Source organism: Phoenix dactylifera, chromosome 7 (genome assembly GCF_051530095.1).
Source record: "Phoenix dactylifera cultivar Ajwa chromosome 7, Ajwa_hap1_PhDact_Kaust_v1.1, whole genome shotgun sequence".
NCBI classification, from domain to species: Eukaryota; Viridiplantae; Streptophyta; class Magnoliopsida; order Arecales; family Arecaceae; genus Phoenix; species Phoenix dactylifera.
In genome coordinates, this window is record NC_143196.1 from 24208621 (window position 1) to 24320495 (window position 111875).

A 111875-nucleotide genomic window follows, 5' to 3' on the forward strand; every position below is an offset into this window, starting at 1 on the left:
GCACTCCATGCGATGCGGGTTATATGCTAGTACTATCAAAATTTCTAGATTTATAGGTCAAAGTCTTGATTAGAAACATGATAATTTTAAAAATACACCAATTATCCTGGATAAACACTAACATGTCGATCCCAAAAAGCAAAACCATCAATGTCAAACCTTTGATAATCGGGGATAGATAGCTCCTTAGTACCCAGGATTCTACCTTTCCACTACTTTCATCCCACTTAATGTAAGAAAATGGTTACTTATACATCATCGACAGAAAACAAACTCAAAAGGAGTAGTAATTTTTGTCTTTGAACAAACGAGTAACCATCACTTAAAATCATTTGTACCCTGCTGCTGTGTGATTACAAGATTAGTATAAAAAAATCCAAATATAAAAGAAGATTTCTCTCACCTTATCTCAATACTGTTTATATTCCTCAAGGATAACTTAAAGATGCCCTGAAATTGCTTATCCGATTTTCCAACTAGATCTAACCCATTTTACAATACTGGTGAGGTCGAACACAAGCTCACACGAAAAATAGTCGAAAGACAATGAACTTTTTTTTAATATTTTATTTTATTTTTTATGTCACCTATTTCAAACTAAGGATCCATGAATGAAGTTAAAAAAAAAGGAAACAGAAAAAACCTAGACAAGGGCTAGGCGACCACACCAATGCGCGAAGGATCACCCTTGGGGTGGTAGAAAACCTCTGGCCTGGGTGTCTCCTCTCCGTCCTCACGAGTTATAGATAGAGCCCTCCTCCGATCGCCAACCCCCTCAACTCGCCATTCCTCTCCTCTCCTCCCCGCGTCCTCCCCATTCTCCTCCATTTCTCTCCATTTCCCCTCTCTTGCGCTCGGTTTCTAGGGTTCGAATCGCGAGGGAGAGGGAGAGGGGGACGGCCATGGCGGAGCAGAAGAAACGGTGGACGTGGGAGTTGCCGGGCTTTGAACCCAGAGAGTCCTTCGAGCGCGACGATCCGGAGCCCCACCCCGTGGTCCGGAGGCTATCCGTCTCGCCGTCGTCCCTGGTGCAGCGCCCTGAGCTCCCGAAGCAGCCCCTCGCTGCCAAGTTCCAGAAGTTGAAGGACCAACTCAAGGTTTCGCCTTTCTTGTTCCTTCGTCCATTCTCGGTCTCTGAATCTTTCCTTTTCTTCTTCACTGCAGTAGTAAAAATGTGGATTTGACACTATACTGTTCTGTAAATTGGCCACTATTCAGCTGGAATGAGATCTATGATTCGGTAAAAATGAGAAAATGAGCGATTTTTATGCCTAAGATTATCTGAGCTTGTTTGGTGGCCTCTACTTTAGCAAGAACTCTATGTGTGTACACTTCGGTGCACTTTGATATACTTTGATACATAAAGTTTGTCATTCTGCTAAGAGCTCCTTATTGCACTACGAGTTTAAGTTTCACACGGATTCATAAAGTTGGTCATTTCTGCCAAGTTATATCTATCATGCTATGATTTCAAGGTTCCTAGCAAACATGTGTTGTGTAGCTTCAGAGTGGAAGTGGAGAATGGTAACAAATTGTTGAATGGTACAAGAAGACAGGAAGAAGAGACGCATGACTGGATGGGGATCTTGAAGGGTACTATATGGGGTTATTAAATTCGAGGACTTCTAAATTTCCAAATCAGTGTTGTATGATAGTTAGTGAATTGCTATACCAGAGAAGTGCATGACGAAGAGGACAGATGATAGTTGCAGTCTTAGATGGTGCTCTACGTTTGATTTTATAATTGTCCCATGCACTTCCTCTCTGCATTATATTCTTGGTTTTTCTTAAAGTTCATGATTTAATTGCTGTGTTGTGTCGCAGAAGGTTTGCTAGTTAAAGAACTAAACTGGAGGCTTTTCATGGAAGTCAAAAAATTTAGGCTACTTATTTAGCTCATCTCTTAGTGTAATAGCAAAACTTAACATTTATTAGATTGGTATAGACTTGTACATGGTTACTACTGTATAAGATGCCTTGATAATGGATTGCAGGAATGGGATTGAGAAGAAGTAATCTGAAAAGATAGGTGAGTGTCACTAACCAGGAAAACAAATCATCTTCCATGAAAGTTGAGCAAGCAAGTGAGGTAGTTGAAGCCTGCACAGTAGCTCAATGATATTGCTCACTCAGGGGAAGAACAGGAAAACAAGTGGCTTGCTTGATATCTTTCTTTTCTTGGTAAGAAACTCCCTCATATTAACACAAGGGATGGATACATGTTGTAGGGTAATTTTGCTGTATTGTTCAATCTTTTGGAAATGGAACTAGATGACACAATCTATCCCAATGTTGAAGAAATTCCTCCGTGCTCTTTGATGCGTCTAGAGTTGCTAGGATAAAAACTTTAGAAACTTTTATTGATAGAGGACACCTTCTTTTGTCTTGCACCAGGAGTTCATCTCTCCTAGCAGTTTTTCTGATATGAGAAGGTTTTTCTTTTCCTGCTGATGTCTTGATAAACAACGTTCCCCATTGAAGAAATTATCTTATTGGTGTCATTTCTTTATCAGATTAGCTTTCCTAGTGAAATTTTGGAGACCTATGAAATATTGACTCAACCATTGATGCCACTGACAAGTAAGCAACAGGAGATTGTTTTTTTTGCACACAGAAGGTCATGGCTGCTAACAGCTATCTTATGGGAGAATAAATACGAGATTAGTGGTTCTTATTTTCTATATTCATTGATGAGAGCCCCATTTGTGTTGAAAATGGTGGTGCAAGTGGTTCTTCACTTAGTTCATAAATGAAATTTTGAGCTGAAAAATTTAGTTCATATTGCTCCTTAGACATGAGGATAAAACTGTTTCCTACAGTTTTAATATAGTCACCATGCGGCTTGTCTTGAGTATTATTGCAGTATAACATGTTAACTTTATAGGGCAACCATATTGGGTTATGTGTTGAGTAGGTTAGTCCAACATGAAATAAATTATGGTGGCAATGCAATAAAAAAAGTTGTCCAATGCATGAGGCTCCCACTATTGTGGGGTCTGGGAAGGGTCAAATTTACGCAGCCTTATCCTCGCTTGCAGAGAGGCAGGATGGTGATGCAATCAGACATTAAATTCTTCAGGAAGATCTTTATATGGCCATCATTGCAATATAAGATTTTTGGAAAAACTGACTTAGTTAATTTTTTCAGGGATTGCAAAATTCCATTTTCTTGATCTTGTCCTAGATCCTACCTAGATTGATTCATTCTAGTTATCAAAATAAAACTAATGTATCTCGAACTTATCTGGATACTCTGATGGGGAACTGAGTTGGAAGAAGTTTTTGCACAACAAGTTCCTTTTCATGAACGATCATTCTATAGGGATCTTGCTTAGCTTGTCCATATTTAGTTAAGTGTATAGATAATATTGTGGTTTGTGGTGGAGCAAACTTAGGATATTCTTACTGAATATGATTTTTCAATTGATCTAAGGTCTATCCTCTCTACTGCTAAACTTGGCACCTTATGTCTGTTGCTGTAGAGCACCATAAAAACTACCCATTCTAGTTTGTTCTATGGTTCCAGTTTGTTTCTCTATTTCCCTTTGTTTGCGTGTGAATGGGAGAGTTATGGGGAAGCTCTAATAAGGTTCACAGATTGATGACATGTATGCATCATAAAGTTTGTAGTTTATTGGGAGGCTCTTTTCTCATCAATAATTCTTTTTAGTTTTTTCACATCAATATTTTTTTTTTAGTTTTTTCAATGAACATATACTTCCCTATTCAAAAAATTTGTTAAAGATTTATATCATATAAGATTATTAGTTGCTGAATTGATTTCTCAATATTCACAAAATGTTGCACTTCAAATATGTGGATGGTGTTGTTCTTATAAGGAGTGTTACTGAAGGAATAAAAAGATTGAAGAAGTTTCTGAGCAAATATTTATGCAGTTGAGACCTGTGAAATTGAACTACATTTTTGGGAGTTGGTGCAGCTAGGTCAACACGGGTTAGATCTTGCCAGTATAAATGTGACAGGTCTTAGGAAGAGAAAATGCTGGTGACCAAGCCTATGGCTATGCACCCTGCTACCAAGCTTACAATAGATCAATCTGAACTTATAGATAATCCGCAGGCCCCTTTTCTACCCCAACAGGTGGTAAACATGGGGGGACATCTCGAATTGGGCAAATGGCAAGTCACATGACCCTGATTTTCTACTTGTTTGCAATAATATAGATGAGAGGAAGAGGAATGGGGTCAATATCAAATGGTGTGAAGATTGGTTGGTAGATTGATTTATCTCATGGTCATGTGTCTAGAAATTGTTTCCCTTGTTAGTATGTTATTAAATACATAAAAGCTGGTGGGACTGTTTTATCATGGTTACTTTATTTGCATATTTTTGATATCTAAAAGGTGCTTCTAATCAGTTTGTTCAAAGATCATTAATAGATAGAAGATTTTTCTGATATTGATGGGGCAAGTTCTCTAATTGACAAGACTTAACTACAAGTTCTTCATTGAAAGAAATGTTATAAATTGGAGACTATGAAAAAAGATCCAATATATAAGAAGATAGATGTAGATTTTTGAGTTATGTCTCATCCATCATGTGAACTTATGCACCGAGGTGTCCATTTTCATAGTTAATTGCTATTGGAAGGTGTTTGGAAGTCATATTATTGCAGTGAGTTAGCGTAACATTTTGGTTAATAATCCAGTTTTTTTCAAAGAACAAATGCATTAGGGTGGATGATTAATTTTGTTAGGAACTAGTATTTGGCATGTGTGATACATTGCTGTTATACAAAGGGAGCATGTGATGGATGCTATGATCTCATTATTAAGATTGATTGGAGTAGATTTGCTATATATACATCCCATTTAATCTTATGAACTTTTTTTTGATAAGTCACTTAGAGTGATATGGCGGGATGTATATGTTAAAAAAATGATACACATAAAAGTTAAGAAAGGTACATGCCTGAGGTGTTAATCAGGGAGGTACGCGCATGCCTGTTTGTGGGCGCTTTTTGGAGGTCAAAGAGTCGGGATGAAGATGCGGAGACCATGGAGCTCTCTTATAAAATTAGAGATCAAGTGGGGCAAAAAATTAGTCACTCCTAAATCAGACTGCTGATCAAATGGCCAATAATTTCATGAAGGCCATTTGGATTGAGACAACTGGTTGACTGTTACTCCTAAATCAGACTGCTGATCAAGTGGTGCAGTAATGGAGGTCTACTAGTTAAGTTCATATAAATGCTGAGTTTAAGATGACAGTGTGCTTTTCAATCCATTTTCATGCATATGGGCCTCATCTATTACATTTGTTCTAGTTTCATAGCTCGAACATGTTATAGATCAATTAGTGCCCCTGCTGCTCAGGGCAATTTGGGGATTCGATAATATTCTTAATAGTATAAGGAAGTTCTGCACCCAATAATTCTTCCTCCCCATCTCTTCATCACTTTTTCCATTTTTCCTTCATCTACTTTCTACTCCCCTATACATGTTTGCCCTTTGATCCGTGGATATGAATCTCCATTCTCATCTTCTTTCTTATTTTTCTTTTAAGGGACCGTAGTTATTCCAATTTCTGCAGGACCATAAGCACAGGGTGGGTTGAATTCTTACTTTGATACAGAGTTAACATAATGCTTTTTATACGGGATCTTGTCTCTTTGCAAAGTACATTTAAGATTGAGAGAATTCCTTGGCTTAAGAGCAAGAAAATTGACTGAAAAGTTCAAGTTAGGAATATTAAGATAATTTTATAGATAATCAAAGGGGATCTTAATAACAGCACCTGTTGTGAAGAATGATTGTACAATTGCATGTGTGGATATATTATGAGGTAATATTTTTTAGCAATAGAACTTGCAGATCAAAGGACCATCTGTAAATCATTTGATGCCAGCTATTCAAATTTTTTGATGGAGAAATATTGTTGACAGGCTTCTGACTCTTATTAGGTTACAACCTAGAAACGGTATTTAGCTAGTGCCAAATGTAACATAGGGCTCATGATATATCCCTCATCAAATTTTCTTCACTTCTTCATGTTCCTAAATGGGTATGTTCTGTTGCTGGAGATCTGGAGCGAAGAACAAACTCTTCCCTGCTCCCTTGACCTTAATTAACTCCCATCCTACTAGCGCATTGTATCCAACCACACGGTGGCAAATCGATACAAGTAGCTAAAGATCTCGCATCCGACATCTCTGGCTGAATGGTTAGGCAACACTATGGCACCTGTGTCAAACTTATCAAAGAAAAGACTAGTGTTGCTTGCATCTTTTCTGAATAGGAGTTCCTCTTCTTCTATCTATCCAAATGTAGTGGCTGTCATGTGTGGTGATTCTGGCAGCTGTTTGGAACTACTCAACTGAGAGGAATTGATGGATGGAACACAATTATATGCATAGAACCTATTTATTCTGCTATATTCTTGAAGATGCTAAGAGAGCTATTAAGAGGCAGGCTAAATTTTTGATTTATTTACTGGTAATAGAGTCTGTATTTGTTGAACTCTTTCAAAGTTGGAATTGTGGCTTGGTGCCTAGGGAAAATAACAAAGCTATTTTATTGCTTAAGTATGGCAGAGGCTGACTAGAGCTAACTTAGATGGATCTGCTACCCTATGCAACCCTTGTGTGAGGGATTCCTAACGATTCTGAAGTGTTCATTTTATGTTTTTCTGGGGTCTCAAAAATTTATGACATGTTCACATCATGGTATTGATGGACATGCATATAGGCTAAAAGGATGTAAAAATTCAGGAGAGGCATACATGACTGGTTCAGATGTACAATGTCTGCGTTGTATTTGTGAAAATTCCAAAGTTTCTTGGATCCCAATTTCTTCTAAGCAAGCTTTCGAATTCTTCTGAATTTAAGGGATGATGTTTTGAGTCTCCTAAATCTTGAAAAGAGCAGAACTGGGGGCCAAAATGATGTGCGTTGTACCCTCTCAGGAGGCTAATACCCTGCATCCTTGTATTAATAGGCTTGAAGTCTGTATACTTTATATACACACATATATATATATATTTATTTATTTATTTATAGAGATAGAGAGAGGGAGAGCCAGACTTGGCTACACTCGAATGGATCTTCACTTAGATTCGGTCAGATGTGCATTAGACAACAAAGTTCCCTCATCAATGAATCGAGCCGTTGGATGTGATTCACTATATCTAACATGCTTACACATCAACAACCATGTGATTTGGAGAACTCTAGCCTATGCATCAAGTGATCAAAAAACATATATAATTTAATTTTCTTTAGAATATTCAATTTTTTGACCACGTGATGCATAGGCTAGAAGTCTCCAAATCATATGATTTTTGGTATGTGAGTAGTTTAGATGTAGTATATCACATCCAATGGCTCGAATTATCGATATGGGACCACCATCGTCCAATGTAGACTTGATCGGATTTGAGTGGCGATTCACTCGAGTGTAGCCAAGTCTAGCACGCTCTCTCTCTACACACACATATACATATACATATATGCATACACACATATACATGTACATAAATATACACACACATATAGATATTTTCATATATACATACACGCACACACGCTGCACACGCACACACGCTGCACACGCACACGCACACACACATATAGAGAGAGGGAGAGAGAGGGGGGGGGGGGGCTCCACTAGATGTCTTTTGTGGTTTCCTTACCCCCTAAAGTAGATATTCACAAAGAATAAAATATAATTGATGGTTTTGATGAATACTCTGCACTTGCATTTTTTCCCCTCCGAACCACCATGGAGCATGTTCAATAAGCCAACTCCTTTACTATTTGTGCCTCAAAATTAATGTTCGCAGTCTACACATATACATGTACATAAATATACACACACATATAGATATTTTCATATATACATACATGCACACACGCTGCACACACACACACACACATATAGAGAGAGGGAGAGAGGGGGGGGGGGGCTCCACTAGATGTCTTTTGTGGTTTCCTTACACCCTAAAGTAGATATTTACAAAGAATAAATTATAATTGATGGTTTTGATGAATACTCTGCACTTGCATTTTTTCCCCTCCGAACCACCATGGAGCATGTTGAATAAGCCAACTCCTTTACTATTTGTGCCTCAAAATTAATGTTCGCAGTCTTTATGAAGATAAGTATAAAATAATCCTGCTTTTATTATGTATGCAAAATTATACCTTATACAGAGTGTCATGCCTTGGTCTTTGTTCCTATATATGGATAAATCTAAATGTCATTGGAGCAAAGGTTAGATATCATCTGGCAAATAGAATTAATATTCACTCAACTGAAAAATGTGGCTAAAACATAGTTGGCTGTTGATTATTATTTTGCATCAAGAATTGTTTCATGCACAGGTGGTTTCTTTCTCCCTATATTTTTTTCTTGCTGATATGTGTACTTGTTATCTTCATGTGTTATGCAATCTCTTAAATTGGCCTGACAGCATGCTAGAGAGGACTACTTGGAGTTGAGACAGGAAGCGAGCGACCTAAGAGAATACTCGAATGCAAAACTTGATAGAGTTACTCGCTATCTGGGTGTTCTTTCTGACAGGGCTCACAAACTAGGTAAGGCGATTAAAACTACTGTTCCAATGCATTTACCTTCTGCATGCACATTTAGCATTGTGCTTGTTGGTCATCTTTCTATTTATTTGTGCTACATGAATACAAGTTTTCTTTTGTCTTTCTATTTCCCTATTTTTTTTTGTGTTACTTGTACCTCCATCTGTGATTGCACCCTTGGACAATGGTGGACAACATGCACTTTTTCTTTATGCAGCTGTATACAGTAACTAATCTTTTAAACTGTTTGTGTTGTGCTCATTTATATTTACTTGTCGGATAATGCTTCTGTGAAATATCACCTATTGGAATGCATGGTGTAAATTGTTTGGGTATCCCAGTGATGCTGCATGAAGTTGGTTGATTGTGAAGCTTAACCAGTTAGGATGATCATAGAAGTTTGAGGCTAGTCGCTATATTATGTTAACTCATCTTAAACCCATACCTTAAATGCACATTAATTACAAGATATGCAGAAAATCCTTGCATTTTTTCCTATGTATTGTTGTGGCTTTATGCAGTTGCTTTTTTGGCTATCTGAAAGGAAACAAAGCTGGTGAAAAATTTTGATCTAAGGATGTGCCAAACTATGCTCGAAAATAAAACTTTGATTCTTGTTAGAAACCATAAATTTCATTTTTCTTTTCCAATTTTCGGACCTTTAACAAAATGCTTTCTTCGATTTTTACACTTCATCTTAATCTTTTTGATTTACAAGCCCCTTAAGCTTTATAATGTTCTACTCATTATTTAATTAGATTTATCACCTAGAACATTTTTGCAAAAGAGTTTGAGGAGGATGAGGGCTGGAGCTGTTGGGAAGACACAGGGGTTTCATGAAGTTCCCTTTTTGATTTTTCTTAAATGCTTTTGGGGCACTCTGAAGCACGTGGTTTTTTTTCTGATGATTTTAAACAGCTATAGATGTTTAAAGACGATAAAGAATACTAGATTTGTGTGCTTGACTGCTTTTGTGTGTATATAAATAATGCTTCCTCCAAATGAAGTTTGGAGGAAATAGTCAGCTGTAGAGCTATGAAGCCTTTTGAATGCTGTATACAAGATCCTGAGCTAGGTGCTTGCTTGCACAAAGGATAGGGTTATATGCATGAAGCATTGGCTCTTCTCCAAAAGCGATATATAGCATTATGCATGGTTGGCTGTACTCCCGGTTCGATGTATACCAAACTGAATTAATGGAGAATTGGGATGGCTTGTCTTGTTGGCTTGGTAAATAGGCCGAACAAAATTAAAAAGGCCCATGGTTAGCCCATTGCCCATTTCATTAAATAGGTCGAACCTAATCCCCCTCGGTTTGTGCCTGTTGATTAAATAGCCGTACCACACCCTCAGTTCGTGATCACCCTCCCTCCTGGCTTGCGTGAGAGGAGCACACCCTGTGCTCCCGTCCCGGCATTGAAACCTTACTTGTTTGCCATCATTGTCCTACCATGGATCCCTTAGGCCCTTCGCGCCCCCCCTCCCTCTCTCTCCCTTGTGCGGCCCTTTGAAACCCTTGCCTCCATTGTCGACACCCCCCTCCTCCTCCTCCTTTCGGCCTTTCTTTTGCTCCCCATCCTTTTTTGGCTACGACTGCCGGACTTGGGAGATCAACCAGGTGAGTCCCTCCTCCCCTCTCTCTCCCTTGCTCTCCCTCCCTCTCCTTCCTTTTCTCGCTCTCCTTCTCCTTGTCCCTCCTTCCTCTCCGGCCCTCTCCCTCTCCTTCCCCAGGGTTCTAGTATGCCATGGTTCGATAAGGTACAGACCGGTATTGCACCCTATGGTTGCCGGCCGGCACATTTGTCGATACTGTATAAATTTTAGATAATTTTAAGGAAGCTGGAGTTCCTTGCAAGTTTTTTTTTTGAGATGCCATATGATAAGACCATCTAATATTTCTTGTTATGAAATTTGATGGCTTTCTGAGGTATTAATTCAGATAACTTTATATTCTGCGACTTTAGTTAAAGTTCATGCTACTCATTGTGGGTTTACTATTGGTTCATTTGCTAATTAACTAGCTATTAGTAGGGTTATTTTATTTTTTCTTTCTGTTAAGATTGATTGTTGAATGTCTAGAACATATTGTATCCACCAACAAGCAGATCTCAAATCTCATTATGACTTGAAAGTAGGGTCTATACAACTACCATCAGTTTGTCGATAATAAAATTATACCATATAATGGGAATATGGGGCAGCAACTGAGCATGAAGTTTTCAATATACTAGTGATGTGGAATAACCTATGGATGGCCACTATGCGTCAGTGAACCTCAAGATCAAGGAAACTAGGGTATTGTATGATTATGGTATTGGCTGCCCCATTTTTGGAAAATGGGGCATAACTGAAGGATTATGGACGGTCAAGGGGTTACTTAAACTTGCCCTATAAAATAGTGAGTCCCTAGGGGTTCTAGAAACTTTAATATGGAGGTTTCATAGCAATAGAGAAGGGGTCTGATCAAGATCCGCGAAATCAATACAGAGAATTGTACTGATACATTACTGGTTCGGTATGATATGATCGGTACGATATGGACTGAAACAAGCTTCCAACACCTTCCAACACCTTTTTCCTCGCTCCAGCCATCATATCGTCTGAAATCTGGCGACAGGATTGGTATCAACATATGGGCAGTTTTGCTTGGTTTGGACTGGTATGTACTAATTTCATATGCTGAACTGAACCTAAGTATTGTATTGGTAACTTACTGGTATGGTGTGATATGGTCAGTATGGAGCTGTGCGGATGACCATGGGTCAGATGTTAAGCTATAATGATATTTAGAAGACTTTTTGTGCAGATATCTTAATGTGAGAGTTAGAAATATTAAGCAAGCTAGAGCTTGGCATGTGCAATGCACATGAGAGGTAGTCTGATTGTGATCCTTTATGTTCTTTGTTCTTATTCTTTTTAATGGTTGATTTTTTGATAAATACGTTGGGAGGTCTACTTCTCTTGTTTTGTCCCTCAGAGTAAGAACTGAACCATGTAAGTTATGGTTATTTAGGATAGGAATTGTTATAGAAGTGTGAAGATCAAGAAATGTGAAATGGAATAACTGAGAGCCTCATGAATAGAGAGGCACTTAGGAGATTCTGTTTATTTTAGATTCATAGAGAATAGTCCATCTTGGGGTAAAAGGATGAGCTAGGCTTCGATTAGAATCTTGAAGTTGGTTATTTGATAAAGAAGCTGTTGATCAATGGCCCAAATAAAATTATGTTTTCAGATTAATTTAGTCAACACGAAAGTAATTATGTGCTTGATATCAATTTAAGAGGGGATTATTGCTGTGGAAAATTAATGGATGCCACTTTACAACAAGTAACACAAATTGGTTGATCCAGGTACCAATTTGGTTTCCAAGTTGATTAGGCGTTGCTTATAATTTGTTTCTGTGGTAATTGACTTTAATGAATCCTAGTCTAATAATAACGCTAAATCAAACTTGTACCTTTGGGCTATATGAACCAGTATTGATATAAATTGGGATTATGGTTTATCTTGACCGAGATTGATAGTTGGAAAATTTTGAAAGAGTTGAGACTTGTTATCTCAGCTGGCATAGAATAAGTAATGCATCAACATATCAATTGGCAAGTATAATTAAAATAAGATTAACTAGGAAGCACTTGACAAGATTCCTCCTCCTGACTTTCGCCCTCTCACTTCTACTCCCTTATCCCTTAACCAACCAATCAACTGACCTCTTTGCCTGCACCTTTACTAGCCACCGCCATCTCTTTGGCAATTGCCACTAGCCATTTCTTTCTATTCCTCCATGAATAGCCTTTTTTTTCCTTTAACTTCCTCTATGCATCTTTACTCTCACTATCTGTGGCCCTTACCTTCTCTTCTAGATTGATCAAGCGCATTGGCCCCTTCCCATGAGTCTAATGCCTAGATTAGGCCACTAGTCACCACCCAGGGCCCTTGACTTTTGGACTTGGTTTTCGTCATTTAGTGGTAAACCGACATTTAAAGCAAGTTTTGCAATTTGGGTACTAGCCCTAGGAGATTGATATGATATGGTTCGTATCGAACCGAACCATACCTATACACCATAAATATATGTTATTGTTTTTTGTTTTCAAGGTTTTTAAGCTTCCTTTGTTTAATTTTGAGTGAAGAATAGGGTATTTTGAGTTCATTTGTGATGTTTAAATGTACTTTAATTTTGTACATTACATGCCTAAAGGAGGACATAGCTATATATGCATGTTAAATTCACTAAGTATAACATTTTCAATGTAAAAGACATATATTAAAAATTGGAAATGCAATATATATGCATCTTGTCAATTCCAAGTCGATTGTCGATGTCCCTTATAAAAGTCTTGGTCACGCTCATAATTGGGTCCTGTGACTTCAGTCTTAGTATTGTGCTCACCTTGGATCTTAGAAGCTTGTATGTATTAGATAGCCATTTTGATAGTGCTGTTTTGACTGGTATAGTTGCAAAAATTGGACAAATGACCGACCATGGTCTTATCTAAAGTTTGACTGAGCTTGGGGAGGATAGTACCCACTTGAACATGTTGCATATCCACATGGGTCATAACTTGGTACGGAAGGATATGATTTAGTATAGGATGATGATCCTAAGTACCAAGGAGATCTTGATATGTCCAAGATTGCTCTCTCTTCTATTGCTTCTCTCTTACCTTGAAATAGAGGGAGAAAAGGGGACTGGATCCTTTTCTCCTCAATTATTGAGGCCTCGAACCGATTTGGGGTGCTTCTGCCCGATAAGGACCATTTCATAGGGTTTGGAAAAAATTGCGTACGGACCATGAACCATTCCGGTTCACAGTTGGTATAGTATGATACCGAGTGAATTGTTCGGTACGATATTACATACCTTGGTTTAAAGTACCATTACCTTATGTGTATAGTATAGTCCGGTACACTACCATACCTACACAAGGTACCCTGTTGTTGTCGACACAATGGGAGCCAGTTGTTATACAATGTGTTAATACAGTATGGTATCGAAGGATGTATTGGTATTGGTACCTTAATTGTACTGCATGGTAAGTATGGACAAGGTATACAATACCAAATCGAGGCCCCTAGTATAGTCGGTAACATATGATATCAACCACGAACCTGAATGGTTCATGGTTTCAGTACATGTTTGTGCCTGAATTGGTGCGGATTGGTTCTTACGCTGAACAGCTGGGAAATGCCCGATTCTGAGTGGTTCGTCCCTTAAAGGCGTCGCATTGGTTTGGGGCATCAATTGTAGAGGGAGAGCGACCTTGATGCCTTTTTCTCCCTGGATTCAAGGTAAGAGAGGAGAAAGAGGAGAAGACCAAGATAGGGAGAGAGTGAAAGGGTAAGTAGGAGGTTCGATCCAGATACTTCTCTTTTCCTTTTCTTTCTTCTATTACATGCCATAAATGGGAACATCTTGCCAAAATTTTGTATTGTGGTATGATTTCGTGATATATCCTAGTCTTAGATGTACACAATGGTACAACTTTTTTAGATTTTTGATAATTATTTTATTTTTATTAAAAATATTTTTTTTTATAAAAAGATAGTAGAAAATAAAGGAGATGTTAGATTTAAAAAATTAGCATCATGCTCGTGGTTTAGCATTGCTATCTGCTATCTTATTTTTTGATAGAAATTTGTTTGATTTTTGGTATACTGATTGCTTCTAAAATAATACTAGATTAATTAGGTTACTAGTGTTTAATATGGACTTAAAGTATATGTAGTACCCCCTATCAGTGGTTACATTAGTTAGAATTAAAATTTACTTTTTGATTTTATTTAAATTAGATATTACTTAGATGTTAGTCACCCATTATAATGTCTTTGATTTATGAATATTGCACAGTAATATTATAAGTTATCAACACCATAGACCAAAGGGTATAGGGAGGATGAAGGTACATTCTTAGAGAGGGGTGTAGCCACCAGTAAGAAAAACTTTATCCAAGACTCCAAGTACTATTCTACATCGGGGGTTGTTTGGGGCTTTATAGTTTAAGTTGCACTAGAACTCGAGTCATTTGTCAACTTAAGTTATAGTATTTGACTTATAAGAAAGCTTACTTGTGTTTGGAGGAGAGTCTTGTGAAAAGAGGGGCGAAATGGGAAGGATGGGAAAAAGAGGGGGTGTCGCCGTAGCCCATGGGTGGGGAGGAGGTAGAGGCGGAAGGGTTCGGGTAGAGGTGTGAGAGGGGCAATGTAGGAGGTCTTCTACGGTGCCGGGGGATGGGGCTAGCCAGATTGATGTAGGAACGGCCGCTAGATCCATAGCTAACTTGCTTCCAAGACTCGTTCATGGATGACCACCAATACTCGCGAAGGACTAGACGGTCGTCGGGTTACAACAATACTCATGTCCATGATGTCTTATTTTGGAGCAAAGGCAGGGTAGTGTCGGGAGGCGGCCATGATCATTGATAATTGTTGATTTTGGTGGGAGAGGTGGTTCGTAAAGGGATTAGGGTGGGTGGCAGCATGCTTGATGGACGGACACGCACGACGAGGAGGGCAAAGACATGCACGATGGATGTGTGGAGATGGGCTTTGCTTTTCTTTCAAATGGATAGAGAGGACTCCTACACCTATGGGAAGAGGGGGGGGGGGGGGGGGTGTAACAAGACTCAATCCATTAGAGGCGAGATGTCGGTGAGATAGGCTAGGAAGAGGTTTGGTGGTGCACGCTAGGGAGATTCGGCGGGAGGTGAACTTAGGATGGGGCGTCGAAGAGGAGGGAGATGATGACATGGGTTATGTACTAAGGCTTTGATTGAGATAGAACAAAAAGATTTTTTTTTTTTTAAATTAAGATACTATACGTGCGTTTAAGCAACTTGTCTTGCAGCCATTTTGATTGTGAGTCGACCTATTGAGTTGCAAATCGAAGAGCAACTCGAGTTACTATGTAATTTGAGTTGTAGGCTTCCAAATAGGTGGGCTGGCCTGTAGTCGTAACTTAAGCTACATGCAGCCATGACTCTGAATAGCCCCTAGATCTTGTGAAGCGATGTGTTAACACAAATTGGGGGCGGATGGACAATGTCAGTATTTATCTTTGTAGCTGAATGGTGCTTTCATTGTAGTGGGACAACCCTATACTCGAGGAAATATGCAATCATGATCCTCTTGCAAATAGTCTCGATTATCGGGTGCAAGCGCAATTGGTTGATCATTGCATTGATCCACAACAAAAAAAATGTTTGACTTAGAAGAGATGAAATGCATTGGTCTATGCACGCTCAACTCAACCTATAGCTGAGGTTCAAATGTCTTTAGCAAGAAGTTGATTTGAAGTATTGGAACCCACTCTACAATGATTTTATATATGATGAGGGTTTGATGATAGGTTGGCTTGGAGGTCAGCAAGCCAAGCTAGAGCTTGATGAGTCATGATCATCCCCTAGGCTAGTTGCTCTTATAGTCAAGCAGAGAACTGGGCAGATCGACACATGCCATATCCATAGGTAGCCGATGCCCACCAACAGTAGCCATTACAAAGTTCAAGGAGAAGCCATTCAAGGTTACCATTTGGTTCAAAAACGGAGACATCAGATTGGAGAAGTGATGGATGTTGAGGAGATATCACCACTGCTAGTCAGGGAGCAGAGGTAGTAAGGGAGGCACAACCAGTCAGGGTAGTTTGCCTATTCGAGCCAACCAAGAGAGTCAGGGTGGTTGATTGAGCAAGAGTAAGAAGTCGGTGCCTCAAACATAGACTTAGGGATAGCAAAAGAAAAGAAGGCGGATCCATTGGAGAGAGTGGAGGAGCCAATTCATAGTGATTGAGACTATTGATCCTTCTATGACAGATTGCCTAGTTCATTTCATGTTATGATCAATGATGACAACTCTTCGAATGATCATGTATCCAATGGCCAAGGGTGGACACAATGATCAGGGTGTTGGTGGCACATAATTCCCCTTGCTTACTCCATTCGCTTATGAGTCCCAGTTTGAGTATGCGATGCAGGATGGAGACCACATGCATAAGGCTGGAGAGGACAATATAGAATGCAGGCGGAGGGGTCCTAAACGTGGTGGATGTGATACCAATCTAGCTGATGAGGAGGTGGTGCATCTAGGGAGAATCTCGGATGTATCAGTACCCCCTTGGCACTCAGGATTAGAGGTGGAATCAGGTCGGGTTGGATATATGATAGATTCAAAATATGTCAACTTGAACCCGACTTGTTTCTTGAATGGGTCTAAAATCGAAATCGAAACTTAACCAAATAGGTAACCTAACCCAACATATAATGAGTTGAGTCAAGTTAGACCGGTTCAATGGTTAAGCAGTGCCACCACTACTTAGGATGATTATCTATACTGGATCATATACTCTTGGGCTGAGTTATGACCCATATTGTTATGCACGTTTGAATCTTTGTGTTCGAGTTGCTATCATCCTTCCTAGCCTAAATTAGACTAGCGATTAGACCTTGCTCGTTCCTTTTTAGATTTTTGTGATTGTGCTTCATGAAGCAGCAACATTAGCATGGCAGTTTAGTAGAGACATGTTATCGGGATCCTTGGTGGGCGTAATACCAAGGTTGAAGTCAAGTCTTAGGGCTCAATTACCAACATAATCAAGATGTGTATGAGGGACTGACAATTGACTTGGAATTTGACAGATGCTTGTATGTTCCATTTCCATTTTTTTTAATATAAGTATTTTACATTTTCAATGTTATACTTAGTTAATTTAACTTGTCTTATATAGTCAAGATATTTTCTAGGCATGTAATATAAAAAAAATTAAAGTATATTACATTTAAATATCAAAATGAACTTACAAGGTCCTATTTTCCACTCAAAATTAGATAAAGAATGTTCAATAACCCTGGAAAAAAAAACCATAAAAATGTATTTTTGTTGTGTAGCGGTATGGTTTGGTATGGTGTGGTATGGAAATGCTACCAAACTGTATGCTGTCCATTACCAAGACTGTAAACTTGCACACAAGTACTTGAATCCATGCATGGAATCTAAATGCAAATGTAAAAAGGGAGGAGGGTGGAATGGAGGGAAAGCTGAGGGAGTGGGCTGAACTGAGAGATAGGAAAATAGAGGGAGGAGGTAGTCTGAAACTGCAGCTAATGGTGTACTTAGATCCATGGGTAAAACCCTTGAATATAAAACTATTGAGGGAGAGGAGGGTGCAGTGGAGGAAAAGCTGAGGGAGGGGGCTGAACTGGGAGTTTGGGAAAGTAGAGGGAGAAGACAGACTGAAAGTGTGGCTGATGGTTTCAAGATGTCGGTGATGGTGAGTGAGTTGAGGGTGTCTAAGTTTTTGCCTTTGGAGGGAGGCTGATCATATGAGCAGCTGATAACCACCTGCTGTCAAACATAAAAAATCTTTAAAAAACTATAAGAAACCAATTTTTAATATCTTGGCGAGTATATTGATATGGTACCAGCTGACATTTCTAGGTATATTGGCTTATATCAGCTGAGATAATATAGGCCAATTTTTTCATACCTTACTGGCGAGCGGCTGAGACCTTTACAAACCAAGATCTCATCCAAGATGGAAATCCTTGTGAGGTTTGGCTGCATTCTTGTGCTTCATGAGTTTACCATTTTTGCCTTCAGATGGTTATTGCATTAGCCAGATTAAACTATCACTTCAGTCTCAAGTTGTCATTGGTTCATTATGTTTCCTTGTTGCAAATGATTTAGATTTGCTGCCTTCTTCTATTTTCTGGCGCTATAATAGTAATGTCTCCAGTTTTTGGGATACAAGCATTGAAGTGGTGATTGCTTTATAGATAGTTCTTTAGCTATTAAATGGCCTGTTGTTCTGAAGTTCTATATTAAGCTAACGGTTTACTTCCCTCTTACTTGCAGATCAAGCTGCTCTTGAAACTGAGGCCAGAATTAGTCCTTTGATCAATGAGAAGAAAAAGTTGTTCAATGACTTGTTAACTGCCAAAGGTACTAATATATCTGTAAGCCTTCGATTGCATATATTGGAGAATGTGCCATTTCTTCTTTGTTTTTGATGGTTGAAATTTGTTTCATTGCTCTCACTGTCTCTTTCTTCTGGATCTGGCTTTCTGTTGTGGATGCAACATCTCAATTTCAGGAAATGTGAAGGTATTTTGTCGTGCAAGACCACTATTTGAAGATGAGGGCCCATCTATAGTTGAGTTTCCCGACGATTTTACCATCCGTGTAAACACTGGTGATGATTCTCTTACCAATCCCAAGAAGGATTATGAATTTGATAGGGTTTATGGGCCCCATGTTGGACAAGGTAAGAATCAGTTGCAATATTCTACTCTTGAGATGGTCACTTCTACTCCTTTTTTTCTGTCTTTTGTTAAAATTATATAGATGTCTCTTACTCTAGGCAATATTACTGTGCATTCTGTTTATCTGGCTTCTTGTAGCTGATTCCGTGATACAAACACTTTCAGGGGAAATTTTTCATGATGTTCAACCATTTGTACTGTCAGCCTTGGATGGATACAATGTTTCTGTATTTGCATATGGACAAAGTCGTTCCGGAAAAACACATACAATGGTTCCTCTCATACTCTACTGCCCTTCTTTTGATTTTTTCTCTTAGTCTTAGTTTTTTTCTTTTTCCACCTAATTTTTTTCTTTTCTGAACCTATGCACTTCTTAATTTTCATTATCCTTGCCTGGATTCGGTTGTGGTCCTTTTATTACTTGGATTTGGTTGTATACTCTTGTTAGCTCATGTCTATTTTGCTTTATGTCTTGGTTGATCCTGTTGCATTATTCCGAAGTTTTTGTTTGTGTGCAATTTGTTTGGAGCTTGTTTGGTGAAAGATGCAATTATGATCCATAAGACAAATTATGTTGGCTCTTTTAAATGTTGATAATGCTAAAATTTTGAGCAAAAAAAATTCATGGACTTTGGGCATACTCTTCCTTTCTTACAATTCTTATGTGAAAATATTGAAAAAAAATCATATGTTCTTATTGTTTCTTTTAATATTTGTTTTATTGTATCATCCTTTCTGTAATATATAATTGTCTAGTATTTTACATTTTTACCTTTACTACTTCAATGTAGAGTCCATGGTCTGCTGTGCCGGTACCGGAACCGGATCGGTTGCCCGTCTGCATGGGTCGGTACAGGCTTACGCCGTGCCGTGCCGTGCCTGTACCGGCACAATAGAGGAGACGGGGGAGGAAAAGAGAGAGAGAAAGGGGAGAGAGGGAGGCCGACGCCTGGGCAGGAGGCGGGGCCGTGGCTGGGTCTCATGTTTCATTTGAAATAGGGGTCTGGCCGCTTTTTAATTTTGTGGCTCGAGCGTCGGCCTCCGACGGCCCTCTGCCACCTTCCGCCGGCCTCCCTTCCTCTTCCTCTCCCTCCCTTTGCTTGCTCTCTTTTCCTCTTTTTCCTTCTCCTTCTCTCCCTCCGACAACGGATTCGTTTCCGTTGCTAGAACCGTCCCAGTCCGCCGCTGGGACGATTCAGTATGATAGAAATCATACGGTTTGGGACGGTTCCGCCAACCCTGGTAGCGTCTATTCATTTTTCTCTAGTTAGATTTTTTAAATAAATAAATAGTAGTTACACCACTATATTTTGATATTTGGCTCATATACCGAATTGAACCTTGGTATTAGTACGACATCTTATCAGTACTGTATGGTTGGTATGGGGCACTAGGCAGACCTTGGTTGGTAGTAAGTCTATGTATAAGATATGGGCTTAGCGCTAATCCTTCATGCGAGCCAATTTGCCTATTGCGATTGAAATTGCACTTATACTCCGCCACTGCATAATAATTGAATACCCTAGCATATATGTCCTTGGTGGTTTTTCATTATATTGTATATGTACTCTCGTGGTGCCGACTTGAAAGCATCATCCCATAATCCCAACTTATGCCATGCTCTTGCTCCTGCTTTTTCCTCTCTAGATTCATTTCTGCAAATGTAACGAACACGTCATGCATTTTTATATAAATTCATAATTACTTAATTAATTATTTAAAATTGCTGAATTTACAATTTAATACAAAAAATCATTGAATTATTTCAGAAAATACTTCTATATTATTTGTACACGATACTTAATTTTTATAATTTTATATTTTCAATATTTATTAATTAATCTTTATATAATAAATTGAAATTTAATTATTAAATATATAGAAAATTAATTATAATTCAAATTAATGTAGAACCCTACTAGATGTGTCCATATTTATTTTTGTTTAAATCGAACATTATTTGAATAATTATTTAAAAATTAAAGAATTTATGTTGTAATGCAAAAAATAGCTAAATTACTTCAGAAAATGCTTCTACATTATCTATACATGCTACATTTTTTAATGAGTTTTATAATTTTGAAATATTTTTTGATTAATTTTTAGTTAATAAATATCTAAAAAATTAATTTTAATTCCAGTTAGTGTAGCACCCTTAGTAGGGTGCTACATATATTGTTTTAGCTGATGGGTATGCGCAAATCACCATTTAATTTGGAATTTTATTTGAATTGGGGCTTAGATTTGTGCAACCCAAATTTAAATAAATTGCTACTAAATTGATTTAGCAAGTAGCATGCATGCCTCAAACATGCTACCAATTCTACAGAATTTTTTGAACATTATTTTATTTATTATTTTTTAATCCAAAAATATATGTTTAATCTAAAAATTTATATGATTAATGAGAAATCGTGGTTTCTTTGGTATTACTTAGAGCATCCTTTGATCTATAATATATCATGCCATCTTGCCAAAAGATAAAAATTTTGCATGATTTCCTCTCATTTTCCCTATTTTTGGCCTATTTTGAGCCTCAAAATGGTAAAAAATGAGAGAGGGAGAGACGAAGTTTTAAAGGAGGGAGGGATTATACCTTGATATTGGCTTCAATCTTGCAAGAATGTGGTGTGTTCTCCTCTTCTTGCTGAAATTAAAAAAAAAAAATAGAGAGGAAGAAGCAGAGAAGGCAAAGAAGGCCTTCTCAGCCTCTCCTCTATTGTTGGGATAGGATGGGCACCGAACCGAGCAAGGCTGGGCAACTCTACTCAGTTTGGGTCTGTTCAGGCCGGTTCGGAGCTTGTACTAACCCGATATGCTGTCTTGTCCCTATTTTGACCTAGTACGGGTTGGTATGCCCCAAATCGGGTGTTTCGAGACGAGACGGCCAATCTTGGCCAAGGCCTATGTTGGTCCAAGGTGCTTACCATATAATACCAAATGTACTGTATCAAACCAGTAACGTATTAGTATCGTTCCCAGTATTGTTTTTACAAACCTTGGATGGTGCCGGCATCAAAAGTAAGATGTGGTATCATATGTTGGTATGGTACAAGGGAGTGGACTAATACTGCTAGTCTGCTATCTTATTGGTCCGATACCACATGACAAGTTTAGAGTGGTTCTATATGATGCTTTAATCCATGCTTTCCCCCTTTTCACTATATTTTTGTATCAATTGCCTAAGAGAAGAGATAGCTTGCATTGTTGACCTTTTTAGGCATGCATCAAATTTTTTTCTGAGAGACTATTGCCATTTTTTCATAGTGTTTATTTAGTTGTCCCTTTCCTATGACGCCATAGAGAGACTCAAGTTTAACTCCTTGATAACCATAGTATTCTGTATACCACCTTCATTATTATTTTTTATTTCAAAATCTTATTAAATAAGTAAGCAAGCCATGTTAACGAGAATCTTTCATAATTTTCCAAATCTCAACATGTATTTCATATACATCCTTTTCATAGCTACCTTCAATTTTATAAATAGTGCAAAATAAAAATAGACACTTCCCTTATCATGCTTCTTTGTGAAGATCTTTTTAGCAGAATTCTCTTTTAATTTCATTATCTTCACCAATATCCTGTCATCGTTACTTTTAATATATCCTACCTGATCAATATCCTTAGGTTTCCTCTCCTTACTTTTGTTGCTCCATAAATTTCAGTCTCATGCTCCTTTGAACCCAATTGGTCATATAAATTATTGTGTGCTACATATTGAAGCTTACTTTACATTTCTGTATCTTTTTTAGGCTCTTAACCTTTCAATATCTTTCAGTATGATTTGTGTCTTTCCATTGCTTAAAGCAAGTCTATTTTATCTTAATTGCATCTTGGACATTAATATTCGACTACCAAGTATCATTATGTTCATATCTTTTGCTCTTCTCTCTCCAAGAATATCTTTAGCTACTCTTTTGATACAATCGACAATCTGCTCCTACATTTTATTTGGCTCCGTACTTGAGTTCCAAATTTCCTCCTTTGATAATTTGCTCTTGAAAGGTTTTATATATGCTTCTTTTAAATTCCACCATCTTATCAGTAGGTATTTATTTATTTTTTTCTTCTTTTATTTAGTATATACATTTGAAACTACAAGTCTATGTTGTGCGATTATGCTTTTTGTCACGCCCCAGATCTGAAGTCGTGAGATGGGGACATGGCAACTACCGCATGCTCATAGGCACTTCCTTGCAAGCATGCAAGGCTTCCATCATGATATCATAAATAACATAGCGAAATAAAATTAGAGTAACTAAAATCCAAATTTTAATAATTAATAAATCCAAGAAATATCCAATATTTTTGTTCACTAGTCTTACATTAAATATTCTTTGAACACTAAATCAAAATAAGAAACCTATAAAAATGTTTCCAATATTAAACTACAAAACTAATATTAGTGCTAGATATGTCGATACGTTCTGCTCTTGCCTCTAATTACACGTTTATAATAGTATCCTATTAGTGACTAATTTTTTGAATCTATGAAGAAAAAAGAAACCAAATATAAGCTCAACAATCCAGTAAGTAATGAATACCTTAACTAGATAATCCATCTAGTAAATTAAATATTTTTTTTGATAATAAGCATATAAACAAAATCATTATAGTTTAATAAATAAATTTAGAATATCCAGTATTGTCAAATATTCCTAAATTCAATTTAAAATATAATGTTTTGAAGTAACAACCTTTTTGACTATAACCATATTATCCTTATGGTAGGGTCTAAAGTACTTTTAATCCCTATGAAGTAGACCCATAGTACCGCACTTGACCCCTGTGGATTTGGTCCATGGTATCACACTTAACTCCTGCAGAGTGGGTCCGTAGTACCGCATTTAACCTCTGTGGAGTAGATCCATAGTAATATTAACCCCTATTGGAGTAGATCCCTATGAAGTAGATCCATAGCATTCAAGTCTCAGAATAGTCAAAGTACCAATATTAACCCCTATTGATGGTGTTCAAAACATAGTTAGGCTGGGAGTCTAAATCCAAAACGTACCAGATCTCTTTATAGCATAACATGTATACGTATTTCCATATAAGAATTATAAAAGGCATGCATAAAACTTGGTAGTAAAAATATTACTTCCTGAACTACAAATTTATTTTCTATTTGAAACATAGTGCGGTAAAATTCATAAATTGCACGCAAATCAATTTGTAATTTATTTGATGCCAAAAATTGATATAAAAAAATTAATTGAAATATCGAGTTCAGGTGGATCATTACTTACCTTAGGAGCACAATTAGCAGATAAATCCGACTAATTCTGAAAATTTCCTTCAAAACCTAATATCCAAAATTATTTTTTTATCAAAATATGGCCATGATAAATTCTAAAATAAAACTCTAAATCCTCAATTCCCCTAGAATCTAGACTAACCTAATAATTACTTGATATTGATATTCAGTACGCCGAAATAACTTCGTACCGTATCATACCGATACAGTGCTAAGGACACCGGTACGGGGTTCGGTATCGAGACCGCGAGGCATGCATATGATCCTAAGCCTGCATGGAAATTGATCAACCTAAAAATCAAGTATATTATTTATTCAAAATAGTGTACATTTTAATTACTTTATTATGCTCATAGTTTTCAGATTAATATTTTTATGTCCCCGAAATGCATCATTCAAAATTTAAATTATTGTATTATAGAGAATTTTAATTATCTGATTTTTTATTGTGATTTATTGTACATCTTAAATAGCATATTTTTCAGTTTACAGAAATTAGTCATATATTATATTATACAAACATAACAGCCAATAATCTGAAAATTGATATATAGATCTCCAGAAAAATATTTTTCAGAAATTTTTGACCAGAACTCTATTTTATAGAAATACAAAAAGTATGATATTTTGAAATTTAGTTTACTTTGATTTATTGCACAAAAATTAATATGCATAATTTGTTATATCCAGAAATTAACTTTTTGAAATATAATATGCAGAAATCTTAAAAAAAAACTTCGCACAAATCCAGAAAACTAATTTTTAGAAAATTAAGACAGATGAGAAATTCTATTATTTAGAAATTTTGAAGCTACATACTATATGCCAATTCCCCGTAAATTAATTTTCAGAAAATTAAAACAGATGCAGAAATTCTAATATTCAGAAATTCTGAAACTCAATACTATATGCAGAAATTTGGCTATACATTTTAATTAATATTAAAAATATATAAAACTTTGCTTCTAGAACTCCAAGGACCGAATTGATATTGACTGTCTTCAAGACGTTCTAATTCATGAATTGCTAACCTCTGAAGTGAACTGCAGGAGGGCGTGTTCATGGCTATGAAGCACAAGAAATCTCCCAGCTTTGTATAGGGGTGCCCACGCTCTTCTACAGCTCAAGATATAAAAGCTTAGTATATAAATCCATCTGACTGCCCACTTATACAAGCACTCTAATTTCCTTTCAAGATTCCTATGAACTCTCTCATAAAGCCTTTATATTGACTCAGTCACATGCTCAAAAGGATTCATTTTCAAACTCAAACACCCCCCATGAAAAGCAGGAGATGGGTTGTTCTCCAAGTTGACTGACATTGTAGACTAAAGAACCCTGCCGCTCCATGTTTATCTCATGGTACATAAACTATTATGGCTGCTCCATAAAAATTCCTGCAACTATTGGTCACTTACCAACTCTAGTTCAACTAGGACTGTTAATTTCTAATCCAACTAACTAAATCTGAATACTAAGAGCCCAACTCTGACCACTTAAAACTTGAGACGAATTCCTAGAGATACTATCCTTGTACCTTTACCTGATCATTAACAAAATAGGAAACTATCCCTACTTACATTGTTTTAGGCCTTTATATTTTTAGCTGGTCAGGAAAGGTTTCCCATTTAAATCCAAAAACACTTCTATTCAGGCTGGAACAATATAGGAGTAACTCTCTAATGGACTTGGCTTATAATCCTAGTATAAGTAGAAAAACACATATGTTTTTTTTATATATATTAAAAGTTTCCACGTGTTACACTTTCCCTTGGTATTACCTATGTTATAGATTTGATCCACTTAAAGGTTACTAAATTTTTATCTCTTCTTAAAATATGCATATGAAATTGCTATATTAAGCCATTATAAATTTAATACTTGAATATCTCATTAAATTACTATCAACAAACCCATGTCCACCATCTACTCTCATATCCCATACCACTCGTCTTACGTGCCTATTTAGGTCACCACTTATTTCTCAATCCATTAGTCTCCTTCCAAAATTGTTTTTTAATCATCTCCTTTCAACCCTACTTAAGGTGGATAACCACTAATTACATCAATAATCTCCTGATTTAAAACAATTTTAATTGCTCTTTTTATCACTTATCCTTAGTACATCTATAATTTATCCTTCAATTCTTTATCTGCTTCCATTCCTACTTAATTTCTCTTATTAACCTTCTCTCCATATAAAAGTCAACAACAATCATTAGTATCTCTAGACTGACCATCAAGGTTCACAATCTTGATACTGGACTCCATACTGGTTAATCTTGGTGCAGTATCGATATGCCTAATAGGGGGGTCAGTTTGGCGTGCTGATATTCAGTATCCCCCTCCCCCCCCTCCAAACCACATATCGGTTTAGTATCGATATGACAGGGTGTGCTCGATATGCATAGATAAGACGTACCATGCTTATCACCATTTCGTTCGATTTCTTGTAAACAAGCAACATTTATTCTTGTGTCATACTCTTTACTTTTTCTAGTCAAAGTTAAAACAGCCCAAGTGATAAATCTAATCCTCCAGTTTGGCAAAGTTTTTTACCTTCTTCTGGTTTATGTGATGCAATTGCTTTTGTCTACTTGGCCCTCTGATCAGACACTATTGTGCAACATTTCCTTTTAGAAGGCTCCCAAAATCTACATATATCCTTGTTCATTTGTCACTACATCGGATTGCATTGCAATGCATCACTTATAGGAGATGACCTAACTAACCTTACCCATTTCTTACCTCAACTAGTCACGTTGTAGCATGTTGCTTATGGGTGATGACGTAACCAACCTATTCCACCATAATCAGGTTATGTCATGGTGTTCTGGATAAAGCAGAGGATGCCTAACATTCAAGCACATCAGGTTTGGACACATTTCATAGTTGGACATATTATTTGTGATTTGCCTATCATTCTGATGCCAACCCTATACACTGCTCCACAATTCTCATTTGGGCTTGGGATTGGCAATGATGGAGTTTATCACTAGAATAATATGATTGATGAAATTGAAGAATACACAAGGGCACCATATCTCAACCTTTGATTTGTTTATACTAGTTTATGAGCCTATATTGTTGACATCTTTATAAGGAGTTAAAATCCTTGATTTTGGGATCAAACTTGAGGTACTAGTGCCCAAATTTGGAATGTTCACATAGCGAACAAAGATAGATTGTTGTGCATCACCTGTAAGCAAGGTTCGCCGTACCGGTACCGAACTCCGTATCGATGCCGCACTAGTATAGGCGTACCGAGTGTCGGTACGGTACGGTACGCTCGGTACCGACCGTACTGATATTGGTGTACCGATACCGGTATCCATCAGTACGGGTACGGTGCGCTCGGTACCGACCGGTACCGACCGGTACAGCGAACCTTGCCTGTAAGAATAGCTCTTCTAGCAATTCTTAGCTTAGTTGCTTACTTTCGTACATCTATGGTAAACTATACCAGATCGAACCACCTGGTTCAGTCGGTATTGTATTGTATCAACCACAAAATGGGATGTTTGGTGGTCTTGGCACAAAATGGGAACCAAATTGCTTGGTTCTAGTCCTTATTGATCCGAACCACTCAGAACCGAGCGGTTTGGATATCTCAGCCTTGTAAGGGCCTGGTTTAAGCCCTTACAACCCCTTCTTCTTGATAATGGATGTGACAGGGTCACTACACCCTTTTCTCCCTTTGTCTCACTTGTGAGCCAACTAGGAAATGAGAAACAAAGCAGAAAGAGAGAAGAAAGAGAAGAGAAAGGAGAGGAGAAAGAGAGGAGAGATTGGAAGGGTGAACAAGGAGGGTTTAGGTCTTAATTCACTAAGGGATATTGACATTTGATTTGGAATTGAGGAGATGCATATATGTTACAGTTTCAATTTTGTAATATAAGTACCTCACATTTTCAATGTTATACTGAGTTAATTTAACAAATATTATATAATCAAACTATTCTTTAGTCATGTAACATAAAAAAAGTTAAATTATATTACATTTAAACATCAAAAATGAACTCCGAAAACCCTATTTTCCACTCAAAACTAAATAAAGGATGCTTAAAAACCTTGAAAACAAAAAAAAAATGGTTTTTCCTTTTGTATACTACTTTGGGTCGGTATGGTACGGTACAATACTATACCTTACTAGTCTCCCACTGGTATGATGCCCAGTACCATGACTACATATCTGAAGTGTATTGCCAATGGTGTTGGTTTGAGCATGGTTGTACTGTATTTCAGTAGTTATGTGGATGCATGCATACTTTGTAAACACATGTATACATGTGTGCATAAACTATTAAAGTAGATGGCATCATGGCATATACACCTGGTTAGATAATCACCTAACTGCGTCACATTGCAAGAAAGGAATCTGAACAAATTATCATTTCAGATGATTTGGTTCCCTTTACTCGGATGGGCAAGAACTGCTATTTATTTGCCTTTGTTCTGCTTTAATAATCAAATGCGACAAGATGTGGGTTCCTTCAATAGTTGAAAAATTCTTCATAAATGATGTAGAAAGAAATATATGATTCCCGGTATAGTTTTTATTCTTTCTGTAAAAGGAGGCGAGAATCATGGCACTAATCTGATTAGATTCACTGCTTTTTTTGCATACTAAGATGGAAGTTGTTAGCAGGTATGTTTGGCAACAAGCTACCAATAGATGATTTGGTTGAACATTGATTTATTGTCGTTATTTTGGTTGCTGCATTGCAGCTAGATGTGGAGATCCAATTCGTAGTGTGAACTACCAATCAGACATTTAAATCAGTTTGTCATCCTTGCATAGAGGTGATGCTAATATTCTTCATTGTTCTACTTCTAATTCAGGGGCGGCCCAATACATCTGGGGGCCCAAGGCGAATTCAGTAAATGGGGCCTCTTTTTTTTAAATAATAATTTTTTTAATAAATATAAAATACTTAAAAAAATGTTATGGAAATAGATTGCTGTCAAGTACACTATTTCAACAAAAATGCATGAATCTAATAAAGGTCGACAAAAAGCCTCTTCAGTTTAATATAATTCTTGAATGAAAATATTAAAAAAAAATACTTAAAAAAAAAAAAGGCCATGGAACTGTTCTTGGCAATACTGTTTACCATGTGAAGCGAGAGCAGAATAGGAAAAAGGCCATCCCATGGCGCTTCACGGTCAAAAAATTTATCCAAGAGAAAGTAGGGTCATTATGGAAAATTCACTCCATCTAATTAATAAAAGTCCCATCCCACCATCTTCCCTTCAAGTGAGTACCCAAGCAGCCCCTGCAACATCACGGAACAGCAGCCATTCAACCCCCCCTCCCTCCTTCTCTTTCTCTACCCTCCTTTTCTTTTGCTAAAGACCATCTCCCCCTTCAAGTGAGCACCGAAGCTGCAACTGCAACATCACGGCACAGCAGCCATTCAACCCCCTCCCTCCTTTTCTCTCTCTACCACCCAAGAGGGGAGAAGAAACCGAGAGGAGAAAATTAAAAGAATCTCCACCCTCCAAGAAGTCCATCTCCAATCCCCCTATCTTTCTTCCTGATGGCCCAGCTGGATCAGGAGTAATGTGAGGGAAGGAAAACCAAGAACAAAACCAAAAAAGAGAAGGGATGAAAGATAAGAGTGGCTTCAGGTGTGTATGAAGCCAACCAAATCCCTCCTCTCTCTCTCTCTCTCTCTCTCTCTCTCTCCACCCAAAACAAAACTACTGTCCCCAACTTCCCCGATTGCCCTCTGCAGGCCAGGAAACCCTCCACCTCCCTTCCATCAAGGGGGAAGACTCGTAGCCAGCTTCTGCTCCCGGAGGCCTTCCCTTGGCCCGGGGCCTTAGGCGACCGCCTCAGTCGCCTAGGGCTCGGGCCGGCCCTGTTCTAATTGATACCTCCAATGAGACATCAGCTGGGGGAGTTTCTATGGTCCAGATACCATGGGATGGTGGGGCATCCCACTATCTTGAGTGTCGGGATGAGAGAAGTCAAGAAATGGACTGAGACGGGACAAGACATCCACCATTCCATGTGTTAGGATGTGGGGCATTCCTTTCCACGAAAAACCGGGACAGCCTCTCTTGCATTAGTTAAGACTGTTATGACAATAAAGTTCTATGCATTTCCTTAACTAATATAATTTTAATCATGTTCCGTAGTAATCAGATATAATTCTGTTATTTAGAAGCCATTGATGTGCAGTTCTTGTTTATGAGTTTGCAATTAGCTAAGAAGTCAAGGAAAATGGAAGGAGATGGAGACAAAAAATAAGAATCAAGATCTAAATTGAAGTTGGAACTGTGGGTCAAACCATGGCAGTTATATTTCCATGCACGTCCTGCAAAAGATAAATCTTGGAAACCTCTGATTTGATAGACAATACAAAGCCCTATGGAATCTATATCATAAATTATATATTTTCTTCTTTTTTATAATATATGCTTATAGGTAGACTATAGCTATTCACATATACTTGCACATATGCTATTATTTTAGATTCCTCAGTTGTTTTGTGTAGTTAACTTTGTTCTTGTGGTATGACCTTCTCTTCCACCAAATCGGTACTTGTTAGTTGAAGCATGCCTAAGTTAGTAGCCTCATGCAACTTTGATTGTTCCAAATTCTGAGTTTTCCGATATAAAATGCATTTTGTCTGGCTTGCCAATGATAATTAAATTTGTTATGCAATTTCAGGAAGGATCTAGCCATGAGCGTGGTTTGTACCAACGGAGTTTTGAGGAGCTCTTTGATCTATCCAATTCAGATACCACATCCACAGCTCAATATAATTTTTATGTTACGGCCTTTGAGCTTTACAATGAGCAGGTTTCTCGATTGTTCTCTTCATTGTGCTTCACTATAATGTGTGTCAACATGTTTAATATCATTCTATTGTATCAGCATTTTTTAATCAAACACATTATCCTTTTCAACCATAATTTTTTACAACTGCTTACATTGTTTCGCTTAGTTCCTGTGCATTTTCCCCTTTATTGACATTATTTCTGATGTATTTATGTTGCCTATTTGTGCTATCAATGATAGGTTCAAGATTTGCTAGGAGAATCCATAAACAGCATATCGAGAATTCCAATCGGTCCCCAAGATTCATTTGTGGAACTTGTGCAAGAGAAAGTTGATAATCCTTTGGACTTTTCTATGTTACTAAAAGAGGCAATTCAGAACCGAGGCAGAGATTCTGCCAAGGCCACCGTGTCACATCTGTATGTAGATGAATAGTCTGAATTTGGTCTTTTTCTTTAATGATGAAAATCCTTTTATTTGTTAGTTTGCTAGAAGCTGTTCCTTTAGGTTTAGAGATTCTTGCATGAAACCTTCTAAACCATGAGCGATGAAAGTTTTTTGCATGCTGGCTTTGCTGTGCTTCTATGGGAAGCTTTAGTTTGAGAGGAGGGCATGAATTTATGAAAACCTTTAGGTCTGGTTGAATTCTCAGATTCCCCGAAGATTAGGTGGGATGTATACTTATTCCTCCTGATGCATTTTTCGCATTTCTATTGTCGTTTGAGTGGTGTCTTGATTCTGGCATTGGGACAGGGGATGTACTAAATATTTGTAACATGTTTTGTGACATTTGAAAATGCTCTTCAACCAGTCTTCTCTTCTGATGTTGAACTTATTTGTTTATTTTTCGCTTTATTTATTTACTTATTTATTTATCCTAGCTTTGCCCTCCTGCTTGCTATTGCCTGGTTTATTGTGTTTATCTTTGGCTCTTGCTGTGTTTTTATTTTTTATAATTTGCTAGCCCATGAATTTGGCGCCCATGGTTAGTTTCTATGGCCATATTGTTCTAAAATTTGTAATATTGGATCGCCTTAAAAATATATGCAGCTTTTTTGAGACTTGCTATGCTTATTATTTTCAGGGTTGTCACCATTCATATACACTATACCAATAGCATCACTAGGGAAAGTTTGTACAGCAAGCTTTCTCTTGTAGATTTACCTGGAAGTGAGTGCTTACATGTGGAAGATGCTAGAGGGGATCATGTAACAGACCTTTTGCATGTATCAAAATCACTTTCTGCGTAAGTGTTGGTATATAATATCTTTCTTTGCTGTAATTTGTCTAGTTTCCACTGGTATTCTTTGTTTCTTCTGAATATTTGGAGAAGACTTGCTTTTTTGAATTTTGATTAATTGTTACTGATATTTTAGCTATTGCATATTTTTATCTTTAACAGATATCATTTCCATGTTGTCTGCATAATTAGCTCTGAATATGGAATGACAAGCATGTGCACTGCCTACTGAATTCTGACATTTTTTTTTTCACAGAGTCATGTTTTTCTTTTGCTGGTTGTTATGATACATCTCTATGTTTTGGTGTTGTTCTGTGCTTCTGCTTGACATGAAAATTTTGTAAAATTAACAAATCTGGTGATGAATTGAACTTCTATCTTCCTCACTGTCTCTTCTGAAACCTTTCTTCCTATATAATTTTGATTCTTTTTCAGTTCTATCCTTCCAAATCCTAAGCTTGTATTTGACAAAACGATCATTAACTTTCCAATTCCAAATCCTTGGCATGCTCCTCAAAAAAAGAAAAAAAAGGAAAAATGGCGTAAAAGAGAAACTACTTCCTTGATGGTTTTCCTCCCTGCAGTATTTCCTATTATCATACTAATTTGTACTTCGACAGTTTAAGCATAACCAAATATATGGATTTGCAAATCTGGTAAACATTAGAATCACATATTAATCCTTAAAATGGTTGACTTTAAAATTAGGCTCAACAATCTCTCTTATTGAAAGGCTAAAACTTACTTACTGTACTGTTGTCTCTTAAAATCTTATAACTTGTGTTTCAGATTCAGAAAGAAATTCCGTAAATTGACCTTTGGCCTTGTGCTACCTTAAACTTGCACAAAAGATCCTAGTTGTCCATTACCTTCTTACATAATCCATGCTTCATTTGATTTGAAGTTTTGCTCCATTTTTTCCTTATTACAATACATTTTAGCACTAGAAGTTGAAAATATGAACAAACACTGAATTGATGACATCTTCGTACATTATTTTCCTAAACACTGTGCTGTTTGAAGATTATTTGAAGGGTCTTATGTAGAAATGTTTAACCATAGTGAATCCACTGTCAGGTTCAGGTTAATGTTGATGATGGAACCTCACCACCTAGAATAATTGGCATCTTGCAGAAAATCTTAACTAGTCTTCTATAAGCTGGTAGAAGATAGTTTTTTAATGATTTAATCTCTCTTGGATTCGTCTCGGGATGCTTGTCACTAATAGTCTAATGGATTTTTTGAAAAATCATAACATGATGTAAAAAATCATGCCATGTTGTCTGGTGTTATAATTGGATCAGACCATTTGGCTGGATCAAGTTCTATAAGTGCTATCAATTATACCTTCTTTAGTTTAAAGCTTGGATGGTCTGCTAAGTAAATTATTCATATTGATGGACCATTTAGTTTCAAGCAAACCAACCAGATGAATAGTAGAAGAAATAGGAATGTAACTGATTATGGTGGAGTCTAGGATAAAAAAGAATTTTTCTCTTTCTTTTTTTTTTTTTGGGGGGGGGGGGGGATGGGTGGGGGGTGTGGTTGTGGGTGGTAGTTTGCTAAAGCTTTTGATTTTCTCAACTCTCAAGAAGTCTTCTCCTATTTGCAAGGATTGAAGTATCACATATTGTGCTCATGCTGGTCAGAGGCCAGCATGGTATGCATGTTGCACTATGTTTATGGGGCTCAAAATAAACTAGGCCGAGCTTTAGGCAGTTTAGGTTTGATATGGCTGCATTAGAGGGGAATTAAGGTTCGATTGAGCTTAAGATGAGCTCAAGTATGAATATCAGTGTAACTTGGACATGGGACGTTGATGTCAGGTGTCCTAAAGAATCTGACATGGCAGCTCCAAAAATTAAAACATGGGTACATGATGCATGTGGTGTTTGTATATTATATACATTATATAATATATGTTATATGTAGCAAATATATATAAATATATAGAAAAAATGATGTATACCTGGTTCTTTATGCTCATTATTGAAAAGGATATAAAATAGGTTATTCGATGAATAAGGAGAGTGGAACTGGCATTTTGGTTTTTAGTTATTGAATCTCTTCACTGACGAGGGTAAAAATAGTAATTTCAGTGAATAAAAAGGGCAAAACTGGTGTTTTGGCTATAAAGCACTTTAATCCAAAAATGCTCACACCTTTCTTGGGTGCAGTCATCGCTTTTCCCCCTTTGGGTCTCGGTCCTTCGAACAATGTTCACTCCTTCCCCTCCTTGGCCTTAGTTTATGCCTAAACAAAACCGGAGTAGATTGTAATTAGAGGATAGAGAAAGAGGGAGAAAGGAGGAGAAGAGTGCTCAATGGTGCAAGGCTTGGAGACAATGATGAGAAAGATATGCAAACAGTTGCCCTAACTTTCCTCTAATTTCTTATTCCTTCCTTTTGGGGTTTCTCTCTCATTTCTACTTATTTCCGCAAACTGCTTTTTTTTTTTGGCTTAGGCTCTATCAAGGACTGTTCTGCCCATTCCGAACCATACCGGTGGCTTGCCGGTACGGTTCTGCCCGTTTCGAACCATACCGGTGGCTTGCCGGTACGGTTCTGCCCGTTCCAAACCATACCGGTGGCTTGCCGGTACGGTTCTGCCCGTTCCGAACCATACCGGTGGCTTGCCGGTACGGTTCCGACTTTGAAACCAGTCGCTACCGGAGCCGGAGAAGACGACGAGAGAGCGAGTGGAGGGAGGAGCATTGCAGACGCCTGCGGAGGGCTGCGAGGGCGCGGCGGAGGCTGTGATTGCTTCTCCTGTTTCTTTTGAAACAAGGGATGTAGCCGTGGAAAAAAATTATAAATTTTTAAGTGAAGTCGGCATGTGATTTGCTGACTTCACTTAAAAATTTTCAAATTTTTTTCGAAATAGTGGACACGGCCGCGGCCTCGGCCTCCTCCACGCCCTTGTGGCCTCTGCTGGCCCCTTGTGGCCCTCTGCAGGCGTCGCGGCCTATCCTTCTCTCTCCCCCCTCGCTCGCTCTCTCTTTTTCTTCTCCTTCTCCGGCTTTGGCTGGTTTTCTTTCAGTACGGGCTCGGTACCAAACCTACCGAACCAGACCGGGTGCCGACCAGTACGACACCTGGTACCGGTTCGACAATTCTTGGGCTCTATACAGTTGAGCCATAATATGCACAGCTAGCACTAATAGGAGATTGCATATCTTACCTCATAAAAAGAAATTGCATATTTCATATATAATAAGCCTATTATAGAGCTGTATATTATTGCATACAATCATGTAACTATTCAAGGAGGTCAAAATTGTCATTTACCTCTTGATCCTTTTATCACAAACAAAAATCCGTTTTTTGGATAAATTTTGGTATTGACATTCTCAATGAAATTGAAATGGTTGAGTTTATATACTATATGCAATATTGTAAATATTCATATAGGAGGTCACTGATAGATTTTGCTTAAAATTTTCCTTCATTTGACAAATTTGTAAGTATAAGGGATACAGCTAAAAATTAAATCCAATTCCTTTTCTGTAGGTAATGTCTGAGTTGTCTACGAATTTCACTTTCTGTTTATTCTCATATCTGATTTGTTATTTGTTTTTGTTGTTTTTCAATTGCAAAGTTCATAATTTAGGACTTACGAACATTTGTTAGAATCTTTTCTAAGATACATGACTCTGGATTTGAAGGCAAAAACAATTTATCTAAAACATGATATCTCTCAAAAATTTGATGGCAAGATAAAATAAGGTGTTGTGGTTTAAAATGGTTTGATCAATTTCTTTCGTGACCAGGATTACTGATTCAACATGCAGTATTTGTACAGTGCTGTATAATTTTAATTTATTTTTCAGAGAAGTTTACCATTTAAAATTATAATGGGAGGATGGAGTGGTGCAAACGTTAAAATGCTCTAAGTCTGCTTGGTTTTATTAAAATGCTTTTCTTTTCAGTTGGAGATATTCTAAAATTCGCGAGCATGTATTTGATCATAGATTTCTTACACCTTTTACTTTACGTGGTATCATTCTCCTGTTTATGTATCAGTTAACTTAGCATTTGCCACCATTAACTTATTCATACTCGACTCTTGTCTTTTTTTTTTTTTGGTGGGAGTAGGTTGGGGGATGTTTTGTCATCATTGACTTCGAAGAAAGAAATCATACCATATGAAAATTCAAGGCTGACGCAATTTCTTGCTGACTCCCTGGGTATTCTTCTCATGTGACTACATTTTGCATTGATAATCTTGTATGTGCATGTCGTGTGTCTGTGAACAATGTTTCAGTTAGAATATCCAGCTTGACAAAATTGATATTTATAATGATAGTGATAGGTATTTGTAGTTCACACAGTGATTTGTTTGTTCATTTTCGAGACAATCAACTCTTTGTAGTTGTGTCATGGCGGTGGGAAAGGTTATTTTTTTGGTAAAAGCTGGACCATATGAAGTCTTTTAGAAAAATGAAAACTGGTATTCAATCTTAATGACTGTTAAATTTATGGGCCACAAATGATGCTATTAGAGGTGTATTATTGGTAGCTGAATTGTACTTATAGGCAATACAGTTTCCATGAGTACAGGAGCCATAAAGCTGCTATCTCTCTCTCTCTCCCCCTCCCCTAACTGTTTCAAAACACTTATGATTTAGCTTTATCATCTGTATTGGATTTTTCTTGTGCAGACTTAAGAACAGGAAAGAATCTAATCTGTCAATTACCCCCAAGTAGGATTCCTTGCTTGAACTCCACAACAACACCCAAAGTTCCAAATACTTTTGCTAATACTTAACAATATGATTTTCATCTTTAGGTCCTTTAAAGTACATGGAATACACATCCATTATTCATTTGCTTCATGGAGAACTCTCTATTGAATTTATACAAAGTAAAAAAGTTTGTTTGCTTAACATTTTATTGCAGTTGAGATCAAAACTTTCACTTTTCACCTCCTGACCCCAAGTTCTCCTGAGATACTATTGATGAATTTGGCAAGAGCGTCTAGGTGCCGCTGAAGAGACAAGGAATATTTTAGGCCATTTTAGATGAAAATCTTGAGATTCATTCCTTCTATTTTCTGACGATAACATGCTTTCACACTTGCTAGGCTTGTTCATTGTTTAAATGCCTCATCATCATGATCATCTTTTTTTTTTTTTTAAATGGGAATCATCATCATGATCATCAATGTGAAAAAGAAGTATAAAATGCATACAAAGTAACTTCATTCTGCAACTATCAGAGACAATTTGCTGCTTCTATTTCGAAGGTCATGGGCATGCTAGTGTAGCTGATACATCTCTTTTCATGCTTATGATGCAAACTTCTAATGCCAGATTTCTTTGCTTAATATTTTGTTGTTTGGTAATATATATGATAGCTTCAAGCGTTAACCATAATACTATAATAGGATTGACAGTGTAAGTAAAACTTTCACACAGACACACAAACGGACACTTGCCCGCACACAGAGAGGGAGAGAGAGATTTACGTTATCATAGGCATGACTTTCATGTAGATATGGCTTCAAAACTGTTTGGACTTGGGAAAAATTTTTCACACTTAGGTCTACGATATCAAATTCATTGATAATGCCTGAATTTAGCTTAAAATGTCTGTTTGATGACGTCCATGTAAACTAATCTTTGCTTGTGCCTCTTCTTTGGGATTGATGTGCATATAGCTCTAAAATCCAAATGCTAACTCTGACTCCTTTCAAGTGAATTTTATATTAATTGAATTGATGCTTATTTATGTCTACTCTATATAAAATTTGTTAGCAATATTGGTGCATGATAACACCAAAAGCTGAAATTTAATGTGATTAGTTGATTATAGGAATGTCATGTTTGAACTATCTGACATGCTTATGCTTCCTTTCATTTTTTTAAAATGCTATTTTTCACTGCTTTCTTGCTCGGATTTTCTTCTGTTCATTTTCTCATAACATTGCAGTAGGAGTTCGAAATGAAAGTCCAGTTTTTAAATATTCCAGTCCCTGGTTGATATATTTGTTGCTTGGATATGAAGAATCTCATTTGGAGAAGTCATATGTCGCACAACTGTTGCAAATATTATATCCATTTCTAACATCTATTATTCATGCCATAGTAAGTAGCTTTTGGCATGGCTGCGATTTTCATTAAATACCTGCTCAAATGTTCAATGTTTATTAAGACACAGCTTATTGCTCAATGATGGATGAATCATGTATGATGGCTTATGGAAGACTAACAAGCAGCAGTCCACCACAAATGGTGGTTTTTAAAGGATTAGCTTGAATTAAGACCACAGATCAGTGCAATCAATAGCATTTGATAGTTGGGAATGAAGCATCCAAATCTAAGCAGAAACTACAATTAGTGAATCAGAAGGTGCCTCTGGAAGCTGTGTAGGAAATTATCTTTTGAATACCTTGTAAAAGAGGGGGTGGGAGGTGTTTCCCTTGCAAATTTTGTATTACCACCTCATGAATCTATGGACCATCGATCTAGTTTGAGCTAGGAGCATGTAGTTTGGTGAGAAGGCTCTCTTTCAAGTTGGGAGCAGCAAAATTAGCTAAGGAGAGACCTTGGGTGCACCGCCTAGATGATCGTAAAGAGTATGCTTTTGACCCTTGGAGTATAGTGGCTACAACTCATTCCTGTACTTTAACTGGACCTCTAGAATACAATAGAGGCTGGCTATTTTAAGTGCTTTTTTCCCCTTGTACTCTATGCTCTGTGTATACTATTGGCTAAGGGGCTTGCATTTTGATGAGCGGAGGTGATCAGTCAAGTGGTGGTATCAGGATATCCCCACTTAATCCAATATGGACGCATGCATCATTTAAAAGTAGGAGGCACCAATTAGGTAGCAAGTGGTTTACGGTTTACCCTGTGCCTATTAGAGGTTAAGGCTCAAGAGGATATAAGAAAATAACCAACTCCCAAAATTAGGAGAAAAATCAAAAAGAACCATCTTACATTCCAATTTCAATTCAAAGAGCTAAATCCTCCCATAGTTTTTTCTAAAAATGCTTTTAATCCTCTATTCTCATCTAGTTTTCCTTATTTGCACCTTTTCTTCCCTTTTTGTTTCCTTTTCCTCCTATTTTTCCTTTTGGCCTGCTGCTTTTGTCCACTATTGGGAGCAATAATGGACATATATACTGTGTTGCCTGCAGCGGTGGCCTCTTCTGTTGCTTATGATAGTACAATAGCTGCTGCGTGTGTGCATTTTTTCACTTTTCACTGTTTGCATCTGATTAACTGGTAACTAGATACTGCTGCCATGTACTGCTGTCACCAGCTGCCCTGCAGCCCTGCCATCTTGCTTCATTTGCTTTATCTCTTTCCCACTTGATCCCTTTTACTGCCCCCCTCTCTTGGTAAGGGAATGAAGGTGGAGAGGGACCTTAGTTGACACTCTTCAGGGCTCTAACTGCTTATGACCCTATTATCTGAAGTCTGAACCAACAGTCAAGAAGAATCAATGAAGCCAATTAGGATTGATTTGGATGAAGCCATTTGTGCTTGCAGTTTTTTACACCTCTTTCTCTTTTGATCTTTCTGTTCGTTAGTGCAACGACTTTAGATGGTAACACTCTTGCATCATTTCTTCCCTTTTGTTTCCCCATGTTTGCAATTTGTAAACTCTTTAGTTTTAAGAAAGGTGTTTGAGAAGCTTACTGATGTTTTGTAGTGCATTTGAAATACCATAATGAGATTGAGTCATATTGTGGTATGCAAGACTAGGATTCACAAATGGTTAATTAGGAGGCCTTGGGCTGTGAATGAATAAATCTTATGGAGTTAGGGTGTTTTCAAAAGTCTTTTTTGTGGTTGTCTGAAAAGCAGTCAATAAATTGAGTTAAGACTAGCATAAAGTTGTTCTATTCTTTCAAATTTAAGATTTGTAGGGAATTTATGGATGAAGATTATTCAAAAGATCTTCAGAAAATATTAGCTAATACATTACTATGTGTAAAACACATTGGTAGTTTAGATGGGGAAAAGAAGAGAAAATAATTATAGTCAAGGAGAGCTAGTAGTATGGTGGTTTATAAGAGTGAGGGCAATGTCCTAGTGGCTGGTTTTGCTAGTTAGGGAAAAATTAATGTGTAAGTGGAAAGACTAGAAAGGGGAAAATTAATGTCCTAGTAGATCAATGCAAAATTAATGTGTGAAGAAGATAATGTAAGTGGAAAGACTAGAAAGGGGAAAAAGAAGAGGAAGGGAGAAACAGAGAATTTAGAGATAAGGTAAAAGAGGTAATAGACAAGCCTTCTAGAAACTTTATTACAATCCCATGTGTAAGTAGCCTCTCCTCTTTTAGGATAGAAGAGCAGAGCACTTGTAAGGAAAGATGCAATTTCTCAGACTTAAGATATCCATACGGGTCGTATCCTGATTGTTCAGAATAGGATCCAGCGTACGATTTAGCCATGCAGGCCGGTTTGACCTAAAAGCTATCCCCTCCCCCCTAACAACTTCTCTCGAAGATTCCACGAAGTCTTCATTCCTTCTCGTGCTTTGCCTCCGGTCAAAGACCTTTGGAAACCCTAACTCCACTGCGCTCTCTATTTTGATGCCGGCCGTTGTTGACAATGATTCCATGGAATTTTTCATTCCTTCCCATGCTTCGCCTCAGCTCGACCATCGCCGATGAGGTAAGTTCTCTCCCCTCCGGCTCTCTCCCCCTACTCCCTCTCCCCCCTCTTTGGCAGCTATCGACCCTCTTCGACCACCCTTCTCTCTCTCACCCCCCTCCCTCCCTCTTCCTCTCTTTGTTTCTACCTCTCCCCCTTTTCATGGGCCTTTCTCCCTCAAATTCTCCCTCTCCCCCACTCTCTCTCTCTCTCTAGCACCAAACGTGTCGGATCAACATGGTATGGACCTGTACCATACCGAATTAGTTGTTGGCCAGTATGCTCCTAGGTATCGGTTTGGTAGAAAGGCACAAGAGGCCTTTAAGGGGCCAAACCGCTCTAAACCGGGTGGAACACCCGGTTTCACTTAGTTCAGCTTGGTTTGGGTTGATGCGAATCACTTACCGACCCGAACCGTGTTTTATCCTAGTTATTGATCAGTTTAGGACAAAATGACAGGAATTGCTTATTACACTTTTCAAGTAATTTTATTTGGTTTTGTTCGTGTTCATGTTACTAATATGCCAAATTTGTAGGGGGACTTGGTTCTTGAACAAACCATTACATACTTCAAAGATTGATTGAGATTCATTTCTTAGAATTAACAATGCCTTCTTGGCTTCAAGCATGAAAATCTGCAAGTCCCCAACTTTATGCTTTTTTAGTTGTTATTTAGAATGGGACCCACCAGCAAATGTTCTATGTCAAGCTTCTTGTTTTGACGCATGAACGTTGTCTGTCTGGCCTATATTCATTTGTATATCATATGCTTTGTCTTTTTTTTTTTCCCTAGTTATCACATGGTATGCTAAGCCATCCACTCCTTTTCCTTTGGCAGGTGGTAACTCAAAGACCTTGATGATCATCCATGTTTGTCCAAATGCTTCAAATATGTCTAAAACATTGTCCACCCTTAATTTTTCAGCAAGAGCAAGAAATGCTGAACTAAGCCTTGGAAATCGAGATACGATTAAAAAATGGAAAGATGTGGTGAGTTCTTCTCATTTCTATCGTTCAGAAGAATTCGTATTTTCCTCATTTGATCTTTGATCTTTCATTGTTCAAAATGTAACCAGTTTTTAATTCTATATTTTTTATTGATTCATAGGCTAATGATTCTCGAAAAGAACTGTATGAGAAAGAAAAGGAAGTTAATGATCTGAGGAATGAAGTTATTGAACTAAAGCTTGCTCTCAAAGGTGGCAATGACCAATGCATTCTGCTGTTCAATGAAGTTCAAAAAGCCTGGAAAGTTTCTTTTACACTTCAGACAGATTTGAAGGTCTTTCAATTTTTTTCTTCTATATGTTTTTAGTTCATGATATTATGCCAAAGTTTGTATGCATGATGAGTTCTGTAAATTTGGAGGATTAGTTTGATGTTCAGATGGAGCACAACCTAATGGTCTTGTCATTTTTATTGTTCATTAAAATTTTTTGTGCATAACATGTAATTATCATGCAAAATGATATATATGAAACGATGCACGACTTATGCTTGCACAGAAAATGGAGGGACAGAGTTGAAGAATTTGCAGCTTTGACAGAGACCTAGATATGAAGTTAAGGGTGTGCTCCCTTTAATTTTGTTTTGTTGTTTAAACCTTTGAAGTTTAAAAATTTTAAGCATTTCTTTATAGCAAACATAAAATTTATATAAGTGAAGTACTGGTGGATAAAACCAATGTTGGTGAGGTCAGATAGTAGGTGTTTATAGATGCCTTTCTTCCACAGAGAGATGCCAATGGTTTGGAACTGATTCAGTCAGCTGGTAGCCAGAGACACCGGATGTGGACATCTGATTCTACTATTTAAACATCATCTTTATTCTCTTCTCATATGCTTATAAAATTATTTATTTAGGCAGTTGATATGTGATAAGATTCAAATCATATCTAATTTGAACCAGCTTTGAATCTGAATAGGGTTCATAGTATCTGAATTGTTTAGGGTTTGCATTTAGATTCCCATTTGAGGAATAAACATGGAGGGCTACTATTGTTGATGATGAGGCAGTGATGGGTGGTTTTGTTTTTTTTTTTTTGGGGGGGGGGGGGGGGGGGGGGTGTTGGCAACAAGTTCATTGGAGGCAGTGGCCTATGATATCTCGAGAGCTTTGGCTGGTGGACAGGGGTGGATTATGCGTTTGAATTTTCCCTTTTTTTTATGTTGGTGGGTTGGGGTGGATGGTGTAGGGGGTAATGATATCATGACCTATCTCTTGAGCGGTAGAAGAGAAAGTGAGACATATGCACAAACACTGCCTTCTATTATATGTCTCTGTACAAAAACAAGGCCAATAAAGAGACACAAGCAGGGTGGGTGTTTGCTGCAAATAGAATATATTTATCAGACTATCAAGTTTGAAATTGCACATATATATATAAATTTAGACACTTTTAGATATCAATGTGATATAAACCCTACTAGATAACTCGCAAGTCATAAGGTCCCATTTTGCATGAACCAAGCTTGAAGAATTCAGGTCAGACAGGGATCAGATTATTAGGTTATTGGTCTTCAATGTCACATTTATGATATATTAAAAGCAAAACAAATTTTATCCTGGAATTGTCTCGTTGCAACAAGAAAAAAAGCTATAGTAACTTGTAATACAATAAGAATATTTGTCAAGTGAATGAGACATGCACTTGTGAGATATGTTATATGTAAGAGAATGATGACAAGCTATAGCAATCTGAATCCATATTTTGGAACTTTGATATTTTATGTTGTATGCAATTGATTTCAAGTGTTTGTGGTTACAAGACCAGTTTCTGCTGCATTGAAATGTCGGAATACCTAATGAAGTATCTCAAATTTGGAGTAGGGATCTGTTATTATTATACCAGTTCAGTGATTAAACATGTGCCTTACAATTTATTTTTCCATGGATGTGTAAGAAATACCATTGATAGTTTTCTCTTACAATGGCAACTGTTGAAATTAAATCTTGGACAGTCAGGTCTGAACGTTGTGGGTGCCTAATCTTAGGTGTCTGGAAAGGCATCCTGTTCTGGATGGTGCTCTGTAACGGCGACTACTTTTAGCATACCTCATTCTAAAGACATTTTCAAATTGATGAGATGGGGCTTGTGTAGCAATTTATGTTTGTGATTGTAAAGAATTTCTAGTGTCACAGTAAATGATTAAGGTCTCATTTGGTGTTGTTGAAGGTAGTACAACTTTTATCTGCAGAGCTTTGGATAGTAGAGCTTTTGCTAGGACAATTTTTAATAAAATGCCATTTGTTATTTGCTAACTATATTTTTGCAATATTGTGGAACTTTAATATTTGTTGGCTAACCAAACTGAGAAAGTGTTTGTGGCATAAGAAAATGTTAATATAGGACATTATGTAGTGCTTTTAATTGCCTAACTATGTGTACTATCAAAAACTATTATTGTATTCTTAATTTTGATATTTAATCTAAATAATATAATAAGTAATAAATTTTTTATTTTTTTAATATAAAAATATTTTATAATATTATCATATTATAATAATATTATTATAATATATTATTATGATTATAATCTAATTATTATAACATAATAATATTGAAAATAATATTATATTATATTATATTGCTGTTATATTGTATTGTCAAAGACTGTTATTGTATAGTATTAGGGTAACTTATAAATTATTTTAATATTAAACCTAAATAATGTAATAAGTAATATAATTATTTTTTGTGGGTAATTACTTGAGTAATAAAGAATACCATAATAGCAAATTGGATAGTTCTTGACTCTAATAGCAACATAAATATTTGACTTTGTTCCGTACTCTGTTCTTCTCATGGTACATGAATCTCTAAACAGTCAGAAGGGGAGTAGATCCTCATCATCATTATAATGTTGAAACTCAAAATCCTTGATTGCATTTTTATGACAATAAATATACACCAACTTAAATGATTATCACAATAAAAATATTTAAATTAATCTCGTAAAAAAAATTTATTGTCGGGTCTTGAACTTAGGGCTTTCGAGTGAAACCCCAGAAAATAGCTTCCCAACTCATCTCAAGTAGAGCTTTTCCCTAGAGGTTCCTAATTGGAAATTTGCCCTGGTAGACCTTTTTGAGTTATTGGAGGAGCTAGAAAGTTGTTTCAAAAATTTTACCAAACACCTCAAAATCACCCTCCAAGAAGCCTTTTTGGTCCTCCAAAAGCAATGCCAAAGGAGCCTAAATATAGTCATGATTATCTAGGGCTGATGTATGAATTAGCGAAGATACTGCAGTGTGACAACCTTGTAGTCATGTAACAACATTTGTATATATATTTTTTCATACCATATTGCCAGTGCTTGCAGATCTGACTTTTCCTTATTTAGGGATATTGTTGTCTTTTGGTTTCAAAAAAAAAAAAGAGAATGAGAATATGTTGTCTACAATATAGTCAGTTGCCAGCATAATATTTACAAATGTCGTAATGAGAATTGTATTGTTTAAGTTACCTTTAATTAGCTTTGCATATTGTGAATGAATATATTGGCCATGTGCATTCCTCTTACCATTTTTCTTTTCCTGTGATGAAAATATTTATTATTATTTTGAATTGAAAATTAATTTGTTAGGAACATGATTGATCTTGAATAGAGTAGATATTTTATTAAAAATAAAATAAACACTTTATATGAGTTCACCAAAAGAAATTAATGTCCTGAAGCTTATTTTGCTTTGAACATGATTGATGATGATGTGCACATGCTTATTTCTTTAAAATAAAATATATACTTTAAACAAAGATATAAATGCAATTTATCTGTGCTATGACCTTAAAACATAAGACAAGCATGATAACAAAATTTGCTCATTGGTTTTAAAAATCATATTCTATTGTCTTCTGTTGTTTCCAGGGATATAGGTTTTTCAAAGTGGTCTTTGTACATTAATATGACGACACATGAAGTGCTATAAGAATAAAAGATATTGAGATGGAAATATCCATGGTTGTTGAATAGCATGGGTCAACTCTTATAACTAATAATGCACAGTGAGTGAATGGATGGAATGGCTGAAACATTTTTCTTCTTATTTCATTGCAGTCAGAAAATATACTATTGGCGGACAAACAAAAAATCGAGAAAGAGCAGAACAATCAACTTAGGAATCAAGTTGCTCATCTTTTGCAACTGGAGCAAGAGCAGAAAATGCAGATACATGAACGCGATTTAACCATTCAGGCCCTGCAGGTAAAGCTTCTTGTCTTTAATATATTAAAACAAGGTGCATTTATATTAAAACAGGATGCATATACTCTGGAATGTGTATTCCTTCATAGTGCACAAAGTTGTAGATTCTGTTTGGCTTGTATCTTGATAAGTTCTATGCAGATCTATGAATGATTTCAATTTAGCCTCCCTTCAAAGAATTTAGTTGATACATTATGATTTCACAGTTGAAGCATAACCTTCCCATTTCACATATCTTGAACTTTTATGCTTTATTTTTCATAACCACAAGGAAGATCTGTTTTTGTAAATTTTTGCCGTTGTTTTCTTAATTTTTCAGAAAAATTCAGTAGCTTTAATGAGGGCTGCTGTTACAATTGCCGGTATTCTTTTAATCCTTACTTGGATTATAAGCAACTAAAATGGGGAAATTTCAACTTTCACTACAGAAAACTGTTGCAGTTCTATTTCATGCTTATGTTTTCCTTACTATTTGTTCATCATACTTAATGGAAAATAATTCCTGTTTTTTATTCTCTCTTATTTTTCCTTGGCTTGTACCTGACATATTCCGTTGCGAATGCTGGCCATATTTAGAGAGAGAACTTTAACATGTGCTGGTTTTTAGTCATTCCTGTTTGTGCTTTATGTAATTCTTTTTTCCTATCAAGGAAAGATTGGGAAAGACCACTTACAAGTGACCATGGCATGTTTGTAAGCACAGGACTTAGAAGGCAGGAACACAAGTGGACCATTTGAAAGATCTTGATAAGCAGATCACAATTTATAAAATGTTAAGATGACTCCAAATTAGATAGAGATTAGGTTAATAAGAAAAATTCTGTTAGATAAAAGGATTAACATGTTAACTAGTAAATTGATAAATTTTTACTCCAATTTGTGCAATGAAATAGTATATCTGAAAATGGCAAAATACTTGAAGTTGTGAAATAAGCAGCTTTAAACAAATTGCAAATAAGTAAAACTTGTAATTTGTAAATTCAAAGGGAGGTCGGGAACTTTCCCATCTGTTCTCTCTAATGCTCTGACATCTCTTGCTGTGTAGTCCAAAACTAACTCCCCATGCCAGTGCTTGCTAGACAGTTCAATTGCATATAAGAGTCTTCAGATTGTTGGCTTGAAGGAGAGTTGTTTAGGGGCCTGCCTAATCCTATTGCCACCTTTTAAGCCAAAGAAAGGATACAAGAACTTTAACTTTTCAAATGTAGTCCAGTTATATTTGATGTATTACATAAGGCTCAGTTTAGTGAAGTTTCCCTACAAGATCAATCAAGATGTAAATGAGTTGTACCAAAAAGATAAAGATGTAAATGAGGCAAAGATGCATAGGTACAGTGAGAGATTTGAAAGGAGTCACAGTAGCATTAACTCAGTATGAATTATAGAAGGATCACAAGTGGAGAGCTCATTGGAGTTGCTTTTTGGAGTGGCTGTGATGCCCAAAATAATGAGTTCTTGGCAAGCTGTGATCTGAGCATGCTTCGGCCCTTTACACTTTTTCATGGAGTGCACAATTGGTTCCTTCGTAAAATAGAAATAGAAGAGCAGGCTATGACCTATATGGATGTGGTTCATCGTATTCAAGTGGGGACTATCTTTCATAGCCTCAACCATCTTATGGATCCGATTTTGATGCTGGGATCTTCATATGGCTAGTTTTTGGACAGATGACTCCTCATAGGGTACCTATCCGGGGTGCATAGATTACTTCTCTTAGGATAGCTATTCAACAAGCATATATTATGGGAGGATAATGATGCAGGAGTATGAGGTATTGCTCTACGAGTCTTGGTCTATCGTGCCAAGCTTGGACTACAAACGCGATCCCGACGTCTACAAGGGATATTGACACTATGTTGTACTTTTAAATACATTAAAGCACTCAATTTGTTGTGTTAAATGTATATTTAATTATAAATTCATTTACTTATACATATGTACTCCATTTATGTACTTCAATTCCATTTCATGGTAAAATGATATCAAAACAACGGTAAAATTACAAATCAGACAACAATTATTGAGAAAATTATGAGTGGAAAAAAAAAGAATTGAAAAAATAAAAAAAAGAAAATGATGTACCGGTCAGCTGACCTATACGCCATGGTGTATTATGTCAGTATGGTACCGATTTGATACCATACCATACATGTAGCCAACTGGTACAAGTCCTAGTATTGGTTCGGCGAACATTAGTTGTAGCATTCTAAAATTATAGATTAAGTAGAAACAACCGCACATTGTGCATTCAAAAGTCCTTCTAGTAGCAAATAAATGGCACTTCTAATGTTTGGATGTTGATTCCTGAAGTATCATATACTGGATAAATGTGGTGAAATGGTGGGATTTCCTCTGTCATCTTTTGCTCCTTAATATCCTTTGAATCCTACCAGCTGACTGGCTTGCTGGTATGGCTGTTGGTGCTGTTACGGAGTGCCGATATTCTTTTTAGTTCCTGAGGTCTTTTATGGACCTCATTTCGGGGGATGCAGGTTTTTTTTTATTTCTATTTTTCAGGAGAGTGCAATTTTCCTTTGCCTACAAAAGAAGTGCCAAGTGACCAATTTTTGAAAGCTAAATCGAACATTGTAGTTTTTAATGGTGCTTTGTTATGCTCGTAGTGCCAAAAGTAAACCCTTTTTTTGACTTTTTATGTGGATTTGTTGAATTTGGTCTTATTTTTCTCTGGTTTTGAGATCTGAGTCTTACCTGCCTTCTCAGTTCTCACAAACAAAAATATTTATAACTAATTGCCTCTTGTCTTGCATTGAGTAGGTTCAGTCACACAGAATGACATAAAATTTGGTAATTCCAGAGAAACTGATAGGAGTTACAATATAAAAACTTACAATTGCTAATAATGCCTAATTATGGATTTCCGAGTATGATCTGGTCATTCATCAGAAGCTTCTTATCATGCAAATATGTTATCAATTATAACTTTGATTTACAAAATTAAAGTCATAAGTTGGAAAGTGCACAGTGAATCATCCTGAGATATTCAATAATAGTATGTGATAAGCAGCTATTACGAAATTAAGTTGTTTGTTGTGTACTCATCATTTTTGCATGTTTATATGTCAAGTTTGCTGTTAATTCTTTAGCCTGCATATTGATTGTGTTTTTTGATCAAATGCCTCAAGTTCCTTTACCTGGAATTAATGGAATGATGCACGCATAATGAATCTTTAACAAATTTGGAAATATACTTACATTATTTTGCAGTAACACACTTTTTTTTTCCATTATAATGTAGACCAAAATTAAGGGTATTGAGTTCCAGCTTAATGAGGCCCTTCACTCTAATGATGCTAGATCGACTGCTGGGTCCGACTCTGGGTCTGCAGGGGTTCTTTCAACTCCAAAAGTGGAGGACAGTGTTGATTCTTCACTGGTTACCAAAAAACTTGAGGAAGAACTCTCAAAGAGGGATGCGCTTATTGAGGTCTGATATTACCTTCGAACATTACAACAATTAGTCATATGACATTTTTGATAATAATCATGTTGTTCTAATACGTGATCTGTTAATTCCTTTATTTAGTTTTGCATGAATGGTAGTTTTATTGTACCTTTACATTTCAGGACCATAATTAGCATTTCTCATGTGCAATGCATGTGGCTGATCTAGGGGTGGGGGAGGAGTATTAGATGGATGATTGTGATCCATCAACCAGTATAATGTTTGAGAAGAAATTGGGCACGAGAAGATAGTGTATTGCGGGATTTATTCATTTATTTACATGCGATTCACACACTCCCAATTGCTGCTTAGTGATTTATTTATCCACCTTCATTCTTTCAGTTAGTCTTCCTTTTTATTTGAATCTTATTCTCAATTTTGTTTCTCATGCAGAAATTGCATCAGGAGAATGAGAAGCTGTTTGACAGACTAACGGAGAAGTCAGCATTCAGTGGCTCACCACAGGTACCTTAAGGGGGAAAAAGAAAATCATGATGTTAGTTGCTGTCTGGTGAGAGCAATATTGCGACAGATTCGTACACCTATGCAAGTGACTGCTCTATAAGAAGGAAAAACTGAATACAGGGACATGTATGAAAGAATTATTTTTGATTAAAATGCCTATATTTAATTTTTTAAAAACGAATCCATTAAAAATATTTCTGTATATGGATATATAAGATTTCATCAAAAAGAAATAAAGACAGAGGAAACAAAAAGAAGGGGGGGGGGGGGGAGGAGGGGTGTACATGGTTTCAATGAGTGATTAAAGGGGGGAAAGAGAAGGGGGGAGGGCAGAGGAGGGGGGGAAAGAAAACACTTTTCATTCTCAGGATACACAAGTCTCATACATTACATTAAGGATCATAGATTGTCGTGAAAAGAAGCAAGGTTAAATAGCATAAGAACAGTCTAATAATTATGTCATATTGGCTAGTTTGTGAGAAGAGGCTAGAGTGGATGCATGCATGTAGGGAAAGAAAACACTTTTCATTCTCAGGATACACAAGTCTCATACATTACATTAAGGATCATAGATTGTCGTGAAAAGAAGCAAGGTTAAATAGCATAAGAACAGTCTAATAATTATGTCATATTGGCTAGTTTGTGAGATATTATTTCTTAAATATCATTATCATAATATTAATAAATAAATAATAATTAAAATAATATAATATTACTTCCAAAATATCATATTAATAACAAGTAAAATAAAATAATAGATTGTCTAATCTTCCGTATCTATTTTTTTATCATCATTTGAATGGTTTAGCAGATAAAGTGGCACTTAAGTAGTTAAGCAGCTAATGCTTAAATGGTTGTGGATTGGTTGGCCTCTTAATGTGCAAGTAGGTAACACTTAAATGATTTGGCATTGTATAGTCATTGAAGCCATAAGTTAAATGCTTAGATAGCCCTTTTTATAAAGTTGACCAAGGCGCTCTATTTGCCTTTGGAATCCTCGATGATGTGATCTGCAACCTGGCTTTTATTAGCTTTGGGTTAAACCTTAGTTGCCATAATCAGGAGCAGGTGTGGGTGCGGGTTTGAGATTCCTAAAAGATTCTGAAGCTGGTGCATTATCCTATGTAGAAAGTTCCTGCTACCAAGGGTGATATAGTCAAAAATGCTTATATGCTTTTCAGTAGATATAAAATTTTGAAATAAATCTTACAATTCAACTTCTCATACTGATTATTGGCCTTATAGGTGTCGAGTCCATCTGCCAAAAAATCAGTTAACATACAGGGGCAGGATTTAAGCAGGTATAATAAGTATCTGAAGATTGATGTAAGTTCAATGTCATGGTCAGCTACTTTTCATGGTAGTGAGATGTATGCCTTGTTATAAATTGACAGGAGTGATAGGAGCAAAGGACGCACTGTAGATGTCCTTCCATTGCCAGCAGCCCTGGATAAAACTGAAAGCACAGGAGCTCTTGTAAAAGCAGGCAATGACAAAACAAAGACAACTCCTGCTGGGGAATATCTAACTGCTGCACTGATGGATTTTGATCCAGATCAGTTTGAGGGCTTTGCTGCTGTTGCTGATGGGGCAAACAAGCTTTTAATGCTGGTATGCAGATCTGATAAAAACTGATTTAGTGTGTCAGAATACTTTTGCTAGTTGAGTGGTATTGATTTACTTGTTTATGTTGCATCATGCATTTGGGTTAAGGTGTACTTATATGGCTCTTTCAACTAAAGTCTTCTCCACAAAAAAGTAAATGGGAAAAATTGACAGTTGTTAGTTTTAAATTTATTCAGAATGCTTTGGTTAAGAAACCAGATGAAGAAGTGGAGAATATAAGTCTAATAACTGGTTTGAAGAACAAGATATTCTCTCAGGGACGGTCTGACATTATTGCTATTTATTTAGGAACTGCTCTGCAGGGAAAGTAAGATATAAGGTCCTAACTTGGACTGAAATATGCTGGATGATTGTGAGATTATATTGCAGAAGATTTTAAGAATGAATTTGCTATTCTCAATTAGATGTTATATACGTTTGTACAATATCTTGAGTTCTTGACACTTCCATTATGACTTCTTGTCTATTTAATATAACAATCCTGAAATCTTACTTCTGACATCTTTGAAACTCACACTGTCCTCGCTTGCTTAAGTTTTTAGCCAGTTAACTGATAACTTATAAATGTAATTAAACAAACTCAACTATGTCTATCAACATTATGAGCATATAAAAATGAGTCATATTAGAATGTTTGGATTCTGATAATCGACACTCTTCCAAAAAGCAGTATTTCAGGAGAACTTTGGCAAAACAACAAATGTCCCTTGATTATAAGTTATAATAGAGATTTTGTGTTTTCCTTTTTTTAACTTTCTTTCTTTTCTATACTCCTTTTGTTTTCTAACTAATAATCTCCTTCTTTACTCTTAGCTGCATCATGCCCTTCTAATTGGAAGAAAATCACAGAATACTTGACAAGAAGATCAAAGAATCAATTTTTCTTCTACATCATGAAGTTTAACCGTGGATGCCTGATTTCTTGCTAGCTTAGTTGATGAAAAGATCCAAAGAGAAGAAGAACACTATAATATTGTCTACATGGAGCAAATATCTGATGGGAGTACTGTGAGAGGTAATTTAGTGGGTTTAAAGGAAGAGCATTCTAAGAGAACATCTAAATTGCAAAGAACATGCATGAAGGAGCTATGGGAAATTTTTGAAACTAGATTTGGTGAGACATGCTAATTTTCAAACATAGTGTTTGCAGAAGGAGTTAGCCTTTGGTTGTTATCCATCACCGTACTCATATATGAGTTTACTACTGATGCTCAAGAGGAGGTACTGTGGGATATGTTATTAATGGATAATATTATGCTCACTGATGCATCTGAAACAAGAATAAATATTAATTCAAGTTTATGGAGGAGATTTTTGGAAGACAATGGACTTGAAACTGTAGATGATAAGCTAGGGTGTGCAAATGATAATGCTAAAGTTGATGTTTGGTTAGGCCAACAGTTGGATGTGAAAGAATTGATGATATTTGTTGAAACCAAATGAGATGCGAAAATGTGCATTGAAGATTTGAGAAGTCCACAGTATGTCGAGGAGCTCAAATTTTTATTGAAGGGCTAAGGAGAGCACTTGAAATTCATGGACAGAAATTGTGAGAAAGGATTGGGATAAGCTAATCATAACAATGTACATAACAGTTAAAAGTCATTGTTCTTGAAGGATTAAGAAAATTTAGATACTTAAGATGAAACATGTCCGTTAAGATATAAAGAACATTATTTCTAGTAATTGGATATATGAGCGATCTAACAAGTTTTGCATTCTATGAGGCTTGAGTTGGTGCAAGTAATATGAAAACTTTCAAAATTGTGTCATGTAATCTTAATCATGCTGCGTTGACTTTGACTCATCCACTCAAGACGATCACTCTAGCAGGGAAGTCACAAATTAGCTTCTCAGACTATCTAGCAATGTTCAAGTGCTCTAAACCTGGTCTATTTGGAAAATTTGATCCCATAGACTCGTGGTTGAAAATGCATCATACAAGTAGAAATAATGGAGTTTGTGTTATAAGTAATATAAACTTAAATTGGTGAAATGCAAAAGTAGAAAGAGTGACAAGATACCTTAGTTGAATATCTGTGTTGGGAAATTAATTTGCAAGTCAATCTCAAAGTGCTATGGAAAAAATTGCTGTATAGAAAGGGTTGATGCTGTAGTTTACAGTAGCATATAAACTATAAGCATCATAATACAATGTGTTCAACAAGTTGTCTCTATTTTATCTGACATTCCTTTGAGTGAGTTTGTATGTAATTACCTTTTATAGTTGGCCTATGTATTCTTTACAAGCATCTTGCAGTATCATGCCTGATCATGTCATGATTCCTCCATATCTATATTCTTAATGCGAATGCATTAATATGATTGGTTATAATTTCATGTATCATAATCTCCTAGTGTGTTAAGGATAGAGTGTGGAGGCCCATCTAAACCTTTCTTCTTGCCACAACTGTTTATAAGCCATCTTTCTTTCCCTTCCATAAAGAAGTTCTCAAGCAAGATACAGATCATTATTTTAATTCATAGCAATGTTGACCGACAATTTGAGAAATGGATCAGATTAGAAAAATTGTGTAGTATGACCATACTAAAATTGCATACTATGGCATCATGAGCGAAAGGTTAAATTGACCTCAAGAACTTGTATATGCATCTTCAAAAGACATTAAAGGAGATCTTTAATGCAAAGCAACTGCGTCGTTTTTTATGATAGTTTACACCAGCCAAGCGTAACGCATGGGGGAAAAGTAAATGGGTGTCAAAAGGAATCCAAATATAAAGTGGTGAAATGCAACAGCTCTAGACTTGTGGAAAATAACTTGGCTTGCTCGGCCCAAATTTTTGGTAGGTCTGGTCGGGTTTTCAGCATGATGGGTTGGGCCAAGCCTAAAATTTTGGGTTTGATTTACAATTGGGATGGGCTCGGGCTTGCTCCGATTTTAGCCTTACCCAATCCATCCTAATAGTTTTGCAAATATTTCATATGTATTTTTGAAGTTATACTTATCTAATTTATATATTATGTTTCAAAGTTTGAAATGGAAAAAGTAAAGAGGATAGGAGAAACCCTAATCGGTCTCTTTCGTTTCTAATGCTCCTTTTCCCAACCCCACCACCTGCTCCGCTAATTTTTGTCGCTCCTTGGTCTATCAACATTTTTGACATCCTCCTCTTGCTTTCTATCTCTGGTCCCTTGGTTGTCAGACAGAACCTCCTCTTCCTCCCCTCTCTATTCTCCTTGGGCTGCCCATTAGATCTTATCCGTCCCATTTCTCTCTCTCATCCCCAGCCTTTGAGGGAACCCCTTCCTTTATGTCTCTTTCTTGTCCTATGGTTGTTAGCTAGAACCCGGCTCCTTGGTCAGTGGCAGGAACCCCTTTATCCTCCTCTCTCCCTTGCCCTTATTGTCTGGTTTGGTCTAGTCTTGTTGGGCCCAATTGGGTTGGGTCGGGCAAGCCTAACTACAGCCAACTGATTTTGGTAGGGTTGGGTCAGGCTGGGGCTCTTTTTATTTTCTCGGGCCAACTTGATTCCAATTTTTAGGCTTGAAGTGTCAAGGCTGGGCTAGATCAGGCTTGGGCCTATGGAATTTGCCTTGCTAGCAGACCTTGCCTCGACCCAACTAAATCTGGCTCAAAACCTGGCTTGCGAGGCATCCCTCTCGCTGTAGATAATCTCCCCCTCGCCTCACTCTTGTGACATGCTTTGTGATGCAAGAGCACAAGCCCGAGTCATGATGGATGTATGTCGGGTTTGGATCCTTGCTTGGGTGTGCCTGAATAACAGTGGGTCCAAGATTTCCAGTACATAATTACATTGGGTTCGAATGTTTCAACGCCCAATTACATTGAGTCCTTTTTGTTTGTTTGGGCGTGTTTGAGTCATATGGAGATTGAGTTCTTTAGTTTGGTTATGTTGAGTCAATTGGCATTTGGGTCCCAACGCAATGAAATCACATTGAGTCCATGGCGTTGAGGAGTCCTTAAGTGATTAGGAGTTGTCTATTTGGTCCATGTGGCGTTTGGGAAAGAGTCTTAGTTGATTTGGACTCTTTTCCATTCGTCATGAGTTCTAGATTATTTGAAGTTTTGTTCATTGAGTCCATGTGTCATTTGGAAAGAGTCCTAGCTGATTTGCACTCTCAGTGCATGTGTCTTTAAAGAGTCCTAGTTATTTGGGAGTCTTAGTTGGTTTAGTGGGTTTCGTCAGTTGATTTCGTCAATTGATTTCGTTAGTTGATTTCGTCAGTTAGTTTCGTTAGTTGATTTCGTTGGTTGATTTTGTCAAATGATTGATTTGAAGAGTCCATATTTAGTTAGAGTCCTAAAATTTTGGTTCGTAAGAGTTCTTATTTTTCCAACCTCTTACTCTATATAAAGGAATAAAAATCAGAGAATTAATTTTGGTTTTCAATTGCTCTTGAGATTGAGAGGCGTGAGGCTTCTTCTTCCTCCTTTGGTGAGACTCTAAAGGTTCTTTCTTCCTAGGTGAGACGCCTTGGAAATTCTTCGTGAGACGCTGAGGTTCTTCATCGGCAGAAGCTGGAACGGTGAGACCCTTCTTCATGCCAACCTCGGGTTCTTTAGTGAAGGTGAGACTCTTTCAGTCAAGACCTAGTTATCTTCCTTATATCTTCCTTGCATCTATCATCACCACGCCCTAACTCTAGCCCTAGTCCAATTATTTGCAAGTTCGTTAACTTGGCTGCCATCTATAAAACCCAATCTCTTTATCATCTTCTTCTTCTTCCTTCATTCTTCCATCAATCAAAATCCTAACCGCCCCTTGAGAAAAACAAAAAGAGAACAAAGATCAACCCTTCTGTTTGAGTCCACCACATAAACCCCATCCCCGACTACGTCAATTAGTATCAGAGCAAATCGATCCACATGAGTACAAAAAGAAGTCGTTCCTACTATTATGATTCCTATTATAATGATCCCTACTATGACGATCAATACTATCCCTACAACATCGAACGACAACGAGATGATCTGATGGATGAAGTTCAAAATCAAATGGCTGCTCAATCATGGAAGATGGATGTTGTGGAGGCAGAATTATGACGTTGTAGCCGTGTCAAACCACAAGTTGGGCGACGACCTTTAGAACGCAGCAACAAAGGCACTCCTTCCTCATGGTATTTCTCCATCCATAATATTTGAAATTTCTACAAATAGGGGTACATATCTAGAGTGAGGAATAATAAAATTCAGCGAAAAAAATAATGAGTCTCATGCCGCAAAGAAGAAGCAAACCCGATTGCTCCAAGTGCGGTGGCCGAGGGCACCTCGCTGACATTTGTTCCACTAAAGATCAGTAGAATTTTGAAGATCTTTGCGCTAGCCTTGAAAATTCAGAAGCATCGTCTGATGATGTCCCTGCCGTTGAGATAACTTCTCCTTCCCCTGAAGTTTCTCCTAAGCCTACTGAGGTTGAGGACAAGGTGAAAGACAACGTGGAAGAACAAATTTCACAGGTGATACTATCTAAATCTAAGCCTATTTTAGTTTATTTTTTTGATGTAACTCCAAAAGAATTACCCAAGGAAGATAGTTTAGAAAATTCAGCGGAGATCAAACATGAAGATGGAACTGTGTTCGCATTGGATGGTTCTGAAATTTTAGAAGAGATACTATCAGATTTCGAGGTGAATAATCTGATTTTTAGTCAAAGCCGAGAGGAGCACAAGCAACACCTTCAACAAGATCTTTAAGTTCTTTGACCGAAGGAGTTTTATGTAAGTCTGAAAAGATATTCGTTTGCTGATTTTCAAGATTCCTTTATGGAATTCATAAATTCAGATCATGGCGATCAACGGATTACAGCATGCATTAGCCCATATCAGCATGCCTCTTCAGTTGGCAGCCCGCATTAGTCCGTGCACATCAGCCTCGCGTGCACCAGCTGTGCGCATGCACCCACATCGGGGTGCCCAGCGGATCAGCACACACGGAGCTTTTTCATGCAGCTTTGTTTCACTTATCGACCGCCTAGGCGTCCTCCTCGATCGCTTGATTTACATGAGCTTTTCAGCCTCAACTCGACGGACTCGAGTTCTTCTCAGTCGGGGAGAATTGATGCAGGAGCACAAGCCCGAGTCATGATAGATGTACGTCGAGTTTGGATCCTTGCTTGGGTGTGCCCGAATAACAGTGGGTCCAAGATTTTCAGCACATAATTACATTGGGTTCGAGTGTTTCAACGCCCAATTACATTGAGTCCTTTTTGTTTGTTTGGGCATGTTGAGTCATATGGAGATTGAGTCCTTTAGTTTGGTTGAGTCAATTGGAGTTTGGGTCCCAATGCCATATAATCACATTGAGTTTATGGCGTTGAGGAGTTTTTAAGTGATTAGAAGTTGTCTATTTGGTCCATGTGACGTTTGGGGAAGAGTTCTAGTTGATTTGGACTCTTTTCCATGCATCATGAGGAGTTCTAGATTAGTTGGAGTTTTGTTCATTGAGTCCATGTGTCGTTTGGAAAGAATCCTAGCGGATTTGGACTCTTAGTGCATGTTTCTTTAAAGAGTCCTAGTTATTTGGGAGTCTTAGTTGGTTTGGTGGGTTTCGTCAGTTGGTTTCGTCAAATGATTGATTTGAAGAGTCCATATTTAGAGTTCTAAAATTCTGGTTGTAAGAGTCCTTATTTTTTCAACCTCTTACTCTGTATAAAGGAGAGGTTGAAAAATAAAAATCAGAGAATTAATTTTGGTTTTCAATTGCTCTTGAGATTGAGAGGTGTGAGGCTTCTTCTTCCTCCTTTGGTGAGACTCTAAAGGTTCCTTCTTCCAAGGTGAGACGCTGAGGTTTTTCATCGGTAGAAGTTGGAAAGGTGAGACTCCTCCTTCATGCTAACCCTGGGTTCTTGAGTGAAGGTGAGACTCTTTCAATCAAGACCTAGTTATCTTCCTTGCATCCATCATCACCATGCCCTAACTCTAGCCCTAGTCCAATTATTCGCCAGTTCGTTAACTTGCCTGCCATCCATAGAACCCAATCTCTTCATCATCATCATTTTCTTCTTCCTTCATCCTTCTATTAATCAAAACCCCAACCGCCACTTGAGAAAAACAAAAAGAGAGAGCAAAGATCAGCTCTTCTATCCGAGTCCACTACATAAACCCCATCCCTGACTGCGTCACTTTGTTTCCCTTCTCCATTCCCAAGTCAAGAGTGAGTCTCATGCGTCAGTTTGTGGATCGCGGTCTCACACACTAATCCCTACAGGTGCCCATAGTAGGCTGGCTGCCCTAATTGATGTTCAGTTCTAGAGAGCTCAAACTGTAATTGTTGATGTGATAAATGATAAAGATAGATAGGTAAATATGGAAAAGAAACTTTTTGTAGTATTGTGGGAATAAGTATAATTAAACAGAATTCGTGTCTTGGCTTAAAGTATGCGTTTTAAAAGATGGCTATAGCATGCAACAATCACGGGACCACATAGCACATATGGGGTATGCAAGCTGCATATGTAGGCACGTATAACTGTTTAAGAATAGATTAAATATATTAAATGCAATAAAACAAGTGTAGTGATAGTAATATTTTCTTGAATAAGTAATAGCTATAATAATAAAACTAATAGATTATCTAGTACTTAATACTAATAGCGATAGCTATAACATAATTAATATAGTAACATTTTATACACATAGGCTTGGCCGAAACTCGCATCCACCTGAGAATTAGCTTAAACCCAATCCATGTGCTTGAATCTGCGTAAGAGTATGTGGCCCTAATAATGTGAAGCATGCTGCATGTATAGCTGCACAGTTCTATACAGGCTGCATATGTTGCCATATAATGCTAAGTTGACTGTTTTTTCGGCCCATATGGTGTGTGATTGCATATATTAACCACATTTAGGCAATGTGGTGTGGTTAGGGGATCATGTCTAACAATGAGTTTTTTCATAAGCTGGGGGTCTGTTTAACCTGGCTGAGATCTATCATGGATTTAAGAATTAAGATTGTTAGAAGCTCTGTCGAACTATGGGCTAACGAATCTCGTGCCTACTAGCTTTTCAGTGAAAAAGGAGCCAAAGCTTTTAGCAAACACATTGGAAAATAAAACAAATGTAGAAAACAAACAATAGGCAGCTCTAACAAAGTAACATCCTCTTGTGAGGTTCACCGAACTAGTATCGGAAGACGTACTGGTTGCGACTGGAAATGTAGAAAACAAACAATAGGCAGCTCTAACAAAGTAACATCCTCTTGTGAGGTTCACCGAACTAGTATCGGAAGACGTACTGGTTGCGACTGGTTTGGTATGGGAGAGGGGCGAGGAGGAGAGGGTGGGAGAGGGAGAGGGGCGAGGAGGAGAGGGTGGGAGAGGGAGAGGGGAGAGAAGGAGAGGGTGGGAGGGGGAGAGCGGTGTACCTCGTTGTCGTGGAACCATAATCTAACCAATATCGTTGTTGAAGAACCATCGTCATTGCGGAGTTGTTGGTGGCGACAGAGCATTGAGAGAGAGGGGCGAGGGTGGAGAAAGCTCCCGAGAGTAGAATTGAGAGAGAGGGAAAGAGGGGCATAACTTGGAGCCATTGTTGTCGTGAAGTTATCGACAATGGTGGAGTCATCAGTGGTGGTGGAGCCCCAGTCCAGGGTGGTTCGGGGGCGGTTTGGTGGTGCTTGTCCACGATCATCCATAATTTTCACTTGCTCCTGGAGATTTAATAATAGTAAAGTCTAGCTTATTGTTTGAACATCTTGTGACACTGCATAGCTGGCTAAACAATTGGCGACATGGTTCCCGTCTGGACATGAGTTATATGAATACTTATACATGGATGCTTCCTGTATCATTCATTGCCATGCTTAGGACAGAAAATCATGGTAGCAGAATCACCTTCGAATCATAGACTTTGAGGGTCACAAATTGAGAAACTAGCCTTTGCACTAAACTCATGCAAGTACAAATTGTAAGGTTCAAAGAGAATTATCATGTTGCATGAATGTGGGTGCATGATTCCCTGTTTTTAATTAAACGAGCTTCTATCAACACAATTAGGTGTCTAACAGTTTTAATGGAAATTAATCAGTTACTGTTAGTGGCTTCTAGCTTGTTTTGGATGCACAAACAATCCCGACAGACAAGGCGGCAAATATAAACTTAAGGTGGTAGAAATGGTGTTCAAGGAGCATCTTTTCTTGTGCTATATTCTTGTTCTTTTTTGTTGCTCCCATGTTATTTGTTGTAGACTGATCCTTTAGTCTTCATAATTCCTTTCCAGTATGTTGTTTTCATATATGAGTAAATCACCAACTGATATAAATATGAGCAGTTATTCTGACCAAAACCAATACATTACCATATTACAGGTTTTGGCTGCAGTAATCAAAGCTGGTGCTGCACGTGAACATGAAATACTTGCTGAAATCAGAGATGCTGTTTTTTCATTCATCCGGAAAATGGAACCAAGGATGGTAATGGATACCATGCTAGTTTCACGAGTTAGAATTTTGTATGTAAGGTCTTTGCTTGCTAGGTCACCAGAGCTGCAATCCATTAAGGTAATGAATGTGTAATACTATATGTTCTTCCTTGGTGTAAGTTTTCTGTCAAATTGCTTGTCATTTCGCATAGATGTGAGAAAAAGGTTTGTACATGGTCCTTTGCTTTAATAGGTTTCTCCAGTTGAACGTTTTCTAGAGAAAGCTAACAGCGGCAGAAGTAGAAGTTCCAGCCGGGGTAATAGCCCAGGCAGATCTCCTGTTCGTTATGATTCCAGTGCAAGGACTGCTATTGTTGATGAACAGATCCATGGTTTTAAGGTTAATATAAAACAAGAAAAGAAGTCCAAGTTTTCATCCATTGTCTTAAAGCTTCGAGGGATTGATCAGGTACAGATGCTGATATTTCTCATACTCTATGAACTTCAATTATTCTTTTTTCCCTTCTGGATTCTGAGAACTGGAATATTTCACACTTTTACAACTCTTTTTTATTGTTCTTGATAATTATTCCTATGTTGTTTTATAGTTTACCAATAGTTTATGAGAGATTCTGATTGTTTGTTTTCTTTATCCATGAAGAACATATCTTGCTCCTGCCTCTACTTTTTGTGGCACCTACTAATTATTTTTGTTTGTTTTCTCCGGACAGGAAACATGGAGGCAGCATGTTACTGGTGGAAAGCTCCGGGAAATAACTGAGGAGGCCAAAGCTTTTGCAGTTGGGAACAAGGCTCTTGCTGCTCTTTTTGTTCATACACCAGCTGGAGAGCTGCAACGTCAAATCCGATCATGGCTTGCAGAGAATTTTGAGTTTCTTTCTGTTACTGGTGGTGATGCTATAGGAGGGACGACTGGGCAACTAGAACTTCTGTCAACTGCAATAATGGATGGATGGATGGCTGGTCTTGGTACTGCACAGCATCCTAGCACTGATGCTTTAGGCCAGCTTTTATCCGAATACACTAAGAGGGTTTACACATCACAATTGCAACACCTGAAGGTGCCTCTTATGTTACTCTCCTTATTTACCTATTAATGTAATTTTCCTGCAGAGGTTGATCATTTTTCTTTCTTATAGTGGTCGCCTATCTTTGATGTCCTTATGGCCAAATGTTTTCCTAAGTAAACTCTTCCCCTGTTCATGTTCAATGCTTCTTGAACAATTCAATTGGAGCACTACCTGTGGTTTTCTGGTCTGGATTACTAACAACAGTTTTATCACACCCTAATTTAGGTTGGGGAGTATAAAACTTGTATTATTAGTTATTTATTTGAACTCATTCTATGTTTAGAGTTACATAAGAGGGTTGTTCGCTAGTTGCATGTGTGGCAAATAAGTTACCAAGGTTTTAACTGTTGCATGTTGTTGCCATGCTTTGCTATGCTGGTGCTTGGGATGCACTGGCATTTGTTCCATGTGGCGTGGACTGAATGCCTGCACTTAATCCTTGTAAGTTTTCCCTACCCACTAAATGAGACTTAAGGTTTCTTGTTATACACTGTGTTATACACTTAATCCTTGTAGGAGATTTACCTCCTCCGTTGTACTCTTTACTTTCTTTTGATCTGGCAGGATGTATTCACGTTGGAGCTATATGAAACTGCAGTTACCACCAAAAAAAAAAAAGAAAAAGAAAAGGCTACCTTGGCCAGATATCTGAAACCAATTATAAATAGTTTATGTCAAGTTTAGGAAGTCATAAACCTACTTCAAATGTTGATGATTATACCTTGATTGCTAACACGGTTTCTAGGTAATGGGTTTTAGCAAGGACTGCGGAACCGGGCCGAATCGCCCGGTTCAGTCCGTACCGCGCCAACCTGGTGGAAAATCGGGTCGGTTCGGCCTGCAGTTTTGGTTCTAGCCCCGAACCGGCCATAATCGTTATCGAACCGACTGGAACCGGTCGGAAAAGATTCGAGTGGATCTTACAGGTGTGAACAGTTCGGAGCCGGCCGGAATCGTTCGGAGTCGACCAGGTTCTGAAATGGCCACCTCCCTTTCCCTTTGTGTGCTGTTCTAATGTTGGAAAGGCTCGAGAAGGCCTTTCCAACAACATTAGTAAGCGGCGGTCGCCATTCCTCTCTTTCCACAGGATCAAAAATCACACTGATTTAACACTTCAGAAGGAAGATCCAAGTCTACATAAGGTGTGCTTTCTCTCACCTATCTCATTCTCTCTTTTTGGAGCCGCTTGAAAAAATAGCTTGAAAATTGCAAAATAAGGAAAGATTAAACTAAAATTTTTGATTCGGGATTGATTTTATTATATATTGTAGATCTATGGACGATCTATACGATGACATAAAATTTTTTAATTTTCGTATTTTATATAATTTTTAAAAATTTAAAATATATTTTTATATTAAAAAATAAAAAATTAAAAATTAAAAATTAAAAATTAAAAAATATATTTACAATCAGAAGTGTATTTTGGGGTATGCTAGATACTTTCCAAAAAAATTTGGTGTTCATTCATTCAAGTTTTGATACGATCATGCGCTTAAATTGAAAAAAATTAAAAAATAAGTAATTCATGCCCAAGGGCCTAGAAAAATATATGTAGCATCCATTGCTAGAATCTACATGGATCTGAGTGAAAATTAATTTTCGAAATATTAATATTTAAAAATTATTTTTAAATTCAAAAATAATTAAAAATATATAAATAATATCAAAAATTATAAAAAATTAGGAGTATGTATTGCTGCTATTTATAATTAAGAAGTAATTTTGGAAGTATAAAACATATTTTTCTGAATTTATGATATTTAAACATATTTTTAAATTAAAAATATATAAATAAATAAATATAAAAAATTAGTATTATGTATTAGATAAATTAGATGTATTTTCTGACTTAAAAAATTATTTTCATCATAAGTTAATTTTGCTATTATTAAAGAATTGATAAACTAATGTAGTTGATAAACCTGCAGAAATGGAGCCATCAAGAAAAAAGAAGTCAAAGCGTGATATTGGTTCGGATCATGAGCAAATGCTCTCGGATCGGCACCATTGGAAGTGCAACTAGTGCAACACAATTCAAGAGAGGGATAACCAGGTTGAAGCAGCACTTAGCTGGCAGTTATTCCAATGTATCTATATGCTGAAAATGCCCATATGACGTTCGGCAGCTGATGAAGTACTTCGCTGATTTCAGAGCAATAAAGAAGAGAATTTTCAAGGCGGAGGTGGACTACTGAGCGGCAGAGCCATCTTTTTATCACTCCAGAGAGTTAGAGGTGTCTGCTCCAGATGACGAGGAGGCACAGATCCAGGCTGCCATGCAGGCGAGCCTGGATAATCAGTGGCAGCAGGATAAGGTGGCCAAGCATAGGATTCGATTTGGGCCCTTCGCGGGGGTCCATGCAACTCGCTTGCCGACTTAACTTAAAAATCGCAAATTTTTTTAACCGCAACCGGATCCCTGTTTCGTTCGAAACAGAAAAACCAGTCGTGGTCTTTGCCGCCCCCTCGGCCTCTGTCGGCATCCGCCACCCTCCGCCAGCCTCCCTCTCCCCCCCTTGTCTTTCTTTTTTTATCCTACGGTACAGTTGACTTTGTCGGTACAGGCCCAGCACGGTCCGTACTGACTCGTCCCATCAAAGAATTGGTACGATGCCCGCTACCGATTCCTCCGACCTTGGTCTAAAGTACTAAGCCTATTGAATTTGGGTCTTTATCTAGGATTAAGGATTTGGTCTACCCTAGGATACTGCATTGGACTAGAGAGATCGTGCCCTGGTCTCTCTAGAATAGGTTTTCTTGGTCCATCTTGATTGGTGCAAACTGGGATAGTTACATCCTGACACTTGGGATGGCTTGTTGTCCTGGGAACCAGTATTTTTAATTTATTTTTTTAATTTTTACCTTTATTCATGTTTTAATGGTTGTTAAGGATCCATCCAAGATCATTTGAGTGCCGTCCTGGCACTAGACCAGGATGGGCCTTGGTACTGGGATTTAACTCTCGATTATGTGGATCATGACCAATGGTATGAGATCTTGATTTGTTGCCCAGTAGGCTTTTTCCCCACAATCTAGTCAAAATGCTAATGCTGTAATTTATGCTGACTCAATCTTATAGTCAGGGAATGATGATGTGGAATTTTGATTTTAAAGAATCTTAGACATTGTATATTATGATCAATGAATTGTGTATAGAAATGTCAAATAAATTTCACAAAGCTTTTAAACCACTGTTTGTTTTACTTTGTACTTGCTAATTGATGATTCTTTTGTTCTTCGGGTTACTATGTATATAATTGGTTGGTAGACTGTATATTGACAACTATTTGGATGAGCAGCCATTAACCTCATAAAGAGTGAAGTAGTTTGACATTCAGTTGTCACAGGCAGTGCATCTCACTTGACTATTCCAAATCTGGGGACTTTTGGAGAGTTGCTCTTTGGCTTTGTGATCTTGAAATTTGACCAATACATGGGGAATTTCAACAGTTGCTTTGGTCGTGTGATCTTAAAATGCAACCAATGTGGTAGATTCCCTACTTGCCAACTGGCCTTGCAGGTTTAATAGCAATCCGTTATCTTGCTTAAACTTTTCTTAGTCAGCAATGTGGCACCGAACTCTAGATGATTGATATATTGTACAGAGCAGTCATGCATGCTGCTCAATCCTTTCATGGAAGTTGGAACATTATTGACTCAGAGTTCTTCTGTATTTCCAACCCATATTTGTTAGAACAGTAGTTCGATGAGTATGATGGTTTGTCATGTTAATGAGAACCTAATGCTTGTAATGGTGTTTGAGTAATCTTGAAAACATATCATGCATCCAGCAATTCCTGTTGGATATTTTTGTAGAGAACTTCCAATCAACAGAATATTTTTAGACTTATATACCACCTGATGTCATGTCACCTTTTGCTCATCTTCCTTCGACAAGATGCTTCATATCATTGGAGATTAGGTCTCTTTCTTTCTGAATTCAGTATATTGTACCCATATATCTTATGCCATATATGCATCCATGTATGTATACATATGTTCATTTTCTTATATGTGTATAACATATCACCTGCAGGCTTAGTATTCAGATTCTTATCATTTTTAAGGTGCAGAACAATTAAGACCATTTGTTTTATGTTTTAATTTTTTTATAAGCCTTTGAAGAATGTATGAACTATGAATTGACTTCTTTCTTTCTTGTGTCTTGGTTTTTGATAGGATATAGCAGGTACCTTGGCAACGGAACAGGCTGAGGACATTTCCCATGTGAATAAGCTCCGTTCAGCTCTAGAGTCTGTTGATCATAAGAGAAAGAAGGTAGTTGCTTGCATACTTGTACCATCATATGTATTATTTTGAGTTGTAGAACTATGTTTGTTTCAAGGACACATTAATAGGTATAGGTGGCAACTTCTATCTATGCCTAATTAAACTTCTAAATAAAAAAATGGAGGACTAGGGATGATCAAGGGTGGAGCCAAGTGCACCTGGGAATGGGGGCATGGCCCCTGTATACATGTAGTACATGTAAGAACCCCCCCTAATGGATTAGGATCTACCTCAATTCATTATTTGATAAGTTTAAAAATAGCTACATTTAATTTTTTTCTCATTATTTGATAAATTTAGATGGTGAGCCTTGGTGCAACGGTTACTCTGTTATGACCTGGGCATCATTGGTTCGAAACATGAAAACAACCTCTCTGCATGCATGGATAAGATTGCATTATTCAATCCTCCTAGACCTCATAGTGGTGGCAGCCTAGTGCATTGGGCCGCTATTTTTTTAAATCATTTTTAAAAAGAGATCTCTGGATTGATGCTAAAAGATAGAGAAGGTTATAGTAGAAACTATCAGACTAGCATGCCCTCTTGTGCCTTCGTTCTCTCTCTCTCTCGGATCTGGGACCTCAATCTTTCTGTGTTCTAGACAAAGATAGCAGGCTTCTCTCTCTCTCTCTTTGGGGTTGGGAAGATTTTAGGCGACTGCATGACATTGTCAAAGCAATACTGAAGAAAAAGGATTCCATGAGTCTATCAAAGTATCAATGATAGTGGTCTCATTCCTGGATATTAGTGTCAAGTTATGCTTCAATTAAATTTATTTATTCAATCTTATATTCTTTTTTGAACCCAACTTTATTTGATTGTCGTGCCTTTTTTGTTACGTTAAAATTTTCAACTACCTAATTCCACCAATATATATTTTCTGGAAGAAGGAATCCCATTTGCTTTTCTTCAATCAGCCCTTATTTTCGTTCAACACCATAAAGATGCATAATCATTTTTTAATCATTATGAATGTTATGAGGCTTCTACCAATGATTTTCTAACTTTTTATTTCCACTGAGGTTAAAAAATTCTCAATCTTAGTTGAGAATGAATAAGATTTTTGATTTTTGATTATTTATTTTAATAATAAATATTAATTAAAATTAAATGGATATAATAAAATCATAAGACTTGACCCCCCCTATGTCAAAATCTTGGCTCCACTCCTGGGGATGATATCCAATGAATCATCTTACTCAAAACGTTTATGTGTTAGGTAATGTTCTTTGTCAAATTCTCATAATTTGGATGTATTAGGTGTTGGTTTTGATAATCTGATCCCATTTTGTTACACTAATTGGAAGGTCTGACTATGGTCAATTTTTTCAGCTAACCAGTTGAAAGCAATTTTTGAGTGTTTGTTTATCTCATATAGTACCATGCTACATATTTTCTTGTACTCTGGGCAGTATGACAAGCACTCACATAGGTACAATGCACATATACCTATTTATGCTTACAATCTATACGGGTGAACTCAACTATTAATTTTTCTGTACTAAACATTTCCTACCTTTTTTGATCTTCTTGTTTTTGTTAAAAAAATGTGAGTTAATGTTACGTTATGTTTAAAATTCAAAGATAAATACAATTGATATGTGTTTGTGTGTATGTGTTATATATATATATATATATATATATATATATATGTTTGTATATATATATATATATATATATATATATAAACTACGCATACAAACATATATGCATGCATGTGGAGGCACTAATATATGCTGTATATTCAAAACTAGCAATATAATGGAAGTTACCCGAAAAAAAAAAAGGAAACTCTTGTGTGTGTGTGTGTGTATTATGTATTTTAAGACTTTTTAGCCTCTCGCATGTTTCCTTTTTTTCTGTGATTTCCATTATAATGCTAGTTTTAGAGGGTACAATGTATATGCGTGTGTGCACATGCATATATCTCATGTCTGTTTCATGCTTGTTTGCATGCACATGTGATATGTATTTACGTATGTGCATGGGATTGTGGGAGGGAGAGGGAGAGGGGTAGGGTCCACAGTGATGAGAGGGAGCGATCTGAGTATTGAAGGAAGAAGAAAAAAGACCAGCAGGGAATTTTTTTCTCCCTCCAGGACATGAGCCAGGGCGAACCAGGTTGATGCTGGTTGGGCCTCATATTACTGTTCCCAGTCCCCCGAAGCAAGGAGGATTGGTTCACCTCTTCCCAAACTGCCCTTTGGTTTTTGATTTATTTTAACAAGGAACATTCAAACAGTCCAAGTAGGTGAAGTTTTTCATTATGCTTAAAGTCCATATATTTGAAATCTTTTTGAGCTTATAGAGTCGCCGAACATTAGTTTTTAGTATGAGTGACACATTAGAAAGCGTAAATCTTTTTGAGCTTATAGAGTTGCCAAACATTAGTTTTTAGTATGAGTGACACATTAGAAAGTGTCTGATCTCGGAATCATGCCTTAAAGTGTGAAACTACATGGAGAATGTCATGGGAATAGGAATCTATGAGGCAATGAAACTCTCCCTCCCCTCAGATTCCTGTAGGATGTGTTTGTTAGCAGAAGTGTGATTTTGGGGGTATTGAATTATGCCTTATTTATCCATATTCTTATTTGAAATGATATAGTTCTGCTCAAATAATGCTGTTTTATTTCTCGGTTTCCATTTCTTCCATCTTTTATCGTAAATCAAACTAATGTGGGGTTTAGGCATTATGCTTGCTTGCATGAATGCATGCATGCATATCTGTATGTAAATATTTTAATGTTTGAAAGTTTGTCTTTTTTATGCTGTTGTTGATTTTTGCACCTGATTCTAGCATCTCACAACTTTCCTATGTAATTTTCATAGGGTAATATGTCAAGTACATCTAGTTATTATAACTTAAAATTCTGAATTACAGTAAGAGAGAGAGGAGGGTGGGAGTACACAAATTTTCAAGTGCACAAGTCTTTTTATTTTGTACATGATACTTCTAGGTTGTTTGAGCAGGATCCCAATCAAAATTAAGAGATTCTGTTGCTGCTGAGATAATTGTATAAATTTGCAAACAAATGTGGTCTCATGATACTGACAGGCATGTCCTGATAAATTACTAATGGCTCTAAAGCACAGTATCATAACCTTTTTCTCATAAACTGAGAATTGAGTTGGAAACTTGTCATTTTTATCAATCAAAATTATTTTTATTATTATAATCAACAACATTCTGTGAACGATCTGGAAAATATTGTTTGGTACACTTTGGTTTGTGCATCTTAATGCTGCTGCCATTTATCATCAGATTTTACAACAAATGAGGAGTGATACAGCCTTGCTAACAACAGAAGGTGGTTCGCCCATCAGGAATCCTCCAACAGCAGCTGAAGATGCACGGTTGGCATCTCTCATATCTTTGGATAGCATCCTGAAACAAGTGAAGGTCTGCCGCTCTCAGTTCCATTTCTTCCTTGATTTAAAGTTTGTCAAATAAATTGATTAAATTACAAGAAACATTAAACTAGGTTCTCTCTGTCACAGGAAATAGCGAGACAAGCCTCTGTAAGCTCTCTTACCAAAACCAAAAAGAAAGCAATGCTAGCATCTCTGAAAGAACTCTTAGAACGGATGCCATCGCTTCTTGATATTGATCATCCGTGTGCCCAGAGGCAGATTATGGAGGCTCAGAGATTGGTAGAGGTAAGTTGTCAGTTTGAAGTATCTATCAAGATGGAATACCGGATATCTTTGTTCTTTAAGATCATACCTTATCTAGGTTGCCATATAATGCTTCCGACTCCAGATCTCAGAATATCAACCTATATTAATGAATACTGGATTAAATTATACCTCTGGAATATGATGTTAGTTATACCTCGGGCCCAAATCATTCTTTTTGATTGATTCTATTATGACAAATACTGGATCTACATGGCTGTTTTTTCCACTCACTGGTATTGGAGAATATCATAGAGCTCAGGATGGGCTCATTGTTCAGATGTTTCAATTCCATGGCACAATATTAAGAACTGGATTCTTAAGATTGGATGAATTCTGGATGTTATTTGCTTATAATTCACCATGAAACAACATTTTTTCATATATTGAATGTTTATACAAAGAGAAATTGAGAGATAATACCGAGGATAGAAGAATAAGTTTTTTTTTTATCATTAGCTGACAAATATGCAACAATTTCTACATCATGTGACCTACCGATATATATATATATATATATAGGTTGCAATTGTGCTATGTTAAAATTGTCTTTTATCTGCAAAACATGTAGATATAGGATTTCTTCATTTTAGTTTACTTGCATTCAGAAATCCAGTATAATTTGATGCCCATTAGGAGTTATGGATCTTACACTAATTACAAGTCATCGAGCTGCTCAGATGGTGCAATCATGGTTCATCAACTTGACTCTGTCCCATTGTATGAAAAAAATCTGATAAAGAGAAAAAAGTTGAATATTTTTACTGAGTTCCACTGGTTTTCAGTTAGGTACTAGTATAATATTTAATTAATTAATTAACCACAGGGCTCAGCCATTTTAATTTGAGACTATGAATTCTTGCAGTCTATAGCTGAAGAGGATGGCCGCCTTGATTATGAAGCACGAACTAACCAACCATATGCAGATTCATTGTCCACTGCAGATGCTGAAGTAACTCAGTGGAATGTGTTGCAGTTCAACACAGGGACTACGACCCCATTCATCATTAAGTGTGGAGCAAACTCGAACTCTGAGCTTGTCATCAAAGCTGATGCCCGAGTCCAAGAACCAAAAGGAGGTGAAATTATAAGGGTTGTTCCGAGGCCTTTGGTTCTTGCTCATATGAGCTTGGAGGAGATCAAACAAGTATTTGAGCAGTTGCCTGAGGCAGTTAGCTTGCTCGCCCTTGCACGAACAGCTGACGGTTCCAGAGCTAGGTACTCTAGATTGTACAGGACTTTGGCTAGTAAAGTTCCAGCTCTAAGAGATCTAGTTGCAGAGCTGGAAAAGGGGGGTACGTTTAAAGACGTGAGGTCATAATCGCAGCAGTGTCTTGTACTATTAAAAACATGTATGTCATGTAAATTGTTGCCTCATTCTTGTAAAAAGATTCACTATTTTAAGACATCCTTCCAAGGGATAGGTACAGTTTTCAACAAGTTTGAGTTGTAATATCACTTCTGATTACAGTATTATTTTGACAATGAGGTATTCCGTTTCTGAAAACTAGGTATTCCGTTTCTTTTGCTGTTCTTTTTTCACTAAATGTTTGCTGCTGAAGCATCAACTTAGCGGTGTTTTGTAGTTAGCCACTACTTTTGTGAAAAATCTGTTGTTCATAATCTTTTGGTAATTATCATGTTCAGGGTCATTATATCTTGGCAGGCAGTTATCACCTAGCTAGCTTTATGGTATTTATTATTCTAGCCTCCCAAGCATGCAAAAAATCAGTTAGAATAAGCAACAGTGCAACAATCTGATCTACTCTTGGTTGAGCAAAGTAATGGTGGTGGGTCAATAATTGGTCATGCAATTTTCTCATTATGTTGAATATTAGAACGAAGTGATTGAGAAAATGAATAAGATACTATTTGGTCTTGGTATGTTTCCTTAGCTTCCTTAGTTTGTTCGGACATGAGCTTATTTTCTAAAGTCATCCAAAATGTATTGCACTATTTTTCATTAAACACTGACATGGCAGATCCTTGAGTCATTCTAATCTGGATGCGTTCAAAGATCAGAAGTTTAGCATGTACAAGCATGGAATCAAATGCATATTTTTATGGGAAACTAGTTTCTCCCCTGCATTATGTTGCCGAAATTCTTCAGGAACAGGTCCTTGCATGGTTCGTCTGTATTGCTTATATTAACATTCTCTGATGATGTAGACTCCTTTTTTAAAACCGTTTCTGATATAGCTTGAGCCAACCTGATTGGGAAATTGAGGGGGAAAAGGGCAAGAACTATGACTTTGTTATCAGCTCCAAGTTATAGGCAAGGACGATGGTATCATCTACTAGTGAATAAGCCTGATCCAACCTAAGCTTCCTTTGATATCAGACTCATTAAGTTCAGCATATTCATCATGTTCCATGGTATTCTCGCTTCTAGGCTGTTGTGTCAAAGTTTTATAATCAGGACTGCTGATTTTAGGGAGGATAAGGAGAATAGAAATAAAAATACCGTAATTATTGTTATGATGACAATGAAGCATCAATTGTGGGAGGAAGAAAACAAACACAATGAAGCATCAATATTTTAGGAGTGCAAAAAAACTTGGGAGATCCAACTTAAAGTTACCCCTTCCCATCCACAACTTTTTCATTTGCGAAGCGTGCAAAAGCCCTTTCTCCCAGTGGTCCTCTTGCACACACTTGATAAAGCACCCTTTTTTTTTTTTTTTGTTAAATCGGCGTCTCACTGTGAATTGCGAGTACACCCTGAAGCATCAGATAAAGCAATTTCAATGGGTATATGTGAAACAATGTGAGGTTTTATGGGGGCGCGATTAAGGAATAATGTAGATGATCAATATTTAAGGATGTTGACCACTTCAACGAATAAAGGAAAAACTTACAATCTACAGTTATTTAAGTTTGGAGTTTTATTTTGTGCATTTTGTTTTTCACGAGTTTAGAGCCTGCATCTGTAATTTCCCAACAACGCATTTGAGAATTTCAAGATAGCCCGACCTGTAATTTCCTTGTCTTTTAAATAAATTTTGCAATGCCCTAACAGAGTTTGCTTATGAATAAAGTTAAAACTTGAGATTCAAGTTAGATAAAGTCACTTTTTAGGTCAAGTTTACGTTAGAAAGTTATTTTATCTTGAGTAAAGAAAGAAGTCCCTGTTTATGCATTTATCCATGGGTTTGTAGAGAAATAACATATCTCAAAGTTGCTATAATGTTATGCTACCATGTAGGATGATAAAATTATGAAAATATGTAAGTCGATCATACATAATTTAATATGCAGTGGGTTCATCACCTACCGAAAGCATTTGTTTAAAATTTAATTTTAATATTGTTAAAAAAAATTAAAAATTGTTTATCATATTCTCAATCATCCGTTATCTATTTGCAGGCTTATATGCCACTATGTAAGTTATGTTCCTTAATTCTTCATTTACAGATAATAGTTAGGTCAGCGAGGTTGGTGATACGTGTATTCCAGTAACCTCAACCAAAATGACAGAGGCTCTACAAAAGTTTGTTCCAAATGAAACCTCATGAGACAGTAATATATTGCCGCAAATATAGGAAATGTACTACATATGACTATTATAACACCAGGATGGAAGCTACGATGCTACTGCTCAGAAGCAAGATGAGCCAAGCAGAGCTTGTCCTACAAAACATTTCAGAATAACGTAGTTTACAAACACTTGAGAGCATACCCATAACCAACTTTGTAGCAGCTAAACACCCAAAGACAAAACTTATGAACATCACTGCAAGACCCCTGTTCTCCATGTCAAACTGATGGTCTCGAACCCTTTCAATCTCCGATCTGCATATCAGCACAAACAAGTACAGATGGTCAATTGAAAGTGAATAATAGGTAGATATTAACAAGAAGCATTCATTTTTTCACTCTGTTCATTCAATTTTTCCATAAAGGGTGTCACACGAGTGAAAGGTTGCTGCTTAAGGTAACAATAATCCTACGTACATACTGGTAGAAGGTTAACAGCCAACAACAAGCAAGTTGGGTGATCTCCTATCTCATGAGCAAACTCATTCTCCAAATGAGGCTCAACGAAGGGGCTCTTACAAATAGGTCCAGAAAACCAAAGTGACATTAGCATCTTATCACTAAATAAAAAGGTCTGTAATTTTGGTAGGGGCATAATTGAAGGTCATCAGTGAAGCTGATTTCTCCACTTAACCAGAACAGCCCTAACAAAATAGACGTGTCTGTTTCCAGAAACATAATACCCTCACATGACCTAAACGTTGTGGACGAAATAATACAAGTTTAGCATGTGTGTCTAAAGATCCGAAACCTACTTGACGAGATAGACTATGTATACAAACATCAAAGCAAGCAAGGAATAAATCACACCTGAGCATCACATTATCTCTGACCAGCTGGTCCAACTGTGAGGAAATGAGGACTTTCCATGAGAGAAGCTCTCCAATGTAATTGGTCTGAAATCAAGGAATGCAAGGTCAGTTTAAAAAATTGAGTGGTTAAAAATTAAACAAATCACCAACAGACTACCGAGATTGAAAATTCAACATACAAAATCATCTTTGCTGCTTTGAAGATTCTTTATCTCTAATTTGATTTTCTCCAGAAGCTGATCCTTCTCGGTGATATCATCATCAAAGTCTTTAAAGATGCGTCCATATCTGCTATTCAACTCCTCCAGGTACTGCTCCAAAACAGAAAAATTAACATCAAGAGACTGGACTTTTTGCATTAGTACCTTGAGAACAGCATCTCCAGGCATCCTTCCAACTTGCAGTGGCCTTGTCTCCTTTTTTTGATCAAATTGTGGTGGCCTTGTCTCCTTTTTTTGATCAAATTGTGGTGGCCTTGTCTCCTTTTTTTGATCAAATTGTGGTGGCCTTGTCTCATCAGTTAGATCAGGCACATTGTTTTTTGATGGCTCCTGTTTTGTCTGTAGACTTTCAGATTGAGATTCATCCTCAGTTTCTCTAGCAAGTTCTTGATAGGTATCATCACTATCAGTTGGTTCTTGCGATGGTATTTGTTCAGCATTATGTTCCTCAGGCTCCAAGCGCTTGTTCTCAACAGAGATCATATCCTCCAGCATCCTCTCAACTGCATCCACGCCATACACCTCCACCACACTTAGTGTACAGTAGAATTCTGAACCATAATGGCTCAGTAAATTGAGTTTTAGGTACCTTGCCCACTTTGGCTCTGGAAGAGAAAACCTCTGGGCATGTTTCGCATTTGCAGCAGTAAAATTACTGAGTTTGACCCAGTTGTCAGTTGGATAAATTAAACTACTCAGCAGTTCAAAACCTTTCAAATTAGAAGAGTAGTGCTCAAAATTTGCTATCTCAATGGTATCAACTAAAGTTTCTTCTGAAAGCTCTATAACAACATATTTCTCCTCTGCAGAGCATGGATTTCGCAGATATCTGTCCTTGTCTTTGTCTAATATGTTAGAAGCACCTTTAGCTTCCTTATTAAAATCTAAGACCTTTGCACCCTTAGTAGCAGAAGCATAATTATACTCTTTCCCACCAGGCTCAATTCGGTGAATGACACTGCCTGCTTGGGTGGAAATAGGCTTTTCTTTTGCAGTGATTGCCTTGCTTTTAAACTCATCAAGACCAGGAGCAATACGAGATAATCTATCACTTTTAAGAGGGGCATCCTTGTCCAACTTGATGTCTGACTCAGAGACTATCTCAGTTACCTGCTCTTTTCCAAAAGTTGACAGATTTACTTTATCATCTTCATTAACTAAAACTTCTGTGCTACTCCCTACAGCCTGACTCTCTGAAATGGGACTTTCCTTGAAATCGGCATCCGATAGTGCCAACTCATCCCAAGAATCTCTACCACCATCTGGATCTGGGGTAGCTTCATGCCAGCCAGCTGCATCAACAACAGCACCCAATCCATCTGCATGCCGTTGCAAGAATAATTAATATATACACAACAGTGAAAGAAGGGAACAAAAATCCAGAATCAGGGTCCAACTCCCTTCACTCCTTTGTAAGTCAGTCCACCCCTTTCCGGAGTTATTTTGGCAGAAAGATGCTGTTGTCTCATGCAATGGTGAAGAAATACATAATGTAGGTGAATATAATTGTCCATGTGAATCATGCATATGTAGGAATAACGTATTGAAAGTAAATTCAATTTAATGGCCAGTATGCAAATCCCAAATGTACTTATCTAAATATTATCAACACAAGGTGACATGAAATCCACCAGAACAAAAAAAAGCCAAAAATACAATTAGTGAAAAACCAAAACCAGATCAAAGGAATGTAGATCTACATCAATTTGTTCTGAAAACTCGAGAATTAAAACATGTACACAACACCATATACAGCTACTGAACCACTAAAAAAGAATGAAAAGAAGAGCAGTAGGAGATAAATTTCTCTATCCAAAGATCATGATTCATCAGAAGATGGCCTCCTTTTGTCTCAATTTTTTTTTTTTTTTGATATTCACTATTAAATGCAATGAATGGAAGAAAGAGATGAGAAATTCCAAAATTCGTGCAAGGTTCAAATGAAAACCATAGAAGTGTTTATCAAATATATTACATCCATCATGTGGTAAAATATTCTTTTGATGCTTACCACAATGTCAAAAATACATGCAACAACAACAGTATGAAATCAGAATTAAACAAAATCATAAATAGAATATCCAAATAGGAAATAAAATGTAATAAAGCCATTGTTGCAATCAAGAAAGATATAGAGTTGAAAACAACCTGACAGCAGCTGATGAACCAGGAAGAGCACAACAAACAGAATACTAAAACAAGAAAAGAGAAGGTAGCTTTACTGATGCAACAAAGCAAACATGAATTCATATGAAAAAGAGGTCTCCTTTTTCCACTTTATTTTTTCTTTTTATAAGTTCTAGCATTAATTTTACAGACTTTTATTATAACAATCTAGAAGGGGAGGGAGAGAGCACCACCTATATAACCATTGCCATTGCTGATCAAGGAATTGAGAAGGAAGAAGAGAACCCATGAAAGGATTACAATAGACAGAGAAACCTTGTACAGGTGCTTCCTCCCAGCGAAGACATTGTTCTCCAAAGCAGCTCTTCTGCAAAGAAGAGCTCTACGGGATCTCTGCATTGCTCATTAGTCCACCCCACTGCTGTACATGAGGAAACACATAAATCGGTTAAAATATGAAAAGAACTAGAACTGCATTCCAATTCCAAAACTAGAACAAATAAAGGAGAGATTGGAGGAAAGAGAAAAGAAAAGAAACAAAATATGCTAAACTTTATTTTGGTATGTGATACTTACAACCTAAATCCATCTATCTATCTAAACTATAAAGTGTGGTGTTGTTCACAAAACACTCATTCAACACCAAAATAAAGAGAGAACAACTCATTTAGTTCAATGCATGTCCTGACTTTATCTGCCTTTTAATCTCTACCGGCTCCAAAAGCAATTTGAGCAATTCCATCCATATCCTAAACAGCTGCCTACTCCAATAAATGCTTATTTAATAAAAGAAAGTCAGAATGACTAGCAGACTAAGCAAAATAGTTTCCTCTCCCAGTCTTCCCTACAGATCTCCACTAGCCCATAGGTTTAGTTCCTCTCCAACCTCCTCCCTCTGTGTTCTTCTACCCTGCCACCTTCCTACCAGGGCCACAAAGGAAGAGAATAGCTATGGATTAGGGCTAGGCAAGGCAGAGAGGGAGGGAGCAGGAGGACGGTTGTGAGCTGGGGCCAAGTGAGAGAGAGGAGGAAGAGAAGGGCAGTTATGGGTGGGGATAAGGTGAGAGAGATGGAGGGTTGTGGGCTGAAAGAAAGTGATTGTTGCAACTTGTCCCTAAATTTCTACCAATTGCAGAATATCCTTAATTTTTCAAAAATTACAAACTTTGAGAACTAGGACAGGAGGAAGTCTGGCTGATATCAGGGTGACAATAGGATTTGGACCTAGGTCACTAGTATCCAACACCAAGTGACTTTACCAATTGAGCCGACGACAGGTACCATCCAAGAAATTATAAATTATCTATCTATTCCCTTAAAAGCATCTTGAATAACCCCTATGGTTAAATTAAATTAGATCTCAATAATATTTCTCTTTGTTTTAAGTTAGTGGTTGTTTTACCATTACTATAGTCTAATCTATTAGGACAGTTGATGAATTTTTGGTAAGGATATAATTGCCTTCAAGTTAGGAGGGAGAGAGCGAGTATTTCTTACATTCTATTTGATGTCAATCCTACATAACATTTTGGATGCTTTTCAACAAATAAGGGGATAACTTTATGTTTTTTGAAAATTTGGGATTATATCTGGATTTTAAGAAAGTATAGAGATAAGGAATGAAAAAACAAAACTCAAAAAGATTCTGATATAACAGGACCCCTCAAACTGTTATTTTCCTTTATAATGGAAACAACAGCCATTACATGTCCAGATCAGACATTACATGTCCAGATCAGACATGAAATAGGATTTATCTAAAAATAAATTTTAATGACTATGACTATGAGTGTTACAAGCAGTCGAAATAGAATATAATAAAGAGTAGCGGAGAAATAACAACATTATGTCATTATCTATTCAAAATTCTGTTCATTAATTGATTTTTCCTTTTTGCAATATGAATGAAAGTTTGAATTTAGAATTATTTTATCCAGGTGAACAGTCCAAGTGTCAAATAGCTTTCACTCTTCACAACCAATTCGACTGGATAACATAATCCAAACCACCATCACCGCCCAGTCCCAAATTGATCCAAAACAATATTGCATTATATAAAAATAAATCCTAATAAAATCTATAAACTATATTTAGCAACAACCATGGTTTAAAATAATATCTGTTGTAAGGTTATAATGGGCATTAGTGTTGGAACAGTTTCTGAAGCCTTGAATGTTATACAAAATAAAGACAAGCTGTTAAATGACAACTGGGCTGCTATTTAGCTCTCATCCTCTGATACCAGCTATTATATAATAAAATAGACGGTTGTTATTATCTTACTCACTGTTCATCAATACATGGGTGGAGAGAGGGGGACAGTTGCCCCCTCTGGCTCCAAGAAATATCATAAATACATGAAAGGGCTAATACTCTGTATCATTGGTAAATGTTGCCATGACTCCTGTCATGGGTAACCAGACTTCTTTTTTCAGGAAAAGCTGTAACCACTCCACAAATTACTCTTTTGTTTATCATTTAATTGAAATTTTTCTATTCAAATCATTACTGTCAATTCAAAGTCATTTCAATATGCATGATCTACAAAGATCATGCAAACCTATAGAGCCTGCAATTTGGGCCTTGGGCAGAAAGCTTGACTGGTTCTTTTTGAAAGAAGAACCATGTGACAACATGATTTCTTTTTTTTTTTTTAATGCTGGGCGAAAGCTTGGGTGCTTGTGTTTTTGGTGGGAAGACAAAAGCAACCTGGTTTAGTATTTTTGTAAAAGAAAAAAAAATCTTTAACTTTTTTATCTCTCTCTTCTCCTATTCAATCATGATCTTATATCATTTGCTTTTTACTCTTGTACTCCAGAATATCTAATTGCCTAGCAACAATCATGGATTAAAGGGCATAAAACAAAAAATTGGGAAGAGGCTATGTGCTTTTAGCCCCAAATTTGACAAAAGAGTAAAAGCTCAGGTCTGTTTTCAGTTTACCTTGTTATTATTGTTTCCTTTTGTGTACTGTTAGCTTTTTTTCTATCTATAGTTATTGTGCTGGTTTTTAGTTAGAGCTTCAGATTAAAATGTTATACATAGTAGAAATAGTGATTGGGTCAATACGAATAAACCATTTTCCATAATGAACAAAGTTATCATTTATCTTCTTCTTTATACTTCTATACATCCACTTTGTATTGTTTGCAAATTAAATGTATCACTATATTTTGATGAGAAGATTATAATGTTCTTACAATCTTAATACTCTTAAATAATAGCTTTTGCAAGCTTTTAACAAAGATCAGAAAGCAGTTTGAATAACATTCTCAATTTTCTTGAACAGATTTTCTAAGTTCTCTGTTATACATTAATGAATGATAATTTTTTATAATGCTATGTTTCTTGAAAAAAGGAGAACAACTCACATGATTCCCTGTCTGCCTGCAGCTCAACACCCCCCACACCCAGGAAAAAAAAAGGTAATATCTTGGTTCCACCATTGCATCTATATTAGATATTTTTGAAATTTAGATCACCTTGTAGCTTGAACAAATGATTTGTTTATTTGATAAATAATCTTTTTGTCAAACAACACCATTACCATTCAGTTATTATTCATAGTTTCCCACTATAACAGGTTAGTTCCCCACTATAACAGCTAATAACCTCCTGAAAGGTACGTGCCGTGCACATGCACGGATGCCTTCCACCAATATAAATTGGAAAACATATCAATAAGATTGTCTTTATTTGATCAAAGACAGAGAAAAAGGAAAACAATAAATTTTTTTTAATCTAAAACCCTACTCTTCTCAATGTCCTCTAATGCAACATTTACCACAATTTCTCATTTTGCCCACCACAAAATTATTCTAAATTTTCCCCAAACAACACAGATTTCCCCTTCCAATCCAGAAAAAGTAGCAAAATGGTACAGTTATCCACTAAATAAGATTCAAATTTTAAATAAAAACTCTCAATTCATTCATAAAATCGCTGATCTCAAAAAATTACCTATTTCCAGCAATCCAAAAATTCTAATGCGAACGACACGATTCAAACAAAATTCAATAAAACAAGGTCATAGCTTAACTAAACAATCAAGTATTAATCTTCAAGATCCCGAACAAGAAGTCGAAAATATCAAAGCTATTGCCAATTCAGCATTTGTAATTCAAAAGCAAGGAGAGAATTCATGTCTAGAAAAAAAAAAGAAGCAGAAATTCTCTGAGATATAAGTCATGTCTGATCTCAAATCAAAATAAAACTAATCGTACAAAGAAACCTACAGTCGCATCAAAACACAAGGGTGACGCAGCGATCTTTGTATCAGGGAAGAAGAGAAGAAGGGCGAGAGAGAGACGGAGGCCTCAATCAAGCAAGCATACGGACGAGGTTAGGCTAGGGTTAGGTTTCCGGCATGAGAGTGGTCAGATAACTCACCCGGCGGCGGATCGGAGCCCCGGGCCGAGATCGGATCGCCTCAGGAGGGTGAAACCGGATTGCCTCCGGAGTCCAAGATCAGATCACCGCTGAGATCGGTGAGGAGGGGCGGCGGATGAGAGCTCGAGAGACGAAGACTTCTAGAGAGGAGAGGGGAGAGATGGGAGAGACGATCGAGAGGAGGAGGAGGAGGAGGAGGAGGAGAAGGAGAACAAGGGAGTGAGGCTTCAAAAAGAAGGGAGCGTGGAAAAAAAATTGATAACAGTCGCTCTCGTCCGTCTCACAGCCTGGAGAGCGATCACGCGACTCGTAGGATTTTTATACTGTGAGACCTCCGTTAGTGCGCGTCCATGAGGCCAGCCCGCTCAGCTGGAAAAGGGTCCCACCAACGGCTAGTCGGCGCATTGCTCGAGGAGAGGAGACCAAGAGCCAATGAGCGCCGGCTGGGGGCCTATTTCCAACGGTAACGACCGGGACCCGGGGAGCGTCGATGCTGATATATTCGGCTATATAATTTTCTGTGTTTCCCATTGAGATCTTGCTATTGCTGCGGAGTGGAGATGTATAACCTTTCATGTAATTTTTTTTTATTTCTTATTGCCTTGCATTTAAAATTTTATAAACGCAATTTAAATGGGCTTGTGAATAATTCGTTGAACTGTGTTTGGTTGCGGGCTAGAGGTTAAATGGAACAAAGACCACATTTCTCCACCAAATGCACTTTAACTCGTCAAACACCAAAAAAATGTAACATATTTATTTGAAAACTACTATTTTAAAATATAATTTGAACTACTCTGTTACTACTTCATGAATAACTATTCCATCCTACATGGTGGGGTAATTTATTCTATAGTAAAGAGGAGGAGAGCATACTATATCCTATTTATTTAGGTTAACTTATACTGTATCCAAATATAGCCTAACATTTGGCTCATAAATCTATGATGCACGGTGCCTAATCTTCTTAAGATTAAATCTTGATCATTTGTGCATGAAAAAAAAAACAAATACAAGAATCTTCCTGCATTATAAAATGAAATTTAGATAGGAGTAATAAGACATATGCCTCATAAATTGCCTATCTTAGATAAATATTGGATTCATTTAGTTCTAAAATTTCTAGAGCTTAACATATAGCAATTCAAATTGTTTTAACATATTGAATTAACTGCACTTGACCTTGTCCTAGAAAGCATAAAGAGGTTTTCTTTTTCAATATATGATCAACTTAGGGGGAAAGAGGGAGGGAGGGAGGGGAGGAGAGAGAGAGAGAGATTCGTTGGTATAGGCTTGCGGAGTGGGGAAGAGAAAGTATTTAAAAGAGAGAAAGAAAGAGAACAAAGTCACTCAGGGATTAGTTTGGGGGAGAAATAGACAAGGTAAACCAATTGGCACGTGAGACAGGAAGAGAGCATTTTTTATAGACATTGTGTTAGAAGGCAAGCAAGAAAGAGTTGGAATTGGAGAGAGAGAGGGAAATTGGTGTTTACAAAGGTCAAGTGTGTGTGCGAGAGAGGACGAATGGAATAATAAAGGGAGAGGAGTGAGTAAGAGATGCACAAGGAGGGGGGACCTTTAATAGGATGTAATAAATACACAATATATATAGTTTATTGAAGAGAAGAAAGTATTTGATGGATGGCCATGAACCAACTAATCAAAATTGTCTGGTGTATCATTGAAAAGTACACAATCAACTCATATATTTCTCTCTTTTCTCTCATTTTTATGCATTCTATAATGCGTAAATGTAGGTGTGTTTATCAAAAATGGTTCACATTCAAATAAAAAGAAAAAGAGATCCACAAATAAATTCTCGGAAAAAATAATGTATGTGATGTTTGAGATGAAAAGATAGGGGATGGACATACATAGATCATGCTTTAAAGAGTTCGCATAGCAATAACAAATATGAACTAATGCATAACTTCATTATTGCTTTTTCTAAAAAAGATATTTGACTCAACAAGATCCCTAAAATGCAAGTCTCAGATTGCATCCAAGAGTCTAGAACAGTCATATCTTGGATCATATCATACTAGAAGGGGACTCTCAAACAGTCATTCCTTGAATCACTTCAAAAGTTCAGAATCAAAGGCCTAATCATTCCTTGACGATGGATATTTGAAGGCTCAAATCCAGTATCACTTCATATGTTGCAAAGCATGTTTTCAGAGAGATGCATGGGGCATGCCTTAAGAGTTTGCATAACAATAACGAAGACAAACAAATGTATAATACCGTTATTGTTTTTTCAAAACATAATGGTAGACTTAACAAGATCCCTAAAATAGAAGCTCTAGGTTGCATCCAAGAGTCTAGAACAGTCGTCTCCAGATGATATCATATTAAAGGGGATTTTAAAATAGTCATCTCCAGATCATATCATATTGGAAGGGGATTTTAGAACAGTCATCTCCTAGATCATTTCAGAAGCTCAGAATTAGGGGTTCAATCATCTCTTGATGATGGATATTTGAGACTCAAATCTAGTACCACTTCATATGCTGCACAACAAGTTTTTAGGAAGGTTAATAGGATGACTAAATGTGTGGCTTTCTATATGGTCGACCATAGTGAATCTAAATTTTGGAAGACCTCCTCTATTTTACTAGATTATCTTCGGCATATATTACTGATTGATGCGAGTGGTTGTATTTATTCAAGGGATTTGTAAAGCAGCCATACCATTGGAAAAAAAATGAAAGAAGGGATTTGATGTTACAGCAAAAGTTAATGACATAAAAATTGGTGAATTATAATAAGCATGGCTGGCTACAGTTTCTATTCACAAAGATGAACAAAAAAAGACAAAATGGGTAGTCTGATGGGGAGATAATGACATCCACTCTAACTGTGGAATGTCATCCATCCTAACTGTAGAGCAATTTTAGCCATTTAGAGTCTCTTTTCGATTCTATTTTTCATTTAGTGTTGCATAGGCTACCTAATAGAGAAGCTAGATTTCATATATGTAACCTTTCTATGTGAGATTTATATACTATTTGAGTCAATTTCATCTTCTTTCGTTTGTTGTAAAATTATTAGATTTCCTAGATTGCTCAGGTTTGGACTGGGACCGAACAAAGTAATTAATTTAAACCTTCAAATAGAAAATAGCTAGTCTCTATTGAATTTAAGTTTTAAAATTTTTAAATAATCAATTAAGTTTCATTATATAATTACTTGTATCTATTATTAGTATTCACTGTCTTGCAATAACATCTTACTAATATCATAAAGTTCTATCCAAATTGAAGGAAAGGGCATTCTATCCATATTGTAAAATTTCAACCAATATGTAGGAAAGAAAGTTTGAATCACATAAGATATGCAATTAACACTCAAACACCAATAAAGAAGCAAAAGGACTCAATTGTTAACAACTAATCAATTGTTGTTTTTATATTTCGTAATATATTTCCATTACTAATCAATTGTTGTTTTTATTTTTCGAAATATATTTCGATTACAAGAGTGTATCAAACTTTCATGATCTAATCAGCCTCCTCTTTTTGATCCATCAAAAAATATCGAACTAGTCTTACATAACAAAAGGTAATACTTTGTTTCACTATTAACGCCTTACAATTGCTAATCAATAGTGCCACTAACTATGATCAGGTTCTAATTTGATTTGTTAAATTAAAGATTAGATAATAATACACTGAAACTTCTTTCAAAAAAGATATTACATTATCATCACCCATATAGAAGATTGATCACCTTCTCTCACCTACAGCAATCTTGGAGTTACAGGATGCCTTCCAATACTTGAAAAAATTTATAAATCCTATTAACAAGGACGACATCCATAGATACATTCATTTTTAGGAACATTCTATTATTCTATTCTTGCCACCATGTGGTTAATACAGCCTGATGCTACCTGAGACTCTTAAGTATTTTTCACTTCCTCCATTCAGTCCATGGTGAAAGTAGGAGGGGCGCTTGACATCTAAGTAACCCAATCTTAATCTGTTACTTGTTCTAGTGATTCTACAGGTGATCCTCATTCTAATAGTTCTTCAGTATTGTGTCATTACTATCATAATAGAGGTTCAAATAGTTGCACGCTGTCCTCAGCAAGCTTTAGCTTTAGAGAAAAAAGTTTAATGATTCACAAGAGGTTGAAGACCAAGTAGTAGATCCCATAGGATATTTCGGAGATGATGGATTTGTTTGAAATAGCTAATAACTTGATCCATAATAATGGAGTCAGTTCCTTATTTGCTACGACGTCTAGGAGATAGAATATTTTCAGGAACAAAGAAATCATAATAACTTTTGTCTCCATACACAAGCATATTGCCGTGTCTTGCAACGGATTTATCAAAATTCTTCTTATCAACATATCTTTTTTTTATGCATTTTCTCTTAGTTTGGTACTTAATTTTATCGATCAATGAAATACCTAGGGTTTGCATAATTGTACGTAAATTAAATTTTTTTATTGCTCCACGGCATGGTCCGCTCAATAAAGGATCATATGTTTTGGTCAAGCATTCTTGTTTATTCTCATGAACACATTTTTATGGAAAAATAGAACATCGTATAGTAGTGCGCCGTAATTATTTTCAGAAGACCCTATGGTTCTTCAAGGATCCCTTCATGCATTATGTTCGATATCAAGGAAAAGCAATTCTGGTTTCAAAGGGGACTCATCTTCTGATGAAGAAATGGAAATGTTACCTCGTCAATTTTTGGCAATATTATTTTCACTTTTGATCTCAACCGTACAGGATCCATATATAGAGTTTGAGCATGATTTAGAGATAGATGACCGCCACAATAATGTAATGAAGTGTATATTGTCCACTGTTGTGGATAACGATAAGGGCAAGAACATCATTTTAACTCCTACCAAGTCCTCAAGTAAGGAATTTATGTTTAATAATAAATTACCCTCTTAGATTTCTATTAGAAAGGATATCTATTTACACCACATTCTTGCTCGAACTAATATGTAGGAGACACATGCTTAAATTGGTTGCATGGTGGAGTGAGAGCAGGTATAATGGGCATCCCAAGAACTGAGATCGAATGGATATCATATAGGAGCCAACCAAAGGCATCTTGATAGAGGCCGAATCGAGGACATCCCACTAGAGACCGAATATGTGGAATGATGGTATGCTGCTAAAAAGCAAGTGGGATAGAGATATAGCATGGGGTTCAATTGATTGAGTATGACTATCAACTTGATAGTTGGTATAGGATCTATAGGCTTGATAGGTAGTATCAGTTTAGGACGTGAACTAGTGGAAGATAATCGGCATTAGTTATCACAACCACCAGAAGAGAAAGTAGATATAGGTAACGGCTATCAAAAATGTGCAGTTATTATATCTTATTATAAATATTGGATTTGTACTTTGTATGAAAGATGCTTTGACAATCAGTCCAATATATATTTTTTATCTTAGTCTATTGTAGTTTCTACTTTGGGAGTAGGAGTGACTGAGTTTTTACTATCATAATCTAGCTTTATACCCCTACTATAGCTCAGTGTTATATCCTTCTCTAGTGTTACACCTCTTATCTACCTCCTTCAAATGGTGGTTTGATGGTGGGTAAAATCCTTGAAGATCAAGACACTTGGACTCACGCTACTCTCTATCCTTTCTTCGACTATTTCCGGCTGATCCGACGTTAGTGGCATGCCCACATGTATCAACCCTTACCACTTGGCTAGTCACCAATCTTCTTTGCACCATTAGGATGGAACTCCACCAGCAAATCCCGCGGATATGTCCAGACGGGACGAAAAGAGTGCCAGTAGTACCTAAACCATAAATTTAGATGCAAATTTGCAATGAGTAAGTTATATGGATTACAAACTTGCTGTTGATGTGCGTCATAGGGCTAAAGTGTTTACCATAGGAATAATCATGGTTCACATTTCCCCAAAATGCTAGCCTAATATTCCTTCAAGAAGTTGTATGCTGAGCCATTGGCCCATTCTCCATTATTAAAAAACTTAGATCTAATTCATATTTGCTTGATTTACCTGGTTATATACATATTTGTCATGTTTTTAATGCTGAGAATTTATTACCTTACAAAAGTACCTTAAAGCCTCCTGCTTTGCCACCTAGTGTTTCTGCATGTACTTTAGTTCCTAAGGCATCACATTTTTTGGAGGAGATGAGATTTGAGCAGTTTTCGATGATGAGAGTGTTCCTTCCTCTGATGGCAGCTTACATCGTTATCATGTTCAATGAAAGGCCACCCTTCATCTGATGCTTCTTAGATTATAAAGGATGGGTTTCACCCCTTGGATCTTGAACTTCTGGAGTACTACTTGCAGTCAAACTCCTCGAACTTAAGTTCTTTCCAATTGGAGGAGTATGACAGAGAACCATCCATTAATAAGAAATCTAGAACTAAAATTTTATTTTATTTAGAAATTAAAAATTTTATTTTTATTTAGAACCAAAATTTTATGGATTCTAGAATTAGAATTTTATGTGAACTCTAGTATTTTATTTTTATGCGGACTCTTATTAGAGATTTGGGTTGTCTATATAAACCCAACTGACCTGGTTCCAACTTGGATCAAAATATTTCGAGTTGAGTTAAAGTCATGTATGACTCGGACCCAACCCCAACAACCCATTGGGTCTAAAATATGTTCAATAAATCCAACCCGTTCAACCCAACCTAATTGGCTATTGGATTGGGTTTGGGTCCAATATTAAGACCCAAACATAAAATTGGGTTCGTCAGGGTCAATCATGCCCTAGTCCAACCAGATTTATTTGCGGCCGTTTTGGCTCCAAATTTAATGATAAAGTATCCAAATCAAAGATCGACATCATTAGTCATAATCTATACCACTATAATGTACCTAGAAACAAAAAAATTGTATGTTTTCATGATTTCTAACTTATACATTATATATACACAAAAATGGATGATTTTAATTATGCTAGTATACTAAAATATATAATAAAGATTTTAAATTAAGAATCCACATTATTGATCATGATCTACATGTATTAGAACATGTATCAAATGAGAATCAATAGATTTTAATGTTTAAATCAAATTAGAGGATGGTCTGACATCATTTTTTTTGGTACATAATGGTCTGACATCATTTTCACTGTTCATTTTTGTACCTATTTGATGCATCGGTTAAAGAGCATCAAAGCATATGATTTTGGTTTTAGGTACTTTTAGTGCTATAAATCATGATTAGTATTAAATTTTTGATTTGGATGATAAGGAGTACATGATAAGGAAACTCAGTTGGATCAAGATGGAAGGATTCAAAAATAAATTTCAAAATTTCAAAATTTGAAATTTGATTCTATGAAGTGATTGATAAGGACATCTAGTTGGATCAAGATTTGAGAATTCGGGTTTTCTTAAGAGCTGGACTAAGATTTGAGAATTCAAAGAAACAAAATAAGCTGGATCAAGATTTGTGAATTCAAAAATCAAATTCAAGAATTCAACATTCAAATTAAAAAAATTAATATTTAGATTTTGATTCTCTAAAGTAATTAATAAGGAAGCTGGTTGGATCAAGATTTGAGAATTTATTCTCTCTAGTGAGTGATAAAGAAATCGAGCTGGAACAACATTTAAGAAAACAAATTTTAAAAATTTGAACTTTTGAATTTGAATTTATTATTCTTGGATTTGATTTTTAAATTCTTGAATTTTAATATTGCTCAATTTTCTTGCCAAAAGAGAATTTTAGGGAACTCCTAATTTCATTCATGATTTTCTTTGTGGTGTGATACATCACACTTGCATAATTAATGTGTAATTATACAAGAGAAAAATTTTTGGTAAGAGGATCAACATCACAGCATTTATTGAAAATCACGCAAAAGTTGGTAAGCGAATTAATATTACAGCTTTTATGGAAACAAACCATGATTGCAGCCTTAAAATCTGTCTTCAATCACTCGAGAGAATCAGAATTCAAATTTTGAATTTTTAACTTTGATCTTTTAATTTTCAAATTTTATCCAGCTCGATTTCCTTATCAGTTTCTCAAGAAAATCTGAGCTCTCAAATTTTGATCCAACTTGCTTCCTTATCAATCACTTCGGAGAATCATAATTCAAATTTTGAAGTTTTATATTCAAATTTTGAGTTCTTGAATTTGATTTTTGAACTCTCAAATATTTGTCCACTCTGTTTTCTTATAGCAGACACTCTCTCCTCTCAAGGGAAGCATAAATTATGAGCCCAAAGCAGCCAAGCCAAACCTACCTCTAGCTAGACTTATTTTATGTTCGAGCTGCGCTTGAGCTAGCTTATTTAATCTCAAGAGCTTAAGTTTTTCATGAGTGCCTTGTTTAAGAGATTTAGTGAGAATTTTTTTTTTTTAGACCTACATTTATATAATATGGAGTAATAAACTCAGTTTATTATAATTTTATAGTTATAATACATTTACATAATCTATATTAATTTATAATAAAAATACAAAATAATAATAATGATAATATATAATAATTAAAATAATATTATATATATATATATATATATAATTATTTATATATTAATATTTTGGGCTAATTCAAGGAGCTAGTTTAGCTAGTTTCTTGAGAGATCGAGCTTGCTCGCGAACAGCGTTTTCCTTGGCGGCCCTTGGCACAGGTGGCAATATTTTAAGTTTCCAACCTCCACCATCTTTACAATGGCACGCATGTCACCACCTCAGAATTCCGACGGGTTGATAGGCCCGCTTTCTAAAAGGACCAGAATACCCTCTTTGACTTCCATTTGCTAACTTAACGTTCCTGCCATTAGTACACAAATTGAGATCTTTTTCGTAACTTCGTGCTGTTTTACCAACTAGCCCGTACTGCTCGGCCATGCTTCTCCTTTTCTCCTAAACTCGGCGAAAAGGAAACGGAAAGGTGAACCGAGAAGCCATGAAACCCGACCGCGAATCCAGCGGCGGCGACGGCGGTGGCCAGACGGTGGCGGAGAACTGGCTGGGCATTGCGGAGGAGCTCCTCGACTTGCGGGACCTCGTAGGTACCAAGCGGTTCGCGGAGCGCGCCCTCGAGTCCGACCCCCTCGTCGACGGCGCCGACGAGGTCCTTGCGATCGCCAACGTCCTCCTCGCCTCCCAGCGCCGCCTCAACAACCAATGTCACTGGTACGCCGTGCTCCAGCTCGACTCCTCCACCCCCGCCGGCCGCGACCCGGCCGCCGTCCGTCGCCAGTACCGCCGCCTCGCTCTCCTCCTCTGCCCCGACCGGAACCGCCACCGCGGCGCCTCAGATGCCTCTAAGCTCGTCGAGGATGCGTGGTCCGTCCTTTCCGACCCTTCAAAGAAGGCTCTTTTCGATCTCGAGCTCGACATCGCCATCGCCCATGGCGAGCCTCCTCCCTCCTCGTCCGCCACCCCTACCTCCGCCTCTCCTTCGCCGCCAAGGCCCGACCCGACGTTTTGGACCGCCTGCCCCTCCTGCTGCCACGTGCACCAGTACGACCGCGCCTATGAGGGCCGCAACCTTCGGTGTCCGAAATGCCGGCAGGCCTTCCGCGCCACCGCGCTGGCGGCGCCGCCGCCCATCGTGCCTGGCACCGAGATGTACTACTGCTCCTGGGGCTTCTTCCCGCTGGGATTCCCTGGTGGGCCCAGCTTCAGCGGTGTCTCAGCTTCGGTTGGCATGCCGAGCTTCAGCTCCGAGTGGAAGCCCTTCTATCCAATGTTCCCGAGTGCTTCCCACCAATCTCAGCAGCCACCTGTTCAGAGAAATGCGCCAATGAACACTCCAGATTCACCGGCTGGTAGTTCGCTGGGGAATGCACCAGAAAAGGCGACACCTTTGACAATGAAAACACCAGAAACGATGACTTCTTTGGGCTCAAACAGGAAGGTGGTGGCGAAAAAGTCAGTTGGGAGCAGTCTGAGAAAGAGGGCTCTGGTTTCAGAGGCTGCCAAAAGGAGTTTGGAGGGGACTGCAGCGAGGCCGGTGATTATAGATATAAATGAAGATGGTGAGAACTGAAATGGTGACTGGGTTCGAAGAGATGTCGTAAATGAATAGTTTGTGATGTGGAGCTGGGTGCTGCCGGTGACCTTTTGGCAAACCAGATGAGCTTCTCCTTCCTGAAGGGCTGAGAGGTCCAGCTTCAGATTTTGTTGTAGTTTTGATAAGACGATTCTAAATTTATGGGCTAGATGTATTTTGAACGTTTTTAAGTTATCAAGTCGGCATCGCAATCGCAAAATACAGCTTGAATGCATGCATTTTGTGATGGTGAAAGTCCCTTTTGGTTACCAGGATATGACTTGCATTTTCTTTGATGGGTTTGGATGACAAATATGGATAGAGAGTCTGGCGACCAGCAACTTTATAGCAGAAATGGACATCTTTTTATTTAAATGGGCATTCTTCCTCCCTCATGATCACCAAGAACACCAAATATCCAGTATAGTATATCTGAAATCTTTTCAGCTTAATCAGGTATGTCCTATGATTACCATGTTGTCATTAGTTATTCAGTGGATTTGGTTCAATTAGGCATTTTTGATACCAATCTTACTCTTATCTACTGTTTCTTTTGCAATGATTAAAGCAACTAGTAGTGCAGTTCACACTCTCAGTTCCTATGATTAAAGCAACTGTAACTGATAGTCATTTTTGGCAATTAAGGAGTTTATTATGGCGCATGGCTACTACTCTGCTGCATATGGCCATCAAGATTCTCTGTTTATCATTATGGGACTGGTTATAGTGTTGATTTCTTCAATTTAGTATGTGACTGCAAGAAGAGAGATTTACTTGTCTGCTAGAGTTCTGAGTTCTATATCTGCTGCATTCTTGCACCATGGACACAGTATGTTTAGTTTAGGTTCAACATAATGCCAAGTGTTTTGTTAAAACAACAGGAGAGAGATGAAAGGAAAGGAGCGAAAGGAAGGAGGATTGCTTTGTACCATGTCATGGCTCCAGTAAGCTCATTAAATTAGATGGCCTTTCTTCTCAACGAACAACTAGGCTAATAGGTTTGGCTTACCCGTATCTTTCCTAAAATGAATGCTAAACCTCCATGCAAGTGTACATTTTGGAACCATCTTCCTGTTGATGTTCACCTTGCCTGTGCTTCATGTAGGACCCAATTTGTAGGGTTTTCATTAATGAGGGGAGCCTATGATTTGTGTTGCATGACGCATGTATGTATATAAAGCTCATCTATCTTCCTAATGTCTCCCTCTTTCTCTCCTTCTCTCCCTTCCTTCCCCGTCCTTCAAGTGCTATGACTTCCCAAAATAGAAGGCGCAGAGTGAGACAAATGGTCTCTAGGTCTGTCGTCCTTGTGCTCCAATAATAAGTTTCATCCATTTGTGTATTGGATCACTTTTTTGGGGATGTAAAAGGAGCACTTGTCTGACACACAGCCAAGAATTGATTGAGAAGAGGAAAATGTCAATAATCTCCGAAAAGGAACTACAATTCCATGTTCACAAAATCTAATCATACATGCAATATCATATTAATAGAAGTCATCCACCAAAATAAGGGCCAAGTTCTCATGTTGTGGTACCAATACTCGTATCGTATCGGTACCTGACTAATAAGGTACCATACTGATACGCACAGTACATATTATTAGTGTCAGCATATATAGCACAATTGAGATGTAAACCAAATCTTTATGGTATGGTATGGAGGAGCATACTGGTACTGGTACCTAACCGATATAGTATTATGTGCGTGGTATGGATGGCACCTATAGCACTTCAATCTGTGGCAAATAGATTCGTTTACACTTATGGTAATTAAGAGGAATGACCATTAAAAAGGATCCAGATGACTGGTTAATGCTGATTACTTGTTGATTAGTCATTGTGCTGATACTAGGAGTGGTCTTTATACTAACAGGTCCATCAAAGATACAAACAACTAAAACAAGCCAAAAGTGTACACTAAATGACGATTAATAGCATCTTTTAATGTGTCTTAATTGTCAGTGCAGGAGCAAGTGCGATCCCACTCTGTTCTACCTTGGAGATTGGTAGCAAACCCTGTGGAAAAAAGTGTTGCACTTCTTATTCTCATGTAGAGTTATAAAATTGTCCATCCTCTATTTTAGCATGGGAAGGCCACCAATCATGTTCAAGACTGTACTCATTTGGCAGGTTATTCATAGTTTTATTACTATAGTAGTCTCAACCAAGATATCACGTTGTAAACATGTATAAGCAACAAATCATAGAGAAGAGGACTAGAAGAGTGAGAAAATATCGCACAGTTACATGGTTTCTCCTTCCAAATGTACACCTTAAGCTGCATAGTTTGGCAACTATATAGCTCAGCTCTTTATTATTCTCATTTTTTGTCTACTCAAATGGCTTTTAAGAACCGACTGTTACAAGATATAGAATTTAACTGAATGGTTCTTTTAAGGAGTATGCATTCATGATTTCAAATTCGATAATTGCACATGTAGATAAAGGCTTTCCAGTGATGTATATGATTCAAAAGGATAATTAGCATGTCCTGAGAGCCTTAAAGCACAATAACAAATAGGCATCAATTGAATGGCCAAGATGCATTAAGTGTTGTGGGACGAAAATAGTATTAAGTATATTTTTGATAGATTTTAGAAGGTTTCTACTTTCTTCTAACTTTATGGATTAGTTGGGATAAGCATGTTCTGCCATATTTTTAAGTTCAAAATGTCTAGAGTGTTGTTTTAGAACTGTTTGTGTTAACCAATTAACCATGCCAAATCGGATGATTCGAGGTATACTGAACCGGCAGTTTGAGGTATACCAATCCCGACCGATGAATAATCAGCACTGTATGGCCATTTGATTCGATCTCCCTTTTTATATATAAAACCAACAGTCTCTTTCCCTCGAAGCTTCTCTTTGCTCTCCCTCTCTTGTTTCTTCTCTCTCCATGGTTTTTGGAGCCTCAATTGATGCAACATCGTTGCCTTTACCCTCGATCTGTGCCGACGTCAATGCCGATGCAGTCATCCTTGATCAAAGCTGATGCAGTCGTCCTTGATCGAAGCCGATGCCGACACCTCTCCCACGATACACCTCTCTCTCTCTTTTTCCCTCTCTCGCCATCTTTCTCTTTCCCCTCTACCTCTTTCTCCCCTTCATCTCTCTTGCCCCTAATTCTCCTCCTTCTAGGGTTAGGGTTTCTCCCTCACTCTCGTGCTCTTCTCTTGATCTTTTGTCTTCGGTACACCTTGGCTTGGTACGGTATGTACCGGTTCTATTCTAAATTGGTTGCCAGCCAGTACAAGGTTGGGTATAGGTTCAACTATTAACTGGACTTACATTGTTTCAGTGTTCACTAATTTGGAGGGGATTCTCTTAAGTTCGGAATGTCTAAAAAGTTGCATTTTGAGTTTTTGGTTGAACTCTACAATCTTAGACTTTTCTTAACATATCAAAAAAATATTGAGAATGATATTTTAAGCTTCTTGGCTGAAGCATATGTTACACATCAGAAATTGGCTCAAGATGCAGGTTCTTGCAATTTCCAGAAATATGCTACAATTGTCAACTCTAATTACTCTCGTGGAAAGTTCCAACTAAATCAGATGTTAGATGTAACAGCAGCCCACTCTACATTAGTGTGATTTTAGATACTAAAAGACATCCCAAATTTTTCGTTTTGGTAGTCATCAAGCACTAATGGCCTAGATGCATTCATTTCTTCATATACTTGGGTGAGTAAATCCCGTTGATTTAATTGAATTAGATTTAGCCTATATTAATTGTTATCTTTATATGCTTTTATATGAGGGCTTGTATGAATTCTTATTTAGATTTTTTTCTCTTTTGCGTTAGGCAGTTTAGTTTGGTATTAGGTCTATCATTATATGAAAGCTTTGTTTGGAGAACATTAGCGGCATGACCCTAATTCCTTCGGTTGCACTAGTATAATAAATCAAATTCTTCTATTAATATAAACAAAAAAGTGTTACGATGCATGAGGCCCCCACCACAATGGGGTTTGAGGATGGTCAATCATATGCCCATGTATAAAAAGGCTATTTTCGTATTTTGAACCTGCGACACCTAGGTCATAATAGAACAATATTATCATTATGCCAAGAACCATCCTCTTTATTATTATGGTAATTTTTACATCTTTATTATAAATAGGAGGAGAGAGGCAGTTGGCCCTTACTTTTATAGTTGGTTCTTCCAATATGTTCTTCTCTGCTCCTCTTCTTCCTTTCCTCTTTCTTTTCTTCTGGTTTTGCTGATGATTTTTTTTTTTCCTATGAATGAGGATCTCTTATACAAAGTTATGATTACTGCAACATGGTATCAGCGCGCTGATTCAAATCTTGGGTTCTTTGTCCTAAGCTTTATTGTTTTCTTTCATTATCCTCATATCTAATAGCAGGAAAAGAAAGTTCCCTCTGTGCTGATCAAAAATTAGAAGCAGCCCTGATTTTTAGTTGGCTTTGTTGAAGGAATCAGGAAGAAGATTTCTGAAGGAATACGCATGCAAATCTAGATCAGATCTAGAAGCCAAAGGGATTAGCTGCGATGATCTACTCTAGATCTAGACTGAAAGGAAATTCTTTTTAGATTTGATTGTGATCAGATCCAGGCCATGCTGCAGGCATATCAATTCTAGTAAAAGAAAAGGTGGTTTATCATGGTAGTTTGTGGAAATCAGATTCATATTGCAGATCTGGAATAGTCGCTTGGATTCACAGATCTGATATTTCGCTCTCTTGGTCCATTCTTGATTAGAAGGTATCTTTAATTAATGGATCGAAAGTGAGTTCTAGCTACAAAAGAGCACAAGAGTTTGGGTTTTTTTTTCGAAACCTTAATCAGACATTACACCTGTGAGATTAGATGATACAACTATCATGAATGGGCTATGGCTGCCAAACTTTTATTACCGGCCGAGGGTTTTAGTGTATGTCATAGGTGATACCAAGAAGCCCCAAAAGATTAATGATGAGGGGTACCTTAAGTGGGAAGAAGAGAACATCCAGGTAATGTCTTGGTTGCTCAACTCCATGACATCCAAAATTTACAAGTCTGTGTGTAACACCCTACCTAGCTAATAAGAAATTAAGCTTGATCCACTTGACCGACTCTAATGTAAGAGTTGGCTTGGAAAAGAAATAGAAGGCAAGGTCCTGTTCGACGTGGAGTAGACTCCTCTGAACTAGATGGAAAGATCTTGTTTGCTTCCCATTTCTTTTTTGCAGTGATTTTATACATTAACAAAAGCGGCTTAGGTTACCCTTCTTTCAAAATGAAGCAGTTTACCATCATGAATGTCATTAAATGATCCAGAGCAATATGGTTTTCTTCATTTTAATCACGAACAAGCAAAAGCTTACACGAAATATAGTTAGGTCAGAAATAAAACAACACTTATACTCTGTGAAGCGGGTCAGAATACTGTATTTATATCTTGCGGAGTGTGCCAAAATACCACATTTATATCCTGCAACGAGACTAGAAGTAGAATCAATGAGCCCAATCAGAGTGCCAATGCATAACTCCCAATTTGCAGAGTTCTGTACATAGCTAGACTAAGAGTTCAAATCCAATACATGTCGAAGTGTTTTTAACCAAACAACATATATAACATAATCCAATGCATATACGATATAAGATTGGTAAACAATATAACAATAGTCCGAAAAATATTACTCCAAATTATATATCTTTTTTTCATTCAAAACACTACTTCATTAAATTCATAAATCATCTATAAATCAATTAACAATTTATTTAACGTAAAAATATTATATTAGGAAAGACAAATCATTGCTTATCTTGCACGTATAACAAGCGGACAATCCAACTAATCCTAAGGTCCTCCTTCAGAACCTAATAGTCAAAATTGCATTATTATTTTATTAAAATTTAATCATAATTAATTTAAGAATAAAAATTCTAAGTTCCGATATTCTCATAGGGCTGACTAAGTGAGAATGCCCGACATCCCGGTTAGTACGATCAAGGTGATTTCATCTAATTAAAGTTGAACTAGGATGTAAATGGTTCAAAGAAAACCGGAGGTGACCGAATCTAACACAGTCTGACAAAGGTCTAAGGTGGGGACCGGCACATTGTTTAGCGGTCATGGTCTAAGAACTCTTTCACCATAGTCGATCCACAACATGTAGGCCCTTTGCTGGATCTAAGCAATCCTAAAGAGAGTAGAGAGAGAAAGCCATGTAGAGAGAGAAATAAGATAGAAAAGATTGGGAAGAGACAGATAAGAGAGAATAAGTTTCTCTCTTTTTAACCAAGAAAGAGGAAGGAAGAGGATAGCTGTGAGTGGTGTCTGGGTCAGAAGACCCATGGCCGGTCAACAAGCAGCCGCCAGGGCTAAAGCTAGTTAAAAACAGAGGTTCTAATCTCCTAAACTGTGAAACCAATGCATCCCGATGGTCAGAGCTCCGGCCACGGTTTCCAGCCACTATAGAGGATCAGGGATAGATCCTAGCGACGAGCATCGATGACGGAAACAACCGGAAAAACCAAAAAAAGAAGGCTATTTTTTTCGAAAACAGGAAAAAACAGAGTATCCCTTTTTTTGCCAAAAATCTGGCGATTATCGGCTGAAATTGGAGCTCCAAAGACCCTAGAAGAAAGAGGAAACATAGCTTGAGGAAGACCAAGTCTTTACTTGATTTTTGGCGGTGAATGGCAGCAGCAATGACGTTGGTTGCGATTGGCATTCAGAGAGAGAAACTAAGCAAATACTCCGACGGTGAGCTTCGACCGAAGCTGGATCTTTAGTGGGATGGATGGAAGGGTGGGAGGAGCTCTAAATAGTGCTCAGTCGTGACTAAAATTCGTCCCCGAGTCGATTTCATCTGTCAAACTCAGGAGAAAGAAGGCTCCCATCGGGAGACATCTTTCCTCCTCACACGTGCGTAGCACATGCCCTACTTTTTTTTCCTTTCTTTTGGGCTGAAACCCTTTTCAACTGGGCCGGTCAAATAGACTAGGCCTAGTTCACTAAAAGGGCCAGGTATGACATATTGAATGGCGCATCAACCTCAATAAATTGATGAATGAAATTGCCTTTCAACCTCTTTTCTGGAATTTGCTGAAATTGCCTTTCAACCTCTTTCATAGAATTTGCCGACCATTCCTTTATCTAGCAGCTGAGGTTCTGAGTTGATTCTTAGATGCTAAATTAAATCCCCAATAATCTAGACCAACGCAAATAGTGTGGAAGGGCCTCTCTCCCTTTCCCTTAAAAAGAAATTGTTTTTGGGCTTTATCTTATGAAAAAGAAAAGCTATATCTAATTCTCCTTAATACATCATGTGTGGAGATAAGAAGTAATTGATCTGATATGTGTTATTGGTGACTCTTGTCATGTTGTATCAGAAGCAATCTTATGATCTTATCTTCAGGACCATGCCTGTGAAGTCATATTTGAGGATATGATATATATAAGTAAACAAATCTTGTTATCTATATAATATAAATGAAGATAATTTTTTATCAATGCAGGTGTATAAGCCAATATCTCAAAGAGTCATCACATAATTGGCTGCATGCATTGTGGCCATTCCCTGAGAACAATTCTAGCTCGCTCTTGATTGATAAGTTACTCATACCTTGACTTAATTTTCTCTCTGATAGTATTCTTGGTTATCCTGTTACTCGCCACATTGTATTTTCTCTCTAATCTCAACTTTATAACATCCTTAATAGTGAGGATAAACCCACCTAATTTATTAAGATAATAAGTTTTGAAGTGGTGTTTGCATGCCCAGATTACTAGTACCCAATACTCGGTAACTTTACCGAGTGAACGACCAATATCAGAGTAATTGATTTAATGGAATAACCTGCAAAACTTACATACATATATACCTATGCATATATGCATACCTACATATAAATATATGTGTATATATATAAAGAGAGAGAGGGAGATGGTATCTACTCTTCCCAATTCCAAAACCAATATTGGTGCATCCAAATCAGAGATCTATATTTTGTTATACCACAAAAAAATGCTCAGAAATTAAAAATAATATATACTATATACTATATACTATGTAGACACAAATATAGACAATTTTTATTATGCTAATATCTAAAAATAATAAAGAATTTATTGAGAATGCACTTTGTTGATCATGATCCACCCACCTGTCTCAAAGTGTTTGATTTAATGGAATCACTTACAAACTCTTGACACATTCATATGTTAATACATGGATATAAATATGTATATTTATTTGTATAGAGAGCGATAGCCTTGCTCCTCTTGGGATGGAATCTACTCTTTTTGATTTTGAAATAAATAATGGGTATCCAAATCAATGATCCATACTCTTGATCATAATTTACGCTACAAAATATTTTTAGAAATAGAAAAAATCACATATTTTGCTAATCTTTTGCCCGTCTTTAACCCATCTATTATGGATATGGATATACCGGTATCCAATCCGTGATTCAATTTTAGCCCTAAAAAAAGCCCTTATTCCATTGTTATACATCCTACCAAATACTGCCTAAAAAATTTAAGAGGAAAAGTCCTCCAAGTTATTCTATGGGATAAGTCAAATGAAATAATTGATATAACATGCAATTTTAGTCAACATGGCATCATTGAGATTTTGAATAATGTTTACTTTTTGTGAGACAAATTGATATCATGAAAATGGAAAAAGTAAGGCATGTTAAATATATTATGCGACTTATCTAAAGTGGTCTATCACTTTTATGCACGTAGCAGCTTATTTATCATAATATATAATGGTTGTTTTTAATGCTTGCCGTTATATTTGAAACAACGAAAAACTAATCTAATGAATGCCAAAAATAAATTTAATTTAAAATAAAAAATTATTTTTAATGTATGAAAGTTGACTAATTATGTCCAGCTTATCATTAATAGGATTAATGTCAATCAACTAGGAGTGCAAAATGAATTAATTATTAGATAGAAGCATGGACTCAATACTTTGCTTGACATAGAAGTAGAGAAATATGAGGTGAATCATTAAAAAATACATAAAGTTGAACTTGTTTTTCTAATAATACAAACACTCTTCATCTATTTTCTCTATTCTCAAGCAATTTAAAGAGAAAAAAGTATTATATGGGCTATTTTATAAAGCTAATCTAATAACTTAATAAATCATTTTATAAAATATATATGTAAATATAAATTTTGTAAATCTAATCAATATTATACCATTAAAAAATGTGACACATCCCATTCTATGCAAGTTATTTAAAGTGGTCCAATAAAAGGTATCATATGTCCCATAAATGGTCCATCTACAAATGTTGTAACCACTTGTTTATCTATTTCTAGCATATAATGACTTCTTTTCAATGTTGTTCCTCCTATTTAAATAGTAATGACAATGTATATATAATTGAAAGTGATAAACTACTTTATCAAAGTGGTCTAGTATGGCATATCTTATGGAAGCTGTTCAAAGTGGTCTATATAGCATTGCAATATCCAACTATCTTTCAGTTCATATTGCATGGTAACTTTTTTTGCCTGCTGCCAAAATAATAATAGTAAATCATAAGGAAAAAAAAATGTAACAAATCACTTTATAACAATATTTAAATGTTATTTTTATATTCAAATTATTCTTATGCTGATAAAAAATATTAGAATACACCTCTCTTTCTCCTACTTATGTCATCTGAGGGTATGACTTTTAAGGATGAAAAAATGGATGTTTGGGAGTATAACCATGGAAGTATAACAATGGAATAAAGCCCTTATTCTGTAATGAAATTGCTTATCAAATACTAGTAATTTTAAGAGGAAATATCTGCCAAACCACTCTGTAGGACAAGTCCAATGAAATAATTAATATGGCATGCAATTTTAGTCAACATGATATCACCGATCTTATGAATGATATTTAACTATCACTTTTTTATGAGACTAATTGATATCATGATGGTTGAAAAGTGAGACATACATATTATATATATTAAGAGACTTGTTTAAAGTTGTCAATTGCTTTTATATATCCAACCGCCCCTCTATCTTAATATATAATTTTTTTAATATTTGTCATTATATTTGAAATAATGAAAAATTAGTTGAATGAATGCCAAAATAAAACTAAATTTAAAAACAAATAAATTTTTGTTTCTTATGTCTAGCTTACATTAGGATTAATGTCGATCAATTCGGAGTGCAAAATGAATTAATTATTAGACAAAAGCATGGACTCGGCACTTTGACTGAAATAGAAGTAGAGAACTATAAGGAGGATCATTAAAAAATCTGTATATATATATACACACACGCGCACATGCTCTTCATCTACTTTCTCTATTTCTCTTGTAATTTTTTTTAAAAAAATAGTATTAGATGGACCATTCTATAGAACAAGTTTAATAACATAGTAAATCACTTTATAGATGTTGCCCAGTAGATACAACCCAAGAGGGGGGGTGAATTGGGTCTTTTAAAACTTTTAGAATACTTCTAAAACTTTTCAATTAATTATGCTAAGTTGTATAGATGCACAGTGAAATTTAAACTTAGCAACAGTTTGATGTATAGATTGTGACTTGATTGATTATGCTTGCAACTAAAGGATGCGCGGATAAGAGTTAAGCAAGCAATTTATCTAAGTAAGTAAGTGAGTAAGTTAGACAATGACAAGAAGCATTACAAACACAACAAACATATAGTGATTCGGTGCACCCCAGCACCTACATCCACTCCCCAAGACCTCTTGGGAATTTCACTATAATCCTACAGATTACAGCCGGTTGTTTTACAAGCTCACAACCCAACTTGTTGTTTTGCGAGATAACAACGAACTCGGTCGGTTTTCACAGGCTCACCGACTAGAACCAACCGATTGTTTTTCCGGGTTCACAATCAAACCCAGTTGGTTTTCCCAAAGGCTCACCAACCACAACCTTACAACGATTGTTTTCCGGGTTCACAATCAACCCAGTTGGTTTTCCCAAAGGCTCACCAACCACAACCTAACACCGTTGGTTTTCCCTTTGGCTCACCAACAAACCTTAACCCCTTGATTCAATCCCTTGATTGAATCAAGTTACAAGATATTAAAACAAAGGTTTAAAAACAAATCAAAGCTTCTTAAACAAGCAAATATAACAATATACACAAATAGAGTAAAGAGAAGCCCTCAACCGAGTTTTGAAGATGAAGGAGCTCGGCTTCTTCTTTACTTGACCCTCTTCTGATTTGGCACGAAGTAGAGGATCACCTAGGCAGCACACGGATAGAGAGGAAGCTTTGGGATTCACTTGGATGCTCTTCTTCTCTCTATTTCACTTTGGATGGCCCTTTTGTGCTTATGGAGGATTTCCCTTGTAATCTCTTTGAGATCTCTTCTCTAAATGTTCTCTTCCACTTCCATCCCTTCTTTCCTAGCTCTCCTCTTGATTTTATAGCTTTAGATGTCGTGGAAATAGAAATCTAGCCGTTAGAGACAAAAATAGAGCCGTTGTGCACATTCTGCAACTCCTGACAATGTTTCCGTTGGGATCGGAGTCGACTCGCGCGATCTGGAGTCGACTCGACTGTTGCAGGAGTCGACTCATGCTTTTCTGGAGACGGCTCGGCAACTGTTCAAAATTCGAATTAAAGTGCTGTCTCGATTGGGAGTCGACTCGACTTATCCCGGAGTCGACTCCCCAAAGTCTGGAGCTGACCTGGCACTCTTGGAGTCGGCTCATCCCAAGGAATCCATGGATGCATTTTTCAACTTTGCTCACTCGAGTCGACTCGGAAATTCTGGGAGCCGACTCGGTGCTCAGAGTCCGAACTCCCGAGCTTCTGTCTTTTGGCTCGTGCTGTCTCGGAGTCGACTCGAACTGTCTCGGAGTCGACTCGGCCCTCAGTATCCAAAAAACGGTCTTCTGTCTTTTGGGGTCGTGCTGCCTTGGAGTCGACTCGGACTTTGTGGGAGTCGACTCGGCTCTCAGTGTCTGAAATTGGCTCTCTGACTTTTTGCTTGTTTTCCTCTGGAAGTCGACTCTAGCTTCCTTAGGAGTCGACCTGCCAGCCATCGGAGTCGACTCGAGTTCCTCAGGAGTCGACTCGGCTCTCAGGGTCCAAAATAGCTTCTCTGTGTTTCTGCCTTGTTACTCCCTGGAGTCGACTCGTACTATCCAGGAGTCGACTCGAGGACTATTCTTTTGGATTTTCCTTTGAATTTGCTCTCCCAACTTGAGTCCTTTGAACTTGAAACTTGGTCCAATGAAGTGTAACTTTCTTCCAACTTTTCTTGAGAGCTTTGGAGGCCTTCTTGTGTTCTTCCAACTTGCTATGTTCCTTGCAAAATAAATATCTTTCTCCTTGCAACACAAACATTAGTATTTATACTTCCAGATTTTTGTGATCATCAAAATCAATCTTTAAATCAATCTTTGGGTCATCAGTCTCCCCCTTTTTGATGATGACAAAACTTGGAGTATATGCAATATAAAATATATTGTGTTCTAGAAGTAGTGCATAGCTAAGTTGCATGAAGTAGAAAAGATATATATTTAAAACATACTTCATGATAATGCTTTAAATTTAATCAGCTTAACATAATCAACGTATCTAAATTTAAGCTAGTTTGTATTCAATTCAAAACATAAAGCATTATCTAAATATATTTAGATATTTCTCCCCCTTTTTGACAACATCAAAAAGATAGTGAAACATTAAGCACAAAGATAAGACTACTCAAATATTTCTTTTTCTTATTGTACTCTGATTTGCATGTCAAATTATTGCAAGGATGTGAATCATATACCTCAAGGCAATAATATTAGAATAATATTAATGAGCATAGATCAGAGCCAATTAAGATAGTTTCAGAGCAGAACACATCGAATGTGATTCCAAAGATAGTTTTCAAATTAAGTGTAGGTGGAATCTTTCTCAAGTTAATTCAAGAAGTACCATGAATGATATTCAAAGAAAGCGCGAATGAAAATCTAACCTCTCTTCAATAATAAGTATGAAGGCTTGTTCATTTAAGAGCTTTTGCCCAATATATTAAATATTTTATCAACATGAGAGCAATTTAATTAATTTTCAGAGTATAAGATCAAAACTTATATACTTGAAAAACATATCATCATGTTGGATCATTAATTCTTAATGACTTCAAAGTTCTTTTATGATAATAAGAGCATTGGGGCACAAATACCAAAATATGCAATTTTTGATACATCTTAGAGCTCATTTAAAGACTTTCCTTTATTTCTTTTAGAAAATAAGCACAATTTGATACATAAAAATATGAATTGGCACAGTGAATTTCAAAATAGATTTTCTAAAAGATACTCAAGCAAATTCAACATATCATTCTCCCCCTTTTTCATTAAATTAGAGGCTCTTGAGATCAACTATTTGAATTGCAATTTGGTTCATGATTTATGCATAAGATATATTAACCAAATAACAAGCTTCAAGTTGTATCATAAAGTTTTTCAGATTAAATTTCAGATAATACATATTGGAGAGTATTAGGATTTCTCTCTCCTTTAGTTATAGATTTATGCGATTAAGTTTCATATGATCTTTCCTTCTGAATTTTTTTTTCTCCCCCTTAATTGATCATTCCATTTAAGAGTTTAGAATTTGTAGATAATGTTCAATAAAATTGTCAATCTCAAAACAAATATATTTTCTATAAGTATCAGCTTATTTTCATAAGACTCAATGTTTGAGATAAGACAACCTTTAAAGCAAGTCTTGCAATATAAGGAGGTTCATCAAAATCAATCCATAAAAATCAAGGTATGAGATACTGAATATCTAAAGCTCCCCCTCAAAAGATGCATTCTTCTTTAATCATTCTTTTCTATTGTTGAATTTCTGATTTTAATGATAATCGTGAATAAAACTGAAATTCTATGATATCGAGAATGTAGAGTAATATAGCATTATTCAAAATTTGTGGCAATCACTCTTTCTAATCCTTCAAGAACAAGTTATGCTTTCTCTTAATCTTAGAGAAAATGTATAGAAATATTAATCAGAAAATGATTCATCTGAAGCTCAGTTTCTTTCCAAAGCATTTACATTTTCTTTCTTTTAGAATCATTTGAGTGAGCTGAAATATTTCTAGCTTTAAGATCATTTACTCTATATATATATTCTGATGGGAGTCCTTAAGAATGTAGGAGAGAAAAACATATAGATTATCATTGAGGTATATATATTTATAGAACTCAATTTCTTAATCACAGTTTTTTTCAGCAATGTATACATGAAACACAATAAATCTTTTTAATATCAAAATAAAATCATATATTTAGAAATTTTTGTTTGCAATCAAGATCATCGAAAGACACATCATTTGGACCAATATTGGTACACTCTAAAGATAAGTAATGATATGTTTCGGATGCGTATCGGAGCAATCAACCAAGGCATCAAGATTTTAAGTAAATTAATTCTGTTTTTCTTACATTAAGATTTTATTTAGAAATCATATTGAGTTTAAGCTTTTATATAAAATCAGATTCTGAATTTCATAAAGATTTTCAATAGAGGCTTTCAAAGTCATAATTTGAGATATGTATCTTCCACATTGTAGCTCATCTTAAATCATTATGATTGAAAACACATATTTCAATAACATTAGAGCACTTTCAGAATCTTTATATTTAATATTGAGTTTCGATACACGATGGAGGATATTTTAACAAGTATTAGGACATTATGTATCAAAGTTAGGCAAGTAGAAAGATAGATCAAGATCAATTCATTTTGCCTAAATAGAAATATCCTTATCTTCTTCTTTTTGCACATCTATTTAACTTTCAAAGATAAACGTGAATGACAAAACTGAAATTTCTTTTTTAATATTACCTAAAAAAAATAGTACTGCAAATATTCAATCAAATTATCCAAGCATGGAGCATTACACAATATTGAGAGTTCATAATTTAAAGCATCATGCCACATGCAAAACATATTACGTGTTAAGTCATGCATTAAAATATTAAGAATAAGCATGTCAAGGATCAAAATCAATTCTTTTTCAAATAAACTCCCCCTATTTAAATATAATCTTGCATTGATTTCATCCTTAAGGCGTGTTTTCAAGTGATTAAAGCTTGACTTGATGCTTCTTATATACTTTCATTTACTTTGTCATTCATTTTTACTTTCTTATGCTCTATTCTCTATTTGCTCCCTATCCGGTGGAGTTGGAAGGGGCACGAGGTACTACCACTAGCCTCCCTCTTGTGCCGTCCCTAATATGCCCTACACCGAATAGTTGGGTCAAATAGTGCCGGGTACTACCACTAGCCTCCCCATTGGCACCATCCCTATGATGAGCAGTATAGAAAGGTTCAAATGTTCACTTCAAACTTTCCCTGTTTAAGTGTAATTAATTACAGATTTTATCCCTTCCAAAAGTGCTGAATATATTATGCTTGTTTTTCTTTTCCTTAAGATTGGAGTATTTGCCTTTGCTTAGATTTTACATCTCTTGAATAATATCCATTTTCTTTTCTTTATCTCTCTCTCTTTTTGTTATTCTCAAGTAATTTACATGAAAGAGCAGAATAAAGAAATAATCTTATGTATCATATAGATGTATATCATGCAAACAATATTTTCATTGTGCTCAAGGATTCATAATTTTTCACAAGTTATTTTACATCAAAATTTTAAGCATATACTTGTGTATTTCATGGTTATGATATAGGCATAGGTGCATTTTAATTTGAGCACACCATGAATCAATTTCTGAAAGCATAAGTCAATGAATACATATATATAGACATGATATCAAGGAATTAATAATTAAAGATTTTAACCATGCCATACTAAGATTTAAGTTATTGACTTTGCTCAATTAATTTATGAGAGAGGTATCTAGAATTACCAATCCATTCTGCATTCTTCAGTCAAATACCTACTAGATTTCTTATGTATGAACTTTTGGCTGAAGAAGGTCCTCTCTCTTGTTTGCATGAGAATGTTTATTGTATCTTACGTGGAGATATCCTTCAAGTTGAAATCTCTCATTTTCTTGCTCAAGGATCCTGCATTATTAACAAAATTCTTTTTTTTCTTGAAAGAAAGTCATTAGTTTCTTCAAGATACAAAACATTCATATAGCATATTTCTTAACTAGGTAACTCAACCTAAGATATGATAATAATTGAATGTTGAGTCACTTTACTCAAGAGATTGCCTAAATATAAGCAAACATATGTCACTTGAACTAAAGAGATAGTTTCATTAACCAAGACTGTTCAAGGACAAGCATGTGAAGCAATAGGAAGATTCATCAAGGTCAAATTAATTTCTTATTTTCAACATCAATTTAGCTTAGATTCTATTTGCTTAAGATAATTATCAATAAGGCATGCTAGCTAAGTTTTGATCAAATTGCCTTAAACAATTGTTTCTATCAAAATTTAGATTATGATTCATTTGTTATCAATAAATTATGATTCATTAGAGTTAGATTGAAGTCTTGGACAAGGGCACATAATGATCACACAGTCTGGTCTATTAAATAATTATTCTATCATGCTTTTGATGCTTGTTCCAAATCACAAATTGCTTTATCATATTTGTAATGAGTGTTTTCAAATAAGATGGTTATTTTACATAGATCCCTTTTTAATGAAATAACCACATAAGAGTGTATTCTACACATTCATTTGACAGAATATAAAGCTCATAAAGCAAGCAGATGATAATGGTGATCTTTACTTCTAATCATGCAAGAATTTCATCAAGATCTATTTCATCTTTTCTTGATTTAGTCTTTTAGTAATTATCAATTTTTCTTCATTGAGTGCATTTCTGAAAAACTCAATTTGGTTCTAATTATTAACAAGTTTTCAGATTGTTATATGTAAAAGATTAACCATATACATATATAATCTAATTTTAGTATCTTGATAATAAATCATTAGTCTCATAGAGAATAAAATGAATTCATATTTCTACAACTAGAATCTTTTCATGAATGTTCTATATGCATTGCTTGATGAATGATATCCAAAGATAAAAATATCTGTATCAGATTTGGCATTATTTTCAAAAGACCATATCAAGCATATCATAAGTTACTGAAAAATATGAAAGATATGCAATAGATCATTTTCTATTTTTCAGAAGATCAAATGGAGTTTTCATCAATAATAGACCTAATAGATACCATATATATGACAAGCAATGATGATAGCTTTTAATCAGACTATCATACAACATTGCCTTCTTCATTTCTTCAAGGATTCTATTGATCCTATTTTAACTTATAGTGTTCTTGGTGCAGAAGCAATTGCATTCAATATTATCTTCTGTGCACAACTTAATACAAAATTGGTTTTCAACACTATGCCATGATACTTCTTTACTTTCATAGTTTGCAAACCTTTTTCATTTGATTCCTTTTTGTGAGTTTGTGCCAATGCAGAAAATATTTCAATTTAAGTGCCAAGAACAAAACCAATGTAAGCTTTTGAAAACTTAGTGTTGGAAACAACATTTTTAGATTTAAAAATTGATTTTTGTTTGTTTCCTTAGTTAACATGCATAATAAACTTTGACCTTTCAGAAGATACTCTAAGTAAGCCAAAGGCAAGGTCTTTTGAGATTAAGTACATACTAGCATGGGTTGATTTTATATCCAAAATGGTTTCTTTAATCTTGGTATTCATAGTGCATATATTCAAAGGTATACCAAGTGCACATTTTCATATCTATGATCGATAAACAATAATGCCATGGATAAAAACTCTCAATCAAGCATATAGAGAATTCATAGAGTTATTCTTAGCAACTTATCCAATAGTGAGTAAATCATACTATAAAATGAAGTGATTTGATAATATTTTCAAAAGTATTTTCTATATCACAAAATTGATCAATACTTGCAATTCATATTTTAATCAAATACTAAAGCAAAAGTAATGATGAGATGCAAGGGTTACTGATTTCATTATTATTAATTTTTTAATTACTTTTCATAAGTGTATTTTAAGTTTCACTCTTTAATGTGTGTCTAGAGCACCCATTTATATGAAAGTTCTATTTGTTTCATGGGTATCTTGGCACACCTTCATCTACATCCTCATATTTTCATTTTGGGTACCCAAGCTTGCTTGGGTTCTTGAGAGTTAGGACATATAGTTCCTTTTGGAACCCAAATTTGTTTAATTGTAATAACTTTACTACTTGATTTAATTATGTTAGAACGATAGGTAAAGTTGTTATGCCCATTCTTTTCATGTTTGAAATAAGTTATCTTATTTAATGGTTTGCTTGGTGAATTGATAACCTTTTTCTTTAGGGATTCATTGCTAAGTGAAGGAGTTAAGCCAAATTCTGATTTATCAAAATCTGCATGTTTTCAAACATCATTTTTAATCTTTCTGAACTTACAGTAAATTTGTTAATAAAAGACTTCAATTGGTTAATTTCTTTACTTAAGTTTTGATTTTCTTTAATTAAATTCTGATTTTTCTGAATTAATTGTTCTGAATTTAACCTTAAAATTTCATTTTCAGAATTTAGTTTATCTTGTATTTCATCATTAGAATTTCTTTCTTTTGAAATTTTCAGATTTAGTTTCTTAAGATTTTTATTCTTCACAGCTAATTTTCTACATTCACCATACAAATCATGAAAAGTATTTAATAATTCATCATAAGAGAATTCTTCTTGAAAATCATTTGAGGTAAGAGTAGATTCAGATTTTACCTTGTCTTCTTGTGCCATAAAGCACGAGTTAGTTACCTCTTGTAGTTTCTTGGAGCTAATATCATCATTGTTGCTCCTAACTTTTAATTTCTTGCTTGACTCTTTCTTGGTCAAGGCTTTCTTTCTTTTTATCTCTTTCTTCCTTTCTTCTAGCTTCCTCTTCTTCTTTGTCTTTAGGAAGCTTTTGAATCTTTCTTCCTGATTTAGAGTGTTTCCTGCATGCTCAATGTTAGTCTTGCAATTATCCTCAAGTAAACTAACATGGGGTTCTTCGAAAATATCATAAGTTGCTTCAAGAGTATCCCATATTTGTTTGGCAGATGAACATATACAAATTTGGTTGAAAATATTTTTATTAAATGCACAGTAGAGAAGGTTCATAGCCTTAGCATTTAGTTCAGCCAAATTTTTATCGAACATACTTTCAATTAATTTCGTGGGTGTGTGTAGGCCATTTGTTATGACATTCCATAACTCATAGTTTGGTGATTGAGTAAAGATTTTCATTCTAGCTTTCCATTGAATATAGTTAGATCCATCAAACAGTGGAGGTCTGTTTGTGGAAAGTCCCTCAGCAAGTAATACGTTATATGGGGTTGTCATGATCTTTGGCTCTAGTCGGTTAAGACTACAAATAATATTTGAGCACCTGCTCTGATACCACTTGTTGCCCAGTAGATACAACCCAAGAGGGGGGGGTGAATTGGGTCTTTTAAAACTTTTAGAATACTTCTAAAACTTTTCAATTAATTATGCTAAGTTGTATAGATGCACAGTGAAATTTAAACTTAGCAACAGTTTGATGTATAGATTGTGACTTGATTGATTATGCTTGCAACTAAAGGATGCGCGGATAAGAGTTAAGCAAGCAATTTATCTAAGTAAGTAAGTGAGTAAGTTAGACAATGACAAGAAGCATTACAAACACAACAAACATATAGTGGTTCGGTGCACCCCAGCACCTACATCCACTCCCCAAGATCTCTTGGGAATTTCACTATAATCCTACAGATTACAGCCGGTTGTTTTACAAGCTCACAACCCAACTTGTTGTTTTGCGAGATAACAACGAACTCGGTCGGTTTTCACAGGCTCACCGACTAGAACCAACCGATTGTTTTTCCGGGTTCACAATCAAACCCAGTTGGTTTTTCCAAAGGCTCACCAACCACAACCTTACAACGATTGTTTTCCGGGTTCACAATCAACCCAGTTGGTTTTTCCAAAGGCTCACCAACCACAACCTAACACCGTTGGTTTTTTTTTTGGCTCACCAACAAACCTTAACCCCTTGATTCAATCCCTTGATTGAATCAAGTTACAAGATATTAAAACAAAGGTTTAAAAACAAATCAAAGCTTCTTAAACAAGCAAATATAACAATATACACAAATAGAGTAAAGAGAAGCCCTCAACCGAGTTTTGAAGATGAAGGAGCTCGGCTTCTTCTTTACTTGACACTCTTCTGATTTGGCACGAAGTAGAGGATCACCTAGGCAGCACACGGATGGAGAGGAAGCTTTGGGATTCACTTGGATGCTCTTCTTCTCTCTATTTCACTTTGGATGGCCCTTTTGTGCTTATGGAGGATTTCCCTTGTAATCTCTTTGAGATCTCTTCTCTAAATGTTCTCTCCCACTTCCATCCCTTCTTTCCTAGCTCTCCTCTTGATTTTATAGCTTTAGATATCGTGGAAATAGAAATCTAGCCGTTAGAGACAAAAATAGAGCCGTTGTGCACATTCTGCAACTCCTGACAATGTTTCCGTTGGGATCGGAGTCGACTCGCGCGATCTGGAGTCGACTCGACTGTTGCAGGAGTCGACTCATGCTTTTCTGGAGACGGCTTGGCAACTGTTCAAAATTCGAATTAAAGTGCTGTCTCGACTGGGAGTCGACTCGACTTATCCCGGAGTCGACTCCCCAAAGTCTGGAGCTGACCTGGCACTCTTGGAGTCGGCTAATCCCAAGGAATCCATGGATGCATTTTTCAACTTTGCTCACTCGAGTCGACTCGAAAATTCTGGGAGTCGACTCGGTGCTCAGAGTCCGAACTCCCGAGCTTCTGTCTTTTGGCTCGTGCTGTCTCGGAGTCGACTCGAACTGTCTCGGAGTCGACTCGAACTGTCTCGGAGTCGACTCGGCCCTCAGTATCCAAAAAACGGTCTTCTGTCTTTTGGGGTCGTGCTGCCTTGGAGTCGACTCGGACTTTGCGGGAGTCGACTCGGCTCTCAGTATCTGAAATTGGCTCTCTGAC

General features: G+C 36.6%; 3 protein-coding genes across 8 annotated transcripts; 2 read left to right on the forward strand and 1 right to left on the reverse strand.

The window, feature by feature from the left end:
* The first annotated feature begins 607 nt into the window (after positions 1–607).
* On the forward strand, positions 608–71373 carry LOC103718693 (kinesin-like protein KIN-14L). Of its 4 annotated transcripts, XM_088701338.2 has the most exons (24): positions 958–1097; positions 1995–2181; positions 8431–8554; positions 18404–18490; positions 18642–18812; positions 18976–19082; positions 30750–30881; positions 31101–31279; positions 31945–32106; positions 36195–36286; positions 41543–41694; positions 41813–41986; positions 45762–45908; positions 49165–49353; positions 49765–49836; positions 51082–51137; positions 51231–51447; positions 60752–60943; positions 61058–61273; positions 61536–61886; positions 66078–66176; positions 69454–69591; positions 69690–69848; positions 70732–71373. In XM_088701338.2, exons 2-24 carry the CDS (start codon positions 2116–2118, stop codon positions 71185–71187), a joined length of 3738 nt encoding a protein of 1245 aa, XP_088557464.2. In that variant the 5' UTR covers positions 958–1097; positions 1995–2115; the 3' UTR covers positions 71188–71373. The 4 variants fall into 4 exon arrangements, with proteins under 4 accessions (XP_008805845.4, XP_088557464.2, XP_026664909.4 ...); XM_008807623.5 differs by lacking the exon at positions 1995–2181 and having other exon boundaries at positions 608–1097; XM_039127356.3 differs by lacking the exons at positions 958–1097; positions 1995–2181; positions 8431–8554; ... (1 more) ...; positions 18642–18812; positions 18976–19082 and adding an exon at positions 25120–25432.
* A 1984-nt stretch (positions 71374–73357) lies between these two features.
* LOC103718692 (SUN domain-containing protein 3-like) lies at positions 73358–81298 on the reverse strand. Of its 3 annotated transcripts, XM_088701339.2 has the most exons (6): positions 80953–81240; positions 76797–76984; positions 74657–75755; positions 74395–74623; positions 74214–74299; positions 73358–73658 (listed from the first exon to the last, which is right to left on the reverse strand). In XM_088701339.2, the coding sequence occupies exons 2-6, from the start codon at positions 76960–76962 to the stop codon at positions 73430–73432; spliced, it is 1809 nt and encodes a 602-aa protein (XP_088557465.2). In that variant the 5' UTR covers positions 76963–76984; positions 80953–81240; the 3' UTR covers positions 73358–73429. The 3 variants fall into 3 exon arrangements, with proteins under 3 accessions (XP_088557465.2, XP_008805841.4, XP_008805842.4); XM_008807619.5 differs by having other exon boundaries at positions 74395–75755; positions 80953–81298; XM_008807620.5 differs by having other exon boundaries at positions 74395–75755; positions 76797–76981; positions 80953–81242.
* An 8500-nt stretch (positions 81299–89798) lies between these two features.
* Positions 89799–91222, forward strand: LOC103718691 (uncharacterized). The gene has a single exon (XM_039127357.3). The coding sequence runs from the start codon at positions 89856–89858 to the stop codon at positions 90942–90944; it is 1089 nt and encodes a 362-aa protein (XP_038983285.2). The 5' UTR covers positions 89799–89855; the 3' UTR covers positions 90945–91222.
* The last annotated feature ends 20653 nt before the right edge of the window (positions 91223–111875 follow it).

Excerpts from the sequence above, each read along its gene's own strand:
- LOC103718693 (XM_008807623.5), top strand. The coding sequence starts at position 903 with ATGGCGGAGCAGAAGAAACGGTGGACGTGGGAGTTGCCGGGCTTTGAA. Across the intron at positions 30,882-31,100 it reads TTGAGCTTTACAATGAGCAG|GTTCAAGATTTGCTAGGAGA; the intron begins GTTTCTCGATTG and ends TATCAATGATAG. Across the intron at positions 49,837-51,081 it reads CATTCAGTGGCTCACCACAG|GTGTCGAGTCCATCTGCCAA; the intron begins GTACCTTAAGGG and ends TTGGCCTTATAG.
- LOC103718692 (XM_008807619.5), bottom strand. The coding sequence starts at position 76,962 with ATGCAGAGATCCCGTAGAGCTCTTCTTTGCAGAAGAGCTGCTTTGGAG. Across the intron at positions 74,300-74,394 it reads AAAGCAGCAAAGATGATTTT|ACCAATTACATTGGAGAGCT; the intron begins GTATGTTGAATT and ends CCTTGATTTCAG. Across the intron at positions 73,659-74,213 it reads AGAGATAATGTGATGCTCAG|ATCGGAGATTGAAAGGGTTC; the intron begins GTGTGATTTATT and ends GCTGATATGCAG.
- LOC103718691 (XM_039127357.3), top strand. The coding sequence starts at position 89,856 with ATGAAACCCGACCGCGAATCCAGCGGCGGCGACGGCGGTGGCCAGACG.